Genomic DNA, 129,807 nt, shown 5'->3' with positions numbered 1-129,807 from the left:
GGGGAGGGGAGAACTCCAATAGCATGACACAGAGCGTGCGAGCCCGCGCGCGGGGTGTGTGAAGAACAATGCCCCCAAGTAACCCCTAGCGGCGACTATTTTTAGCGCCCACAGTATACTCCGCCAAATGTCAGGTCCCCGGTGTCCCAGCCTGTCCTGGGCGGGGAAGGGCAGAGAGATGGAGCCTTAAAGGGTCCGCGACAAGCTTCCCACGCCGGGATGGCCCTGGGAGCCAGGAATTTCCGTTCTTGTTGGGTCCGGTGGCAAAGCCACCAAGTGAAAGAGCACAATGGGTTCCGCGGTCCTTTCTTTTCATGCATCCCTATTCCATACACTTCCTGTTGGCACCGTCCTCTACACTCCTTCCACGTTGGTTCCTCGAGGTGTCCTAAGGGACAGGTGCTCACGCCGATCACGCCGCCAACCCTGAGGTCCCTGAGCCTCCATACATGTGCTGGTCGCGTGGACGACACTCTCTCCAGAGCCTGCTCCGGGTTTGGATCCCCAGCCAAACCCCAGCGAAGAGGGCGCGACCCACGGTCAGCGGGTCTAGGAAGAAAAGGCGGACACCTAGAGTTTAGAGAGCGCGCTGTTCAGAAAACCCGCCTCAGAAGCGCGGGGCTGTAGTGCCACCTGGAGGGAGAGCGAGGAGCCGTAGCGTATTGGACCAGGGTAGCCTAACACCGAAGGTCCCTGGGCATTCTACCTGCCTAAGGCTTCAGTTATGTTCAAGCCAAGCTTCTGTGGAGCTCTAGACCCACGTGTGCAGCTATCGTCGTGAAGGGGTAGTTCACACCATCTGCATGTTCAAACCTGCTGCTCCGCGGCCTAATTTCCTTATCACCCCTATGTTGGAGATCAAGTTTGATCTCCTGCTGTCCAGCATCCCTCCACCCGCTAACATTGGTGTTCTGACCGTTTCCCATTTGTCTGATTTTATCTCTGTATTCTGCCACTTTGGAACACCATATCCCTGATTGGTCTTGCTGCCTTTCCTCTTCCTTTAAAAGGAAGGCAGCGCGCAATTTTCAAATTGGAAGACCGATGTTGTTGCGCCCGCCTGTAATCCCAGCGACTCTGGAGATTGAGGCAGGTGGCTCTCAATTTCCAATCCAGTCTCAAAATTCAAAAATTAAAAGGGCTAGGGATGGGGCTGGGGATGTGGCTCAAGTGGAAGCGCGCTCGCCTGGCATGCGTGCTGCCCGGGTTCGATCCTTAGCACCACATACAAACAAAGATGTTGTGTCCGCCGAAAACTAAGAAATAAATATTTAAAAAAAAAATTCTCTCTCTCTCTCTCTCTCTCTCTCTCTCTCTCTCTCTTAAAAAAAAGGGGGGAGGGGCTGGGGATGTAGTAGAGTGACAGAGCGCTCCCTATGTTCAATCTCTAGTACTGCAAAAATGTCTAACCTCACCCCAGTACCCCCAAAGTCACTACATTTCTGTTGTTGCCTGTCAAGTTCAAACCCTCCTGCCTTTCTGCTTTCATTTCTGCCTTATCTATTACTCCTGCCTTTAATCCTTTCCTCTGAAGGTCAACGCCTAACTGCTTCATGTACTGGAATCCATTGTGCTCTTTCACTTGGTGCCTTTGCTACATGAATCATTACAACCAGGGAAGCCTGAGGTCCTGCATTCATCATTAAAAAAACAAACAAACAAACAAACAACAACAAAAAAAAAAACACCTCCCCATCCTCTGTGAAGCTTTCTTGTACATTCCTCCAGAAAGGTGTGTGTTCTTACACATAGTCTGTTATCATTCATTTCTCCTCCTTTCTGTAATTCAACCGCAAAGGGTAGAAAGTCATCTTGTTTCTCTGTAACTCTAGTATTCAGCTTTTTTTTTTTTTTTTTTTTTGTTGAATGAATTAAGAAAAAAACCCACAAAGTTTTGTTGAATAAATGCACTAAGGGTCTGTTTCATATGGATGGCAACAATCACTTAAGAGCAGAAAGGAAGAAAACAGATTGCTGGTAGGAGAGGGACTGACTGATCAGGAAGGTAAAAGGAGAATCAGGGATGCTGGAATGCTACCAAAGGAGAAGGTCAGGGAGAAAGAAAATCAGCAGAGCAAGGTGCCAAGATTTAAAAAGAAGAGTAGGAAGGGGGCACAGACTGCAGTGCAGTGAGTGGGTGCAGAGCTGGGGTCCAGTGCTCTGGGTTCTGACCTGCCACTTGGGACAAGTTTCATTCCTGATGTTTCTCAGGGATGGACCTTTCTAGGTGTTTAAACCCAGAGAATGTGGAATCAGGAAAAGCAAGTCAGAACTGAAATATAAGGAGACAGGATAGTTTAAAGAGTATGGAAAAGGTAATGGAGAAATAGAAGAGGAGCTAAAAGAAGAAAAAGGAGTTGAAGGAAGAGAGGAAAAAAAAATGTTAGGGAAGGTGGAAGAGGCTAAATTGATAGAAAAGAGAAACTACATGACAGCAGGAAGCTTTGCTTTGTAGCTTATGTGCATGTTGATCTTGTATAGTAATCCTTGGCTGGTTTATCTCAGATCCCATTGTAGACTTTTCTAAGCTTCACTATCTTGGAGAGCTAATTCCTGCAGACTTTTGTTTCCTAAGCCCTTAGGCAAGGAACTAGGAGGCTGGATGTCAGGAGAAATTCAGGATTGTCCCTAACCCACACCTTCATCTCCCATTTGGCTTCCAGTTTCAGGGAGGAATCTCTAACCATTTAGCTTCAGCAACACTACCTTCTCCCTCTTGTCCCTTCCCTGTATTTTGTTTGCATATTTTAGTCTTAGGTGCAGAAGACTGATCTAATAACAGTTCTTGGCAAATTGTCTTCACTGATCTATGTCTTCTTTTTGTTTCATTTTATTTTGGTTCTTAGATTGAACCCGGGGCACTTTATCACTGAGTTACATTTCCAGTGCTTTTATTTTATTTTATTTTTTAATTTTGAGACAAGGTCTCACTAAATTGCTAAGGCTTACCTGCCTCATGTATTGCTGGGATTACAGGTGTGCGTTGGGGCACTGAGCTTTATTTTATTTTTTTGAATTTATTTTTGGTAACTGCAATTGAATCCAGGGGCACTTAACCATTGACATTGAGCCACATCCCCAGCAATATTTTGCATTTTATTTAGAGACAGGGTCTCACTGAATTGCTTAGCACCTCACCACTGCTGAGGATGGCTTTGAACTCAGGATCCTCCTGCCTCAGCCTCCTGGGCCACTGGGATTACAGACATGCGCCACCAAGCCCCATTTGTATGCAGGCATTTTTAATTTCTGTAAATAGTATCTTGTCATATATTTTATTCTGATCTTCCTTTTTGTGTGCGTATGCTAGCAATCAGATCCAGGACCTTGCACATGCTAAATATGTGAGTTATACCCGTGGCCATGGCCTTATTATCTTTAATAAATATTGAGTTTGTAAAATCCACTTGTGGTCTGTGATTATCAAAGCTATTGCATGATACTCCATGGATCAGTCACTACACATTTTACCTACTAACAATCCCATTAATGGGCACCCATGTCACCCAACCACAACAAATAATGTGGCACCAGTCAGGTGTCACATGCTTATAATCCCAGCAATTTGGGATACACACACACACACACACACACACACACACACACACATATATATATATATATATATATATATATATATATATGAATGAATGAATATTTTCATACAAGGTCATTATGAACTCTGTTAGAATTTTTTTTTTGGGGGGGGGGTACCAGGATTGAATCCGGGAGCACTTAACCATTGAGTTACATCCCCAGCCCCACTCCCCTTTTGAGACAGGGTCTTACTAAGCTGTTGAGGGCCTCACAAAGTTGAGACTGGCTTTGAATTCATGATCCTCCTGCCTCAGCCTCCCCGGTCACTGGAATTACAGGCATGCACCACTATGCCAGGCTTCCTGATAGAATTTTTTTGGAAGATGTGTCTATGTCTATGACTATGACTCTGTCTGTATTTATAAATATCTGCAGAAGCAGAAACGCTGAGTCATAGGGTGTTCTTACACCTAATGTGACTATGTGCTGCCAACTTGTTCTTCAGAATGGTTGTTTCAGTATCTATGCTATCAGCGATGTAGAAAGCTCCAGGACACTGTAAACTCTCAGACAGCATCACCTAGAAGTAGCCCAGTTGAGTATGAATGTGGGCCTAAATTGCCTGAACTGAGCCCCAGATCTGTTTTGTGCCTTTTGTAAAATTACTAAGTTCTTTGTGCTTTATTTACCTCATCTGTAAAATGAGAAGGAGATAATAATAGTATCTGCATCTTAGGGTTTTAATGAAAGAGAATAATATAATATTCATGTAATGCTTAGAATAAATTGCATTTGTTTTTTCAAAATAGTTTTTAGTTGTAAATGGACACAATACCTTTATTTATTTATCTTTATGTGGTACTGAGGATGGAATCCAGGGCCTCACCCATACCAAGCGTGCGCTCTACCACTGAACCATAACCCCAGCCCTTATTTGATTTTTTAAAAATATTTATTTTTTAGTTGTAGATGGACATGATACCTTTATTTTATTTATTTATTTTGATGTGGTGCTGAGGATTGAACCCAGGGCCTTGCACATGTTAGGCTAGCACTCCACCGCTGAGCAACAACTCCAGCCCTTTTTTTGTTTTTTTTCAACAACTTTATGCGGTATAATTGATGTACAAAAAACAACATATATTTAAACTGTACAATTGTACAAGTTTTAACATGTATGCACCCGTGCAACCATTCCCACAGTCAAGACACATATCCATCATACCCTGTCTCCTTGGGTCTCTCTTTAAAAAAAAAAAAAAAAAAAAAAAAAAAATATATATATATATATATATATATATATATATATATTTAGTTATAGTTGCACACAATATCTTTATTTTATTTCTATGTGGTTCTGAGGATTGAACCCAGGGCCTTGCATGTGCGAGACGAATGCTCTACCATTGAGCCACAACCCCAGCCCACTTCTGTCTCTTAATAATCCCTCCTCTGGCCTTTATACCAACTCTTGAGGCAAGCACAGATTTGCTTTCTTTTTTCTTTTTTTTTTTTTAAGAGAGAGTGATAGAGACAGAGAGAGAGAGAGAGAGAGAGAGAGAGAGAGAGAGAGAATTTTTTAATATTTATTTTTTAGTTTTCGGTGGACACAACATCTTTGTATGTGGTACTGAGGATCGAACCTGGGTCGCATGCATGCCAGGCGATCGCGCTACCGCTTGAGCATCCCCAGCCCCAGACTGGCTTTCTTTATCTCTTTTCTTAATTTTTTTTTTTTTAGTTGTTGATGGACTTTATTTTATTTATTTATATGTGGTGCTAAGAATCGAACCCAGTGCCTCACACATACTAAGCAAGCACTCTACCAACTGAGCTTCAACCCCACCTATCAGATCTGCTTTCTGTTATTATAGAGTAATCTGTTTTTTCTAAGGTTTTATGTGATGGGAATCAGACAGAATGTACTCTTTTTTTCTGACTTATTTCATTTAACATAATGATTTTGAGCTGGGTATGGTGGTGCATGCCTCCCCTTCAGGAGGCTGAAGCAGGAGGACTGTGAATTGGAAGACAGCCATGGCAATTTAACAAGACACTGTCTCAAAAAAAAAGCTGGGGATGTAGCTAAACATTATATTGCTTCTGGGTTAAATCTCTAGTATTGCCCACAAAAAATAATAAATTTGAGATTCATGTATTTTATTGCATGTACAAAATAGTTCATTCGTTTTTATTGCTAAATGATATTTCATTATATGAATATACCAGTTTGTTTATCCATTTATCTTTTGGTGGACATGTAGGTTTTTCCAGTTTGGGATTATTACAAATAAAGCTGCTTTGAACATCTTTGTATGTCTTTGTATGGACTTACATCTTCATTTTCTTGGAGAATATCTAGGAATAGAATAGCTTGGCTATGTTGGACACAGTGGCTCATGACTATAATCCAAGAGAAGGCAGGAGAATTGCAAGTTCAAGGCCAGTTTTAGCAATTTAGTGAGTACTTATCTCAAAATAAAAAGGGATGGGATGTAGTTCAGTGGTAGAGCACCCCTTGGTTAAATCCCCAATACCATAGAAAGAAAAAAGAAAACAAAAACGAAGTACCTGAATTATAAGATAGACGTATATGTAACTTTTCATGAAACTGCCAAACTGTTTTCCAAAGTGAACGTACTATTTTATATTTCCATCAGCAGTGTGAGAGTTCCAGTTTCTCCATACCCTCACCAACACTTAGGTGGTCAGTTTTTTATGTTAGCTATAGTGTCTTGAAGCATCCACACACATCTTTTTGTTGTTGTTCTTGTTCTCCTTCAAATTGAACCCAGAGCTTTGCCAGTCCTAGATAAATTTTCCACCCTTAAGCTATATCCCCAGCACTGAAATATTTCTTAATTTTATTTATTTATTTTGATATTGGGAATTGAACCCAAGGGTGCTTTACTACTGAGCTACATCCTCAGCCTTTTTTGTTTTGTTTCAGACTGGGTCTTTCTAGGTTGCTAAGGGTTATCAAAATGACCATTTTTGTCCTGTTTAGTTCTTGAGTTTGAAAATTTATATATGTTGGGGCTGGGCATGTGGCTCAAGCGGTAGAGTGCTCGCCTGGCATGCGTGTGGCCTGGGTTCGATCCTCAGCACCACATACAAACAAAGATGTGTCCGCCGAAAACTAAAAAATAAATAAAACATTTTAAAAAAAGAAAAAGATTATAGATCAGGGCTGAGAGTATAGCTTAGTCAGTAGAGTGATTATTAAAAAAAAAAAAAAAAGAAAAGAAAATTTGTATATGTTTTTTTCCCCATCTCTGCAGCCCCAAGACATTCTTTTACATTCATCCAGTGAAATGATGAAAAATCCAGAAGGTTATTTTGATAATGCAAGAGTTCATCATTATTTGAGGTATTAAGGATCCAATTTATTTTCCCTTTAGTGGGCCATATTTATAAAATATCAAATTTTAGTGATGCCCTAGGCAACTTTGTAAGATTCTGTCTCAAAATAAAAAGGGCTGAAGATGTGGCTCAGTAGTAAAGTGCCCCTGGGTTCAATCCCCAGTAACCCCCTCCCCACACACAAAAAAATCAAATCTGATATATGCAAGTGTCTATCTATTAACTTGTTTCTGTTCTATTAGCATATTTTTCAGTTCTTGTACAATACTACCATGCTGTTGATTTTCATGATGCTTGTAACAAGTGTAAATTTCCAGAAGGGCAAGACCCCTCTTTATTACTCTTCCTTTTCAGTGTCTGCTTAACATCTGTGGTCTTTTGTTGCTCTATACAAATTTGGGGGTAAAGTTATCCAGATTTGTAAAAAGACAGGTGCTAAGCAACTCAGTAAGATCCTGTCTCTAAATAAAAGATACAAAATAGAGCTGGGAATGTGGCTCAGTGGTCAAGTGCTCCTGAGTTCAATCCCCGGTACTCCTCCCCGCCCCAAAAAGATTTGTATAAAACAAAACAAGATACCAGTTGGATTTTTTTAAAAAAAATTTTTGTGGGGAGGTACTGGAGATTGAACCCAGGGGTGCTGTATACCATTGAGCTACTTTCCCAGCCTTTTTCATTTTTCACTTTGAGACAAGCTCTTACTTAGTTGCCCTAGGCTAGTTTGAAATTGGAATCCTCCTGTCTTAGCCTCCTGACTCACTAAAATTATAGGGGTGGGTCACTGTACTTGACAACCAGTTGAATTTTTTTTGGTAGCATATCAAATTATAAAATAATTATGAGAACAACTGATACCTTTATACTATTAAGTCCTCCATTCAAGAGGCTAAACTGTTTATTCAGATCATCTTTTGTGTTCTTTATGAGAATTAAAACTTTTTCCACTGATAAGATTAATCAAGTAATCTTATGACTACTAATTCCTAGATGCTTTATAATTTTTGACACTGATGCAAATTGAGTTATTTTTATTACATTTTCTAGCTTATAATTAATGGTATAGTAAAATGCTAGTGATTTGTTTTTGGTAGGTTGATCTTGTACAGCAACCTTCCTGAACAAGCTTGTTGGTTTTATATTTATTTATTTGGTTTTGTTTTTGCTTTGATACGAGAAATCGAACCCAAGGGCACTTAACCACTTAGCCACATCCCAGCCCTTTTTATTTTTTATGTCGAGACAGGTTCTTGCTAAGGTGGTTAGGGGCTCAGCTAAGGTGGTTAGGAGCTCTACCACTAAGCTACAACCCCAGCCCCTGCTAAGAGTTCTTAGGCAGACAGTGAACCTTATCAAATACTCTTTAAAATCATCATAGGGTAGCCTTACGATTATTTCTTTGTTTTATTCATGTGATAAATTACATTGATGGATTTTGTGATATTGAAACAGTTGCATTCCAGGGATAAACTATCCTTGTTTGTGGTGTAATAAAATACACTTTTACATTTGGTGAAGTAATATTAAGGACTTTTTCATCTATGCTTATTGAAGAAATGGGTTTACAATACTTGTCTCATAATTATCTTTAACTGATTTCAGAGGAAGATTATCTTAGTCTTATGAGATGGCTACTTTGTCAATCTTTTTCCAAATCCATATCTCAAATATTCACTCCAGAATGAATCACAGTAGAGGCATGTAGCTCAGTGGTAGAGTGCTTGCCTAGCATGAATGAGGCCCTGAGTTCAATTAAAAAAAAAAAAAAAAAAGAACCACAGGAGATTACCTGGTCCAGCCTCTTGCTTCCTAAGCAGGTGAAAACATTCTTGCTCCTGTTTTACAGGTGAGACAATGGAGGCCTGAGAATAAAGTTCTGAATGAGGTGGAATTAGAACCTGCTGGGTCCTGTGGTGCTCACCTGTAATTGCAGTAACTCTGGAGGCTGAGGCAGGAGGATAATAAGTTCAGAGACAGCTTGGACAACTCAGTGAGATCCTGTCTCAAAATGAAAAGTTAAAAAGGATTGGAGACAGCTCAGTGGTGGAGCACTCCTGAGTTCAATCCTCAGTACTGCAAAAAGAAAACAAACAAGAACCTGAATATTCTGTTTGCCTTAGATCTGTAACTTCTTGGTATGACCAGCATCATAATAGATGACCAATTAGTTTTTTTTTTTTTAAGGCATATGCTCTCTCACTGAGCTACACCCCAAGTCTATCCTCCATAGTTTAAAATAATATTGCATAATATTAAAATAGTACTGCAAGATTCCAAAGTTCATTCATTTATCAGTTTTTCCAGAAGATTTTTTTTCATAGAAACAAACAGGTTGGTTGGGTTCCCATACCAAGTTGTTTATCTCAAAGTATCATCTTGGCCATCTCTGTTCTGTGGTGTCTTTCCACAGATCTGAACTTTAGACACTACTCCCAGCCTCTGCTCTGAATATTTCTTTCTTAAATGGTACTGACACATCTGGCTGTCTGGAAGACATGTTTCCCTGGCTTTTCTCTCTCTCTCTCTCTCTCTCTCTCTCTCTCTCTCTTTTTCTCTTTTTGTTTGTTTTTTTTAGGTTTATTGAAGTACTGGGAATTGAACTCAGGGATACTCTACCATTGAGCTATACCCCTAACCCCATTTAAAAATATATTATTTTATTTCATGGTACCTGAGATTGAATCCAGGGGTGCTTAATCACTGAGACACATCCCCAGCCCCTCTGCTTTTTTAAATATACAGACAGTAGAATATATTTTGATATATTATACATACATGGAGTATAACTTATTCTAATTAGGATCCCATTATTGTGGTTATACATGATGTGAAGTTACACTAGTGTTGTATACAGGTGTGAATGTAGGAAAGTTATGTCTGACTTATTCTACTGTCTTCCCTATTCCCATCCCTTCTCCCTACCTTTCCTTCCCCTTTGTCTAATTCAATGAACTTCTATCCCCCTCCCCCATTGTGTGTCAGCATCTACATATCAGAAAGAGTATTTGGCCTTTGGTTTTGGCTTATGTTACTTAGTACAGATTCCAGTTCCATCCATTTACCTGGAAAATGCCATAATTTTATTCTTTTTTAAATAAATATATTTTTTTAGTTGCCAATGGACCTTTATTTATTTATACGTGCTGCTGAGAACCGAACCCAGTACCTCACACTGGCTAGGCAAGCACTCTACCAATGAGCTGTAACCCCAGCCCCAATTTCATTCTTTTTTATCCCCAGCCTCCTTATTTTATATAAACTTTTGACTGGACCTTGCTAAGTTGCTGAGACTGGCTTTTTAAAAAATTTTTTTAGTTTTCGGCAGACACAACATCTTTGTTTGTATGTGGTGATGAGGATCCAACCTGGGCGGCACACATGCCAGGCGAGTGTGCTAATGCTTGAGCCACATCCCCAGCCCCGTGAGGCTGGCTTTGAACTTGAGGTCCTTCTGCCTCAGCTTCCCGAATTGCTGGTATTATAGACATGCACCACTATGCCTGAATTTTATTTATTATTATTATTTAAAAAATATTTTTTAGTTGTTGATGTACCTTTATTTTTTATTTATTTATATGTGGTGCTGAGGATCAAACTTACTGCCTCACACATGCCAGGCAAGTGCTCTTCCACTGAGCCACAACCCCAGCCCCTTTATTTATTATTATTATTATTTTAAATGTTTACTTATGTATCTCTAGTTTTAGATAGACACATTATTTTGTTTTTTTATGTGGTGCTGAGGATCAAACCCAGTGCCTCAGGCATGCTAGGTGAGCACTCTACCAATGAGCACAACCCCAGCCCTTTACTTATTATTTTGATATAGGGTCTCACTAAGTTCCCTGGGATGGTCTTGGGCTTGTGATCCTCCTGCCTCAGCCTCCTGAGTAGCTAGGATTACCAGCATGCACCATTGTGCCTGGCTGCCTGGCTGCCTGGCAACCCTCTGTATAAAGGCTTGTTTGGGTCTTGTTTCACATACCTCAGAATCTGGAGTTGAGAGTATTGCTCTCTGAGACTGATGCAGCTAGACCATTATTCTCCCTTCATTCTTCAAAATCTCCTGCTCCTTCCAAGTTCTATCTTGAACTCTGTCACCTGTTATCTCTACGTTGATAGTGTCTTTAAGTTTGGGCATTCACCCACGTGCACTGCTAATTTTAGCACCTGGCTCATTATCTTCCTTTTTACACCTATTTTCCAATCATCATTGTTGTTGACTTCAAAATCCCCGAGAGTTGGTGGGCAAATGGCATCCACTTGCAGTCCCGGCTACTTGGGAGGCTGAGGCAAGGAGATTTGCTGGAGCCCAGAAGTTTGAGGCCAGCCTGCACAACTAGTGAGACCTGTTTCAAAAACCAAACCAAATCAAACCAAACCAAACCGCTCTGGGTAATCCATCTAACTGTAGCTTCTCAACCTCTCAGTCTTATCTCTAATGATCTTTCTCTTCAGCCCTTCCTTAGGCCCCTAAATGATTTTGTTATTTTCCCCAACAACCTCTCATGACTACCTCCTAGTTTTCTGGTTTATTTACTAATGTTTTCCTTACTCCTTTCACCTCATGGAGACTTTTAAAATATTGACCCTACAGTTTTTACTATCCACCAACCCATTTTTTGTGTTTATTCCTCTTCTTACCCTATTCATATCATGATCTAATATATAATCACTCTCTTCTCTCTCTCTTTCTCTCTCTCTCTCTCTCTCTTTTTTTTTTTTTTTAGAAAAACCCAACCATGGTATATTCTGCCAATCCAATTCATGTGGGTCCTTGAATCCAGCTATTTATTTCAAGGCTACTAGAGAAAGAGGAAAAAAAAGAAAACAGAAACAAAACTGATGCTCAGTGGTGTCATAAATTGATGGTTCTTAACTGGGACAAATCAAATTTTGCTCCTCTTTTCCCTAGGACATTTGGCAATGTCTGGAGACATTTTCAATTGTGGCACTAGGGTGTGAGGGAATATTCTACTACATCTAATTGAAAGATGTCAGGAATGCTGCTAACTATCCTAGAATGTGCAGGACAACAAAGAATTATCTGACTCCAAATGTCAATAATGCCAAGGTTAAGAAATCCTGCTTTAAATTAGTAACGACAAGTCTCAAAGGGACAATTGACAGAGAGCCTCTGCACTTGCTCTTTTTACTGCTTATAACATGATTCCCTCCTGTTTGGCTCATTATTTAAGAGTAATTTCTTCAGAAAGTTTTTCTGACCTCCCTTGAGACTGGACCCAGCCTCATGACATTACCCTGTTTCATTGCCTTCAAAACATTTACCATTTTATGTCTTTATTACTTGCTTCCTTCTAGAGAATGAGTTACATGAATATAGTGTCCTTATCTCTTTTATTCATTGCTGTATCCCTATGGTCAAGTATAGTGCTTGACACACATGACAGACATTCAGAAAGTAGTTATTGAACAGTGGGTGAAATAGTGTTTATTTGAAATTTATTCATTCATTCATCAAATATTCATTGGTGATAAAATCCAGACACATCTGTAACCTCATGGAATTTACCATACAATAGGGAGACCCATATTGAATCAATAAGCACACAAAATAGTTTCAGACTATGATAAGGGCTTTGAAAAAAAAGTGCAGGTAGCCATGAGAACATTGAGCAGTCTGGGGTGGGGCAATCAGGCCAGTCTTCCTAGAAGTGATATTTGAGCTGATAGCTGAAGAATGAATCAGTTAGCTGGGTAGAGGAAAGAGGGTGGGGGTAGATGGAGAAGAGTATTCAGGCATAGAGAACAGAGTGTTCAAAGGTGCTTTACTAAGCCAGAATTTATATAGTACATTTCACCAACAGAGAGAAGTTCAGTGTTGGCTGAGGCACAGAGCCAGGTAAGCCATGGTATGGCATTTATTTCTATGAGCACAGGAGTGCCACTAAAATATTTTAAAAAGAAAACAACACATCTAATTTCGTAAAAAAGATCACTCCGGGGAACAGATTTTAGAAGGACAAAAGTGAAGATGGGGAGATTGGGTGTGAGGTAGTTACAGTGTCCAGGTTACCCTGTAGTGGTGGCAGTGAGCTTGGAGAGGTGTTAGATACACTCAAGCAAAGGGGAACATGGACTTTTAGAGCTGGAAGGAACCTGTTAAAAAGAATCTCACCACTAATCAAAAAATACAATAAATATGAATGACAAAGAGTTCATGAAGGTCTGCATTTTATACAAAGGCAGGTTAGTGAGCTTAACAAGAGTGTTCTTTAATATGTTCATTGAATAAATCAAGAAAAGATTTACAGACAAATGTTTGAGAAGAATATAGATGGAAGATATGAGGAAGCAGACGAAAAAATGAAGAGAGGAAAATGTAATGAGAGAGCCAGATTAAGAAAGGGGTATGAAAGGTGCAAGGAGAAGAGAGGTAGACTGGGAGACAACAGCAAGAAAAAGGGGTGGAGAGGCAGTAATGTGCACAAAGGAGATGAAAAGGGCTGGGCTCCAAAGGATTGGAGATTGGGTACAATGGTAAACTAACAGGGAGGGAGTGAAACAGGAAACTACAAAATGGAAAAGGCAAGAAGGGGGAGATGATCAAAGAGAGGAATGAGCAGATGATTGGAAGAGATGTTGGGAGGAAGGATGGGGCAGAAGCTTGGAGAGAGTGAGAAAGAATGTGAGGGTGAGGTGGAAGAATGAGGGTGGAATCAAAGACCACTTTGGAGAGCCAGATGTTGGGGAGGACAGAATGGTGAGGGGATGGGAGAGTGCCACAAACAGTTCCGCCCAGGATAAGAACAAGGGAGAGAAATGTGCTAGCCGTGGGAGGGGGTGAGGAAAGTGGAGGTAAATTTGAAAAGACTCCAAGGGAGGGGAATGATGGGTGTAGCCTAGATTCTGACCTAGGCTTACCCTTCTCCCCACCCTCTGCAGGCTCACCTCAGTGGTTTCTGCCCTCTGCCAGGAGCCTTGATGTTAAAGGGGATACTGACAGGCTCAGGCATTAAGTATGTCAAGGATTGGAACAGAAGACCAGGAAGTGGGGTTACTGGAGAGCCGTGCCCAGAAGCTCGCTGACTGTAGGAGGGCCTAGCTAGAGGGTGCTGGCAGTAAAGGGGAGGGGTCCTGGGGAGATGTCACTGGGAGTGGAAACTTCAAGAAGTCTGCAGCAATTGGTGATTTTCCGGGATTGGGTCAGGGCCCATTGAAGGTGGAGACAAAAGAAAGAGGAGAAGATCGAAGGGTGGAGTCGAAAGGCGGGCTGGACGAAGAACACTTGGGGCATAAACCTGCAGGGAAAAGGTGGCGCCGAGCCTTTCCAGGGGCGTCTCCCCAGCTCTGGCTCCGCAGCTTCCCAAGCGCACCTGTTGAGAAGAAGGGAAGGAAGGGGCACCCTGGTGCGAGTGGGAAATCCAGTCTGGAGGGGCTGACTGGGAGTTTCAGACTCCTGAGAAGACGTTACCTCGTCTGCACCTGTGGTTAAAGCCCGGCAAGTGGAGGGGCGTGACCCTGGTGCTCAGGTTTCTTCCTCTTCACCTGGGCAAGGAGGGGTGGGGGCCAGGACTTCCGGTTCAGGTGAGTGTCCCTTCAGTGACGTCAGGTCACCCTCGGCTGCCCCTCCGGTCCCGCCCCCCCCCCCCCCCCGCGCTCCCGGTCTGCGGGGGCGCGTCCCCGACGCTCTACATATACTCAAGTGCGCCGCGCACCTGTCCGCCCGCACCTGCCCGCCAACCTTTCCTGCGCAGCGAATCCCTGGACCGATAGGCCTAATACTTTCTGGGAACCGCACCCAAAGGCCCCTCTACCTTTTGTTTGGTAGGGTTCGTTGAGAGCGCCGGAGAAAACCGCCTGACCTTCGGGGACTGCTTTTGTCTGAAACCAGATCTTCGGGCATAGCCTCTTCCCTCTGCTGAGACGTCACTCCACCCGAGGGGTCGATTTGTGTTTACTTCGGGTGACAAGAAGATTTGAAGTCACCCGGTCAAAAACATTTTTGCTTCTTTGGGTGACTTAAAACACCACCCCAAGTTGTCTTGTTGGGTTGACCCCCGGATTCAGTTTGTCTCGTAGGGTCGCCAGTCCGGCGTCCCGTATTTTTTGAGGGCGGAAATGGCCAATTCAGGCCTGCAGTTGTTGGGCTTTTCCATGGCAATGCTGGGTTGGGTGGGCCTGGTGGCAAGCACCGCCATCCCGCAATGGCAGATGAGTTCGTACGCAGGCGACAACATTATCACGGCCCAGGCCATGTACAAGGGGCTGTGGATGGACTGCGTTACGCAAAGCACCGGCATGATGAGCTGCAAAATGTACGACTCGGTGCTTGCTCTGCCGGGTAAGACCGCGGGACCGACGGGGCGGACGCGCGCAGGGCCGAGATGGTGGGGCGGGATGTGGGCAGGGCCGAGGTCCCCCGGCCAGGCGCCTTGATTGCCAGGGACAGGAGGAAGTCGAAGTGGTCTTGCTGGGACAATGGGGCTGGGCTGGGGCGAGGCAGGGTTCTGGTGGACGCACGTGGGCTGATACCCCTGCAGCCTGCGCTCTTCCTCGAATGCCCCCAGCCAAGCCTCCACCTGGGCTTGGGCAAGTGAGTCCTAAGCCTGGGTCGTCATCTCCCCACCGCCCTGGGCCAGCCAAGGCCTCCGTGTTATCCGGCCCTTTTAGTTTGGACAAAAGGGGGTCGGGGCTGAGGCTGTACCGAGGGCTGCGCAGCTGGGCAGTTTGTCAGACGTGGGCGGCCACCTGCGGCCTCTAATCTTATCCGACGATTAGCCGAAGCCGCAGGCCCGTGGCCCGGAAGGCGGGACCAGGTCTGGGACGCGCGTCAGGATGTTCAGCTTATGCCCAGGTTCTGGCTGCCCCCTTTTACCCTTCCCCCTACTGGGAGCAGTTTCATCGAAACCCTGGCGCCCCGGGCGGGTTTCTCAGCAAAAAGGGCGGGGCGCGATCTGGAAGGCTACGTTGTCCCGAGGGTGTGGGAGCCTGCCCGCTGGAGGTAGGGCCTTCGACTTCTGAGGGCTAGACGCGGGTTCAGGGAATAGTGGGCGCGGCCCGCCCCGCCAAGACTGCCAGCCATTTCCAGCAATTCCAGCGTCTTTTCTCCTCTGCAGCGGCCATACAGGCCACTCGAGCCCTAATGGTGTTATCTTTGGTGCTGGGCTTCCTCGCTATGTTTGTGGCCACGATGGGTATGAAGTGCACACGTTGTGGGGGAGACGATAAAGTAAAAAAGGCCCGTATAGCTATGACTGGAGGCATCATTTTCATCGTAGCAGGTGAGTCATAGGTCCAAAGGCAGCTCTCCTCTGGCCCTTGTGGGAGGTGATTGGAGAAGGTGCTGGTTTGAACCCTCACAATATTGGAATTCTTATTCTCTCCAGGTCTTGCAGCCTTGGTAGCATGCTCCTGGTATGGTCATCAGATTGTCACAGACTTTTATAACCCCACCGTCCCTGTGAATTTTAAGTAAGTCTGGGATCCCTGTCTAAGAAGCAAATCTGGGTTCTTGGGATAGGAAGGCAGAGGCAGGCCAGGTTTCTGATCTCAATCCTTTCTCTCCACAGGTATGAGTTTGGTTCTGCCATCTTTATTGGCTGGGCAGGGTCTGCTCTGGTCCTCCTAGGAGGTGCACTGCTCTCTTGCTCCTGTCCTGGACAGGAGAGCAAAGCTGTGTACCGTGCACCACGTTCCTATCCTAAGTCCAACTCTGCCAAGGAGTATGTGTGAGGTGGGACTCCCATGCCCCAGCCTGACAAACTGTGGGCGTGCCCAAATGACTCAAAGGACCCAGGGCAGAGGATTCAGCCTGTGGGCAGAGTGCAGGACAAAGGCCTCCCGGTCACTCCATCCCTGTACACCATGTACAGTCCTCTGGAGGGGTTGGGTAGGAGACAAAAAGTGGGGAGAGTGTGCTTTTTGTATAGTAATAAAAAATACGTTTTGGAAAGTAGGCTTTTCTTTCTGTGCCTGATTCTTCCCACTCAGATCCTTGGAGGGAGCTTGGTACCTAAAGTACATTTACTTCAATTCAAACCCTTGTAGAGTACCAGTTGTGTGCCAGGCCGCTCTTGCTCATTTAATTTTCATCGTGACTCACCCAATGCTTAAGACTGGACTCCAAAGACTCAAGAGCTTGGCTTTCCTCATTCATTCTCACTGCCCACCACTCATTTCCTTTTTATCAACAACAACAAAAAAATTAACAAAAGATTTTATTAGGTATGGGGGGTTGTTCCTATTTCCTCACCTTATGCTATCTCTTCATCCCACTTTCTGTTCTGATTGGATACTGCTTCCTACCTCATAGGGTAGGACCTTCATAGACAAAGGAACAAAGGCAGTACAGAAACTGGTACCATAGTCCTCCCACTCCCACCCATTTCCATTAGTGCAGTCAAGTCTGGCCAGTCAAATATCAAGGTCATCATCTGGGTCTTCTTGGTCTAGGTCATCATAAGCATCTGGCTCATAGAAGATGTGGCTGGGAGGCTGGCCTGGCGCAGTACGCAGTAGAACCTGCTGTCTGAGGGAGAATTGGTGCTAGTGAGGTGGTTATTAGGTCAAGTCTGGATATCCCCTTAGAGGTGCCTGTGACTCACTTAGGCAACCCAAACTAGGCTTGTGTCATTTTCTTGGTCCCAGTTCCTCCTCTGACCTCCAAGATTATTTAGGGCTAAGAAAGAACCAGTTGACCCTGGCATAAGTACTACTCTTATTTAATAAAACTCCGTTCTTAGCAGCTTGAGGGGAAGGATTCTGCAGCAGTCTTGCTTCATCCACCCACACACTGGGCTCAGACAAGAGGCACCTACCAAGCCCTTGTTAACCAGCCTTTGCCACACCCATGCATCTTCCTGTCCTATGTCCTAGCACTGCTGGCAGGAGAATAAAGTTACCTAAAGTTAGGGTTTGCTCTGGCTCAGCCCAGAGCAAGATTACTCTGGGGACAATTATGAAGGTAGAACCCATCCATAGCTGTAATGGAGATAAAAGACAGGAAGACCCTCCGCCATTATGGGAGATATGGGTGGGTACAGAACCACTCTCCAGGCTTGTATCTGGAAGTGGACTTTAGCTCCTATAAAGTCTGAGCGGTTAATCAATAACCTGTCTTCACCCCACCTCAGATGCTGGGGATCCAAGCACTTAGGCTCCAGCCTTACTTTTCAGAACTGAACTGGAAGGGCAGAATCAGGCTATCCTTGGCTTCTCTTTCTTCCTTGGACAGGTGAAGGTTAAAGGTCAAATGAGTCCTGGGGTCCACCTGCAGGTAAAAAGATGCTGCCACTTGGCCTCATTCCTGAATCCTTGACTCTACTCCCAACCTCTGCAGTTTTATTCTACTTTTGCCAGATCCCAAGCTTTTAGGTACCAGAGATGTATGAGGATCTGGGTGGTGCTGGGACCCTAGGGGTGGCCCCTCCTGGAGGTCGAGGCTAAAGTCAGGAAGGATGGAAAACCACAAAGTCTAAGGAGAATAAAGAAGAGAGTTAAAAAGGTTTTTTTTTTTTTTTTTTATCCCACTTAACAAACTAGAGTAAATTCAGGACCTCTCACCTTAGCCCCCAATCATCCGAACATATTGTTTTCAGCCCTAGCCTTCCTTTAAGTCTCTCCCTACAGACTTGTTCTTCCTTCCCACTAATAACTATTCTAGTTTTTAAAAAATCTTTTTCTAGGGCTAGGGATGTAACTTGGTAGTACAGTGCTTGCCTACCAAAGTGCAAGGCACTGGGTTCGACCTGTCTGTCTCTCTAACACATCAACCAACAAAACAGGAAAGTACTAAAAAAAATTTTTTTTAAATTATTCTTCCCATCATGCCAACCCTTTTTCTGACTCTAATTTCTAGTTGTTCTTGTTGCTTCTCCTAACCTGATAAGTTGGGCGCTGTTGGGGCTTCCGAAAGAGGACATGGGCTGAGGCTTGGCCCATTAAACCACCCAGAATCACCTCAGTCTGGGTAAGACTGCTCAGTGCTCCCACAAGGCCTGGGCCATGAAGTTCTTCATGTAGCAGGCCCAATACATGCACCTGCTTTACTGGGGAACTATCACCTGGAGAGAAAAGGAAATGCAGGGCATGAAGGAGAGTAGTGAACATTTAGGGTTGAGGTGAGGTAGCAAATACTGAAGAAAAGGAAGAAGAGGCCCACATTCCATCAGAGTTCTGCCACAGTCCTGACTTACCCAAGCCAATCTCACTGCTTAGCTACGAGCCCCTACACTCTACCGCTCAGTTATACCCCTGGCCCTTTTTTATTTTGAGACAAGGTCTAAGTTGCTCAGGCTGGCCTTAAACTTGAGATCCTCCCGTCTCAGTTTCTCATGCACTGGGATGGCAGGGGAGCCATAGGGATTATAAGCATGCACCAGTGTACCCAGCTTCTTAATACATTTTCTTACTCCAGTGCAAATCTGATCAAGGGATCACTGACTTTGGCCGCTCCTCATGGTCTTCAGGATGGAATAAACATTTTTGGCCCCTGATAGCCACAAACTTTTCAGTTTCATCTCTTATACAATGTACTGCTTGCAGTTTTTTGTAATTTCCCAAGATCTTAGGGCCTCCTTTCTTTCCCTTTTTGGGAGGATTAAGAGTGTTGGGCTCTGCACTAAACATTAATACAAATTTTAGTTTTTACAGAGGTCAGCAATTTTAGGTCAAGCCATATGGCAATTTCAAGTGGTTTTTTTCCTAACACCATCGTATCCCCCACCTTTTTTTTTTTTTTAAACAGAGAAAACTGAAGCGCTGAGAGATCAAGCACTTTAATACAAATTTAGGTGTGTCTAACGTGAAATCCCATTCTAATATCCACAGTGTAATTTAGGGCTAGTCCCAATGTTCCTGATTCTTGGGCCAAATCTGTCTGCCTAAGCCTTGCTCTTCAGGATGGTTCCTTCTTTAAGGTACCCTGTACATATATTCCTAAATCATTATAGTCTTTATCAGACTACCTTGTATACTTATCTGCATAAGAATTTGAGCTCCCAGGGAGCAAGGACCCAACTACAAAGTTAGACTTTATTTTTCCATTATTGAACCTTATATGTTGTATGTATTTAATGTTTGTTAAGTGAATGAATAAAAATAAATGCTAAAAAAAAAATGACTGGGGTTGTAGCTCAGAGGTAGAGCACTTGCCTAGTTCGATTCTCAGCAGTGCATATAAACAAACAAACAAACAAACAAATAAATAAAATGTCTATCAATAACTTAAAAGATTATAGGGCTGGGGCTGTGTAGCTCAGTGGTAGAGTGCTTACCTAACACGTGAGGCACTGGGTTCAATCCTTAGCACCACATAAAAATAAACAAATAAAATAAGGCAATTTTGGGGAAAAAAAAGGTTATAGAGGGGCTGGGTTGTGGCTCAGAGACAGTGCACTTGCCTAGCACATGTAAGGCACTGAGTTCGATCCTGCACACCACATTAAAAAAAAAAAAATAAAGCCATACATATAAAAGAGATCATAGTAAAAAATTCTGGGTGTGATGGGGTACACCCGCAATTCCAGCAACTCTGGAGGCTGAGGAAAGAGGATCGCAAGCTCAAGACTAGCCTTAGCATCTTCTCTGTCCCACAATAAAAATAAAAAAAGGGCTATGAGTGGTTAAGCATCCCTGGGTTCAATCGCTGGTACAAAAAACTAAAAACAATAACAACAAACTCCCCCCAAAAGGTTGAAGATGTAAGAAAGTCTTTGGAGACAACTGATGCTGATGCTGGATTTTTTTTTCCTGGTAGAACTGCGGCTTGAACCCAGGGGGGCATTATACCACCAACCTATATCCCCAACCCTTTTTTGAGACAGGATCTTACTCAAACTTGTGATCCTTCTGCCTCTGCCTCCCAAGTTCCTGAGTCTTGATGCTGATTCTTAGGTTGGAAAAGGGAAATATTGCCTGCTAGGTGGAGATATGTAAGGGTAAGGAGGGTTCTCACCAGGGTAGGAGTTTTGATGGCTCAGAGCATGGAGGGTCTGGCAGATTGCAGTACAGGGAAGATGAAGCAAAAGCCAGCTGAGTGAATCAAGAGCTATGGTGGCAGGACCAGGATCTGTCCTCCTACATATGGCTCTCAAGACTCCCAGGGGTCCCTCAGGAAAAGCCTCCCCAGTTTTTGACCAACTGAGAGGGTCTCTGAAGAAGTCATAGTAAATCAGCCTGAAAAGGGAAAACAGGAGGCATAATATTACCCCTTTCCCCTGCCACCTCAAATTTATCCTATCTTTGTGGCTCTATTTTAAAATTTTCGCTAATACCTTAAATATTGGAGCTTTCGCTCTTGGACATGCAACCTAAGATTGAGAGCACAGACTTTGGTGTCCAATAGCCTAAGCTCCAAGCTTGGCTTTGCTACTTGTACAAAATCACCTAACTGGGAATTGTACCTACTGAGCTACTTTTACATTTGTTCTAAACTCTCCAATTATACTGCCTCTGTCTTGAGTCAGACCTTGGTCACCTCACAGCATTATTCTCTTTAAAATTCATTAGAACAAGGGCTTGGGTTGTGGCTCAGTGGTAGAGCACTTGCTTAACATGTGCAAGGGCCTGGGTTCGATTCTCAGCACCACATAAAAATAAGTAAAATAAAGGTATTGTGTCCAACTACAATTAAAAAATAAATATTAAAAAATTCTAAACAATGTTGTTCACTGTTCTATCTCCACTATATAGCAGCATACGTGGTTTATAACTGGTACACAGTATGTATACACTGAACCTGGATTACTGCAATATCCTTCCTACCTGGTCTCTCTGTCTCTAGGCTGCCTCCTTCCAATCCATTCTCCACACAGTGACTGGGGTTGTAGCTCAGAGGTAGAGCACTTGCCTAGCATGGGTAAGGCACTGGGTTCGATTCTCAATAACTTAAAAAAAAAGATTATAGGGCTGGGGCTGTGTAGCTCAGTGGTAGAGTGTTTGCCTAGCGTGTGAGGCAAACACACGGACTAAAATTTCTAACAGGCATGGTGTTATCAACTCTCCTGACAAATTTTCAAACCACTCCCCACTGACTTTGAGGAGTGGTTTGAAAATTTATACCTTTTACAATCAAGTTACCTCTTTATCTGCATGACCTCAGCTATTTTGGGAAGCTCTTCCATCTTTCATGATATGTCTTATCATACCTTCCTAGTTTTGCACATGCAATGAACCCTCTGCCCCTAGGACAAAAGCCTCAGAAGTTTGCAGTCAGTGTTGAGCGAAGTCTGGAATGCATAGTTGAATTGAGCACGACCAGATTCTGAATGACTCAAAAGGCAGAGAGTGTTTATTCTTATCCTCCTGTTTGGTCTCTACTACTCAACAATATGGCCTACCTTTGTGTTGTGTGTGTGTGTGTGTTGGGGAGTACTGGGGATTGAATCCATTGGCGCTCTACCACTGAACTACATTCACAAACCCTTTTTGAGAAAGGGTATCGGTAAGTTCCCTGAGGCTGGCCTCAAATTCGGGGTCCTCCCGAGTTACTGAGATTACAGGCATGCGACCCAGACCGGGTTTTTATGTTTGTTGCTGTTAAGAAAGTCTCTTAACGACAGGGGCCCCACATTTAATGAATTCTCCCAATTTGTACTTACCGGCTGTTGACACAGGAGTCAAAACCTTCTCGAAACTCTTCCTCACTCACTTCACAGCCCAAGACGTGGACTTGCTCCCCACTAAGGCAGAGATGAGGGGGAAATGTCGAAGAGTGGGGCATTGGCTCCCTTCTTAAGCAAGGACTGGGAGACGCTGCCTGTTACTCACCTCAGTGCAGATTTCTTGATGAGCGCTTTCAGAAGACCCCGTCCCTCCCACTCCACGGAATCTAAGGAAAGTCAGAGCAGAAAAAACACTGAGAACCTTGAGGTTTCCACCTTCATAAAACAACAGCGACTTCCACTCCTAGCCTATGACCTATGGCCCTTCCTTCCCATTTCCACCCCATAAATCTGACCCGGAATCTCCGGTGCCTTAGTTTCCTACCGCGAAGCAGCACCAGGCCGCCCAGGGCCAACAGAGAATCCAGCATCTCTGACTGGCTTCCCACTCCTACTACGACGCTCTCTGATGGCGTCACGATCCACAGCCCCGCCCGCTCAGGGTGAGAGGGCGGGGCACTCATTCCTCCCACAATTAAGAGCTGGCAAAGGCCGGAATGAGAGGTGATTTTATGTTCAGTATTCCCAGGAGAGCTTAGCGAAATGGCCCCTCCCGAGCCTTAGCGCACAGACGTAGGGACGATACCCACAGCCTACATTTTCACAATGACTGGGGCGGGAACAGCCGTTGGAACAGTTGTCTGAGGGAAGGGGAGGGGGTCGCATGTCCCTCCCTCGACGGTCAGAGCCACAGGGCAAGTGACGTCACTCCACCCCGCCCACGCTGTTCAAGACTTTGCTCCAGTCCCCGACCCGCGGTCGCCTTCGGCGCTTGCGCAATATCGAAGTGTTGTTGGGGGTGCGCTCGGCTTTCCTTATCCCTACCCCCGTAAGACCGAATAGGGGGAACTTTAGTCCCGGTGAAGCGAATACACGTCACCACCGGAAGTAGTGTCAGAGGGGAAGAGGAGGGGGGAAAGAGAGGCGGAGGGAGACCTCTGGGCGGTAAAATGGCGCCTGTCAGAGTGGGAAATCCAGCTGCAGAAGCTGCAGCCCCGCTCCCCAGCGGCTAAGAGACCGCCGACTTCGGGGAGGGGGAGGCCACTTCGGTCCAGCGCTCCGCGCCTTTCGTCTCCCCCTCCCCTTGCTACCCTGCTCTTTCGCTCAGCCTGCCCATTCTCTCGCCGCGGCCCTTCGCGCGCCTCTGCCCCCGCCCGCCCCTTTCCCGCGGGCAGCCCCCTAGTGCGCCTGCGCAGCGGGCCACCCTCCGCTTCCCCTCCCCTCCCCCTCCCGTCTCCCTCCCTCCCTTTTCCCTAACCCCCTCCCCCACTACCCCCTCCCCCAATTCTCCATCCCCTTCCCTCCTAGTCTCAGAGGACCCCGTCCTTGCCCGACCTGTTTCGGCCTGCAAACTTCGCGAAGCCGTCGGTGCCCCTCCCCGCCCATGTGGGCCCCCGCGGGCTGCCCACGCCTGTCCCCCAGATCCCCGTTCCGCTGGGCTTTCCCCTCGCCGGGGGTGGCTTTCTGAGCCTCCCGTTCCGTGCCCTTCTCTGCAGCCTTTTCTGCCACTCGGGGCCCCCGTTCCCCCTCCCGGCGGCGGGGGGCTGCCCCCGGGGGGCTGGCTGAGCTGGGCCGCGGGGGCCCCGGGGCCGGCGGTGCCGGGGTCATCGGGATGATGCGGACGCAGTGTCTGCTGGGGCTGCGCACGTTCGTGGCCTTCGCCGCCAAGCTCTGGAGCTTCTTCATTTACCTTTTGCGGAGGCAGATCCGCACGGTGAGCCTGGGTGGGCACTGGCGGTGGTGGGGAACTCTGTTCTTGATGCTCATGGGTTTTCGGAAGAAAGTGTCAGGCCTCTGGGCCCAAGAAGGGAGTCCTGACGGGGCTTTTCTACGATAGGATTAGGGCATCCTAAGCGGGACGTAGGGTGGTGAGGGAGACCCTTATAAGAGAACTGAGATCTGGGGGCTTTAATGGGACTAGATAGCACAGGATTTGGCAACTCTTGGGGGCTAGAGTGGTGGGTGGGGCGCTCTTTAAGAAAGCTGGAGTTGTTGCTAAAGAAACCGAGAGGCGGGGAACACCTGTTTGCTGGCAGCCAGATCTATGGATGTGGGCTTGTGAAAGACCCTTCTGTTGGAACCTCTGGGTTTGTTTGGTCTTGGAGAGAGAGGCTTATGTGTGTCAAGGGTGGGGGGTGGGTGGGTAGGAGGGCATATGTAACAAACGAGGATGGGAACTTGGGGAAAGCCCTTGGTATGAAGGAGAAACCTCTGTAGTTTCTGTTAAGGAAACTCCTCCAAAAAGGCGCTGGAAACTTATTTCAGAGTGGGATTGTAGGATTATGGATTTATTGGGACTCTGGACAGAAAAAGATGCTTTTATGATGACATTCTTTAGTTGTAGGAGGGAGCAATTAAAGTTTGGGCATCTGGGTTAGGAGACAGGCTGGTTAGTAGAGCTTGCATCTGAAGATGTGCTTGTTGCTCCAGAAGACCTTAGAATTAGGAGGGGGTGGGGTGGGGTCAGACTGTTCGGATGTACAAGCATCTCTAGGTTCCCTCCCCCAAAGCTTTTCTCCAAGGTTGAAGAAGCTCCTTTGGCTAACATCACTTAGTGAATGTGCCCCTGTGTTGTCATCACCAGTTGGGCAAATACTCTGAAGGAGTGTGGGGAAAACTGAGTGAGCTAGGGTGTAGAAATCTGTATTCTCTGGCATATTTCAATACAATTTGAAGGAATAAAATATAGTAGGGGTGGCCTGGGTCAAGAGAATTCCCAGAAAGCCCTGGGTGGGAGTGGTGATTGACTTATTGATTTTGGGGAATGGCCTGGCCTTGGGTTCATCCTCTTCAACAGTTTATTTCTTCCAGTTCCTGATTTAGGGCTCCCACTGTTTGGGGAGGTGATGGTTGTAGGCAGGACTATTCCCCTAAGAAAGTTAGAAGCCAAGAAAAAATTGAGGTCAGAAAGGCTGAGACAAATGTGAAGCTAGCTCCTGGGGTTTTCTTTATGTGTTGACTGTCATCCATTCTCTGTCTGATCTTGTCCTGAGAATTCCCTCTTCTCCCCCATAATACACCAGTTTTAGGGGAGTAGTACTCCAGTCCATTTATTGGAAAGTTAGTTACTTCCAGAATTGCTTTTTGGGTAACACTGACCCAACAGCCTTTTGTCTTCCTTTCCAATCTAGTTTCCTCCCCCACCCCGCTTTCTGGCAAACACTTGGAGCATTCCCTACATGCCCAGCATATGCAACCCGAGATAGGAGGGCAGGATACCCGAGCTGTTTCAGCCCTCATCACAGCCCAGGGAGAAAAGAAGGGCAGATGCCTTGGGATTAAGGGGAGAGAGGATTTTTTTGGTTTGCAAACAGGGGGAGCTTGGGGCCTAGGCATAGATCAAAGAGTGTGCCTTAGAAGAAAAGAGCAGAGGGAATTGCCAGGCTTTGCATGGTAGATCTGATTTGGGGAAATATCCTCTAGAGAAGGCTTGGAGAAGGAAAACTGGAAGGCTGAGGTGGTGACATTCCTGTCCCTTCTTCACTTCTCTCTCAAAGGCCTTACTTCATTCTGGCAGGTGGAGCTTTCCAATATTCTCTGCCTAACATGGGTACTGGGCTAAGGAGGTTGTTCAGGGGGTTGAGGTTCTCTGAAACTTGTGACTTGGCTTGTAGAGACACAAATGGACAGGTGGCTGGTTAAAATAGGTCTGGTGGCCACCAGCCAGAGGAACTTAGCTGACCTGACAACCTTTGGATTCCCTCATTCTCTATTCCCCTTAGCAAACCAAGGATCTCCTTTGTCCACCAAGAGTCTGAGGCTTTTAGTTCCCAATGGAAGATGATGTTTCCACAATGAATCCTTGGAGTGAAAGTCGGGATTTCTTTGTTCAGCATACCAAACATCATGGTTAAGATGGCAGGCTCTTGGGTCAGTCTTCAGAGAACAATCCTGACTCTACCCCTTCATTGATTCTGTTAATATTAACTGCCCACCCTTGCTGCAGTGTCCTAGGCAATGGGAAAGAAGCCATGATTGGGACAAAATTCATGCACTCATGCAGTTTTCATTCTAAATTGGGGAGGTAAGATGTTGAAACCTTGGAATCCTCAGTTTCTTCATCCTTAAAATAGGGATAATAACACTGGGCATGGTGGTGCAAACATGTAAACCAGCAACTTGGGAGACTGAGGCAGAAGGATTACAAGTTTGAAGCCAGCCTCAGCAACTTAGTGATATCCTGTCTCAAATAAAAACTAAAAAGGAATGGGATATAGCTCAGTGGTAAAGTACTCCTGGTAAAATCCCCAGTACCACCCCCCTAAAAAAAAAAAAAAAAAAGGTTTTGGGGAAGAGGGATAATAATATTATTAGAATAGTTTCAAGGATTAAGTGAAATAATCCTAAATCACATAGTACCCAGCATGTGATAAATAGTCAGTTTTTGATACCTGTTATTGTTACTGGGGAAGATGTCCTTGTTAATTATTCTAATCCTTTCTCTCGTTATCTTTAGGTAATTCAATACCAAACTGTTCGATATGATATCCTCCCTTTATCTCCTGTGTCTCGGAATCGGCTAGGTGAGTATGGTGGCTGGAAAGACCCCTTGAGATGAAGTAGGACTCCACCTGTGGGCTGGAGGTCAGTTGCTGTTTTTCTTTCCCATTGTGGTTCAGCCCAGGTAAAGAGGAAGATCCTGGTGCTGGATCTGGATGAGACACTTATTCACTCCCACCATGATGGGGTCTTGAGGCCCACAGTGCGGCCTGGAACGCCTCCTGACTTTATTCTCAAGGTGTGTGGGGATGGATAGTGATGAAAGGGTTGTGTCTGTTACTCTGCCCAGTCCTGGGCTCCCTTGCCCAGATTATCTGGTCCCTAATCCCTGGCACCTGTGTCAGCCTGGAAAGCAGGAGGTAGTGGGGGTTACAGAAATGTTGTCTAGGCCTGTGTTATGGTGTTCAGAATTTGCTCAGTCCTTCCTTTCTACAGGTGGTCATAGACAAACATCCTGTCCGTTTTTTTGTACATAAGCGGCCCCATGTGGACTTCTTCTTAGAAGTGGTGAGTATACACAAGCTAAAGGGAATTCTGTAATGAAGGAATAGTTGTAGGGCTTGGGGATTTTAGGGGATTTGGGGAAAGGGGAGAGAAGTGGGTGAGGGCAATTTTGGAGAGGGAAGGATGTACGAAGGTAAAGGAATGACTTTCAGTAGTTGGGGTTCATTTGTTATACTGATATAATTCTATTCTTCCATGGGCATCCTACTCATTTGTGTTTGTATTTTTGAATCTTAAGTTATGGAAAGCCTCACACACTGATTTTGAAGGTTTGGGGAATTTCAGAATTTCCTGTCCCCAAAGACATTTGATGTTGCTAGGAGGCCTGAAGCATTAGACTGAAAAAAAACTGTACACCAGTTTAAAAAACCCAGGGTGGAGTAGGGGGACGTGTGTGTGTGTGTGTGTGTGTGTGTGTGAGAGAGAGAGAGAGAGAGAGAGAGAGAGCGAGCGCGCGCGCATGCAGGTGCATGAGACATAAAGAGAGGGAGGGCGCGCACAACACACACACACACACACACACACACACACACACTCACCCTGTACATCTTAATGAATCATCACCCCCTGTGACACCTCTTTTTCTTCCAATCTATTTCAGGTGAGCCAGTGGTACGAGCTGGTGGTGTTTACAGCAAGCATGGAGATTTATGGCTCTGCTGTGGCAGATAAACTGGACAATAGCAGAAGCATTCTCAAGAGGAGATACTACAGACAGGTAAGGAGCTAGAGTCCAGGTTTAAAAGTGATGCAGGCCACTAGGGAGGGATCTGGCTTTGAGGCAGTTGCCTTGATGGGGAAGTTGGGGAAGTGTACTCCATAAACCCCTGCCTTTCAGCACTGCACTTTGGAGTTGGGCAGCTACATCAAGGACCTCTCTGTGGTCCACAGTGACCTCTCCAGCATTGTGATCCTGGATAATTCACCAGGGGCTTACAGGAGCCACCCAGGTATGGGGGAAGGTGATGAGTCTGTCAGGGCCAGGACATGACTCTGGGGTTGTTTTTTTTCTTTTTTTCCTCCCCACCCCACTTTGGCAGTGTTGGGGAGGAACCCAGGGTCTTGTACATGCTGGTCAACCAGCAGCAACATACTCAGCCCACTCATGAGGCATTTTGAATGGAGGGAACTAGAAGACTAGATACCTTGGCTTTGAGGTCTGGGATTTCCTGGTCCACGTGCAAGTTCTCTATTTCAAGTGAGATACCCGCCCCTGTGTGTGAATTTCACAAGTCAGATTTCCTGTATCATTTGTTTCAGGTGGGCCACAATGACAATTTAACTAGAAACTTCATACTAGTATGAATCTGGGTGATTAATGTATAATCAGAAAGATTTTTTACTTAGGCTGTTGACTTGGGTGGTGGAGGTATAGTTTTTTTTTTTTTTTTTTAAGTAATGATTTTCAGGAAAAACTTCCAGTATCTCTTGAATCCTTTCTTCTCATCTACATTTTCACCCACTCCAGACAACGCCATCCCCATCAAATCCTGGTTCAGTGACCCCAGTGACACGGCCCTTCTCAATCTGCTCCCAATGCTGGATGCCCTCAGGTAAGGGAAGTGAGTTCTAGATAATCTGGATTTCTGAGGAAAGATAGATAGAGGTGGGGGATCCCAAGGGAATAAAAACATTTGCCGAGTTTTATTTACTTACCTTTCTTCCCTTAAGAGCGTAAATGTTTGGACAAGGTCTTCTCAATTCCAAAGCTCGTCATTCTTAGCCATAGGGTTTTGTTCAAATGACCTGTCTCATCATGTGAAAGTGGTGTTTAATTCTGCCCCATATCCAGTGAGGTGCCTTACACTAGTGTTGTGAGGATGTCAACTATAAGGTACTCCACCAATGCAAGTTATTGTCATCCCAGGTTCACCGCTGATGTTCGATCCGTGTTGAGCCGAAATCTTCACCAACATAGGCTCTGGTGACAGCTGCTGCCCCTCCACCTGAATTGGGGTGGGGGGGAAGGGAGGGCAAGCCCTTGGGATGCCGTCAGATGCCCTGTCCAATGTGAGGACTGCCTGGGCAGGGTCTGCCCCTCCCACCCCTCTGCCCTGGGAGCCCTACACTCCATTTGGAGTCTGGATGGACACATGGGCCAGACTGTGAAGCAGCCTCACTCTAACTTCGTGTTCACACTCCATGGAAACCCCAGACTGGGACAGGTGGAGGCCTTGGAGAGCCGAAACTGTCTGGTGGAGAGGCAGGACTGGCTGGAGTGAGAGACAGACATACCGTGATCCAGGAGGCTCAAAGAGAAGCCAAGTCAGCTTTGTTGTGATTTGATTTTTTTTTTTAAAACTCTTGTAAAAAAACTGATCTAATTCTTCACTCCTGCTCCAAGGGCTGGGCTGTGGGAGGGAGACTGGGATTTTGGGCCACTGGATCCTCCCTAAACTTGTCCTTCCCTTTCTTTCCCTCTATTTTTCTCCCTAGATTCCCTCTAACCTGTAACTAGCTTTCTCTCTTTTTTTCCCCCTTTCCTCTCTTTTAAACCATGCATTATAACTTTGAAACCAAAGCTGCCCTAGGTCCTTCTCTGGGGTTTTGGGAAATGAAGGGAGGGGACTATGTTCACATCCACCCTGTCCCAGAGCAAGATGGAAAGAGCGATGGGGAGTAACAGGAAAGTTGGTGATGAATATGGAGGTGGAGTAGTGAATAGTAGGTTTCAGCTACTTTGGCTGGAAGGGTCCAAGTGACAGAATGAGAGTGGGGCAGCTTCAGAGCAGTAGTGTATGGAATGACGAAAGGAGCTGAATCCTGGAGACTCCAAAGGGCATATAGCTGGAGAAAAACCTGGCTTCAGGGGACTGACGTGGCCTGGCTGAGCCCGCGCTTCCCCCAGGTGGACGGCACCCAGGTTCCGGACGGGCCCTTGCCCGCTCTTGCCGTGGCCCCTCCTCCCTGGCACCACCTCCCGGTAGCCGGCTCTACTTCTTTGCACCCGCCACGTGACGCTCCGCCCTTCTCTGAGATCACATGACTTTCGTAGAAAACAAATTCTCGAGTGTTCTTCCGCCCTGGCGTGGTTCCTGCCTTTTGGAGTTCATTTCGAATCCTTATCGGTCTGCTCATTCCTGGTCATTAATCCTTATATACATCTGTCCGAACATCCATTTCTTGCCTTTCCTCTTGTTTCTGGAGTTTGTTCCCGCCACTTGGGTACTACTTTGTTTTGGTGTCAACGGCCGCCTTCAACGCAGCAACACGTTTCGTGAATAGCTAGCCTTGTAATTGTCTTTGGTCTTCTCCTACGTTATTTCCGAAAATAACTTCTGGAGAACCAAGTCTCATATTATGATTATCATCTCTTATCCCTTTTCATTCCAAACTTAGTGGCTGGGGGAGGTGGAGAAAGGGTTTTCAATATTTTTCACCGTAGTAAAAGCTAACAACCTTTGCTACGTTGCCTGCGTAGCCCACAAATTGATTCCAAAGAGATTACGCAGATGACGTTAGGTGGACGGACTGTGGGTGGTGCTACGCTAGCGGCGTTAGTGTGCTGTGCCACTGGCGTATCTTAGCAGGCGGGGCAACCCCGGAAGGTCGGGGGCGGGGTTGGTGAATAGGGAAGTGGCGCAAGTTCGTGGATCGCTCCGCTGAGTCCGCCCGCGCGTCTCCGCCGTCGCCGCCACCCCCCCATCCCGGCCCCCCTCCCCCCGGGTTCCCTCAGCCCAGCTCGGTCCAGCCCGGTTCCCGGGAGGATGAAGTTCGTGTACAAAGAGGAGCATCCGTTCGAGAAGCGCCGCTCTGAGGGCGAGAAGATCCGAAAAAAATACCCGGACCGGGTCCCGGTGAGGACAGAAGCCAGGCCGAGGGCTCAGGGTGCCGACGCCAAGCCTGGGCTTGGGTTTGAGACCAGCAGCGCCAGAATTGGGCTGCCCGTCTGTGGTGGGACAAGAATTGAGCCCAAAACTGCTGTTCCTGAGACGAGGGTTGAAAGGAGTGGAATAGCTGAAGAGCTGGGGGTTGAGGGGATGTCGACCGGAGAGAGAGATTTTGGCATTTGTGTGAGTGAGGCTGTGGGGATTTGACAGTCTGGGCTTTTTATGGTCATCCTCCCAGCTAGCCGAGTTTTCGAGATTGAAGCTCGAGTCAGCCCAGACAAGTCACCCTCTCCTTTGATTAAGGTACTTGTTTTTATGACGCGCTTTTTGGGGATCGATCCTGGGTATTTAGGTGAGCCAGAGAGGTCAGGATCTCTGGACTCAGTGCTGCATCGCATGTACCGAGACAAAGAAAAATGAGTCTGGGGCAGGTTTGAGTACTGGGAATATATTGTAGCTTGAGTTCTTGATCAGTAGAGCTGTGGTCTGTAGTCTTTATGTCTCTTAATTTTCATCTTTCCTTTATCAGGTGATAGTAGAAAAGGCTCCTAAAGCTCGGATAGGAGATCTGGACAAAAAGAAATACTTGGTGCCTTCTGATCTCACAGGTGGGAACCTGACCCAAGACCTAGGTTTGCTTCCTGTTGGAGGGAGTGCCATCTCTGTGGGAGGAGGCTCCATCTAGCAGCTGCTCTTTGAAAGGCATTTATGACCTCTGTGACTTTCTTGCACCTTATATCTTTGGCAGTTGGTCAGTTCTACTTCTTGATCCGGAAGCGAATACATCTCCGAGCTGAGGATGCCTTGTTTTTCTTTGTCAACAATGTCATTCCACCCACTAGTGCCACTATGGGTCAGCTATACCAGGTATGGTTCCTGGGAAGTAATAGAGGCTTTGGAAGGGAGTTCTGGGAGAGCTTGAGGGGAAGAAAGTGCTAATTTTTTGAATTAACATTAGTAGCATTAAAACCTCCTGTCTGTTTTGGGTTGGAGTTGGACAGAACAGTGGGAGTAGAGAGAAGGGAATCAACCAGTGAACTAGAGGAACTGTTCTTATGGTGACTACCTAGTTCCCTTCCTCATTCCAGAGTATCAGAAAACATAAATATTTTGCCTCAGGACTACTGCAGAGCCTACTGTCAATGAAGGAGAGTAAGGCACTGGTTTTGGGGGTCCTTAAGAAGAATGGTTCTTGGGCTGGGGCTGTAGCTCAGTGGTAGAGTGCCTGCCTTGCATGTGTGAGGTACTGGGTTCAATCCTCAGCACCACATAAAAATAAATAAAGATATTATGGCCATCTACAATTAAAAAAAAGAAGAAGAAGAATGGTTCTTGAAGAATGTATCTGGTTAGTGAATGGTTCAAGTAACTGAAACCAGTTCCCTGAACACCAGTTTCTCTTTTCATTCCCAGGAACACCACGAAGAAGACTTCTTTCTATACATTGCCTACAGTGATGAAAGTGTCTACGGTCTGTGAAGCTGCTGCCCCTGAGGTGGGGTGTCCCATTCCACAAAGAGAGAGGTGGCACCCTTTTCTTGACCTCCACCTCCTTCAGGCTCATACACCACCTCCCTTCTTTGGGACCTGCACTTCTTAATGTTTGAGGCTCTTTCTCCAGCCCCTCTTAGCAGGAGGGGTAATGGTGGACATGACCTCTTGTACCTCTCCTTTCTCCCCTTTCCTCACCTTTCTTTGTCCTCCATCCTGACTCCACTTTAGACTTCTTGATTGTCAATCTCTGTCACCTCCAGTGATTGTTTTGGTTTCTGTTCCTTTCTAACTGCCCAGGGGGCTCAGAACCCCAACAATCCCTTCCTTTCATTACCTTCTTTTTGGGGGGTAGATGGAAGGGCCTGAAATTGTCGGGGGAAGGTAGGAGGCACATCAATAAAGAGGAAACCACCAAGCTGAACTGAATTTTGCTTTGTGTTGCTCTCTCCAGCTTTTCTTTTCAGTGTTTCCAAGACCTTGTGGGCTTCAGTGGTGGGGTAAGAGAAGGGAATGGGTATTATTTGGAGGAACAAATATATTTTTTGGTTTATTTTGTTGATATTGGGCATTTCCCTGTCAGCATAAAAAGGATGCGTTTGTTGTCAATGGTGAAACACTAGTTTCATGTACGGGTTTCTTGGATTCTAAATACTCTTTTTTTCATTGTTGGTTCCTGTGAAGAAAGTTTGAAAGTATCTGCTTTAGATAAACATATCCAGTTTTGTTATTCCAGATTATTCATGTGTGGGAGGTGGTGCAAGTACTGTTGTCTTCAGTTGCCTGTCACAAATTTTGTGTCAGCCTGTATGATTCCGTGGAGTAGAATCTGAGGGAGGGAGAAAACGGAGGTGGGGTGGGGAACACAAAACATTATTACCAAGAGAACTTCATTTCCCAACAATCATTTCTCCGCCCTGCCGGAAGTGGGGCGGTCTTTCGGGGGAGAAAGAAGGTGCAGAATGAGGCAGTATGGTGGCCGAGAGTTCTAATCCCTTCTTCCTCTTATTTCTTGGTCCCGCCTAGCCTACATTTCCCAGCGGCCTCTGCGTGTTCTTCCGGTCTATGCACTAACACCCGAGCTCCCCGCCACTCCCCGGGGACGGGGAGAGGCTTATTGCGCTTGCGCCATCCCGTGGCTTGCTGGGACCTGAAGTTCCAGAGGCTTATATGGTCCCCTTTCCGCTGTCCCCGGATGGACTACAAGCTCCTTGGTGCATTGCGCGTCGGCGCCGAGGGAGGGGGGTCGGGGGGAAAGGAGGGAGGGAGGAGGGAGAAGAGAGGAGGAGGAGGGAGCAGGCGGCCGGCGGCGCTGGGGGAGGGGGCCCGGTCCGGGAGTGCGGGAGGCAGTGGTAAAGGGAGGTGGCGGCAGCAGCTAGCGGACTGGAGTCTCGACGGAACCGAAGCGGACACTTCTGTGGAGCGAGGCAGTAGGAGTACCGAGCACCAGAGGCGGCACCGGGATCCCCGGCTGAGGGGAGGGGGGCGCCGGACCGGGAGGAGGGGAGGGGGCGATGCTGGAAGCCATGGCGGAGCCCAGTCCCGAAGGTGAGCTCTCGACCGGCACGGAGCTGGCGGCGGGCGGGCGAGGAATCTATTGGCAAACTTGGAGGTCGAGCCCCAGAGCTCAGCGGGGGAATGCGGGGAAGGGGTCGGGGGCCTGGCCCTGGAGCTGGGAAAGCGACGAGTTATAGACCCTGGAGAAAGGAGTGGGAGACTGGGTTGGGGTACTTGGAGATGATACCCCGTGTGTGGTTTCTTTTTCGCGGTGGGGGAGCGGCAGGGGATAGGAGCTGGAAACCCTGAGCTTCGGGGGTTAGGGGCCGAAAGGGCCTTGTACTGGTTGGGGCCGTGGAGCAGGGAGGTTGGGGAAATCAGGGGCCCGGAGAGTTGCTGAGGAGGGAGGATGTATAAGAGGACTGAGTGAGGGGCTCGGTAATTGGTCGAGGTGGGGGAGTTTGTGGCGGTGGTGCCGGAGCTCCTCGTAGTTGCCGCCAGAGATAGCCCTGTGATTGTTAAAGGAGTGGGCAGGTAGTTGTGGGGAGAAGTGGGGTCTGGGTATTGTCTGTGGTAGAGAGACTTGTGCCGGGGGCTAGTTGTGGGGCGAGAGAGCCGGAGAGCGAGGCGAACTGGGTAGTTGTAGGAGGCGGAGGGGCAGGGTTGGGGGTTAAGACCGGCGACTGGCGGGGGGAGGTTGGTCGGCGAGGGTTAGAGCCTGGGAGTTGCGAAGGGTGAGGGGAGCTTCCGTGGAAAGAGTAGCTGGTTTGGGGGGCTGGAGTTTAGGGATCTGTAGCCTAGTGACTTGGTGAGTACGGGGGCGGAGGGGGGGCGGCGGCCGGCGAAGCTCGGAACAGGGCCCGGGGGCCCGGCGGGGAGCCCGAGGAGCTCGAGACGGGGAGGGGCCAAAGCCCCGGATGGGGGCGGAGGGACGGCGAAAATTGTGGGGAGCCTTGTGCGTGTGGGGGGGCAGGTGGGGCCGCGTCCGGGTTCGAGCTCTCCGGTCTGTCCCAGACACGAAGTAGCGTTGGATGTGTGTGCCCGCGTATGTTTGGGGTGAGGGTGAGGGGCGCGCCCGGCCTCGTGCTCGAGGAGAAGGGGCCGGAGGGCGGAGAGCGGTTCAGCATGGTCATCGTGGACCCTGGGTGCCGGCGGGCAATGTGTGCGGTCTTGGAGGGCCCGGGGCGGTGGAGCGCGGCGATGTAGGAACTCCGGGCTTTGAGCGCGTGTGAAGGACGGGGGCGGGCGGTGGCCGGGGCTTGGTCCCGGGAGCGGTGTGGCGGGGTGGGGCGCTGAGATCCGAGTAGACTGAAGAAGCCGTGAGTGGGGGGGGGGCGGGGCGCCGGGCCTCCGGTTGGGGGGAGGGGAGCGCTATAGCGAGGCCGAGAGGGCGCCGCGCCCAGACTCCGCCCCTCTTGGGGCGGAAGGGGGAGCAGGGGCGGGTCCAACACAGCTGGGGGCCTGCTGGTCTGGCTAGGGACCTAGAGGAGAGGAGGGGGTTCACTTGGGACCTCCATGCGTTAGAGGTGGAGACTGTTTTACACAGACTGTTTCCTAGTACCTTGACTCAGCTTTTATTACTTCCACAGATCCACCTCCGACACTTAAACCAGAGACACAGGTGAGATGTCCCTTATCTTTACAGGCTGGTATCACTGCCTACCAACAGTACCCTTCCTCTTTTTCTAGATTTCTCACTTTAGGGATTGTGCCTTTGGGAATGCTCCTCCAGTCTGGCTTCCATGTGATCCTTGTTTCCTTCCTTTCAGCCACCAGAGAAACGTCGAAGAACAATTGAGGATTTCAACAAATTCTGCAGTTTTGTTTTGGCCTATGCTGGTTACATTCCCCCCAGCAAAGAGGTAGGGACAGGAGAACAGCTACCTTGAGGTGGGATTGTGTTATTTTATAGGAGGAACCTACCTGAAATGATATATAAACCTGGGTAAATTTGAAGTTCAGGGCTGTGATAGGAAAGCTGGTGTGTGGGAGGGGGGATAATAGAGAAAACTGGCTTGAGCAGCAGTGATAGAGGGGATCTGGAGGCATTGGTCAAGATTTTGGAGTGGTATTGGGTTACTGGAATGGAAGTGTTTCTGGATACATTTTAGGGAGCTGAAAATGGTAACAAATGAGGCTGTACAGAAATGTTGCTTTGGTCTGTGGGGGTGCAGTGTTCCATAGACCCTGGGCAGGTGTGGGGAGATGCTGAGAACTTGAGGGTAGAGGTAGCATGAAAGTGATCAGTAGGAGATGCTGATAGGAATTGGGATAAGAATAAATTTTCAGTACAGTGAGACTTGGTGGTTGGTGTCTCTGGTTGTCAGGCTAGGTTTGTGAAGCAGCTGATGAGATACTAGGTCCTGCTGATCCTGCCCTCCCTTGTTTTTAAGGAAAGTGATTGGCCAGCCTCTGGCTCCAGCTCTCCATTGCGCGGTGAGAGTGCAGCAGACAGTGATGGCTGGGACTCAGCCCCCTCTGATCTTCGAACCATCCAGACCTTTGTTAAGAAAGCAAAGTCATCTAAGAGAAGGGCTGCTCAAGCAGGTCCCACTCAGCCTGGACCCCCAAGGTCCACCTTCTCACGTCTGCAGGCTCCTGACAGTGCCACCCTGCTTGAGAAAATGAAGCTCAAGGACTCTCTCTTTGATTTGGATGGGCCCAAATTGGCATCTCCACTGTCCCCCACATCCCTGACACATACCTCCCGGTCCCCTGCTGCTCTCACCCCAGTGCCCCTTTCCCAGGGAGATCTCTCGCAGCCTCGAAAGAAGGACAGAAAGAACCGAAAATTGGGGCCAGGAGGTGGGGCTGGCTTTGGGGTGCTGCGGCGGCCTCGGCCAAGTCCTGCGGATGGGGAAAAGAGGTCTCGAATTAAGAAGAGCAAGAAGCGGAAGTTGAAAAAGGCTGAGCGGGGGGATAGACTCCCACCTCCTGGCCCTCCCAGGGCACCCCCCAGTGATACAGACTCTGAAGAGGAGGAGGAGGAGGAGGAGGAGGAGGAGGAAGAGGAAGAGATGGCAGCAGTGGTAGGGGGTGAAACCCCAGCCCCTGTACTCCCAACACCCCCTGAGGCCCCTAGGCCTCCTGCCTCAGTGCACCCTGAAGGAGCCCCTCCCACTGACAGTGAAGGCAAGGAGGTGGGCAGCACTGAAACAAGCCAAGATGGAGATGCCAGCTCCAGTGAAGGCGAAATGCGGGTCATGGATGAGGACATCATGGTAGAATCAGGTGAGGGGTTTGGGGCTGCTCTCTGAACAATGGTGATGGTGGGATTAGGGTGGAGGGCGTTGGTGATAGATCCAAGAGCTCAGGCAAAACATCAAATGAACCTTCTTTTCCCCAGGTGATGACTCATGGGATCTGATCACGTGTTACTGCCGAAAGCCCTTTGCAGGGCGGCCCATGATTGAGTGCAGCCTGTGTGGGACATGGATTCACCTCTCCTGTGCTAAGATTAAGAAGACCAATGTCCCTGACTTCTTTTATTGTCAGAAATGCAAGGAACTGCGGCCAGAGGCCCGGCGATTAGGGGGGCTTCCCAAATCTGGAGAGCCCTGACGTTTCTAGGCTGGAACTTGAAAATGACAACATAACTTGGGAACTGAGCCTCAGAGTCCTGAGTCTGTTCTCCTGGAGCTTGGATACTGTCCTTAATTTAGGGCAGGAATCCCCAAAGGAGACTTGTTTGGAATGGAAATGAGTGGCTTCCGATCCTACCCTATCCTTCCTCCCCATTCTATGGACTTGAAATTGGACATATTGTAGTTGGGGGAAGGAAGCTATCCCGGCCTATAGACACAAAATGTCTCTCCCTTGGACCTCTCACCCCTCACTTTTTGGGTCAGGGTTCAAATTGGGATGAAATGGGACAGTTGTCTATAAAACTAGTGTAAATATAGCATTCCCCTCCATCATCTTTTCTTCTACTTCACTCCCCATTTATTTTCTTCCACACCGGTTATATTTTTAATTTTGGACTTCCCCCTTAGAGCATGGCAGCTCAAAGGTGGAGTACCAGAGCCTGGCTGAGTGAGGAAGGAAAGCAGAAAGGTGATGTTTCTCACCTCTTTTGTTTTTAATAATATTGGCCAGCTGTTTGTACAGACAGCCTGCTTGTTGTAAATAAAGCAGAGTGGGCTCTTGTGTTTATAGCCCTCACTCAGTATCCTGTTTGGGAGGGAGGCTTCCGAAAAGCTTGCAGAAGACTGGCTGGACCTGGGGCTGAAATCCCCATCTCCAATCTCCCAGGCCGCCTCTGGGCTTTACCTACTCCAGATACTCCTGGAGGAGCCAACCCTGAAACCCCAATTGGCTTGCCCCTCCCCACTTCAGGTTATATCCAGCCCCAAACAATCCCCACTCTCAGTGGTGTGCTCAGGAGTGCTTAGCGCTCCCTCAGTGGGCTGAGGACTGCGACGTGGGAGCCGGTTGCCTGCTCTCCAGCGGAGACCAGTTTCGGACAAGGTGCTCTCCGACCTCCTGTGGGGGCACATTTGGGGGCGGGGCCGTTTTGGACCCAGAGGCGGTTGCCTAAGGCAGCGGGTCACGTGGCGGCGGCCCTAGGAGGAGTGAGTCACGTGATCAACGAGGCCTCACGTGACAGGGCGGTGCGAGGTAGGCGGGCTTGTGTCACGTGGCATGAGGAGAGGTGGGCGGGGATCTGAAGAACGCTAGCGTCGGCGGTGGCGGTGGCGCGCGGCCGCGGCATCCGCGGCTCTAGGTCGCACCCTTCGGCCTACCGCCACTACCCCACTGCCTCACGCCTTTCCTTTACTCATCTCCCGCACTGAGCGGGTCCTGGCCGCGCTCTCGCTCGTTTGCGGTGTGCGCAGGCGCGGCGGGGGCGATTAGCTCCATTGGGTGGGCGGTGGATCCCGGGAGCGCGCGGACGAGACCATGGCGGGTTGCAGCACAGGGGGCGTTGGTGCCGGGGAGACGAAGGTGATTTACCACCTGGATGAAGAAGAGACTCCCTACCTGGTGAAGATCCCTGTCCCTGCTGAGCGCATCACGCTTGGAGATTTCAAGAGTGTTCTGCAGCGACCCGCGGGCGCTAAGTACTTTTTCAAGTCTATGGATCAGGATTTCGGGTGAGCGCGAGGCCTAGACGGGGGAGCACCGGGGTTTTTTTTTTTTTTTTTTCCACAGTGGATTGGGCGATATTGAGATGCACAAATCTACACTAGGCTACTTTTGAGATCTTCTGCTTCATGGTAGAGCAGATTGTACTATGCTTGGATAGATTGGTTGTATCTCAGGGCGGACAAAATTATACTTGGAACAGAGAGCACACGGAGCTACAGGAGGACAGCCTGGGCTATGCTAAACCAGATAAGAGAAGATTAAACTGCACTGGGAAAGATACGGACATTTTTTGGGGGGAGTGGGCATAGTCTGGACTGCACTGAGGTACATTTATCTGTCTTCTGGTAGTTTGGTAAGCTGTAAGCAGTCCTGTAGCTCACAGACTATGTAGGGATACTCTGGAATCTGATGTAGTTTGAATTATACTGGGGCAATTTGGGATATTCTGGCATTTACTAGGACGACAGGATTGTTTTAGGACGTTTTAATCTATTGTAATGCAAAGAAGGTTCCATAGGGATGTTCTAGGCTGCCCTGAAGTAGATCATCCTGGAGAAACTTTGACCATTCTGGATTTTACTGGGTTGGTTTTAGTTTCTCTTGGTACCAGGCATGGTTTTATTGGGTCACTCAAGACAGGCTGTTGGGGGACAGTCAGTACAGACAGCTGTATTGGATATCGTAGTCTATGTTCATGCAGACAGCTGCTTGTGGGAACAATGTAGGCTATATTAGAATAGATGGGCTATCTTGGTGTGATTTGGGAACTTCTGCGCTAGGCTGGAACTGCAAATAATACAAGTGAACCCATTTGTGGTAGCCTTTGGGACTGAGTCCTCAAATCCACCTCAGAGTTTTTGAAGGTACACTGCATTAGGTTGGGATAATCTGGGTTGGCAGAAGCTGGTGGGGGCAGGGTGTAATGGTGTCAGGTAGACAGAGGTGATTTGCACCTGGATGAGGAAGAGACTTCCTGTCTGGTGAAGATTGCTATTCTAGCCTAGTGCATCACCCTTAGTTAGGAGAACTGAACAAACTGGACCCTACCTAGAAAGATTGTTCAATGTTGAGAGGCAAATATTATCTTGGGAGTTATCTTGAATTTAAATCAAGGTGATTCTGTTGGTCAGCAATGTCATCTTGGGTAATTTTGTTTAACTTTTGTTTTTTTTTTGAGAATTTTAATATTTTATTTTTTTAGTTATCGGCGGATACAACATCTTTGTTTTTTTTGTATGTGGTGCTGAGGATCGAACCCAGGCCGCACACATGCCAGGCGAGCGTGCTACCGCTTGAGCCACATCCCCAGCCCTTTGTTTAACTTTTGTGCCTTGATTTTTTCTTATATGAAATGGAGCTAGTCATAGAGTGAAATACTTATTACTTCAGGTGCATGACACAGAGTAAATTCTTGGTGAGTGGCAATTTTCATTGTTAGTATCCAGGCTGAGTAGTCTATAGACTAGGTTATAGTGTTATAGAAATACAGATCTTGGAGTAGACTGATCTTCACTAAGATTGAGTTATGCTGGGAAGAATATTATGAACAAATTGATAGAGACTGGGCTGTGTTGTCACATCGGTAGCAAATGGATTAATGGAATATATCCAGGCTCCCACATCATGTTAGGCTAAATAGTTAATCAGACAAGATGTCCTAATTGGAGGGTGAGGGTGTGTTTAAGAAAGATTCATATTTGACATATTTATTGATTTAGTTTATAGATATTTGTTCATGCCTGCTAAAGTTAGGGATGGTGCTTCAATACATGGTGTTGAACAGAACAGGTGTTGATGATTCAGAGTGGTGGTTGAGAAGAATGTACAAATCCAGTTCATTTCAGGGAACTTGTGGTAGAAATGTTCCCTAAGGATAGGCTTTGAAATCTGTTAGGCTGAGCAGATTGCTTAGTGTAGAGTTTAGTGCCATGTGAGGCACAGGGGAATGGGAAGCTCTGCTTCCCCTCTCTTTAGATGTTCTGTGCATAATGAGAAGGTATTATTGTCTTATCTAATGGGTGTTTTTATTCAGGCAAAGACTACATATTTGGACAGCTCTCTGGATGTGAGTTAGAGAAAACTAAAGGGAAGTGAAAGAGTAGAGACTTGAGGACCAAAGCCTTTTTTGGGCAGGTCTATAAAGAGATGGGATTGGGAAGATGCTGCCAGCATGGCTCCTGAGTTAACTGTTTTGGGTAGCTGGGTAACCACAAGGGAGAGCCTTTGAAGTTGGATGGAGAAGTTGAATCAGACCCAAGAAAGTTTTTTTTTTTTTTTTTCTTTTTTGGTACTGGGGATTGAACCCAGGGGTACTTAACTGAGTCACATCTTCAGCCCTTTTTATTTTGAGACAGGGTCTCACTAAGTTGCTTGGGGCCTCTGCAAGTTGCTGAGGCCGGCTTTGAATTTGTGATCCTTTTGCGTTAGCCTCCCTAGTTGCTGGGATTATAGGCATGCATCACTATGCCTAGCCCAGGAAAGTTTTTGGAGCAGTTCTGTGCTCCTGAAGATGAGCTGGGGAGAGAAGGTGAAGTTGGGAGAGGGAATTGAGTCTGGAGATTCTTAATTGTGAGTGAGTTGTGTCAGCATAAGAGCAGATGACTTGGACAGAGCAGGAGAGAGTAAGCATCTTTGGGATGGATGGAGATTGGGGGAAACTTTGGGGATGAGGGTGGGGATAAACTAGTTCAGTCTTGCTGACCTCTCAGGTCTCTTGGTAGGGTGGTGAAGGAAGAAATTTCAGATGACAATGCCCGCCTCCCCTGCTTCAATGGAAGAGTGGTATCCTGGGTAAGGATACTCATTATCAAGCTGCTCTAAGCCTCTTATCTGTTTCTATAGCTCCCTGTTCCCAGTTGTTGGCAGTGCTGGCTTCCTGCTTCTTTACCTACTTGGAGAGCCAGCAGGAATCCCTCAGCCTTCTCGAGCCTCTTTGATTGGCTGCTCCTCTTTTGGGTTCTTTCCCAGGGTCTCTGAGATCCTATCCCCTTTCTGATCCTTTCTCTTAATTCCTTCTCTTATACCCCATCTCCCAAAGTAGTCATGTTTTCTTATTTGCACTCTTTTAGCTAGTGTCATCAGATAACCCCCAACCCGAGGTGGCTCCCCCAGCCCATGAGCCTCGGACAGAACTGGTGCCTCCACCCCCACCATTACCCCCTTTGCCACCAGAGAGGACCAGTGGCATTGGGGACTCAAGGCCTCCATCCTTCCAGTGAGTCGTCTGCATTCTAGAGTCCAGGGGAAAGAATCTAAGCCCTTTGGGAGGGGAGGCCAAAGATTTGGAGTTCTGTTCTGATGTGGGTTGGAAACTGTCTCTGCCCATCTAGCCCTAATGTGTCTGGCAGCCATGAAAATCTGGATCCTGAGACAGAAACTGAGTCGGTTGTGTCACTGAGGCGGGAGCGGCCTCGAAGGAGAGACAGCAGTGAGCATGGCGGTGAGGGGGGCCAGGTCCTGGAGGCTGGGTAGACTGGGAGCTGGGAAGAGAGATGGGTGTTAGCTTTGATGAGGGTGAGGGGCAGGAGCCCTGAACCTGAGGTTCTTGTTCTTACACAGCTGGTGGCCACAGGCCCAGTGGCCCCTCCAGGCTAGAGCGCCACCTGGCTGGGTATGAGAGCTCTTCTACCCTCATGACCAGTGAGTTGGAGAGTACCAGTCTTGGAGACTCAGATGAAGATGACACTATGAGCAGGTATGGCTCCACACCTCTTCCCAGGGCTTCTGGCCTCTCTCTTTCCTCCATCCCACCAGTCCTCATTATTTCTCTTGGTTCCATGACCACTTCTGCCTGTGAGAGTTCTACCTCTCAACTGTTGTCAGGTTCAGCAGTTCCACAGAGCAAAGCAATGCCTCCCGCCTCCTCAAACGCCATCGACGGCGGAGGAAACAGCGGCCACCTCGCATGGAAAGGGTGAGGGGATTCTCATGAGACAAGTGGGCTTCAATTTAGGCAGTCCTATGGTACAGAAGCAGCCTGGGTTGCTGAAGGGCAGTCCAACTCCCTCCTGTCTCTCCACAGACCTCATCCTTCAGCAGTGTCACAGATTCCACCATGTCTCTCAACATCATTACAGTCACACTCAACATGGGTATGGTGGGACCTGGCTGGGGAAGGGGAATACCTGGTGCCCAGGGTTTTTAGGGCTTTTCTTCCTCACATGGACTCCCTTCACAGAGAAGTACAATTTCCTGGGTATCTCCATTGTGGGCCAAAGCAATGAGCGGGGTGACGGAGGCATCTACATCGGCTCCATCATGAAGGGAGGTGCTGTGGCAGCTGACGGGCGCATCGAACCAGGGGACATGCTTTTGCAGGTGTGCTGGCGTGGGTTACTGAGCTCATTCAGGCAGGGACCCTTACCTCTCCTACCCTGGCACCCTGCACTGACCCATTTCCCTTCACTCCCAGGTGAATGACATGAACTTCGAGAACATGAGCAATGATGATGCCGTGCGGGTGCTGAGGGACATTGTGCACAAGCCAGGGTAAGCCTCTGAGCTAGTCTCAGTTTCTTGGGCCTCCTGTTTATGCCCTGTTATTTTGTGTTTTGGTAATTCAAGAGGTGGGACGATGTAGCCTTCAAAGGTACTAAGCAAAAATTAAACATAGCAAATAGTTGTAGAGTGACTTCTATGTCACCACCACCTAGGTCTTGGAACAGAAGGTTGCTGATAGCTCAGAGATGCCCCCAGTCCCTTGTTGTCCCTTCCCATCTCCAACCTCCTCACTCCCATAGGGGTAAACATTACCTTCACTACTTACCTAGTCAAGAAAACTTACATTTTCCTTGATATTTTTTTCACCTGTGCATGAATCTTGTTACCACATGGTTCACTGTGCAACCAAAGCCAAGAGGGGTGAGGGCAGGATCCTCTCTGCCTGTTTTGTGCTTGGTGCAATGGAATTATACAGTGTGTAGCCCCTTGTTTCACTCTGCAGTGTTATTAAGTTACTCATGTTGGTGAGTCGTCCATGTTATAGAGCCCCCTATCCTCATTTTCTCCATCACAGCCATGTGTGTGCTCCTCCCTTTCTGTCTCAGAATTCATTTTTGTTCCACGCCTCAGCCCTTCTGAGCCTCTTCCCTATCCCTCCTTGACTGGCCTTTTCTTCCCCACAGCCCCATTGTGCTGACAGTGGCCAAGTGCTGGGATCCCTCCCCTCAGGCCTACTTCACACTCCCCCGAAGTGAGTAAGACTTAGACTGAGGCCCTAATCCAAGAGAATAGGGGAGCTGGGAGATGGGGCTGGGTCTCTAGGCTATGGGGAATAGGATGAGGAGGGTCAGGGGAGAAGAGGAATCAGAATCCAAGTTTGGGATAGAGAGGACTGGCTTTCTGAGATTGAGACATGATCTGTGGGTTGCTTTGTCCAGATGAGCCCATCCAGCCAATTGACCCTGCTGCCTGGGTGTCACACTCAGCTGCACTGACTGGCACTTTCCCAGCCTATCCAGGCTCCTCATCCATGAGCACCATTACGTCTGGATCCTCTCTGCCTGATGGTGACTCCACAGTCCATCCCCATGGAAGGTTGGTTGGCTGGCCATGGGTGGGAGTGGGCCCTGTCCCCTACTTCCCATTGTCTTCTTTGTCAGGCTGTGAGGGCCGGGGTCTCTCTATTCATATGGACATGGCATCTGTGACTAAGGCCATGGCAGCTCCAGAATCAGGACTGGAAGTTCGGGACCGCATGTGGCTCAAGATCACCATCCCGAATGCCTTTCTGGGTACCACTGAGCCTGGGCAGGTGGCATGGGAATGGGACGAAGCAACCAAAGCCAAGAGGGGTGAGGGCAGGATTTGGAAGGAGAACCTGAGGTTTTTTTCCACTGATATTAGGCTCGGATGTGGTTGATTGGCTCTACCATCATGTGGAGGGCTTTCCTGAACGACGGGAGGCCCGCAAGTATGCCAGCGGGCTTCTGAAGGCTGGTCTCATCCGACATACTGTGAATAAGATCACCTTCTCTGAGCAGTGCTACTATGTCTTCGGGGACCTCAGTGGCGGCTGTGAGAGTTGTAAGTCCCCATCACAGCTCTGGGAGACAGGCGTGGCCTGCCTTTCCAACCCCAGAATAGACTAGAAATTGCAGTCAAGGTCACTGTGAACAGTGACCAGCAAGATGTGTCCTGCATTGGCTGTGAGTGAGAGCTGACATTCACCCATGTTTTGCTGAACAAGGTATGCACCAGGTGCAGGGCTGTGGCTCCTGGGGACACTTCTTCCCTAGTTTCACAGCAGCATATGGACTAGTGGTGACCTTGGCTGGGACCCTGCCCTAGAATCAGTTGTTTTTTACCAGAAGCCCTTGTGACATTTGACCCCCATCATGGGTGGCTCTGGAGAAATGGTTCCCAGTTCCTCTCCATTCAGTGCCTTAGGTTCTTGACCTCTTAAAACAGTGATTTCTTACTCTCTTCCTTTGTGTTGCAGACCTAGTCAACTTGTCTCTGAATGATAATGATGGCTCTAGCGGGGCTTCAGACCAGGACACCCTGGCTCCTCTGCCTGGAGCGACCCCCTGGCCCCTACTGCCCACCTTTTCCTATCAATACTCAGCCCCACACCCCTATAGCCCCCAGCCTCCACCCTACCATGAGCTTTCATCCTACACCTATGGTGGGGGCAGTGCCAGCAGCCAGCACAGTGAGGGTAAGTCATCCCCAGATACCAATACAGCCAAGGTCTGAGTGTATAATGGAGGGGAACCAGGGAGGAGAGGCTGGAACAGGGGCTGGAGAAGCCAGAGGAAGTGGACTGAGTCTCACTTCCCCCGTCCTCTCTTTCCCCATAGGGAGCCGGAGCAGTGGCTCAACAAGAAGTGATGGGGGGGCTGGACGCACAGGGAGACCTGAGGAACGGGCCCCTGAGTCGAAGTCTGGCAGCGGCAGTGAGTCTGAGCCCTCCAGTCGGGGGGGCAGCCTTCGGCGGGGTGGGGAATCTAGTGGGACTGGTGATATGGGCCCTCCTCCATCTAGAGGCTCAACAGGGGCTACTCCCAATCTTCGAACCCACCCAGGGCTCCATACCTATGGACCTCCTCCAGGCATGGCTCTCCCCTATAACCCAATGATGGTGGTCATGATGCCCCCACCCCCACCACCTGTTCCTCCAGCAGTGCAACCCCCAGGTGCTCCTCCAGTCAGAGATCTGGGTTCTGTGCCCCCAGAACTAACAGCCAGCCGCCAAAGCTTCCATATGGCCATGGGCAACCCCAGTGAGTTCTTTGTGGATGTGATGTAGAGGGCACCCTGGGGTCATGTTGGGTCTGTACCCTTGGCCTGTCCAGCGTCAGCTTGGGTGTCCCCTCTTCTGTGACTGGGTGTCTTGTCAATCATCACCTTATTGTTCCTTGCAGTGCCTGGGCTCAGCCTACCGTTTCATTACCACTGTGACTTTCGCCAACAGTGCCTGGTCCTCCCCCTTTCTTCAGGGGTAGACAAGGGACCTTTGGTTATTTTTAGCTTTATTGTTTTTTATAAGCCTTTTGGGGGGTTGAAATAGACTTTTTTTACATTTTTGGGAATTTTTTAAATAGACATTTTCTTTTTTGTATGAAGAATCCCTGTCTTCTGGGCCCCTTCTTCTAACCCCAGAATGTGACCTCTTCTTCCAGTTGTCCAGTCAGCTCTGCCCTTTGCAGGGCCAGGGGGTGATCAGTGGTACAATGAGAGGAGGAAGGGGGTTGGGCATTCTAGACAGCAGTCCAAGGAAGCTGGGGTATTTGGTATTTGGGGGTTGTGTAGCTGCCTTTGTTATTCTATTTATTTTAGTCACTTGTATAAAACACCAAATAAAGCAATAGAGGCAAACTCCCCACGCCTCTGGCTCCTTTCTTTGGGAGGGAGGCAGGCAGAAGAGGGAAAGAACTGAGATACAGTAGCAAAGCCTGAATTGTTAGAAACTTTATTATTTGTGAGGCAGTTAAGTGCTTTTGAGATCAGGCACAGTCCTGGAAAAACAAGGTCTTCATGGCAGACCAAAGCCCCCAGGAGGGGGGCTTGCTCTTTGGCTTGAGAGAAGGCACATAACCAGGCCAGGTCCTGGTTGGGAGTATTCAGAATCCAAGGGGATTGCTGGTGACTACACCACCCCGCTCCACCAAGGCCTTGGAGATGCTTTTGAAGTTACGGAAGAGCTCTTGCTGCCGAGGGTCAGACAGCAGAGCAGTCATGTTCTCTTGGATCCGGGCTGCAGCCTGTGGAGAGGGAAGGAGGGGGTCAGGCCTGTGCCTTGAATGCTCTGCCTACATTGGGTAGTCCAAGGCTTACCTCAATACACCAGCTGTCACAGAGCATTTTCTCATGCTGGGCTGTAGGGTAACCCTCACTCAGGGATCTTGAGGCCCTGGTGAGGAAGCAAGAGAATATAACCCTGGGCTATGATCCTGGCCCAGCCCCACTGTGGCTCATGCCTCCCATCCCACCTCTGCCTCCTCACCTGGAGAGAACCACCACCATGGCATAGAGGTCAATGGCCCCATCTGCCAGACGCTGCAGCACAAACTGCTCATCTGTCAGGTAGATTGGGGTATGTGGTTAGAGTCTGAGGGAGGGAACAGCAAGGGGAGGGGTGCACAAGACAGAGCTTACTCACTAACAATCCCCTTCTTGTGCTTTATTAGCTTGGCTTCCACCACAGTGGCAAACTGCTCCAGAGCCTGCACTGCCTGAAGAGATGGAGAATGGTTACAGGGCTTGGAAGGGCCATCCCCGTCAGTTCTTGCTTTGGGCTCTGCTCTACTCCTGACCACTCACCAGCTCACCACTCCGACTCAGCTCTGGGTGGACCACTCCACTTAGACTCAGGCCACTTCCCAGCCCTGCCCGCCTGGGAGGAAGGGGGAGAAAGACTGGTTAGTTACCACGAACCACCTTGCTCTCCCCTGGCCATGGCCCCTGAACTTACCGCCTCAGCTGTTTTCCAGCCTCTCCTAGCAGAAGGCCAGCATTCCCAAAAGGATTCTTTAGGGCACTACTAAGCCCAGAAAGTTCCTTTCCTTTATCCTGTTGGAGAGGAAGGTCCAGTAGTCTGAACTAACTGTCCTCCCCACCTTCTCTTCCCAATTCTCCTCTCTTACCATACAGCCCTGCAGAGCCACAAAGAGCCGAAGAATATCATTTGTCCCCTCAAAGATCCGGAAGATGCGAATATCTCGGAGCACTCGCTCTACCCCGGGCTCCTAGCACAAAGGAAAACACAGAATAAGTCCCTATTGAGATGTGCCTATCTACACTGCCTGACTACCCCTTGCAGAGGACCATCCTGTACCTTCATGAAGCCCATGCCTCCCATGATTTGGATGCATTCGTCTGTCACTTTCCAGGCTGCCTCCTAGGGATAAAGAACTAGATGAGATTATCCTGGAGCTGAGGTCTCAAAACTAACCCCCCCCCCCCCCCCCAAGTCATGCCTGGGTCCTCACCGAGCCAAAGATTTTGCTGATGGCAGCCTCTATCTGGAAGTCTGTGGATCCCTGGTCCATGTTGGCACTCAGCATGTAAGCCATGGACTGAAGTGGAATGGTTGGGATAAGGCAAGGAAAATTGAAAAGTGTTGCGTCAGATTCAACCTCAACATCCAAATCTTGAAAACTAGGTCTGACTAGCTTCTCATGGCCCTTGCATTCACCTTCCAGGTCAAACACATGTAAATATTTTGTCCTCCAAGTTGATGCATTAGGGGATCCAGGCACTGGACTTCTTGAAAGGGGTGGAAGGTAAAGGGTGGGTTGGGGTTAGAATTGTGCTACCTCAGGGAAGCACCTCAGCAGAGCAGCAGCACTCTCCCCCTTCAGAAGCTGAGCTGGCTATGCCTCCCCGCATCCCCTAGGGCATTGGTGTAAAGCTGGAGACCCACTGCCCCAGGTGCTGCTGGGGGTTGTAGTCTGACCCGACTGGAAAGAAAACCACAGGGAGAGGGGCACAGGAGGCCCTCACCTCAGTCACATACTGCAGCATAGCCATTCGGGCCAGCTTCTCCTGGATCAGCCCAAAGTTGTGAATTTTGTCCCCAAACTGGGTACGGTTAGCAGCATGATCCACCTGGAAGAGGGCACACCTGTCCCACTGTTGTCTGCTGTACCCAGGAGAGGGGTCAGGCTTAAACTGGAGGGACAGATTTTTGCCACAACCAAGAGGTCAATCCACATTGGATGGAGACCTAAGCTAGCAGGTCTGGAGTTGCTGGCAGGGGAGGGATCCTGGTGTAGGGAGTGCCTTCAAGGGAACAGGAATATGTGGAAAGTGGGACATTGTGATTGATTCAAGCTAGCTAGGAATTCAGGCAGGGTACTCACCGCCTTTGCAATGATGGCTTTCATGGTGCCTGCAAGGGTTGCAGCCATGCCAAACCTTCCATTGTTGAGGATATGCACAGCAACCTTGAAGCCTCCCCCTACCTCCCCCAGCACATTTTCCGATGGCACCTGTACTCCATCAAAGTACACCTCTGCTGTGTTTGAGGCTTTGATGCCCATCTTCTTTTCAGGGGGCCCACTGTAACAAGGCAGGAAAGCTGAGGTATAAACAGGTTTCTATAGGGGAAAAGGCCTCTCCATTCCTTAGAACCAGAAAGAAACTGCAACTCATAGATTAAAGGTATAGGTAATATTGCTTGCATGTCATATGGGTTACAGAGGCCTAGCTATGTCCTGCTATCCTGTTGGGACTTGGTTGCTGGAGCCAAAGTTTTAGGTCAGTTCCACACACATATACATCTCAAAGAGAATGGTGATGCCCACCCTGCTATGGCTTTTGTACACCCCCCAGATGACTTACAATATCTGTTTGCTCTGGAGCCCAGTGCTGCTCCCAGCCCTTGGTCCTACCACTTCCTCCCCAAATCCACTTACTGGGTTACACCTCCAAAGCTCCTCTCCACCACAAAAGCTGTGATCTTCTCCTTTACAGCCCCTGTGGCTGCATCTGTAACTGGTGTCTTGGCAAAAACTGTGAAAATATCTGCCAGGCCCCCATTACTGTGGGAGAATGAGGGGGTGGTGGTCAGAGTGGGGAGAGCTCAGAGCAATGGGGAGTAGAATTGGGCTGAGAAGAAGTAGGTAGGAATAGGAGATTGCCTGATCCAAATCTTGCTTCCATTTAGGGTATAATATTTTCCACAGGGGCTGGGGACAGCAGAGCTTCGGATGGAAGCTGCATCTGATCCACTTGAGGGCTCCGTTAGACAGAAAGCAGCCAAAGTCTCCCCTGTTGGGTAGAGTGCCCTTTTACCAGAGGTCCTCATGGGCATCAAATTCCCCTTGGTCCTCTTTCCCATCCCCTCAGGCAGCTCAATACCCTGGCTATATTCAGTTTCTCTGCATTTTCCCATCAACATACTATGATGCCTCCCCAGGATCTCCTGAGTGATGTACCTAGCTTTGTAGTAATCTAAATACCAACTGGCCTAATTTGTGCCAAGCCCAGGACACTCTTAATCCAAATCTTAAGATTGTCTTACCAGATGCCACTTTAGGGAGGTATTTTTCTTTCTGAGCCTTTGTGCCAAAGAGTAGGATGCCTTTGAAACCGATGCTCTGATGAGCCCCCAGGGTAACACCCACGCCAAGGTCATGCATGCCCACGATCTCTGCCAAACGAGCATACTGGAGAGGAAGCAGGCATCTGGGGTTGTAACTGGCTGCATGGGGACCTGCCCTTAAGAGTATGGGTAACAGGGCAGGGCCTAGGCCATTTTCCAGAGTGAAGAAAGGAACTTGGATCATGAAAAGGGTACAATAGGATGCCTTTTGACCTAGGTTTTGATGGGAGGGAGGCTTCCTACAATCCTATCAGAAGATGCTACCTTGTCAGGCAGTCCCCAAGGATGAAGGGTGAATTCCATGGTCCTGGGGGACTGCATGTAGATTGTATTGTTTGGAGGACTGGGTTGCATACATGGCTGTAAGAGTCACATTCCCACAGGTCCCCAGGGCAGTTGCTTGGAAGGGACTTTGGCTTTAGGGTGAGGAGGCCAGGTTGGAGTAGGGTGGGATATTGAAAAATAATGAGAAGGCTTCCCTCACCTGGGTGTTGCAGAGGCCCACACCACCCAGCTCACTGGGCACTTGCAGACCAAAGGCCCCCAACTCCTTGAGACCCTGCAAAGTAGTTTCCTCCACCCTCTCTAGAGTATCATTCTTCGCAGGATCATTCACCTCCTGGGAAAGGCACAGGATTCTAAGTCCAGGCTTGCTTCCTTTAAGCTTTTTAGCATTTCTGCCCACCCCATCAGAGCCGGTACCCCAGTCATTCTTCACCTCGAAGAAACGGGCCACAGGCCCTACCAGCTCTTTGAGAAACTGTGTCTGCTCTTCATTGAGTACTGCAGAGATGGGGAGGGGAAAGACAGGTCAGTTAGGCGAGTTGGGTCAGGCGAGTTTGGTGTGAGACTGCCCTGTCCCACCCAGTGTTGACTACTCCTTCCCTTACCGGATGGGTATGGGAACACCTGATCAGTGGTGAGCTGGCCTTTGAACATCCCCACAGCAAAGGACTTAGATTCCTGGGCAGGGAGAAGAGGATTTCAGGGAACTGATTGGAATAAGCCTATCCCTGGCTTAGGTCGCCCCCAGCCCTCAGGCCACATACCGCCTTGGTCTGTTTTTCCCTAGTGGAAGCATCAGAGGATAGGGAATCTGACTTGTCCAGAACAGCCTGGGGAAAGGAGTGGTTAGCTAGGTCGGGGAAGGGGTTTCTATTGTGTCAAAGAGGGGACTGGGGAAGAGCTGGTTGTGGGGGTTGGGTGGACCTGGTGCCTTTCCCCTAGTTTCACCCCACAACACCCTGGCTTGCCCTTTCCCCTACTTTCGGAGTTAGAGCTGTCAGCAGGTGACTGGGACGAAGAGGGTGACCCCTGCTGGTGGCAGGGTGATGAGAGCCTAGTCGCAACCCTACTCCCACACCCCTTCCCAAGGGCTGCTGTCACTTACCTGGGCGGCTCCACTGGCATAGGGTCGCTGAGCAGTGCTAGGCCGGGGCGGTCCCTGGAGTACACTGGGCCGCAAGCTATAGGGAGAGGGGGTTCAGTCCTGGTCTGGTCCCATGGCAACCGTCCCCAGTCCCCGTCCCTCCTGTCATACACAGACCTTCGATTCCCCAACCTCAGCAGCTGCCGCCCTATGCTCGGAGTCATCCGAGACGTCTGCATGTCCAATCCGCTCCGGCCGCCACTGTTTGGAGCGCTGACCTCGGTCTCTCGTCCCGCCTGCCCAAGTCTGGGTGCCCGGTCCCTGACTCATCCTCCACAATGCACCGCGCGGTGGTAGGCGGGGCTTCCGGGCGCCATGTCATCTTGGGAGTTGTAGTTTCAGGGCGATCCCAGGCGCCTGAATTCTGGCTGACCTGGAGTGATCTCCAAGTGTCCCTTGATTTCCCCTAGTCCCTTCATCTCGCCTATCCGAACTAGAATATAGTCTTCTGAAGAGGTGATGGAATAGAACGCTTAGGCAACTGTAGCCAGAGGAATGGAGGTAGACTGGAGGGAGCACTTCCCAGGTGGAGTTAGAAAGCAGGGACTGGGGTTGTGGCTCAGTGGTACAGCACTTGCTTAGCATGTGTGAGGCTCTGGGTTCGATTCTCAGCACCGCATATAAATAAATAAAATAAAGCTTCATTGACAACAACAATAAAAAAAAAAAAAAGAAAAAGAGGAGAAAAGTGAAAGGTGTGAGGTAGATAGAGACATAGAAAGATGACTCTTTGGGGTCCTTGTGAAATCTGAATGGAGGATAGTGGTGGAGAGAGGGGAACTCAAGCTGGGAATGTGTTCCATGCAAATTTTCCTGAGACCTAGGAGGTGTCACTGATTCTCAAAACTCCTGATTTCATTGCCTCTCCCCTTCCTGCCTCTGAGAGAGAGTTTCCTTGACATTTCTCTGCCATGTGCCCACGCTAGACCTCTGGACAAATGGATTCTTCCCAGACCTAAGAGGGACTGTAGAAATTCTCTTACTCTCATGTCCCCTCCACAAACCTCTCTGGCTCAAGAAGTCCCAAGAAATATATACCTCTCTTACTTCGATTCCCACTGGAAGGGGAAGGCCTAGGAAGGAGAAAGCTGGGTTCAGCTTCCTTTCTTTTTGACCCCTTAGGAAAGTGTAACTTATTGTGCCTGATTTTGGGGAGCGGGGGAGGGAGGGGAGCAAGGTGATTCCTGGAGACTTAAGGAGGAATGGGATAGTCCATTTAGAGACTGCCTACTTTGCTTAAACAGCTAGAATTGGGTGGGGACAAGGCAGCTCAACCCAATCCAGGCGGATTAGGGAGATTAAAGTGAGAGAAGAGAGAGATGTCTCAGAGACCAAGAGGTGAAAAATAGGGATCCCTGTGGAGGGGAGGCCTGGGAGCATAGTGGCAGGGCTGGGACTCAGGAATCTTTATCCCTGAATCTTTTCATAGAAAAGTCTGGGGAAACTAAGGTGACAGTGTTAGTCTCTTTCTGATCTCAATCCTCCATCACTTGCTTTTTACCAGCTCCCAGGTCAGCCCTCTGGCTCCTGGCCCCTCCACTACTGCGTTGGGCACCCCCCCTCCTCACAGTGTTGCATAGTGACCTATTCCAGGCCTTGTTGGGTGAGTAGCCTCAATTTTTTGAGGGAACACAGTGGAAAGGGCTAGCCTGGGCCTGTGAGGCCAAGTACTGAACTTTGGGGCTGGTTGGAGCCTAGACAGCATTTAGTCCAAGCTGGAGCCCCACGCAGGGTCATCCCCAAGTAGTTCTCCATCAGGATCAACCGGCCTTGGCTGAAGGACCTCCTCCCTTGCAAGACAGACAGCAGTGATGGTGGCAGGGGTACCTGGGGAAGCCTGGGGTGGGGGAGGATAACTCAGTTCTGCTCCTGTGACAGACATCCTGGACTATTATGAAGCTTCCATCTCAGGGAGTCAGGTAAGGAGGTGGGGGTGGGTGCCTGCCTTCCTGAGGGAGCACGCAGGGCTGGAGTGGGGAGCAAAGTCTTGCCAATATTAAACTGAGACTTGGGGGCCCTGTTGACAGCATCCTGAGTCAGTGGCCCAGAGGCTGGGGGCACTGAGAATGCACTTTATGCAGTTGGTCCTGTAGCTCTTCTTTTCTCTTCTCCCTTTACTTTGCCTGCCCCAATTTCAGGCATTAGAGTCCAGGACTTTTCAGGCTTCCTCCTGTGAATCTGAGGAAGCACTAGGCCCCCAGGAATTCCCTCCTGCCAGCCCCTCCCTCACACCCTACCCCCTGCCACGGCTTCCCTCCAGTATTTAAACAACCACCATGCTCCCAGCCTAACCATGGGAGCTTCCTCCTCTAACAAATGAAATCTATTCTCATGGTCTTTGCTTTCATCATTGGAAATTGGCCAGGTCTCCATGTTTGCCTTAGGGCCTCTTTGCTTCTGCTTCTATCTCCTTTCCCATTATCCGGGTTCCTGCCAGCACCGAAGGAGTTAACTCTGCCAAGGCACCCCCCCCATTCTGGCTCCAAGCTCCCTCCCTCCCTCCCCCTGCTTCCTCTCTCCTCCTCTCTCCCCTTCCCTCCTCGGCTCCACGGCTCCCTCGGCCGCTGCCGTCTCCAACCCCCCCACCCCACTCCCCCGCCACGGCCCCTAGCCCCTTGCCGTTTGGCAAAACCCCCCCCTGCCGCGGGGCTCCCCGAAATCCAGTTCCCCTCCCCCATCCCAGCTCATGCCCCAGCCCCCGAACCTCGGGGCTACCAGCCCCCGGTGCCCCCGCCCCTCCTGAGAATCGGGGTGTGCTCCCCAAGCCCCCTCCCCTCCACTGGGGAGCCCCTTTTAGGGCCCCCTTCCTCTCCCTCCCACGCTCCCCTACCCTTCCCTTCTCCAACCCCCTCCTTCCCCTCTCACCCCTCCCCCCATCCTGGCCCCCCCTGCAAAAGTGGGGTGCGGAGGGGGGAGGGGTGAGAACCCACCAAGGGGAGGAACGAAACTCCAATGAAGTCAGAGCCCCTTACCCGCCGCCGCGGCCAGGCCCCCCAACATGGACTGTCTCTGTATAGTGACAACCAAGGTAAGCATGATGGGGGGGCTACAAACTGGAGGGAGCATGTGAATATGTGGGGAGGGGTCAGGCAGGCCTTATCTGGCACTGAGACCCTGGAGTGAGAGCATCAGAAGTAAGATGTATTGGGGGTCATAATTTAGTTTGGGGGTTCACATACGAGAAAACCCTGGATTTGGCCACAGGTGCCCCCTGGAGTGATCCATTTGTACCTGTAGAAAAATGAAAATTTGGGGGTATTCCATGGTTTCAGGGTCCCAAGGGTTTGGGGGTTCACTAGCGATGTTTGAGGGCAACTTATTTAAGGAGAAGCCTGGCTCACATGGGAGTCCTCTTGTATGTTGCAAGGTGGGCTATGTGTGTGGGGGGCTTCTTTACCCTCCTGGGGGAAAAGCTGGCTTCCAGGTGGCTTGTCCAGTTTGAGGGGCTCTTGGCAGGAGGCTAAAGGTTATTGGTTGTGAGTGCCTGACTGGACTGGGGGTGTCAGCTGGCAGGGAAGGGGTGGGCCTTCAGGCTATAGAACAAGCGTCTCATGGTATATACGTTTGGGGGTGCTCTCTTGATTTGAGGGAACTGTTAAGTTGGGGTTCAGTCATATGGAACGGAGATAACTGGGAGTTGTCCGAAGGCTGAGGCCTGACACAGAATCACCTGAGGGAATGGGCCAGGTGAGGTTAGGACTTGGGGTTCTCCCTTGGGAACTAGAAGGTTGCAGCAGCTGAGACTGCCAGCTTCTGTGAAGGAGGAGGAGAGGCTTGGGGAGGGGATTTGGAAAGGGGGACCTGATGGGTGGTGCAAAATTTGAGGGTTTCCCAAGTAGGTGCCCAATATCCCCATCTCCTCCCACACTGCTTTTAGCCCTGCTCAAGAAAGAGGGAGAAGAGCAGATGGAGGGGACTGTTACCCCTGATGCTTGGGATCAAGGTGGGGGAAAACACCTGGATGTAAGGGTCCCTGAGGACTTATGACTGAGGTTAGTGGTGTGAAGAGGCTAGTAGGATGAAGGCGTAGGAAGAGGGCAAGGCTGGCAGCAGTGGGGTTCCCTATAAGGGTGTCCCCATGGCTAGAGCCTGGAAAGGGTGATTTTGGATGGCTATTGCAAGCAAGCTCCTGGTGGGATGCAGAAGACCTAGGTCTTTTCTTCCAGACTCTGGGACTGGAAAGCTGGATGCCTGGTGTATGGAGGGATGCTTGGGCGGGTGGCAGGCAGCTGGGGGTTGGGGGGTGGGACAGGAAGTGGGGGCCGGGGGAGGCGGGGTCTGGGTGAGTCACAGGCTGGGGAGGGGGTTATATTTAGTGAGAACTGCAGCTTCTCATGGGAGGGAGCTGAGGACACACATGTTCCTTGCCACAAACTCACACATGTGTGTACACATGCATTGTGCACGTGTGAGCATGACTGGAAGAGACTGAGGGCTAAGGACCTTTAGGCCCAGATCTCTACTCTTCACCAGGACTGCTTGTCTCCCAGTCTGTGGGCTTTGGGCTTTCTTCCTGGTTGATTTTTGTGCCTCAGTTTCCCTGTTCTGGTTTCTTTCAATGTCTGTGACTGGATGCTCCTCCTGTCTCCTGCCCTTCAGCCTGCTCCCTGGCCTTGGCTCCCTAGCTATGGTCCCTTGTGTACAGGTATATACAGCAGGCTGGTTGGAATGTGTGGGTTCTGCTTCCAACACACAAACACATTAATGTGAGCAAGGATGAGGGGCTTGCCTGCTCTGGAGCCTGTTCTGGGTGGGTGGATGGGGGTTATTCATTCTCCCCTCCAGACTTCTACCTCTTTGATGGAGTGCAGGATTGAGCATCCTTGAAGGAAGGAGGTTTGCAGAAAGCATTTGGGGGTTTTACTGAGGCATAGAGACATAGGCTTGCCACATTCCTTGGCTGCAAAACTTGAGTCTCGGGATGGCGAAGACTTCAACTCCCATAAGACCCTGAGGCACAAGATCACTCAGTGTTAGAGTGTTGCTGCCCTTAGGACTGTTGGGAGTTGTGGTTTCTCTCCATCCAGGGCAACGGAGGGTAACCCAGGAGCAACCAGCAGGGGGCACATGGCTCCGGCCCCCCGAAAATGCTAGATAGGGAATGATCAGACTTTGTGGTCGTTGAGCTCCCCACTTCGGTCTTGACGGCCTTTCCATCTTTCATCGCCTATATTTATAGACTCCTTCTGCATTAATTTAAGGAGCATTATTGAACGCCACTTTGTGCTAGGCCCTGTGCTTTGTGCAAACTGTTTTACAGCTATCATTAGTCTTACTCGTTACCTTTATCTCTGCCAGTATCTCTGTCTCTGAGCATCTCTTTCTCCCACTCCGCCCCCGTCCCTCCCCCTTCTCCCCGCGCTGCTGCCGCCGTTGCCATGGTAACCGTCGACGACTGAAGTTGCGTGGCAGATTTGAGGGCCGGGCGAGGGTGGTGGAGGGCGGAGCAGAATAAGTGGGGGGTGGGAATAAAGTGGGGAAAAGACGAGGGGTTTTTGGTCAGGACCTCGGAGGCGAAGCGGTTAAACCCTCTGGGTGGTCCTTATTGGGCAAAGTTAAGATGTCGGGGGCGGGGCAGTGTGGCCAACCGCCTCATTCATTGGCCGACCTGGGCGTGGCGGAAGGACAGTGTGGGCGAGGCCGGGGGAGCGAATGGGCGGGAAGTGGACGGAGGCGTGGTCTCTAGGAGGCAGGTGGGTGGGGTCTGGCTTACTCTCAGAGGAGGCGGGCAACAACCCTTGGAAAGGGGAGGGGCTGGATTACCTGACCGAAATGAGGGCGGGGCTGACCCAGGAGAGGCGTGGCGTGGTCCCCTGCGCCGAAAGGAGACCAGATTTAAGGGGCAGTTGTCCGCGAACTGCAGGACTCTGGGGTCTTTGGAAAAGAGAATCCGAGGGTTGGGAGGTCTGACGTCTCAATTTTCCCAAGATGGAGACCTATTCAGATTTCATCAGAGCACCCCTCCTACCTCAGCTCTCTGTTCCAGGGAGACGGTTGCTAGGCGACACCAAAGTCCTTGATTGCTGTGTTGCCAGGCAACGGGGAAACGGAAAATGGAGGGAAAAAGGAAATGGGGGATGGGAGAGGGTCTTAATGGGGTGTAGCGCCCACTAGTGGAGAAGAAGGGCCTGTACATTTTCTGGTCTAGAAAAAAATTTTAGAGTCAAGCATTTTGTTCTATCCAGATATGAAACTAGGACATTGGGGGTCATTTTAGGGGCGCATCTATCAGATGCCAATGGGTGAGGTTCTAGGGAAATCGTCATTTCTGCCATGGGTGGGCATTTTATAGAAGGCATAAGCCATTTGAGGAGACCCCTTACTGGGATTTCAGAACTGGAAAGGTGGGTGTTCAATGGGAGAATATTTTGAAGATAGCCTTTCAATTTCAGTTGTTTGGGAGAAAATAGAAGCCTCTGAAGAAACCTGAGTCAGTTCGTTTGAGATGTTCTGGAAGATTTGTGGGTCACAGCAAATTGCAGTCCAGATCTTACTTTGGTGAATATTATTTGAGTCTTGAGTGTAGGGAAGATATATTTGTGAGTGATTTTCCAACAAAACTGGAATTCAGAATCATGGAGGGAATGTTGAGATTTAGGGAGTCAGTCAGAGTAAATTATGAATTTGAGGGGTAAAGAAAAGGATAGAGAAATACCTCCTAACATAGGGTTTGGAAATAAATTGAGAAGATTGTAGTTGAATTGGGAGGGCCTGCCTTAAGGTGGATTAAATATCTCATGAAATTGGGTTCTTGTGGGGGATTGATATATTAGAAAGTCCTGAGTATCATTAGACTCCGCAATTTGGACAGGGTATCCCCCCAAATTGGTAGGCTCCTCATTTGGATATTTATATTAGAACAAGGGTAAGAATTGCACTAATTTCAAGTTCTCTATTAATGAATCGAGGGACAGGTATGATTTAGAAAGGGATGATATAGGGGTATATTAAGTTGAAGGCACAGCGAGGATCCGTGTGGTCTTTTAAACTCTTGAAGAAGCATTGTCTGGTTATCAGGTAGGGCTGGACTTCAGGGGAGACCTATGCCTATTAGAGTAGGAGATGTCTTGGAAGGGGATGCTGTTCATAGTAACAGTCTTAAGGTGGGGGCTGTTGGGAGAGGCATTTTTGATCCCTTAGGAATTCTTTTAAGTGAAGGAGAACTGTTCAGTGAATGGTTAGGGGCCTGGTGATTTGGGCATGGGGCATTAGATGAGATAGGAGGTCCCTGAGAACCAGACAGATAAATTGGGGAGTCTATTTGTAGAAGTCAGGATAGGAATATACTATGTAAGGTGAGGTCCACAGACAAATAGCTGGGACCAGGGAAGTTGGTGGCTAAGAGGGTCTCCCCTCACCCTTCTCTCCCATCGTGACGCTTTCCCGTACTGCGCAGGCGCCGTTACCCCCCCCCCCCCCCCCCCCGCCGCAGCCTCCTGTCGCGGCGGCCGCCGCAGCCCCCGCCCCTTTGCCCCTCCCCTTTCCCAACCCGGGACCCTTGATATCCCACCCGCCCCCTTCCCTCTGTTCCCCTCCCCTCCTCCATGTCGGCTCGGAACAGATTCGCCTCCATGTGTCTCTGCGTGGTACGTGCCGCGGTACGGGATCCGGCCCCGCTCCCCTCTTCCCGGACCCCCCAAATCTCAGGGTGTGAGCTTCAAGTGCTATCGCTTTTGCCTCTGCTTGGCTCGGGGTCTCTGCGTTGCAACTTCCTGGGGACAAGCACAGTGGGTCGCCCCTCTTATCATCCACTAACTCACATCCTTGTTTTGGGGTACAAGCCTTGGTTCCAGGTCATTCGTGAAACTGGGGCTTTGGCGGGGGGTGGGCAAGAGGGAAGGAACAACAGCGAGCCTGTCTATGTCCCTCCAGGCTTTTCACTTGTGTCAAACCCTAATATGTTGGGAGTGCAGACTTATTCCATCCAATATTATCTGAGCTGTCACTGCTCAAGGCCCCAAGTCCCAGTGGGCTAAAGGGGCTGGGGGGGGTGTCCTCCTTCCTGTCCTGCTTTAGTTGCCCCAATCCAGGACTGAGAAGTGCTGACAACCCCATCCTTCAATTTTCAGTTTCAGAATTTCTGGTCCCCACCCCCATCCCTCCAGACCTTTCCCCCTTTATTTTCCCCCTCACTACCTATACATTGAAAATTTCCAGGGGCTGTACATAGGGCCTAACCTCCTCCAACCACATTTTGGGACCTTCAGTTCTTCATTCTATGTTCCTCATTTTCCTCCTGTTACCTATGAGTCCCCAGAAGCCTTTTCCTCAGTGTTAGACACTCCCCTCGCCCATGGGGATGGGGCAGGGAGAGATGTCTGGGGTCTCACTGTGATAAAAGTTTACCTTCATTTCCTCTCTAGAATAAACCATGAAATGTCTGTCTTCATGCTTCCATTTTCTTTGGTACACTGACATTTCTTCATCAGATTCAGGAATTTTCTTTGTGAAGGGGGTGAAGATGGAGGGACATTGGACTTAAACCCTCCCAGACTCCAAAACTTGGAACTACAAGTTTTAGTCTAATTTATTTTGCAGGAAATTGGGGGCCTTACAAAGTGAGAAGAGAGACTTGTTTCCCTCCCTTTCTCCCAGACCCTACAATTCCAGGGCATTGTCCCTCGGCTTGCGCATTGTCCAGGCTGAAGACCACCTTCTCAGGATATGGAATGAACAACCTCTTTCAGTTCATAGTGCTGTTACCCAAGACAGCTCAGCCCTTGAGGAGGGCTATTTTGCATACTACTCCTACTTTCCTTCTCTACTTTTTGTGCCCATGGTATTAACACCTGAAGTTTTGGATTCTCTCTTCACATCCATGGCCCAGACTTGGTGATCCCCTATTTCCCTTCTTTAAAACTCTTTAAACATATCCAGGTGCTTCTTAATTCTAGTTGCCTCTGTGTCCTGAGTTGAGAATCTTTATGTTGACAGGACCATTTCCCTCCTCTAGTTCTCTTACTTCATTCACCCTTAGTCTACAACAGTGTTGAATTACATCCTCAGCCTTGGTTCATCATCCTAATTTCCAGAATCATACTCATCATATACCAGGCATAGTACTTGATAAGCTTCTTCCTATTTGATCTTGCAATTATTTCCCTTCAAATGTTGGGGTACTCTCAGCTTTTCAGAAAAAATTGAGAGAGAAATTCTACCCCCTTTTCTCATGAGTACTAGTAGCTGTATGCTTTTTTTTTAGTCCCTGAGAGAGCCCTGCATCTGGTACTCTCTGCCTGCTTCCCTGAACCTGGAGTCTGGACCCTTCTACTGTGGGGGTCAACTCCTGAGGAGAGTAGCACAGGTGGACAGAGGCAGCTGTAAAAGGAGCCAGGCAGAGTTGTCCTTCACTGCTGCCTTCATCTGCCCTTTTGCTCTCTCTCTGCCCCCAGTTAATCTCATTTACTGGTGTTCCTATGAAGCTAGTACTGGAGGCCCTTGAGGTAGCAGCTGGTTAATAGGGAGTCAGGAGACATGTTGGATCTTTTACCCCAAAAGGCCAGAGGAAGACCTGAATTCACTGTAAGGTTCAGCATGCTACCCTCTTCCCCAGTTAGGGACCTGGCACTCATTTCTGTCCCCTTCTGAGCCCTACTGCCTTTGTTCCTCCCCTTCCTCCCCCATCACATCCCTTTCTAGTACATCCGGATTAGCTGGCTGGGGATGGACTACTTACTATAAGGTTGCAGCTAGCTCTGGGGTCCCTTTAATGACTACTTGGGAACTAGTGAGGCCCTTGAAGGAAGAGTGAGACAGACTTGGCTTTGTCCTTCCTGGGGGCTGATGCCAAATACCTTCTAGTTGAAGAGGCTGACTTTGGTCCTTGCTTCATGCATGCAAGGTGCTGGAAAACCCATTGCTCATGGGGTAGAGGTTGCAATGGGGAGACGGAGATGATGAAGGTGAGGTGCAAAGCAGGAGCATCAAGTGGAGCATGGGAGGGGGAGTCTAAAACATGGGAGTGGGATTTAGATGATTAGGGAAGCAAAGAAGTTGGGGGATGGGATGTGGAGAATATTAGTGTCAGGGTTCAGGGCAAGAGTTCTTGAAGGATGGAGGGAAGAAGGCCTGGAAAATGGGTGAAGACACTGATGCCCAAGGAAGGGGATGCTGGGTAGAAGGCCAAGGCCCCGGGATGTGAGGAGCAGGAGTTGGGGGATGGAGCTGGAATTTGGGGAGAGAGGAGAGGTGCTGAGGCCCTGGCGGGAGAGGGGGCTGTCGGGAGGGTGGAGAGAGGGGAGCCAATGGGCTGGAGGAGAGGGAGGGGGAGGAGCTGGTCAGGCCCCAGGGCCTTCCGCACTGCACTGGCTGGGGAAAGAGGAGGCGGCTGGGGCCGGCGGCCTGGAGCCTGAGGCACTGGGCCGGCCCAGTGACGCCTCGGTCCCCATCCCCAGAAATACCGCTACCAAGATGAAGACACGCCCCCTCTGGAGCACAGCCCGGCCCACCTCCCCAACCAGGTAAACGCCCCCGAGCTGGTGCACGTGGCGGAGAGGAACTTGTCCCACCTCGAGGCCGTCCACGGGGTCGTGGGCCACGCCCACCTCTCCCCCCTCAAGGTAGGAGACCCTGGCGGCCCCCTCCCCCGTGCGGCCCTCGGAGCCTCGGAGCTGCAGCAACCCCCACGGGCCGGTAGGGCAAGAGCTGTGGGGAAAGGTTGGGTCTGGGGTGGGGCATTTGGGGCTTGGGCTCCTGGGGCCTGGGGGAGGGGGCGTTTGGGGGGGGCTGGAAACACGTTGGTCCCACGAGGAGAAACAGGTCAGGCAAGTGGGAGTGGGTCCGGAGCCTGAGGCGCTTGTGTGTGTGTCTCTCTGAGTGTGCCTGAGTGTGTCTGAGCGCTACGTGTTGTGTGCGCATGTTGAGACATCTGCATCCCCCTGGAGGCCCCCTGCACCAGGGCCCTCTTCATTCCTTCACACCCCCAACCTCCGGTTGCTTCCTGTGTTTTCTGTGTCCAGAGCTCTGTTCCAAGCGCCTGCTGCCCTCATTTGCTCCTGTCCCTTCCCGCCTCCTCCCCCACCTCCGCCTCTGGGCCTGCTCTCCCTGTCCCTGAGTCTCCAGCCCTTTCCATCTGTCTGGCCTGAGACTTCACCACATCATCGTGGGGCCTTTTTGCCTCTTCCTCTACCCCAGTCTTTGCTCTCCTCTGTTCTTCCTCCCCCTCCACCGCTTTTTCCTCCCTGCTGGCTGGCTGGCTGGTTCTTGATGCTGTCTCTCTCTTCCTCCCACGCATCTCCTTCCCCCCCTTGCTGATCCCCAGCTCAGGCCTCTGCGGCCTGATCAGTCTTCTCCTTGGTCAGCCAGCTCCCTATTTCTCAGTTTCACCTTTCCTGTTCCTCTCTTCTTGGGCTCACCCCCACCCATATCTTCTTTCTTTCCCCCACTTTCCCCCTTATTATTCATCACCACCTGTTTCCCCTTTCCCTCCTTCTCTGCTCAGTGTGCTTTCCCTTCTCCAGTCCTGGGAGACCTTGTTTCTGAAACCTTCTATTTTCCAGTCCACTTTCCATCTTCTGCCCCCTCAGTCTCCTTTTCTGGGACACAGGATGGGGAGGAATGGAGAGCACAGGCAAGCTGTGAGATTGAGGACATCGAGGGTCAGTGGTGTGGAAGCCCCAGGAAGGGGGAGATTGCTGATGTTTCATCACGAAATGGGGAGGAAGTTTCTGAGCTAAGGGGATGAGGAAAGGAGAGTCCCCTAAGCTTGGGGAGTGCAGGAGAGGTGTTGAATGTGGGTGGGAAGAGGACATAGGAATGAAACTGTGGAATCGGGGCAGTGGATTGAGTGGGTCCAGAGAAAAGAAAGTGAGGCCCTGGAAATGGGGATGATGCTCAGCATTTGTGTGCAATTCTGATTGCAAGGCCTGTGCAATGCTTTTTACAAGATGGGGCCATTAAGTAGTTATTGAGGAGGAAGACAGAGAAGGGAAGTTTGAGGAGTAGTAGGTAATAAGGTGCCAGGGAGTGTTGGGACCAGAGCTCAGGAAGCAAATGGGAGTGGAGGGAGGGTGCTGGAGGCTACAGTGATGCTGGAGGACATCTCAGGACAAGGCCTCAGTTGTAGGACAGGAGATGTCCCAATCTTCAGATGGGTAGTGGGTTGAGAAGTGAAGGGGTGATTTGGAGTTAGAATATTGAGGGTTTGAATATGGGGTAACATTTGATTCCCTCTCTGAGAATCAAATTGGGATGGAGGGTAAGGACAGGAGATCGATAAAGTATAGGGCAGGGGTCTGAAAATGGAAGTGGATAGAGAATGGAGGCTGGGGTTGTAGGATAGAAACTGAAGGGTGGGTACAGGGATCTAGATGGAGGGTGTTGGAGGAATGTAATCTTGGATGAAGGATGGGGCATCAGGGAGGGTCTAGGATAGGAATGGGGATGAACATGTGGATAAGATTTCAGCAGTATGTGGCTGTTGGCTGGACAACAGTGTTTGCTGTGGTTGGGAGGATGGCGGTAGTAGATTTATGGATGTGAAATCTATGGTAGAGCCTGAAAATGGCCGGCAGTTTCTAGAATTGAGAAATAGAAGTAAAAGAGAGGAGGGCCTCTTTGGAGGGGGAAAGTGGGAAGGAGACTAGGAGAATCCTTTAGCCTGTTTAAGCTAATCTGTTTAAGGAGGAAATAGGTTGGGGACCCCGGAAGGAGGCTCTTGGACGCCTTCCCTATTGCCATAGAGACGTAGCTTTGGTTGCCCTGGAAATTGGGGAAGCCCCTAGGACCGGCCTGAAGTTGGCCCCGCCTGGGAGTCCAGAGACCTGGCCGCCTGACGTCAAAGACCTGGGAACGCCTAACTTTAACCCTTTCCTTAATGAAGGCGAGGGGGAGGGAGTAGATGTGCAGGCTAGGACCCGGATGTCTTTCACCACTCCCTGTTTCTGACGTTTCTTTGCGCTGCGTAGGGTGAGGGGCGCAGGGGAGACTGGAAGGCAGGTTCCTCAGAATGTGCTGTGCCCACGAACCTCTTCGACCTGGCCTCCTCTCGGCCCGGCTAGTGGGGGGCGGGGCCCAGGCCAGGAAAGGTGGGGCCAGCGGCGTCCTGCCGCGCTCAGGCCTCTGGACGACCCTAGGCCACGCCCATCTCCCCCGCCTGCCGTCCTGACGACAGGGCCTCCTGGAGGTGGGTCTCCCCAGGTCTTGACTGGGCTTAGATACCGTTGCTAGGCAACAAGGTCCCTGGAGGAAGGCGTGGATTGGATGGCGGGTGGGTGAGAGAGAGGGAGGGGCCTGCAGCTGGGGAAATCCCGGATTCCCTGGGCGCTGGGTTTAGGGCAAATGTATGCGAAGGTGAGGGACAAATCTGGGGGTGCATTATAAAAATGTGGGGGGGATAATGACAGGGAGCGGGCAGGAAGGGGGTGAACAGGACCTGGTGGACAGGAGCCCTGGGGTGTATGTGTGTAGCACATAAGGCATGTAACACCCCGTGGTGTTACATCCGGTGAGAAGCTCCCTTCCCCCAACCCCCCCCCCCCCCACTCTTTACCATCTGCTGCTCCCCTCTCCGTCTGGCTGTCTCTCCCTTCTCATTTCTCATACACTTCCTTCCTCTTGCAGGGGACCTGAGCTGAGCAGAGTTGAATCCATGCACATGTGTATCTGTGTGTGTGTGTGTGTGTGTGTGTGTGTCTGTGTGTGTGTATGAAATGTGGGCTGAGCCTGGGTCCTTGAAGAGCCCCTAAGGGTGGCAGAGTGGGGCTTGGCGAAGTAGCTGAAAGGGGAGCTAGGCTGATGGGACCCATCCTTGGTTATGGGCTCCCTCTTGAGCCAAGGCTGAGTCAGCTTTTCGTTTCCTGTCTTCCCTCACAGGCCAATTCTCCCCCAGTGATTGTCAACACAGATACCCTAGAAGCCCCAGGATATGTGAGTTGTTTAGATTTTGGGGTAGGGACCATTGTAGAAGGAGGGAGGGAGGGAGGGATGGAGGACCTAAGTCCCTGCATGAGGAGGGAGGGCCAGGTTTTCAGGCTGGAATGTCCATCTCACTGTTTTTGTGTTTCTGTCCCATGTTGGAGTTGCAGGTGAACGGAACCGAGGGGGAGATGGAATACGAGGAGATCACATTGGAAAGGGTGAGCCAGCTCCTCTTTCAAGTTCCTCTTGTTTCCCTGCCTGTGTCTCTGTGCCCGTGTTTTCTAGGTGGCCTTCCCTTTAACCATGTCCCTTAGTGCTCTGTCTACAGCTCTCTGTCTATTCCCTGTCCCACTTGCCTTGCCAGAATTGGTTGTTCAGTGAGGGAGGCTAACCTATTGCCCTCCTTTTTCTCAGGGTAACTCAGGTCTGGGCTTCAGCATCGCAGGTGGCACTGACAACCCACACATCGGTGACGATCCATCCATTTTCATCACCAAGATTATTCCTGGAGGGGCTGCAGCCCAGGATGGTCGCCTCAGGTGGGGAGGGGAGACAGGGGTTAGGAAGCTAGTACGCTTGAAAATGAGGGCCAGGGCAGCAGGAAGCTCCTGGCTCAGGCCCACCTTGCTGCTCCCAGGGTCAACGATAGCATCCTGTTTGTAAATGAAGTGGATGTGCGGGAGGTGACCCACTCAGCAGCAGTGGAGGCTCTCAAAGAGGCAGGCTCAATCGTGCGCCTCTACGTCATGCGCCGGAAGCCCCCAGCTGAGAAGGTCATGGAGATCAAGCTCATCAAGGGGCCTAAAGGTAGTAACCGATTTTGTCCCCACTACTGTCCTAAATGTCCTCCCTTCCCCCCAAAAAAAGTCCTGCTTCCCAGGTACCTGAGCACCTACTTATGCCATTCCTTGCATCCAGGTCTTGGTTTCAGCATCGCAGGGGGCGTAGGGAACCAGCACATCCCTGGGGATAATAGCATCTATGTAACCAAGATCATCGAAGGCGGTGCTGCCCACAAGGATGGGAGGTTGCAGATTGGAGACAAGATCTTGGCGGTGAGGACCTCCACTTTTCTAGCTCAGACCTGAGTCTCACCTGTAGACCCTAGACAGGCTCAGGATTCTTATTACCCCACCCCACTACATCTGCCTTGTTGCCATTTCTGGCTCTGTCTGAGCTTTGCTTCCCTTGACCCCAGGTCAACAGTGTGGGGCTGGAAGACGTCATGCATGAGGATGCCGTGGCAGCCCTGAAGAACACGTATGATGTTGTCTACCTAAAGGTGGCCAAGCCCAGCAATGCCTACCTGAGTGACAGCTATGCTCCCCCAGACATCACAACCTGTGAGAGCCCTCCAAATTCAAAAGCTCCTCATGACCCATTCTAGTTATCCCCATGACATATAATTCTAGGATATTCCCTGTGACCATTCCTCTGCAGATTATCCCCATAAAATGGTCACAACCTCTGATCCTTGCTCTGGTTAGAGAAGTGATAGAAAATGAGTCACCATAGAAGCACTAGAAAAGATGAACAATCTTGCCCTCCAGAGCTTAAGGCCCACTTGGTTTTATGCCTAATTTGGTCAAATTCTCAAGAAATAGATTCTAGCTGGGTATAGGGGTGCATGATTGTAATCCCAGCGGTTGGGAGGATGAAACAGGAGGATTGCAAGTTTGAGGCCAGCCTCAGGAATTTAGCAAGGCCCTCAAGCAAGTGAGACCTTGTCTCAAAACACAAAAAACAAAAAGGGCTGGGATTGTAGCTCAGTGCTGAGCGCCCCTGGGTTAAATCTCCATTAATAATAATTAAAAAAAAAAAAAAAAAGAAAGAAAGAAATAGATGACTTTTTTAAAAAATATATTTATTTTTTAGTTGTAGTTATCAATACCTTTATTTTATTTATTTATTTTTATGTGGTACTGAAGATTGAACTCAGGGCCTCACACATGCTAGTCAAGCGCTCTACCGCTGAGCCACAACCCCAGCCCCAATAGATGATTCTTATGCTCTTTCAGAGTAGGAAAAGATAAAAGGCTTCACATCTCATTTTATAAAAGGCCAGTTTAAATAGTCACAAAGATAACCTAAAATAAGGAAAGTAAAGAATAATTTTACTTTTGAACAGAGATGCAGAAATTTTTAGTGTCATAGTAGGAACCCCAATATGGCTAGCATATTAAGAGAATAATATTTTTAAAAAAGATTGTTTCAGAAAACTAAAAGTGGTATATTATTAGAAAACGTCTTACTATGATTCATTATCAAAAATTAAGTGAGAAGCTGGGTTTGGTGGTGCATGCTTGTAATTCCAGCAATTTGGGAGGCTGAGGCAGGAGGATCAGAAGTTTGAGGCTAGTCTCGACAATTTAGCAAGACCCTCAGCAACTTAGTGAGACCCTATGTCAAAATAAAAATTAATAAATGAATAAACAGAACTGGGCAGATAGCTCAGTAGTAAAGTGTCCCTGGGTTTAATCCCCTGTCCAAAAAAAAAAGTGAAAAAAAATTATAGAATCATTTTAAATAGATATGGAAAGCCAGTTGATGAAATTTAACATCTATTTTTGGGTGAGAACTTTTAGTAAACTAGGAGCAGAGACGTTTTCCTTAATGTGATGAAGAGTAGTTACTAGCAACCAGCAATGAACATTTTGCAGTGTGTCCTTTTTCTCATTTAGGAATGAGATAGTGATGCCTCTTACTACTGATACTGTTACTGTTTTAGACAAAGTTTCTCCCTCTCTCTCTCTCTCTCTCTTTTTTTTTTTTTTTGCAGTACTAGAAACTGAACCCAGGGGTGCTCTACCACTGAGCTACATCCCTAGTACTTTTTATTTTTTTGAGAAAGTTTCTTGCTAAAGTGCCCAGGCTGACCCTGAACTAGTGATCTTCCTGCTTTAGTCCCCTGAGTTGCTGGGATTGCACTGTACCCAGCTTAGACTGGGATTTCTTTCTTTCTTTTTCTTTTTTAAACAGAGGGGAATTAAATGTTAGATGTCTTTATTTTATTTCTATCAGGCGCTGAGGATTGAGCCTAGTGCCTCGCAGGTGCTAGGCAAACGCTTTGCCACTGCAAATGCTTTGCCACTGAGCTACAGTCCCAGCCCTAGACCAAGTTTCTTTCTTTCTTTCTCTCTCTCTATTTTTTTTTTTTTTTTTGGCTGTGCTGGGAATTGAACCCAGGGCCTGTGAATGCAAGGCAAACACTCTATCAACTGAGCTATATCACCAGCCCTAGACCAGGTTTCTTAATGTTGGTGCTGTTGACATCTTTGGGTCCAATGACTCTTTGTTGTTCTTGTAATTTCCAGGATTTTTTATTTTTTATTTTTGGTGGTGCTAGGGGTTGAACCCATGTCCTTGCACATGCTAGGCAAATGCTTCATTAAGTTTGTCCCCTAGCCTCTGTAGAATTTTTTTTTTTTTATTGGTTGTTCAAAACATTACAATGCTCTTGACATATCATATTTCATACATTTGATTCAAGTGGGTTATGAACTCCCATTTTTACCACGTATACAGATTGCAGATTCACATTGGTTACACATCCACGTTTATACATACTGCCATACTAGTGTCTGTTGTATTTTGCTGCCTTTCCTATCCCCTTCCTATCCCCCCTCCCCTCCCCTCCCTAGAATTTTTTTTTTATTGGGCTTTTTTTACCTATTACATCTTCTCATTGCTATGATTTCTTATTACTTATTTTCCAGGGCCACATTTTTATTTAGATATTTATTTTTTTAGTTGTAGTTGGACACAATATCTTTATTCTATTTAATTTTATGTGGTGCTAAGGATCGAACCCAGGGACTCGTACATGCTAGGCGAGTGCTCTACTGCTGAGCAACAACCCTAGCCCCATATTCTTAACCTTCCATTTTATTTCTAAGTTTTTCAGTTAATTTGTTTTGTGTTTTAGTCTAAATGGTCTACAATATAATTAACAAATAAGATTAATTTTGTTTCTTTCTTTTCAAATCTAACATCTGTTTATTATTATTTTGGTCAAAAGCAATAATTTTTAACCAGGGTAATTTTGCTGGGGTAATTTTGTCATAACATTTTTTATTGTTATTACCAAAGGGAAGAAGGTGGGAGGAAGAATACTGTTGTCATCTGATAGAATATAAACTTGACAAGAAGTGTAAGAGTTACATGAAAAAAAAATTTACTGAAGGGTACAAAACAATGATTCTGGATGGAAAACCATAATAAGTAGAAGATCTCAACCCTCTCCAAATTAATCTGTACATTTCATGCAATCCTAATCAGAATTTTAATATTGGTTTTCCCCTGGGAATGTAGCAGATTGATCCTAAAGTTCAGCTGGAAAAGTATGTGTGGGAGAAGAGCTAAGACATTTTAGAAAAGAATAATGAGGTGTGGCTGCCCCTACCTAATATGAAATCATACTTAAACCCACATTAAAATCACGTGGTACTATTTCTGGATACCATAATCTATGTAAAGGAACCTGGGCTCCTTGGAAAATGACTGATTCCAAATCTTTGGCAAGAAATATATGAGACAAACTTCATCATCTTTCATATTAGAAAGGAAGGAAGATATCTACGACTACTAGGGTCACATTAAAGACACAGAGCCGGGCTGGGGATGTGGCTCAAGCGGTAGCATGCGCGCGGCCGGGGTTGGATCCTCAGCACCACATACAAACAAAGATGTTGTGTCTGCCGAGAACTAAAAAATAAATATTAAAAAAATTCTCTCTCTCTTTCTCCCTCCCCCACTCTCTCTCTCTCCCACTTTCTCTTAAAAAAAAAAAAAAAAAACAAAGACACAGAGCCATGTTGAAGAGGCTCCTGGCCATTCATTGAAAACTCATTCAATAGGTGAAAGTCCACGAGGTCATAGTTATATTTAAAAATATTGAGGCTGGACATTGTGGTATAATCCTGTAATTCCAGCCACTTGGAAGACTGAGGCAGGAGGACCATGAGTTCAAAGCCAGCCTCAGCAATTTAGCGAGGTCCTGAGGAATTCTGTGAGACCCTGCCTCAAAATAAAATATAAAAAGTTTTGAGGATGTGGTTCAGTGGTTAAGTGCCTCTGGATTCAATCCCCAGTACCAAAAAAAAAAAAAAAAAAAAAAAAAAATTAATAATTGGGAAGCCAGACTTGGTGATAAGTGCCCATAGTCCAGCTACCTGGGCGATGAAGCAGGAGGATTGCTTGAGCCCAGCCTAAACAACCTTCCAAGACCCTGTCTCAAAAACAAAAACAAGGGCTGGGGTTATAGCTCAGTGGTATAGTGCTTGCCTAGCACATGTGAGACACTGGGTGTGATCTTTATCACCACATTAAAAAAAATAATAATAAAGGTATTATGTTCATCTATAATGAAAAGATTAAACAAAAATAAACAAATTATGATTAAATTAATTTTAGGCTGGAGGATATGGTTCAGTGGTAGAGCACTTGCCTAGCATGCACAAGGTCTGGGGTTTAATCCCTAGGACTGAAAAGAAAATGGGTCTCTTTGGAAGAGGCTAGGAAACCCATTTACTAAAAACTGGTAAAGAGCTGAGTATCCATCATTCCTGTACAAACTATACCTTAGATTAACTAAAAGGTTGATATGGGACAGTTCTTTATAGAAAAAGAAACACACACCAAAAAAAAAAAACCAAAAACCCAGAATTGTTATCATTTAATGGTTCCAGATGAATATCCAAACTAGGCAGTAATCATCATCAGTGGCTGTGAAAGCTTGGATGAGAGGCTGACGGGTGGACAAGGCTGAATACATCTGAAAGACAACAAGACATCATTGCAGCCTTTTGTGACACAGTAGGAGTGCACAGCGCCACCTGTGAAGTCTGCTTACTCACATATTGAATTTGAATCTGATGAAGCCTCTAGAATAAAGTCCCCAGGTTACAGGAGATACAGGAGCAGAGGCATAGGTTAAATAAGACCACAGGTATTATGCAGGAATTTTCCCTGTTAGAATTTTCCTCATAAAACCTGGGATAATTTTTTAGATAAATGACCTAGTTTTTCAACAGATGAATGGCCAAAGAGGAGGGGACCAAAAAAAAAAAAAAAAAAAAAAGGAATTTTTATGGATTAAGAGATTTCTGAAAAATATCAACCAAAAAGAAAGAAAACCCAAAAAGCATGGTATTAATATTGTCGTTTGACATCACCATCCCTGGCATATCAAGGACAACACATAACTTTAAAGTCCTTTATCCCCTAAGAGAACCAATCTCTGATGCTATAAATTCCTGACCTCTGACATTGCTGGATCTGATGTCCTCTTTACCACATCACCAAATATCTTTGGCAGAATAACTTCCTTTTTGTCTGAGTCTGGCTCTCTTGGTTCCCGCTGGAGAGGGTGGGATGGTGGGTGCCGATGGGTATCCTCCTTATGTTTCATCTCATTCTTTCTATGTCTTCCCTCAGCTTATTCCCAGCACCTGGACAATGAGATCAGTCATAGCAGCTACCTGGGCACTGACTACCCCACAGCCATGACCCCCACTTCCCCTCGGCGCTACTCTCCAGTGGCCAAGGACCTGCTTGGGGAGGAAGACATTCCCCGAGAACCGAGGCGAATCGTGATCCACCGGGGCTCCACGGGCCTGGGCTTCAACATTGTGGGTGGTGAGGACGGCGAAGGCATCTTCATCTCCTTCATCTTGGCCGGGGGCCCTGCGGACCTCAGCGGGGAGCTGCGGAAGGGGGACCAGATCCTGTCGGTGAGGGAAGGCCTGCCCTTGCCAGCCTGCCCACCCTGTCCCCCAGCAGAGCCCAGAGCTCTTGGGAAGGGGCTGGGTGGGCTGAAGCCTGGTCCCCTGCTGGACTATTCCCTGCGCCACTTAGACATGAGAAGTGCCAAGCTACTCAGCCTCTGTTCCTCTCTCTAGGTTAATGGTGTTGACCTCCGAAATGCCAGCCATGAGCAGGCTGCCATTGCCCTCAAGAATGCGGGTCAGACGGTCACAATCATTGCTCAATATAAACCAGAAGGTACCAGGCTTAAGGAACCCATCTTGTGGGCTCAGAACTTGTTTCCTCAACTGATGGATTCAGCAAGGATGAGGATGGGGTGGGACAGAGAGGTTTTGGTGAGAGAATGGAGCACAGTTCAAGAACTTTCTTGTGCTTCTTCAGAGTACAGCCGATTCGAGGCCAAGATCCACGACCTTCGGGAACAGCTCATGAACAGCAGCCTCGGCTCAGGGACTGCCTCCCTTCGGAGCAACCCCAAAAGGGGTTTCTATATCAGGTCAGAGGCTTGCTGGGCTGAGCTTTCTGGGTTTCTGTGGATTCCTCTTTCTTTTGTGCCCATTCCCTATTCCTTAGCCAGCTCTTGCCCTAAACCCTGCCTGATCCACACCCCGCCTGCCTGCCCCACACCCAGGCTTATTGCTCAGCCACTGTTCACAGGCTCAGTGACACAGATTAATCTTCTGAAATACACCATCTGAATTGGAAAATAACTTCTACCCCAAGTGTTCCACTTGCCTTCTAGCTCCAGGGCACCATGACCCCTCCCCAAGGAGTCCCATACTGCCTCACAATTGGGCATTTAAGAGGTAAACATAGGGCTTTTAGGATTTCTTTATATTTATTTATTTAGATATTGGGGATTGAGTCCAATGGAGCTTTACTACTGATCTACATCCCCAGGCCTTTTTATTTTGTATTTTGAGATACGGCCTTGTCATTGCTGAGTCTGTCCTCAAACTTGTGATCCTTCTGCCTCAGCCTCCCAAGTTGCTGGGATTACAGGCATCCACCAGCTTTTTACTTTTAACATGGGGGTCTTGCTATATTGCCCAGGTTGGTCTTGAACTCCTGAGCTTGAATGATCCTCCTGCCTCAGCCTCCTGAATAGCTGGGACTTTATGCATATGTCACTGTCCTCAACTTTAGGATATATAGAATTATATATTTTTTGTGGTGCTGGAGATTGAACCCAGGGCCTTGTTCATGCAAGGCAAGCTTTCTACCAACTATATCCGCAGCTATATCTCCAGCCCTAGGATATTTTTAATATTGTTTCAGTCTTGGCATCCCTGTGGGAATTCTCAGAGAGATGGACCACAGCTCTCTTGCACCTGTCTCCTGTCTCTTCAGAAGCATTTATTCCCTTCTTAGGACTCCTCTCCCTATTGACTCTCTTTTGTGCTCTTCCCCAGTGTGGGCCCTGTGGCTTAAGTTTCTGTTGCACTTCCCCTTTCTGTCTCTCTCTCTCTCTGGTCCTGTTCACTTGCCCAGCCTCATCTGCCACTCCAGTCTGCACATGTGTCTTAGAGCCGTTGGCCCTGACCTGACCTCTCAGAGGTGCAGACCTGCTTTTCTGGCCATCTGCTTGCTTTTCCTTCTTCCCTCTCCCTCTCCCTCCCTTCTTTCCTTCCTGGGCATGCCACAGGGTTGAAGCCTGGGCACTTTACTACTGAGCTACATCACCAGTTCTTTTTTTTTGGTACCAGGGATTGAACTCAGGGGCATTTGGCCATTGAGCTGCATCCCCAGCCCTATTTTGTATTTTATTTAGAGACAGGGTCTCACTGAGCTGCTTAGTGTCTCACTGTTGCTGAGGCTGGCTTTGAACTTGCAATCCTCTTGTCTCAGCCTCCCAAGCTGCTGGGGTTACAGGCTTGTGCCACCATGCCCGGCTCACCAGTTCTTTTTATTTTTTTGTTGAGACAGGTAAGTTGATTAGGGCTTCACTAAATTGCCGAGGCTGTCCTTGAAATTGGCATTCCTCCTGCCTCAGCTTCCTGGTTATTGGGATTGGCCATCTGCTTTCTAGCCATCTCTGCTAAGATGTCTTACCAGCATGTCACACTCAACACATCCCGCACTCAGCTCACGTTCTCTATTCTGGGTGCTTTTGTATTCTCTTTCACCATCCACCTAGACACCTGGCTCATACCTGAGGTTCCACTTGGCTCTCCTTCCTTCTGGACCCCAGGGTAATTCAACTCCCAGATGATGTCAGCAATTCCAGACTCTCTCCCTATATTCCCAGTCCCATTGCTTTATTCAGCATCTTTGCTTTCTTGGAGAATCAATAGTTTTCTTGTCCTAACCCTAGTACTTTTGACTCCCTGACAAGAGTTTGATGCTGATAAGGGATAAGAGTAACTAATGTTTGCCAGTGAGGGACTTTTTTTTTTTTTTTCCCCTATGAATTTGAGCAGATTCAAGGGAACTCTGTGGCATGCAGGCATATTGAAAACTTCTGTCTGGAGTTCTTGCTCTCATCCTGGAAATTGGACACAACATACATGTAATGGCAATTATATGTTACAGCAGAGCTTTTGGTTCCTTCCTAGTTTTGGGGTTCCTGTGGGGATGCCACTAACAACCCAAGCTTTGCCACAAATTCCTAGCCCAGAACCTCTAGGCTGGTTCTTGGAGTGGCTGGAGTACTAGCCATGCCCTGACCCATAGCCATTTGTCCTCTAGGGCCTTGTTTGATTACGACAAGACCAAGGACTGCGGCTTTCTGAGCCAGGCCCTGAGCTTCCGCTTTGGGGATGTGCTGCATGTAATTGATGCTAGCGATGAGGAGTGGTGGCAGGCACGGCGGGTCCACTCTGACAGTGAGACGGATGACATTGGCTTCATCCCCAGCAAACGACGGTGAGGCTCCTGAACCTGCAGACTTCCTGCTCCAGGCACTGAAATTCCCAAGGTTCTCCAGGGTGGGCAGCCAAAAGGGGGTTCCCTGGAGTCTGTCTGGTGGGCCCTCCTCATGACTATTGCTTCTATGAGCCTTTGGGGCAGACAGCTCCTCACTGAGGATCACAGGGTCCAGAGTGTGGGAGCTTTTAGGCCTCACTAGACACTTTCCCACCCTCCATATCTCCATGTATCCCACAGGGTTGAGCGACGGGAGTGGTCAAGGTTAAAGGCCAAGGTAGGTGGAGGAGGGGTGAGTTTGGTGCAAGAGTGGGGTCTTCACAGAGCCGAACCCTTAACCAACCCATGGCTTGCTTTTTTCTTCCTAGGACTGGGGCTCCAGCTCTGGATCACAGGGTAGGTAGGGCCAGTTGGGAAGCCCTGGGGTGAGAGGAACACCAAAGAAGGCAAGGGGGCCCTAGGTCCCTTGTCTTGGAGCCCCTTGAAGACGCTCTGTCTCCCACCAGGTCGAGAAGACTCGGTTCTGAGCTACGAGACAGTGACGCAGATGGAAGGTGAGCCCTGGCCCCTGCCTCAGCCCCAGCCCTCCTGCTCCCCTGGTCTGTTCGCTGCCTGAGCCCGGCTCCTCTCCTCAGTTCACTACGCTCGCCCCATCATCATCCTTGGGCCCACCAAGGACCGCGCCAATGACGATCTTCTCTCTGAGTTCCCCGACAAGTTTGGATCCTGTGTTCCCCGTGAGTGCTGGGGCCTTGGATGGAGGTGGAGGTGAAGGTGGGGGTGGAGGAGTGGGATGCCTGAGGAGCCCCACTTGTGAGGGCTGTAGGCAAAACTGCCTGCAGGCATTGGAGTGTAGGGGTCACAGGATTCCTCAAAGAAGGGGTCTTCTCAGCTCCCCTTATGTTATACAGGAGTCAACCCCAGGCCAGAAAATGGGAGACCTTGGTGGGTGTGGGGGGAGTAGTTCTGTCTCTCTTGAGTTTTAGTCTCCACAGTGGCCTCCTATCAAGGATGAGTTGGGCACTTTGGGGGTTTGGTTGGTGAGGCAGATTTTAAGCTAGAGGGATGGTGGTTAGATCTTTGGGGGGGTGGGGTGACTTCCTGGCAGATACTACACGGCCCAAGCGGGAGTATGAGATAGATGGCCGGGATTACCACTTTGTATCGTCCCGGGAGAAAATGGAGAAGGACATTCAGGCGCACAAGTTCATTGAGGCTGGCCAGTACAACAGCCATCTCTACGGGACCAGCGTCCAGTCCGTGCGAGAGGTGGCAGAGCAGGTAGGACCCAGTGAGCACCTGGTCCTCTTCCTTCTGCCCTCTCCCTACCCCATTGCCTCTTCCAACTCTCTCTAACTCTCTTTCTCTCTGTCTCTTTCCCTGCTGGGTCTCCACTCCGTCCTCCACCTCCTTCTCCTCTTGGGCAACTCTGTCTGGCTGCCTGCTCTTTTGTGCCCTGCTGCCCTCACTTCCTGACCCCACACTCCCCACTGCCATCTGTCCCTTTCCTCTGCTCCCCTCCTCCTCGCCCCACTTCTCCTCTCTTTCTGTGGCTGTATCTTGGCCTCCTCCAACTTGGTCCCTCCCTTCTTCCTGATTCCTCCTGGCCCTCTCCCCTCTCCTTCCTTTTCCTGGGGTCCCCACGCCCCTCTCCATTCCTCTGCTAACTCCTTTTACTGATGCTTGCCACCCTGCCTGTCCTCCCTCCATGGCTCCTTGCTCCATCTGCCTTCCCTTCCTCCATCTGTCTCTCCTTGTCCCTTCCATCTGTCTGTCCTCTGTCTGTCCTCCTCTCCCTCCTCCCTCTATCCTACTTCCTTTCTCCTTTTCCCTTGCTTTATTTCCCTACCTGCCCTGTCCTACCTTCCGTGCCCCATCCCCTTCTCCATTGCCCCTCTTGGCCCTGCTCTGCCTCCGTCTTCTGGATCCCCTTCCTGCCTGGTTTTCATCACATCCTCCATCCTATTCTTTCGCTGTCCTCCTGTGCTTGGCTCTCTGTCTTCTCTTTTTTTTTCTCTGTCTTTCACTCTGTCTGTCCATATCCCTTTCCCATTCTGACTCTATCCATGTGTCTTTTGACATTCATGTCACTTCCCCTTTGGCCATCCTCTTGTCCCCTCTTTTCCATGTTCTGTGTCCCTTCTTGGCACCTCTGTCTGTCTTTTCCCACCACCTGCTGGTCCCCCTCCGCCTACCCTGCCTGCCCCCAGGGGAAGCACTGCATCCTCGATGTCTCAGCCAATGCTGTGCGGCGGCTGCAGGCGGCCCACCTGCACCCTATCGCCATCTTCATCCGCCCCCGCTCCCTGGAGAATGTGCTGTGAGTATGGTCCTGGGGGCCTCCCCTCTGCTCCCCGCACTTGTGGTCCTGGGCCTCTCAAGGCCTCTGTGTTGAACTCTCCCCTCAGAACTCTGGACAGCAACTCCAGCAGCCCTCAGTGGGGATCTGCATGGAGAACTGAAACCCAGAGATTGCAAGGAATCCCAGGCTTTTCCTCTTTTTTCCTACCTTGAGTTAAGCAGGCTACAATTCCCAGCAGTTCCTGGGACACATGCCTGCTGGGGCAAGCCAGGGCCTCAGGAGCAGTTGGGAGTTAGAGTCTAACTCCTTCTCTGGGGCTGAAGACTGGAAGGATAAACTCTAGAGAGGTCCTGGAAATACCCACACCTGGCTGGGGTGGGTTGTGGGTGGGGGCTCATCTGTGACCCCAGAGGATATCAGGAATTATATTTTTTGCTACTTGCTTTCAATAAGAAAGTACCCGTTGCAGCCTAACATCCCTGGATGGAGGAGGTAAAGTTTTGGGTCTTTCTTTCTTCACAGAGAAATTAACAAGCGGATCACAGAGGAGCAAGCCCGCAAAGCCTTTGACAGAGCCACCAAGCTGGAGCAGGAGTTCACAGAGTGCTTCTCAGGTGAGGCTGCAGTGGTGAAACACACAGGGCACTTTTGCTCAGATTTGACAAAGTTCACCCCACTGCAGGGATGGCTCTGGAAGAGATGCCCCGTGGGTGGGTGCAGCCTCATGGCTCATGGTTGGGGGAATTAGGAAAAGGTGCCCATTTCTCTGGACTGTATCCTGCCTTGGTCAGGCATCCTCTGTCCCTTGGCCTCACTCCCTGTTCTACCCACTCCCAGCCATCGTGGAGGGTGACAGCTTTGAGGAGATCTACCACAAGGTGAAGCGTGTCATCGAGGACCTCTCAGGCCCCTACATCTGGGTCCCAGCCCGAGAGAGACTCTGATTCCTGCCCTGGCTTGGCCTGGACTCGCCCTGCCTCCATCATCCGGGCCCTTAGTCTGGACTGAATTGCCCACGTCCTTCGCACCCCAGCCTCCCTCTGACCCCTTCTTATTTATTTCCTTTCTAACTGGATCCAGCTCATTGGAGGGGGGACACTCCTCTGCATGTATCCCTACACCCCAGAACTGGGCTCCAGAATCCTAGGAACCTGGGGTCTGGGCGGGGAGCCGGGCTCCTGGTTCCAAGCCCTTGCTCCTCAGGATCCCTACCCTTACCTGCCCCCAATGCACACACAGACCCACTGGGGGCTGCCCGCCCTCCCCCATACATTCCAGAAGTCAGGGCCCCTCTCAAGGAGCACCCGCTGTAGGGATGCAGGGCCACAGGCCTCCGCGCTCTCTGGAGGCAGGGTCTGGGGTCACCCTTGCTCCATCATAACTCCCCATGTCCCTTGATTTCTCAATTTTTTTTTCATTTTTTTCTCCTAAAAGGTGGTTTTTGGGGGAGAAGTAGTGGGACTCTTCTGCAGGTCCCCTGCCTTCCACATGCCCCCACCTTTTTTCTTTGCTGGTTTGCATGAGTGGAAGGTCTAACTGTGGCTTTTTTTTTTTTTTTTTTTCCTGGGATTTTTCTTCTTCTTCTTTGTTTCTTTTTTTCTTTTTCTTTTTTTCCTTTTTTCTTTTTTTTTTTTGGGGAAAGGGGAGGGATGGGTCTAGGGAGTGGGAAATATGGGAGGGAGGGTGGGGGGCAGGGGTTAGGGGTTGGGTGTCTGGGAGCCAGGGGAAGACTGGAAATGCTGCCGCCTTCTGCAATTTATTTATTTTTTCTTTTGAGAGAGTGAAAGGAAGAGACAGATACTTGAAACTCGTGTGTGGCCTGGTTATTTGGGTCCTGGGTGTGGAGGGAGACAGGGTGGGGGCCCAGGGATGGGTGGGTCTGGTAAATCCAGATCCTTCTTCATCCCAACCCAGAGAGAATAGGGTGGCCTGAGATAGGGGCTTTGGAGGGAAGCAGCAAATCAAGTTGTTGAGGAATGGGCTTGGGGAGGGCTGGAGCTCTGTCCAAAGTCACTGATAGTCAGGAAGACTTGCCTGCAAAGTACAGAAGCTTCTTGGTTTATGATGGGTTCATATTCCAATAGATCCATCATAAGTTGGAAATACCCTAAGTAAAAAATGCATTTAGGATGGGTATGGTGGTGCACGCCTGTAATGCCAATGGCTTGGGAGGCTGCGGCAGGAGGATTGCAAGTTCAAAGCCAGTCACAGCAACTTAGTGAGTCCCCAAGCAACTCAGTGAGACCCTGTCTCTAAATAAAATATAAAATAGGGCTGGGAACATGATTCAGTGGTTAAGCACCCCTGGGTTCAATCCCTGGTTTAAAAAACAAAATGCATTTAGTGCACCTGACTTACTGAACTTCATAGCTTAGACTTGCCTACTTAAATGTTCTCAGAACACTTACGTTAACCCATAGTTGGGCAGAATCATCTAACACAAAACCTACTGTATAATACAGAATAAAAATCTTGTGCCTGATGGGCAGCTGCAGCATACTGTACAGCATATTGCTAATCCATGAAAAGGTCAAAATTTGAAGTACAGTTTCTACTGAATGTGTATTGCCTTTGTATCATCGTCAAGTTGAAAAACCATGGGCTGAACCATCATATGTAAGTTGAGGTCTATATAAAGGAAACTTTTATGTTCATGAAGTTGTAGACAGCTGGACTCTAGAGATAACATTTATAGAGGTTTGCTGATAAGGAATGCTGTATGAATATTTATTCATTTGGTTTCTTTATGCCTCATTTCTATAGAAAAAAAATTTGAAGCAGCTTTGCAAATAGTGAGGGTAGGAAAATAGAAACTGGATCCTAAAGATATAAATAGGAGAAATGGATGAGCTATGAGGGTAAATATTATCTCAGCTTCCTGTAGCCAGGACAAAATGGGAAATGGCTCATTGCCTAGTTCCTTATAATAAAAGGTAAGTCATTTTAGTTTTTATTTTAGGAAGTCAGATTTTCCTGGCCCTAAGTCCTAAACAAAGCTGCTTGGATTGCTGCTTTATAGAAAAGCAGTTCTCAACCTTTCTTTGCCCCTGCTCATGTGCTTGGCAAGCTCTCACCTGAGGTGTGACATAGGTAAGGTGTTGCTGGCACCAGTTATGATTCTGTCCCCTCTGATTCTCAGGGGCCTCAGTTGGGAAGGCTGAGGTGGAAGGCCCTAAGTGTTGTGGTGTCTAAGTCCTGAACAGTTGCAGAAGAGGTTTTTGTAGGCACCCCTGAGCAAAGCTGAGAGGGATGCAAAATTCTGACCCTGGGGAGGCCCAAGCCTAAACCAGTCCAAGGATCAAGGTGTTGCTTACACCAGTGATCCTCTGTGGATCACCCTGAAAAAATACCTGTGCAGCACCCTATTCTATAGGACCCAACCTTTTGAATTGTGGTGGGGGGGATCCAGGTGTGTGCATTTCAGGAAACCACCCAGGTGATTCTGATGTTTTGCTGTGGGGACAAGCACTGCTACTAGAGGACATTTTACGAATAATCCTCTTAGCTTGATTCTGCATAAGAGCAGATGGCATGAGTCTGTGCTGTTCTCTACCATGGGATAAAGGGAGAAATCTGGGAGCTGAGGAAAGTGTGTGCAGGCAGTGGGGCCAGCTTTAAGGAGTTTACCTAGAAGGGGTAAAAATCACATAATCCTGTATTATGATAATGATGATAAGGACTGACTCTCCGATGCTAGATTAAGTACTCTCCCACTGAACTACATACATCTCCAGCTATTTTTAATTTTTGAGACAGGGTCTCACTAAGTTGCTCAGGTTGGCCTCAAAAGTTTTGATCCTCCTGTCTCAACCTCCACAGTTTGTGGAATTTTCATGCATTAGTTTGAAGTATAAAAGCAATACATGTACCTGACAAATATTCAAATATAGAAATACATATGATTGGAAAAAGTCCTCTCATTTTAATCCACCATGGTAACAGTTTTGGATGTAGTATTCCAAATCTATAGAGAACTCTTCCCTGGTCCCTTGAAGGAGGCAGGGTACTTTAGTGAATAAGAGTACTGGGCTCCCAAGCTGATTAGGGTTCAAATCCTGGCTCCTCTTTTCCCCATGCACTTTAAGTCTTTCAACAAACACTTGGATCTTCCTTGGTACCCGCCAGTATTCAAAATGCTGAGAAGGCAACATCGGTTTTCAGGGAATTTGGGGTCTACCCAGTGGGAATAACAGATAATTTGAAATTCAATCAATGTTATTAAGCAAATAAAGTAACCACTGAACATGTGTCCTTGCTAGTTTATGCAGGGTGGCCAGGAAATCCTCTTCTTGGAGAAAAACATTTGAGTTGACTTGAATGTTGACATAGACTGGGGTGAGGAGACTGTGCCAAATAGAGCAACGACAAGGTAGGGGTAAGTTTAGAAGGTGGGAGGACAGGAGGGCATTGGGGTGGAGAGAATTAGATGGGTTAGGCCTGACACACAGGCCTTTGCATGAATTTTATTTCAAGTGCCATAAAGCTGCCAGAGGGCTATGAGAAGGGGGCTTCAGGGTTTTTATTTCTGCAAGATGGCCCTGGGAGCTGGTGGAGAATATATAGCAGGGGACAATAGAGAGCCAGGGAGGTTGCTGCTGAGGTTAAGATAGGGGACGATGGTGGCACCACTGTCACTTGGGACAAGGAGCGCCTCCTCTCAGCCTGTTTCCCTAGCTGTAAAATGAAATTGGCCTGCCTTGCTGAGTTCTTGTGAGAAAGGTGACAATACTTGTAAGCGCTAGTCTAGTGCCTGGCAACGATAGGGAATGGTAACAACGGTTGTTTTTGGCCTCTCGGTCTGTTTTCAGTGATTGGATGAACCTGGAAGTTAAATAAAACCTGGGATAATTTGGAGTTCTAAAATTTACTTGCCGGGTGCGGTGGTGCATGCCTGTAATCCCAGTGGCTCAGGAGGCTGAGATAGGAGGATCAAGGGTTCAAAGCCAGTCTCAGCAATAGTGAGGCACTAAGCAACTCAGTGAGACCCTGTCTCTAAATAAAATCAAAATAGGGCTGGGGCTGTGGCTCAGTGATTGAGGTCCCTGAGCTCAATCCCCAGTACCCCCTTCCCTAATTTCTTAAATTATCACCCTTTAAAAGTAGGAAAGAAGTCTGGGAGCAGTGACACATGCCTGTGAATCTCAGCCGAGGCAGGAGGATTGCCAGTTTGAAGCCAGCCTGAGCAATTTAGAAGACCCTGTCTCAAAAAATAAAAATGAGGGGCTGGGGATGTGGCTCAAGTGGTAGCACGCTCGCCTGGCATGCATGTGGCCCGGGTTCGATCCTCAGCTAAACATACAAACAAAGATGTTGTGACCGCCAATAACTAAAAAATAAATATTAAAAAATAAATAAAAATGAGGATGTATCCCAGTAGTATATCACTCTTGAGTTCAATCCGCGGTATCAAAATAAATGAAAATAGAAAAGGGACATAGAGAGGGTCCTGGTCTCACAGAATTCCAGCTGTCCCAAGACTGGAAAGTTGGCGTGTACCTGGGACAGAGAGAGTAGAGTTGGGAAAATGAGAGCCAGGATGGAGAAAGACCCTGCCAGAATCAAGAGTTCACACCTGGCCTCACAGGCAAGGTCCCTGTCCACTACAGAGCTGGGATGTTCAAGCTCATTGAAAGGGGTAGTCATGTCAGTTCAGATTTTACACATCTGTGCAGAGGACCACCTCCTCCATCCAACCCCAACAGTCACCACTCCCTTGCCTCTACCTATGTGCTGAGCCCGACTGCCCAGGTGCCTCTCTCTTAACCTCTCCTGCTTTTTCTCAGCCTGAGCCCTTCCCAAGCTTTCCTAGCTACGGGGACCTATAGGCCAACCTTTTTGGCAAGTCAGCATTGAGCCACCTCTTCTTGAGATCTCGTAGTGCTACATTGTCTGTTGGCCAGTGGTGCCAAGGAGCTTGAGGTATCACCTCACCTTCATGGTCTGGGGCAAGATCAAGGTTGGTCCGTCCCCTGCACAATGTTGCAAGTGTTCTGAGAGGGGTAGGCAAGGGCCGAGGTAGCTCAGACAGAATCCAGGTCTCTTCTGTGGAAGGATAGGGGGGCTGTCTGAACTCAGACATCCTTCTGGGGTTCCAGGATTGTCCCAGTGAAATAGCTAATCATTCTCTGGGGTATGAAGAGAGATTTCCTCTGCCATCCTGATCCCCAAGCCCCTTTCCTGTACACACAAAGAGGCCCCAGAGGTTCAACTCAACTCTTGGCCATGCTGTTAGAAGAATAAATAAATAAATAAAACAACCACCATGTGCTGAGCACTTAGTACGTGCAGGTGCTGTGCCAAGTGCTCTTTATCATTTTACTTAACCTTGACATTTATTCTCCCAGATGGGCATTACACCTACACTTTCCAGGTGAGAGCAAGGTGAGCCCAGAACTGTCTGATAATGAGCTTTGCCCACTTAACCTCATTCTGGGGGACCTCCTGCTGGCTCATTCTAAATCTCTATATCCACTTATTCTCTTTCTGTCAGTACCTTCTCCTTGGTCCACCAGCTGCTCAGGCCTTCAGAGTCTAAAAAGTACTTCCTTCTTCCCAACTCTTCTGACAGGAAGCTCATTTCTCTCTCTGGCCCTAGTGGATTTTAACCTGGCCTTGGGGTTCCAGGAGGCCCTGAAGGTCACCCCTATTTCCCAATGGCAATTCTGGGGCTCACTCTTCTGATTCTGATTCTGGCAGGGGCTTGGTCTTGGGTTACTTTCTTCCTACTCTGCCCTCTTACTGGGTGGGCTTTTCTTGGCACTTTGCCACACTGGGCCATGCCCAAGACTCTGCCTTCAAGATCTGCAGCCCAGAAATCCCTGTGACTCCAGACTCATCCCCAGAAGCCTTCTGGACCCTGGTCAGGTACATTGCTGTTGTCTCCCCCAGCTATGTTCCCTTGCTCTTTGCACATTCAGTAATACTAGGTCCACTCCATTCCTCTGCTAAAGTTTTGTCCATGTGGGTCTTCCTGTCTGGCCTCAATTCTTATAGCTTCCCACTGGGACCAATAGCAACTTCTGGACTGATCTCCCTGCCTCTGAGCCACCTACCTCTGACCTATCTTCTACACCGAGGCCAAGCATCTTTTAGTCAGAGATCTGACCCAGCACTATCCTGCCTGCAACTGTTCATGGGCCCCATAATCTGTAGTCACAGTCTTTAAATGTGTTGCTCACATGTCCCTGCCAGCAAAATGTTTTTGAGCACATGTTCCCTTAATGTGTGTTCACTCATTCTTCAAGATGGCTCCCAGTGATCCTTTTTTCTCAAACTCACATCCTTGTGTGATTCCCTCCTACAATGAGTAGGGCTGAGGCCAGTAGGATAGTTTCGAAATGATGGACTGTTATTTCTGAGGCTAGGCCATAAAAGGAATGGTGCTCTTGGATCACTCACTCTGGCAGGAGCTGGCAGCCATGTTGTGAGGACATTCAAGTAGTTCTGTGGTGAAGAACCAAGTGCTGCCAACACCCAGCACTAACTTGCCCACCATGTGAGTGAGTCCTCTTGGTAGTTATCTTCCAGTCTCTTTCAAGTCTTCAAATGAACATAGCCCTGCCTGAAATCTTGGTTGCACCCTTGTGAGAAACCCCGAGTCAGAACCTGTGAGCAAAGCTGCACCCTGATCCTCAGAAGCTGGGTCCTGGAGTGGACCTAGTATTACTGAATGTGCAAACAATCCCATATTTTTTAAGTTGTGAAGTTTTTGGGTAATTATTATTATTTTTTCTATACTGGGGAATTTTTTTAACCCAGGAGTGTTCTATCACTGAGCCATATCCCTAGCCTTTAATTTTTTTTTTTTTTTTTTTTTTTTTTTTTTGCTATTGTTACTTTTTGTGATGCTAGGGATTGAGCCCAGAGCCTCTCATATGCCAGCAAGTGCTCTACTGCTGAGCCCCACCCTCAGACCAACCTTTTAAAAATTTTTATTTTGAGACAGGTTCTTGTTGAATTATGGAGAACGGCCTTAAATGGAGATCCTCCTGCTTCAGCCTCTCAAATTGCTGGGCTTATAAGCATGTGCCACTGTTCCTGGCTGGGGTAATTATTTTGTAGCAAGATAACTAATGCACATTTACAACTGCACAAACCTATTAAATACATTATAAACCATATAATTCTAAATAGAAACATAAAGATTAATATGTGTGGTTCATGCCTGTAATCCCAGTGGCTCCTCAGGCAGAGGCAGGACGATTTCAAGTTCAAAGCCAGCTTCAGTAACTTAGTGAGGCACTTAGCAACTCAGCTAGACCCTGTCTCTAAATAAAATATTTAAAAAGGCTGGGGATGTGGCTTAGTGGTTAAGCACCCATGGGTTCAATCCTAGGTACAAAAATAAAAGATTAATATGGATGCATATGTGTGTACACACACACACACACACAAACACACACACAATACAGACAACACAATACACATACATATACACATGTTTAGCTTTAGTCCAAGCACAGTGGTATAATCAATAAATGGAGAACTTGGTATAAGGTAGAAAACAGATTTCAAAACATTTTATTTCAATACAAAATGCAAACAAGAAATGCATAGTTGGTAAGTGTACGGCTTTCTGCAGTTTTATAAGCTGAGCATCACTGCATGACCAGCAACCAGACCAATAAGGTGGACCTTCCCTCACTCCCCGACCTTCCTGTGTTCTCTGCCAGTCTCTACCTACTGGGTAATCAGTATTCTGACTGAATTAGCATAGGCTTGTTGGCCTGAATAAACCAGATTGTAAGTGATAAAATCAGAGAGTGTTAAATTAACAACCCAATTGTCACCAAAATCACTGGCCATGGGCCCAGTGCATGTAAACAAACACAAGGGTTTTCAGGACACAGAAATGAGGGCACACACACAGAGCTGTCACTCTTTATGCAAGTGATGTGTTCCTGAATATCTCACATAAACTAGACAATTCAAGTCTATTTTTCTTGAAATATCTGCAAAGCAGGATTTGTACAATTTCACATTTGGAGCCTTAAGAGAGACTTGTTAGCATCTTTAATGTTGCCCAGTTTCTATAATTTAAATTATGTTAATTTCCACTTAGCATAATTTGAATTCAGACAACCCTCTCTGAAGCCCATGATTTAGCATCTCTGGGGCCCCAGGACTGTAATGTGTGGATGGAACGGGAGCCCAGTTCTGGGGGCAGCACATAGAGTGGAGCCAGTTCTTCCTCTGCTGCTTTGACAAGCTATTGCCAACCAGGGCCTTAGCTTTCTCTTCTGCAAAATGGGTTGTGCTGGGGGATTATAAGAAAAGTGAATGAGTGAAAAGCCTTGGGATACATAGCAGGAGTCAGTGGAAGTTCCTCAGCATCAAATCAGCTGAGGTTCCCCCTGCCCCCTGTCCTCCATGCTGCTTGAAGGATTTCAGACTCTGCAGAAAAGACAGGGAGTCAGGTTAGGCAGGCTGGGGAGCTGGCCTCCCGGGTCACAGACCTGAATTGGGAAAGAGCAGGGAACTGGTCCGTCCCTCTGATCCTGGTCAGGGATATTTGGAGACACCAACAATTCTGGGAAATTCAGAGGTGGGGAGTGAAAAGGGCAGAAACAGAGGGGGAAACAATACAGTGCATCCCAGTGCCCCCAGGCCTGCTCCCCTTCCCAAAGGATTTAATGAGGTGTGTGAGAGGTGATTGGCTTGTGGGTATGTGTGGGAACAGGCCAGAAGACTCCCCTTCCCTGGGGAGGAGAGCAGAGGCAACTCATCCCCCACTCCAACCCCTAAGTTCCAAATCTATTTCCATCTTTGTTTACTGTCCAAAGTCCCAAACACTAGAGATGCCAGATTCCGCGTGCTCAGACACACAGACACCCATACACACAGACACACAGGTCCAGGGCCCTCATATGGACCCTGCCTCCTCCACTCCCACTGTTCAGGGCTGGCCACCAACTCCAATTCTCCAGGTTTCAGCCCCTTTCTTAGCCTGGGATCTGCATAGCATCCAGGGACCTGGGAGCCAGACCTACAGAACTTCAGCAAGTAAAATGGGGATGGGGAGAGAGAACAGTTGAAGGAGTGATTGAAGGGGCTCTCTCTCTCTCTCTGTGTGTGTGTGTGTGTGTGTGTGTGTGTGTTTGTGTTGGTGGGGTTGGGTGGAAAAATTGCAGAGGATGGATTTTGGATGTAGGCCTTGGAGGGGATGAAAGAAAGAAGAGTCTCCATTGGGTCACTGGTCAGAGGTAAAAAAGGAACAGATCCCACCCTCTAGGCCCTGTTCCCTTCAGCCCCAAACTCAGTTCCAACCTTGGCCTTGTCTTTTCCCAGGTCCAACACCAGGCCTATCATGACGAAGGAATATCAAGATCTTCAGCACCTGGACAATGAGGAGAATGACCATCATCAGCTCCGAAGAGGTGAGGAACACCTCTCCCATCTAAAACAGGAGTATTTGGGAACCTCTTGCCCCCTTAGTCTGCCTTTTTTCTGTGACACCTGGCTCTGTCCTTGGGTCTGACGCACTCACATGGAAAATGGTGGTCGAGTCCCACATGTTAGGGGAGGTGCAGGGTGTGGGATTAGAGTCCCTTTCTTGGTGACAGCTGCCCAAGCTTCCTTACTGTGTTACCCAATTCTCAGGATCTTGGGCAGGGAGTGAACCCAAGGTATGGGAACAACTGGAAGCTGGAGAGGTGGGCTTATCTATTCAGAAGGTAGTGCCCTCTTCATTTCCTCTTCCAACACAGCTGTGGAGAGGCTTGGACAGTGTGTGTGGGTGGGCGCGTTGTCAGGATCAGCTTGGCCAAAGGGGTTAGGTTAGGAAGACTGTAAAAAGGCAGAGGGTCTCTGCTCTGGGACGGATGAATCCCTTTCCTCGTGCATCCAAAATAAGTTCCCTCTCCCCACTTCTTGGTCTTCCAGAGCAAAAAGGAATCATTTGTGGGGATGGTGGGTACTGGGGAAGAGAGCGGGAAGGGGAGGCCCCTACACTCCAGTTCACAGGGACCAGACTCAGTGTCATTCTCTTCTTCATGGGTGAGCGAGACCCTGCCTTTTGACTGCATGCACATGAAGATGGGTGGTATTCACAGAGAGAGGAAGAAACCTCTTCACTTTCAGGGGGCACAGTGACAGACTCCCCTAGGTGGGCCTCTGATGAGGTTCATTAGCTGCAGTGTCACAGTAATGCCACTAGGTGTCAGCAAAGTCTCAAGGCTTTGGCAATGCCAGGGAAGGTCAAAGATTTGCGCCCCTGGGGATCCTTATTCCCTTCCCCACCTCCAGTTATGCTGGCCCTGCAAAGTGGCCCATTGCCTGGATTTCTTAATCTGTATGGTTCCTCCTAGTCTACTAGAGTGGCCTTAGCCTGCTCCTCACCAAGTGCCCTGCACCTACTCCAGGCTGGCCTGTGTCCCTGAGCTCCTGATCCTCTCTCTTGCAGGGTTACCTCCTTCTCAGCCTTTTTTGCAGCGGCTCTGCTCCGGACCCCGCCTCCTCCTGCTCTCCTTGAGTCTCAGCCTTCTGTTGCTGGTGGTTGTCTGTGTGATTGGATCCCAAAGTGGGTGCCCAGGGGTGACAGGGAAGGGAGCAATATTGTGGGGGGATGTTAGTGATGGGTTCAGTGCTGGTGAACACAGTCTCTTCCTGTTTTCATCCCCATGGCCTCTCCTGCACAGACTCCCAGCTGAAGGAGGAGTTGAAGGCCCTGAGTAAGACCTTCAGCAACTTCACAGTGAGCACTGAGGCTGAGGTCAAGGCCCTGAGCACCCAGGGTGAGGGGGATTAGGGTTGGGAGCTGGGGCAGGGGGATGGTTAGGACATCTGGACACTGAGCAAGTCTCTTCCCCCAGGAGGCAATGTGGGAAGAAAGATGAAGTTGCTGGAGTCCCAGCTGGAAAAACAACAGCAGGACCTGAGTGAAGGTCAGAGTGTGTGTGTGTGTGTGTGTGTGTGTGTGTGTGTAGGTGCAGGGTATGGAGTGCAACTCTCAGACCAAGCCAAGGCTTCTTGGCAGGGGCATCTGTGATTGGTCTTCCCAGAGAAATGACAGATCCCGCCCCTCATGTTCATACTGACCTTATTTCCCTCTCACATTCTCCTCCTCCTGCTCCCCTTCTGTCCTCTGTCTCCCCAGAACACTCCAGCTTGCTGCTCCACGTGAAGCAGTTTGTATCTGACTTGAGAAGCTTGAGCTGTCAGATGGCTGTCCTCCAGGGCAATGGTGAGGGGGCCACCCAACCCCACTTTTTGCCCCCCCTTCCAGGTAGCGCTCCAGGCTCTTCACCCTCCCTCTTCCCTCTCAGACTCTGTAAGGACCTGCTGCCCCATTAACTGGGTGGAACATGAAGGTAGTTGCTACTGGTTCTCCAGCTCTGGGAGGCCCTGGCCGGAGGCTGACAAGTACTGCCAGCTGGAGAACTCTCATCTGGTGGTGATCACCTCCTGGAAGGAGCAGGTGAGGCCCTGGTGGGCTCTTCTGGGAGATTGACTTTGTGTAAGGGAGAGGTCACCACTCCTCTCTTCTCTTTCCAGAAATTTGTCCAGCACCACATGGGCCCTTTGAACACCTGGATGGGTCTAACAGATCAAAATGGCCCTTGGAAATGGGTGGATGGGACTGACTATGAGACAGGCTTCAAGTGAGTGGGTGTGACTGCTCAAAGCTTTGTGTCTGGCACCTTCCCAACCTCTGGCTCCAGGGTGGGAGGGGCTCCTGGGGATGTTGGCTGAGTCTGGCCTCCTGGGGCACCTGGCTGTCTCCTGTCTACAGGAACTGGAGACCAGATCAGCCAGATGACTGGTACGGACATGGGCTGGGAGGAGGCGAGGACTGTGCCCACTTCACCCCTGATGGCCGTTGGAATGATGACTTCTGCCAGAGGCCCTACCGCTGGGTCTGTGAGACAGAGCTGGGCAAAATCAACTAGGAGCCTTTCTCCCCCTAATTTATTTTCTCAATGCCTTGAGCTGCTGAGGTCTGGGATTGGAAATCCTCCTATGTGGGGGTCTGCACTGTCTTGGGGATTTTCATCTAGGATCTAAGGGGAGGGGTGAGTGTACAGTGCTGTTTGGAAGGGTGGGGTGATGGCAACCCATGACACTTTCAGCAGTGTGAAGCTTATTATTGACAATTTTTTTTTTTTTTAGAGTAAAAGGAAGAGAAATATATTTAAACGTTCTATGAACTGTCTGGTTACTGGGCATTAGGAACTGGGAGGGGCCTGGTTGGCATTAGGAAGACCTGGACAGGTAGAGGTATCATGAGAGCTGAATGGGCTTTGGGCCAGATGGTCTGGGTAGTAGTCCAGATTTGTTATTTGCAAGTGTTGAGCTTGGGCAAGTAACTCTGTTCTATGAAACTCAGCCACAAGATAGGCTTGTTAGTGGGGACCATCTACCTGCTCCAGATCTAAACCACCCCAAGTTGTTGAGTGCTTCAAATACCTTAAGTGAGCCATTTGCATGGCGACCTCTATAATCCAAGCTATTCAGGAGACTGAGACAGGAGAATTACAAGTTTGAGGCCAGACAGTAATTTATTGAGACTCCATAAAATAAAAAAGGCTAGGGAAGTGACTCAGTGGTAGAGCACTTGCCTAGCACGTGTGAGGCTCAGGGTTCAACTCCTAGTACCACAAAACAACAACAAACAAACAAACATCTTGGATAAAACTCACTGGCATCTATTATATTCAGTGCATTAAATAGAAGTCACATTCATAAACAGGTGACAAATATCATGAATACATACAACCTGATTCACCAAACATATAAGGACAACCAGGACCTTGAAAGAGAAGCATTAATATTAACAGAATCAACAGTCAAGCCTGGGAGTGAGGACCAATTAGGACTTTACAGATACTTCTGGAAATAGTAACAAAAATAGACAAGAGTGTTTGCTCACATACAAGACATATGCTAATTTCAAAAACAAGCAGTGCTCTGACCATAATACGGCAGTTAGAAATGGAGAGCAAAGTACATCCTGTAAAAAATGTATCAACAGCCAGGCACAGTGGTCCATACCTGTAATCCCAGGGACTTGAGAGGCTGACTACAAGTTTGAGGGAACTTAGTGAGACCCTGACTCAAAATTAAAAGAGGAAAAAGCTGGGGATGAGTATGGTGGGGCACACCTGTAATCCCAGCAACTTGGGAGGTTGAGGCAGGAGGATCACGAGTTCAAGGCCAGCCTCAGCTACTTAGGGAGACCTTAAGCAATTTTGTGAGATACTGTCTCAAAAAAAAAAAAAAAAAAAAAAAAAAAAAAAAAAAAAACGGGCTGAGAGGATGTAGTTCAGTGGTTTCAATCTCTCGGGACCAGGAAAAGGAAGAAAGAAAGAAAATAAAAAACAAAATAAAGGATCAGTTATGTATCTAAATACATTGCTGATTATATTAAATGTAAAAAACTAAGTTGTCTTGTTAAAAGACAGACATTTCCAGACAAACTAGAATCTAATTACATGCTCAAAAGACACATCTGAATCAGAAAAGTTGAAAACAAAAATATGAAAAACATATTGGGGCAAATTCTAATTGAAATAAACTATCATAAGAAAGTATACTTTATAACAAAAAGTATTATTAGAGGAAAAAGAGGGCCACTTTCTAAAGATAAAATGTTCAAAAATTCAACAGGAATATACACCAGTAATAAGTATGTATGCACTGAATAACATAGCCACAAAACCTATGAAGTACAAAATTTTGAACTACAAGAAAAAAAAAATAGAGGGCGGGGTTGTAGCTCAGTGGTAGAGCATTTACCTTGCACACATGAGGCACTGTGTTCGATCCTCAGCACCATATAAATAGATAAAATAAAGGTATTGTGTCCATCTACAACTAAAAATATTTTTTTAAAAAAGAAAAAAATAGAAAAACCTATATTTTTTTTCTGTAAAAGGATGATCAAACATCTTCCTCAGTAATTGATAGATCAAGCAAATAAAAAAAAAACCTTTAGGATACAGATGTTTTGAAGGCAGAATAATCTATTATGACCTAATGGACATATTCACTGCACTTCACTCATCATCTGCAGAATATCCATTCTTTTCAAGTACTCCCAGACATTTAAAAAAAAATGGTGCAAATACTGGGACATAAAGCACCTTTTAATAAATTTCTAATGGGGAATTTTCACTACCATGAGGGGAAATATAAAACTCCTCTATCAAAATTAACTAATCAAATCAGCATATTATGAGATATCATATTCAAGTAGCATATATATCAAGAATTCAGATAATTTAACATCAGAAAAATTGGTTAGTATGATAGATTTAGGGAGTACAGAAGGATCGATTAAGGGATGATAAAAGATAAAATTACACAATACAGAAAAGCACTCAGCAAAAGTTCAGCTCCTCTGCACAATAAAACCTTACAGGACTTTGGCAGCTTCTATCTTGTTGCTTCACTGCTGTTTTGACTACATGTTCCAAGACACCTGCCCCAGTCACGACACACTCCAGACCAGGGAAAAGAGAAGGAAAACAGCACACTTTCTTTCTCTGTCAACAGGACAATTCTGGAAGTTGTCAGCTTACATCTCTTGGATCAGAGTGAGTCTCAGGGCCACAGTTAGCTGCAAATGGTTCTGAGAGGTGCACTCTTTATTCCACAAGGAAAAGTTCAGGGAATTCTATTTTTGTAGAGCAGGAGTCAACATATTTTGGCACTCACCTGTTTTTGTAAATAAAGTTTTATTGGAACACTGCACTGTTTGTCTATTGATGTATCCTTTATGACTGCTTTCAAGCCTCAACAGCAGAGTGGAACAGTTATGATAAAGACTGTGTGGCTAGGAAAGCCTGAAATATTTCCTATCTGATTCTTTACAGAAAATGTTTGCTGACTCCTGGTTTAGAAAAAAATGGGAGAATTGATATAAGAGATCTCTTGGAAGTCTCTGTAACAGAGTTGTTATTGCTGCTGTGAACAAACTGTATAAGACAGGAAAAGGCATTACAATTGTAGGGCTGGAAGGCTGGAGATGTGTGGCTTGGTGGTAGAGCATTTGCCTAGCGTGTTTGAGACCCTGGGTTCAATTCCCAGTACCGTAAAACAAAGCAATCAAAAAATATGACTGGGTGAAGTAGTGTAAGCCTGTCATCTCAGCTGCTCAGGCAGGTTGCAAGTTTGAGGCCAGCCTGGGCAACTTAGCAAGACCCTGTCTCAAAAAAATATAAAAGGCTAGAGATGTAGCTCAGTGGTAGAGAGCCCATGGGTTCAATCTCCACTACTGTAACACATAAACAAACAAACAAACAAAAATAAAGACCAAAACAAAACAGTATTGCAATTATATAAGAACAAATAGACTAATGGTATGGAATAAAGAACTCAGGGGCTGGGGTCGTGGCTCAGTGGTAGAGCACTTGCCTAGCATGTGTGAGGCACTGAGTTCGATCCTCAGCACTGCATATAAATAAATGAATAAAATAAAGGTCCATCAACATTTTATTTTTTATATTAAAAATTTTTTTTAGTTATAAATGGACAACAATATCTTTATTTTTATTTATTTTTTTAAAATGTGGGGCTGAGGATTGAACCCAGGGGCCTCATGCGTGCAAGGCAAGTGCTCTACCACTGAGCCACAACCCCAGGCCTCCATCAACATTAAAAAAAAAAAAAAGAACTCAGAGACAGACCTGTGGGTCAATGGGGACTTAATATACAAAAAAGCAGGCAACTAAAATTGGTGGAGGAAAGATATTGGGGAAATTGGCTTTCTATATTAAGAAAAATAAAATTGGATCCATCTCTGACACCACAGACATAGCTGGATCCTGAATAGATTGAAGACCTAAACATGAAAGTTAGAGAATAAACAGAAAGTAGGGAGAAGAAAATCTATATTCCTAGGACTTCTAGAAGGACTTAAAAGTACTTTTTTTTTTTTTTTGCTAAGCCCTCCAAAGCACATACCGAAAAGCCAGATCAATTTGCTGAAATCACATGAAATTTAGAAATTTCAGTTCATTGACAAGGTTTCAGTTAGGCTCCCAGCAAGCAACACATGGCATACTCAAAATGAGTAATTGAAGGATGTTTTAATAAAAGAACTATTCGTAAAGGTGTTAGCAGGATTAAGGAAGCCACAAGAAGTGAGACGGGAACCCAGGTGTCCCAGAGTGGGACCAGAGGTAGAGGGCCTCCCAACAGGAGCTGTGACTTTTAGTTGTGGGAGGCAGCCAGCCCACAGCAGCCCTGCAGGGAGCATGCTGAGAGGCAACATCCTCATTCCCCTTTTCCTCCTTCCAATTTCCTGCTAAACCTGGAAGCCAGATGGCAAGGGAGCAATTTGATGCAGTCATACAGTTCAGCCTTCTAGGCCACAGAACAACCAGAAAAGGGTAGAGAGAGAGAGAGTCTGGAGGGTCAAATGGAAGGCATCCAGCAAAGAAGGAACACAGAGAGGAAGAAGATAGGAGACCTATCAGAGAAGTGGAAAAGGGTAGAAACAGGCTGTTCATAGAACAGGGAGCTTGCAGTCTAATGTGCATATAAAGACATGCTTATGATCCCTAGCAACTAGAGAAATGCAATTCAGAACATCAGTGACCTGTCTTTTTATACCCAGTCATTGAAATAAGTCAGAGGGGAGGGCTGTGGTTTGTGGCTCACTGGTAGAAGGCGCTTGCTTCGCACGAGTGAGGCACGCTGGGTTTGATCCTCAGCACCACATAAAAATAAATAAATAAAATAAAGGTATTGTGTTTATCTACAACTAAAAAATTTTTTTGAACTAGAAAAAAATTAGAAAGGAACTCAAGCACTGGCAAGGAAGTGAGGGAAATGAGAACCTTATGTATGGCTTATGGGAGTATAATTGGAATGGCCATTGAGCAAGACTTTTAGTGGAATTAAGAATGCATATATAGAGCTGGGGTTGTGGCCAGTGGTAGAGTGCTTGCCTAGCACGTTCAAGGTCCTGGGTTCCATCCTCAGCACCACATAAAAATGAACAAAATAAAAGTATTGTAAAAAAAAAAAAAAGAATGCATATATAGCCGGGGATGGCGGCACACACCTGTAATCCCAGTGGCTTCAGAGGCTGAGGCAGAAGTATCATGAGTTCAAAGCCAATTTCAGCAAAAGCAAGGCATTACGCAACTCAGTGAGTCCCTGTCTCTAAATAAAACACAAAATAAGACTGGGGATGTGGCTTAGTGGTTGAATGTGCCTGAGTTCAGTACCAAAAAACAAAAACAAAAACAAAAACAAAAAAACCATATATATATGTGTGAGGGTGCACACCTGTAATTCCCGTGACTTGAAAGGCTGAGGCAGGAGCATTGCAAAAAGCGAGGTGCTAAGCAACTCAGTGAGACCCTGTTTCTAGATAAAATACAAAATAGAGCTGGGGATATGCCTCAGTGTTCAAGTGCCCTGAGTTCAATTCCAAGTACCAAAAAAAACAAAAAACAAAAAACAAAAACAAAAACAAAAAAACCAACCAAAAACAAACAAACAAAAAACCAAACCAACCAACCAAACAAACAAACCCCCCCCCCCCCAAACAAAAAACAAACAAACAAAAAAGTGCTGGGGATGTTGCTCAGTAGTTAAGTGTCCCTGGGTTCACTCCCCAGCACCCCCAGCCACAAAGCATATATGATACCTATAATGCACTAAAAGAGAGAAAAGAGAGAGAGAGAGAGAGAGAGAGAGAGAGAGAGAGAGAATGGATGAGGTCAGGCTACATTTAACACACACACACACACTGCATATATGAGCTGGGCATGGTGGCAAATAACTTTAGTCCCAGTTAATTGAGAGGCTGAGGTAAGAGGATGACTTTGAGTTCAAGAGTTCAAGACCAGTCTGGGCAACATAGTGAGACACTATCTTAGATACCAGAGAGAGAGAAAGAGAGAGAGAGAGAGAGAGAGAGAGAGAGAGAGAGAGAGAGAAGAATTCATATGCTATAATCCACATAATCTTACTTTTGGAGGCAACCTAGTGCCTCCTGGGTGCTAGGAGGGTGTGCCTGATAGATTATTATCCAATTTAGCAACTGTGCATTTCAACACCTGACATGACTCTTAACTGAGAGATATGAGAAGCATTTTCAGTAAACACAGAGTTCCGATAAGGAGTGAATTGTCACTTGGACTTGTTTTGTAAGTTGATCCAGAGAAGGAAATAAGGATACAGATATGAGAAAGGAGGAGGCCAGTTTTTCAAAAATTTGTGGACATTCTGTACCTTCTATTGTGATGCAATAGGGATGACACATCCCTGCCTGCGCAATGATTTTATCAAAGAACCTTGAACTTGAATCTGATTAGGCCTCCAGCACTACTAGTTTATGGGAAATGCAGTGGGAGAGAAATAGACATGCAGGCATGCATTTGATCATTCTAGAAGGTGGTAGATTTTACACAATTTCTGGTCTTTTTAACAAAAAATAGCAAGAAATAAAAGAGGGAGGAGGAACTTATAGATTAAAAGAGCTTTGAAAGATATAGCAACTACATTCAATGCTTGGACTTTGGATCTTGATTTGAACAAAGCAATTGCAAAAAGACATGGGAAAATCAGGTAAATTCAAATACTAACTGGATAAAGCCCTCTTGTCAATTATTTTTGGCATGATCATATTGTAGTGATGAAGTTAAGTTGAGGAAAAAGAGGTTCTGGGTTTTAGAGATACATGCTGAAATATTTATAGGTGAAATAATATGTCTGGGATTCTCTCTGAAATAATTTAGCATATTTGGGGGTGGGGAGATGGGAAGGGTATAGAAGAAACAGAACTAGTCATATGTGGATAATTGTTGCAGGTTCAAGGTGTTCATTTTACTATTCTCTCAACTTTGTATGTGTTTTAATCACTAGAGATGAACCAGAAACTCAGTCTATAAACACAACTTAACCAAAATACAGATGATATATATATATTTTTACAAATCCAATGTGGGAAAATAATATTTTGCTTCTACAGAAAAGATTGACAGATAAGAGAACTAAAGTTAGAAATAAGCAACAGATTTGGATGAAATATTTGCAATATTATAACAAGTAATTAATATCCAGAATATAAAGAACTCCTACAAACTAACAAGGAACAAAAAAAAAGAACCTCAACCCAACAAAGAAATGGGCAAAGATATTGTAGTAAACACTTGTCATCTCTATTTTAGGGAATCCCTCATTATGTTCACAAGCAGCCTAGAGACTATATCCTTCTTCTTCCCTCCCTGGTATAGCCAGAAGTGGGCATGTGCTGGAGATGTTGCTCACTGGGTCTCCTCTTCCAGAATGTTGAATCTTGAATGAATGAAGCAAATTTATCATGATAGCTGGGGAGAGTCATGTTTAAGATATTTAAGAAATCAAAAAGATGCAAGCTGCAAAATAATGTACACAGTTTGAACCTGCCTATGTAGCTACCCTCCCACCCCCAACAACAACAAAAATAAACCCACAATAGCAATATACAGATACTCAAATTTACCATGGAATTACTACATCCCAATAAATCTGTTGTAGGTCTAGGCTATTGCTAAAATGAAAATGCATTTATAATACACCTAATCTACTAAGCACCACAGTTTAGACATAATACACTGTGGAGTTTTGGCTTGTTTCTCCTCCTGGATTGTATGGCTGACTGGGAACTGCTGCTCTCTGTTACTGTCCAGTATCTGGAGAGAGGATCGATCATAAGGCATATTGCTAGCTTGCAAAAAGATCCAAACCCAAAATATGAAATATGGTTTCTACTGAATGCATGTTGCTTTTGCACTATCGTAAAGTAGAAAAATCATAAGTTGAACCAACATAAGTCAGGGGCCACCTGCATTTCCTTAACCTACACCAATGGCTGTTGCTTTTCTTTTGTATACTCACCTGCCCCCTCTGTGGACTATTCCCATTGCAAAGGTTTTCCCTTTGCTTGATGCCCTGGTCCCTCCCTAGACACTATCTTATTTCTGTCTTTATTGTCTGACTGTGCATTAGAATATAAAGGGAAGGCCATGACCTGGATTTGGGGTGAAGCAGACCAGGGAAGAAGGCAGTGCTGAGGAGGAGCTTCAAAATTCTCAGAGGTATTAAAAAAGATGGGTAGGGCTGGAGTTGTGGCTCAGTGGTAGAGTGCTGGCCTGTCATGTGTGAGGTACTGGGTTCAATAGCATTGCAAATAAATAAATAAAATAAAATAAAATAAAATAAAATAAAATAAAATAAAATAAAATAAAATAAAATAAAAGATGTGGAGGAAGGGTAATAGAATCCTCCGGCCGCCTAATTGCTCAGGGTGTCTGGTTCACACAAGGATATGTGTGAGTGTGTGTGTGCGCCTGTTTCTAGCATGCCAGAAAAGAGTCAGAGAATGGGAACCATATCCTTCAGGGCATCTCCCCCTCCCCTAGTACTTGGGATTGAACTCAGGGCTTCTCACCTGCTGGGTAAGTGCTATACCACTGGGCTACATTCTCAACCTTTTTATTTTACTTCAAGACAGGGTCTTGCTGCATTGCTGAGGCTGACTTTGAACTTGCAATCCTCCTGCTGAGGCTGACTTCGAGCTTGTGGTCCTCAATCCTCTTGCTTCAGCCACCTGAGTCACTGGGATTACAGGCATGTGCCACCACACCCAGGTATTTATCAGGGATTTTGACCTCTCTTCCCCTGGTTCTCTGGAAGACCAATTGAGCTATTTTTGCCTGTCATTCTTGTAACCCCTGTTTTGAAGACTCTCTTCTACCTAAAGCAGCTCTGGACCCTAGGCCAGACCATCAGCTCTGCTTGACAGCTGGGTGCAGGTAGGTGTGATGTTTCTTGGCAGCAGAACTCCAACTGGTTCAAGTGTTTCTCCTATAAAACTCAGTTGCTTCATTATGAGTCAGTCTCCCATAGGAAGCCTGTTTTAGTTTGAGAGTCTCCCAAAAACAGAGCCAGAGAGAAGGATTTGCAGAACGTGTTTTTCCTGGGAGCTGATCCCAGAAAGCAGAAATGAAGGAGAGGAGGGGGTGAGATGAGAAGATTGAAATGCTTCCAATAGGGTGGCATTATCAAGATTACTCCCACATTAGGTGACTGGAGCTCATCAGCATTTCCTAAGCATACAGAATGGTTGACTTAAAGAAGGGGTGGCTGGAGGATTTACCCACCCACCCCTGCTTCTCATGGGTTTTAACTCCCTGGAAATTCTGGGCTGTACTGGTGATGGCTGAGCAGCTCCTCCTGTTGGTACTAGAGAAAGCCCTGGAGCAGAACGAATAGCTCATGCTCATAGTGGGATGTTTTCAGTACAAGGAGCTGTTTGAACTCATGTGGAAATGTCCATCTCTGTTGTGGTTGAAATCAGTGGGTCAAGGAGGTCTGATATGGGGTCCCAACTATGGTCCCTATATCCAAACTCCAGCAGGGATGATTAGGATTCCCAATGGCAACCCAAACATAAAATACCTAAGAACGAATGGAAAAAATGTGCACTGTGTTTGTACACACAACTCTAAAACTCTAATGAAGGCCATAAACATGCTCAAATATAGCTAACTGATTCTTGACTAGGGAGTCTCAAAATCGTGGTGAAATAAATTTTCCCATGATTAATCTATAAATTCAAGGTTATTGAAATAAAAATTCTATTGCAATTTTTTTTTAAGAATTTGTCACAACGAGTCTATATTTATCTGGAAGAATAAGCATATGAAAGTAGCCAGCAGAAAAATTTAAAAAGAACAATAACTAGGGGACTTATCCTGCCAGATATAAAAACATATAATAAAGAGTGGGCCAGGAGACAACCTGACCATAAAAAAATTCTATTTGACTAAAATAAAATAAAATAAAATAAAATAAAATAAAATAAAATAAAATAAAATAAAATATATTATAAATCTGGCTAATTCTAACACACTTGGCATTGCCATAAGAATGGGCAGACAAGTCAAAGACACAGAATAAATTCCAGAGGTAGATCTGTTATAGGGCTGGGGCCTCCTGGGAAAATGACGCAGCACGGAGGGCCCCTCTTCAAACCCTGATTCATGCAATCATGCCACAAAGATTTCAGACATTTTGCTCAGAGTTACAGGCATGAATCTTTTAGAAGGGATAGGAAAAGAGAACACACTCAAGGGAGACAGTGTGTCCTCTCAGAGAAGAGAGGGACTGACTCCTCCTGTCCCCTAGTTTGATTGAGGGTCCCAGGGAGGATTCCAGAGAGTCCCACCTGATCCAGTTCTTGACTTTCGTCTGATAGCAGGATGACGTCAGACTTTCAAGTCCCCACTGCCAAAACACTTAGGCCCATGCCGACAGGTTCTAATTGGAATCTGTTCTTATAGATTTTATGGTGGGAGGGAATTATCCTTATCTCCCTGAATTCTAGGATTTGGTGTGTGTAAGGGTCACAAAAATCCACCCCCTCCTTCAGGGTAACTTTTGTGTGTGTGTGTGTTTAAATCAGCATTTTGGGCTTACATTTCTCCTGCAGATAACAGGAATTTGCTGAGGAATGTAACATATCTTATGGACTTAGGCCAGGCAGAGCTGCAGGTAATTTTTTTTTAATATTTTTAATTGTAGATGGACACAGTATTTTTATTTTTTTTTTTTATGTGGTTCTGGGAATTGAACCCAGTGCCTCACACGTGCAAGGCAAGCGCTCTACCACTGAGCCACAACCCCAGCCCCAGTAAACTGGTTTTTTAGAAAAGAAAAGCATGTGGGGGTCAGTACCGTGGGCCCAGTTTGTAGAATGATTCCTTAACCTCTTGTTCCCACTATGCATGTCCGTCAGTTCCCTATCAGCTTCAGGGAATTAGTTGGGGGTGTTTTGGTTGTAAATGACAGGAATCCAATGGGGACCATTTTATTAGAAGCATAGTGGAGCATCTTGTGGGGTCTTTCGGAGGGGCGCAGTTGTCAAAATAGGAACTGGTGTTCCATAGGGGACCTCGGAGGTTCTCACGGTGTATGCGCTCTACTTCTTTCAGAAAATCTGCTTCATTCTTTTATTGTGAATTGGCTTTTCTGCTCTCTTCATATTGCATCTTTATAACACTCCAGAGCTTTATGGATTACATTTCCTCTCTCTTCTCTGTCTCTGTCTCTCTGTCCTTTCCCCTAGAACTGGGGAAGACACTGATTGGGCCAGTTGACTAATGCTGTACTAATAAACTCAGGCCAAAGGTCATGTTATGGTTGTTGCTCGTAGAAAGCAGGGTGAGAGTTCACAGAAATGTTCAGGTAGTGATCAAGGGGCTGGAGGTGAAGGTGGGTCAACTGAAGAAAGGATATCCATGACATCCAAGTACATAAAGGAATTTGACAGGAAACCAAGGAAGATCTTCACCTCAGAGGAGAAAAGATAGAGTAAGTGGTGGTGGGCCGGTTGCTATCTGATCCAATCTATAGATCCCATTGCTTTTATTTTACGTTTCATAATGGCAATCATTTATTTCTGAACATGCCATCCTTCTCAGTTCTGAATGCCTTGAATGATACTTCTCAGAACTCTTGTTCAAAGGCTCCATTTCATACTGATTGGATAAAGGGTCTGAACTTCAAGAAATTATGGGTCTTTTTCTATGAAAGAAGAACCCGAGAACTCCTTCCTCCCCATCTAAGGTCACTGGTTTTACCATAAAGAACAAAACAAAATAAATAAAAAATTATTTATGGGAACATCCTGTGGAAAATATCTTAGCGCCTCTAACTGATTTGCTAAATCTGACCATTCAGTGATGCATTTCTTCCAGTTGGTTCCCTTAAGATCTTTCTGCCAAATACAATAGTTTCAGCATGACACGTGCCTTCAGCATACTTCATTCTGTATTCAGGGTTTTCAATTATAGTGCTTATGCTGCCATTTTTGACAGGATAATAATAACAGGTATAAATAGCTTTCTTTCTGTAATGGAACACCAACTAAAAAAGAAAGTTAGACACCAACATACCAAAATATTCCATACTTAAAGCCAAATGCATTTAGTTCTTTTCTGGGCAGCAGGTAATCAGAAGGTATATATGCACTTGCTATTTCTTTTCCAAATCTACAGTGGGGAACAAGCTTTGAGAGGCCACTCGTCCTCCATGGTGAGTCATCTTTCAACATGTTTGGACAAGCATCTTATGCAGGGGAGAAGAATTGCTCTTGCTGACTTCCAGATAAGCCAAGTGACGAGTATTTTGGGACAGGTGCAGAGTGCCTCTCTTCCACTCTCACCAAGCTCCTGTTAGGGCCACGTTAGTTAACTTGTACCAGCAGGTGCCTCCAGAAAGCTGTGCATATTTGCCACTTGAAGGAGGAAGTAGAGAAGAGGAGGAGAGTCTCAACACCTATAAAAAAGAGTAGAGGCTGCTGATCGGAAAAAAAAAAAAAAAAACAACAAATGAAATCTGATGAAAGAGAGAGAGAGAGAGAAACAGCACAATACAACACAAGAACTCAATCAAACAAACCAGGCAAAAGGAAGTGAACTGTCCTCCACAGTGTAAGCTATGTCAAGCAGAAAGCCTCCAAAAGTGGGGAAAAATCCTCCAAGCACTGATTCACTGATCACTGGAACATTTTTCCTTACAAATGATACCACCTTCTCAGTTTGTTTTTTGAGTCAGGTGCCACATGGCACATACCTATAGTCCCAGCAACTCTGGAGGCTGAGGCAGGAGGATCACAAGTTTGAGACCAGCAACTTAACAAGGACCTAAACAACTTATTGAGTTCCTGTCTGAAAATAAAAAATTAAAAAGGACTGAGGATGGGGCTCAGTGGTAAGCACAATCCCCAGTACCAAATGACAACAAAAAAAAGGACTTTCAGTTTGGCTTTTGACCTCAGCAGGTGTCTGTTGCCAGTCAGCTCTGATGTACCTGGTAAGGTTTGCAAACTAAAGGAGAAAAAAAACAAAAAACAAAAAACCTACCTCCCATAGCTGTCGCTGCCAAATTTTCGACCTCCTGGAATACAAAACCAGTTCTCCCTCCAGGGACACCTCCCATCGACAGTGGGGTGGCCATGCTAGACCTTTGGGCAGAAAGCCCAGATTCTTGCCTGAACATGGCTGCTTTGTAGCAAGACCTGCAAGGTCCAGGGACTCAAAAGTTTCTCAGAGTTTTCCTTCACTGGGTAGGTAACAGCCATTTTGATGATCTGGTCTCTGAATAGAACCAATATGGTTCCTGAAGGAAACATTCCATCCTTTGGGGTTATCAGCTCTAAAGCTGGTTGATGTCTAAACACAGGTGAGTTATTATGTCTAATAGGGAGAGGAACTCTTTGGTTTCTTGATTTTCGAATTCTGGTTATTACAGCAACTGCTCAAAGCATATAGAACATCCTGCAGAATACTAACCCTATCTCCCACCTGGCACAGCTGTGGAGGGTTGACTGTGGCATTCCAACCATGTGTCCAGGAAGCTGCTTTTGGGTGATGGGCTTATTCCCCTTACTTTGATTTTGCTGTACGTCTTTTGCTTTATAAGTTGCTTGCTCAGGAGTATGTTGTATGTATCTGACAGTGTTTCCTGGAAGTTCATGCAGTGTGGAACTGACTGAAGCATTGCAAGCCAGGAAGGCCAATCTATATGCTGAATAATGGATACATTTATATACTGCCCCCTCCATGCTGTCCAATGCCAAATTAACCTACTAACTCGATACCAAGTGAGTGATGGTTCTCCTGAGGTTCAGCCTTTGGATTCCTCCTCCTCCTCATCATCCTCATCTTCATCCTTCTTCTTCCACTTCTTTTTGAGATGGGGTCTTACGATATTGCCCAGGCTGGTCTTGAACTCCTTGGCTTAAGAGGTCTTCCTGCCTCAGCCTCATGAGTAGCTGGGACTACCCGTATGCCCCATTAGGCCCAGCTTCTGGATTCTTTCTTCTCCATTATACCAGGGAATTTTGGTATCATCTTAGTCTCAATTAGAAGAGACTACCATTGAGGCCAGATTTCAGACAACCAACCAAGCAAATCACTGGATTTGCTTTTAGTTACTTTGACTCTCACAATAAATGCAGAATATCTAGGAAATGTGCCATATTTAATAAAGTGATCCTGTCTAATCTGGTGGCTCCAAATGGACAATGGCCAAAGGCCCAAATGTATCATCAAGGGCAGCCTAGCTAGATCATGAGCATGGAAACTTGATCTCAATTAGACCAGGGATGGCTGCATAATCAGAGTTACCTTGGCTATGAGTTACACCAGAGTGGCCCGCGGAGGAGAGAAGCCCGAGGAGGATCTCCATAGTGGGAAAGACTTACCATGGATGCCAAGAGAGACTTGGGTAGGTAGGGAATACCAGTGTTCACCTCTTAGCAAGAGAGGGGAGGGCAATGTATATGGTGACACTTCATTATCTCACTGAACATTTATGACCAGAGACACTAAGATTAGCCTCTCTGGGCTGCCAGCCTCATTCAAGGACTCAAAAGGTCAAATGTTATTATAATAATCAGTGATAGAATAATCACTTTTTGGGGGGAGGAATTGTTATTAAGGGTAAAAATCACAGAAAAAATAATATATTCATAAAGGCCAGCCTATACCTTGTACAAATATAAAAGCAGTCTTCAAATGATAGGCCTTCCTTGTCCAGGAAGCAAGTTTTTTTTTTTGCTCATAAAAATCTAAGCTCGTAAACTTTGTATCCCTTCCTGTATGGATGCACATAACATACAAGGTCATCTTAAAAGATCTGTACTGTCACAATAAACCAAATCGCCAATAAAAATAGGTCCCCATACAAATTAGGATTATTCTGTAGTAAAATCCCCCAAGGGAGGAATGCATTCAGCAAGATTTGTGCTAATGAATCCCTAATTTGTAATCCCCAAAATGATAGATTAACTCCTCACTTGTAAGATTTCAGATTTGATAAAATAAACTAGTGTAAGATATGTCATTGCTTCCAACATCTATATACATCTGGAGTGCTGACAGTGATGTTTGCCTCCCTTCCCCTTTTAGGACCCCCACCTCTGAACCACTCCTCACTCATGGTTACTTTGAAGTAACTTGACCCCCATTTATTTTTTCTCTGCAGTTTCCAGGCTACTCAGTGGAGGAAATTCCTCCTTTCCTTTGAATTAATTTCTCCAGTTTAAGCTCCCATCGCCATAGCGATCTGCATTCCATTACCCAGAAAGCAAAGGAGAGTCTTGGCCATCAAACTAGCTGGCTTTTGTTGTGGTTTCTGTGGTTTGTTTTTCTGTAGAGGAATTCCTGGGGTGGAAGGAGCAAAAGTTAAACAGGCGTTACTCTGATTTTGTAGCCCTTCCTTTTTTTCTAGCTCCTTCCTTCTTCCCTGAGCTGAAGGCTTTGTTGCCAAGGGTGACCGTTCTTCCCCCAACATTTTCATGTACACACCTGAAATCCAAAATAAGTTCTTTAAAACTCTATTTACAACAGTATATTTTGGCCTAACAGCTGGAGATCTTTATTCTCGGATACTGTTCAGAAGAAACATAATAAAGATATTTCACAGTCCTTCATCAAGGGGTCATTTCTCAGTGGAACAATATGGTTTCTTGTTCAAGGGAGGTGCTAAATCTTTAAACAAACGCATCATTTAGGTACACAGATTAATTGTATTTTTACTGTAAAAATTTGATGACCTCAAATAACAGAGGGCAGGGTCATACTTATACTGGTGAAATAAAGACTTAGGTTTGTTTTAGGAACAAATTAACTCTTCATTATCAGCCCTTTTTGAGGTTGGCAGCACTTGCTTAGAATGCATGAGAACCTGGGTTTGATCCCCTGCATCACAAAACAAACCAAAAAACCCCCACAAATAAATCTAATATAAACACTTAAAAAATGTAAATTCTATACCAGAGGTACAATTTACACAGAGGGGGAACTTGGGAAATCTCTTCCAGATCTTACCACTGATACAGGGTCCTATGGACTGTTTGTGTCCCTCTAGGTTCATATGTTGAAGCCTTAACCCTCAGTGTGATCACACTTTAGGAGCTAGTTAGGTTTAGACAAAGTGCTGAGGGTGGGGCTCCTGTGATGGGATTAGTGCCCTTTTAAGAAGAGAGACTGACAAAAGTATACACACATTCTCTCTCTCCCCCTTTTTCTCTGTCCCCCTCTCTTCACCATGTGAGGACACAATAAGAAGGTGGCAGTTGCAAGCCAGGAAGAGCCCAGATACTGAATCTGTAGGCACCCTGATCTTGAACTTCCAGCCTTCAGAACTATGAGAAATAAATATTTGTGATTAAGCCACGCAGCCTGTGGTATTTTGTTATAGGATCCTGAGCTGAATAGACAAGGGTCACTAGTTCTCTTCCTTCCTTGACATGATGGGTTCCCTTTGGGCCCTTTTGTACCCTTTCCTGTCAGCAGAAAATGAGCCATCTCTGTTCATCAGGGAGGTTTTAATGACATTAAACCTAAAACAAAACAACATCAAAAATTTGGGGGCGTCTCAATTTCTTTGTTACAAAGAAGTTCTTCGGCTCTTATGAGAAATGACACCTCCTGCCATTAGCCATCTCTGTATGCCTCAGGGGAGGGCAGTCTTCCCAGATCCCTGGAGTCCTGCCTCTCTGTTGGGGCAGGCAGTGCTGGCTCCTACTTAAATAGCCAAGGGGAGCTGTTCCCTGCTTCTACCACAACAAGCATCTCTTGCCAAGAACAATGATCTCTTGCCAGGTTATTTGCTGACTTCACCTAAACAGGGAAGTTGTTAGCAACTTTTAACTGCCAGCTTGGATACATAAAACACGTCGAACTTCCTGTTAATTCGGCACCATATTTTATCATTAAAAGTTAACGAGAAGAAAAACTATGGCTACAGGCAGGCCAGGTTTCGCGACTCCCCAGGGAGGTGAGGCAGGGGAAGGGGGACTCCTGGGAGGATTACATTCAGACTGACTCAGGCTCATCTGAGGCCCGGGGATGGGATACTTAGGTAAGATGTGAAGTGCAGTCCAGAGAGGGTGGGGCTTACAGCAGGTGGCTGCAGGCCCCTCGGATAGACCCTGGAGGTGGTGGCTAGCTTCCACCCGACCTTCACCACACTGACAGGGGTGCTGTGAGAGCCAGCGCAGAAGGGCAAGCAAGACACCTGCCTCCTGATCTCGCAGAGGCAGAAACAGGGAAAGGGCAGAAGTGCGGCCATTCTGTCCGTCTTCCTCTGGGCTCTCCATTCTCAAGTCCTCATTAACCGGGGGGCTCCAGCGCTGCGCTCAGGAGCCAATTTGAGCACTGCAAAACCAGTTTTGAATCTCAGTGTCAAACTTGCAAATTGAGGCTCTAAAATCTGGGTGGGTGAGCATATGCTTGCCTCAGACTTTTAAGGAGGCAGTTCGTCAAGCGAGCAGGCTCCTGAGATACCCGCGGGGTGGCACTGGGAGAAATCAGCCCCAGTGACTGCGACCACGCGCGCGCAGTGATTGGTTGTTATGCCCGTAGAGAGCGATCCTGGTTCTTACCCTTGCTTGCCGGGTCCCCCTTCCTAATTTAATTGAGAGAAGGGACGCAGAGGTCGGTTAGAGGGAAGGTGTGATTACATCAAGCACTCTTTGGTAAAGTAAAAACCCAGAGGGCCCTTGTCATCCATCCAACTCTTACGAACTTGGAACTTAGAAACGTAATCAACCTGGTTGCTGAACTTCAGCTCCGTTGATCTGGGATGAAAGAGATACTGTCACTTCCTGATGCCAAGCTGCCTTGATGCCTTTAGGGTCGTTACAAACTTTACTCCAAGAGAACCATCAAAGGTATATGATTTGATCCAGAAAAAAGTTAATAAGGTAATAGAAGAAAATGATCAGAGGAAAAAGTTGCTAAATTTTTCTTTTAAAAATTTCTAAATTTTTAAAAGTTCATTTAGTGAACATTTCCCCGCCCCCCCACCCCCCATAAGAATGATTTCTTCACTGTTGCCTATTCCACTTCTGCTATTTGGAGAGATGCGAGATTCTATTTGAAAAAAGGTTGAAGGTGGTGGGCATGCGGGAGAGTCGGGCTCTGCAGCTGTGACCACACGGTGGTGCTGCCGTCCTGAATGTGTTGGCAAGTGAGAGGCCGAAGAAAAGGAAAAAACACTAATTTTAGTGGTGAAAGAATAAGCCCCCAAAATGCGAAGTGATGCTTAATACCTATTTCAACAATTAATTTGGTGGTAAAGTACACATACCATAAGGTTCACCATCTTAACTCTTTAAGTATGCAGTTCAGTGACATTAAGTTTATACTGTGTGCCAGGTCCACGAGTAATCCCAGTAATTGGGCAAGCTGAGGTAGGAAGATTGCAAGTTTCAGGCCAACCTGGGTGACTTAGTGAGACCCTTTCTCAAAGTAACAAAGAAAAAGGGTTAGGGATGTAACTCAATGGTAGAGAGTCCCTGGGTTCCATTCCTAGTACTGAAAAAAAAGTTTATGTTGTGCTACCATCCACATAATTCTTTTCATCTTGCAAAACTGAGACTCCAAACCATTAAAAATAATATTCCAGGGTTGGGGATATAGCTCAGTAGGTAGAGTGTCTCACATGCACAAGGCCCTGGGTTCAATCCCAGGCACCACAAAAAAAAAAAAAAAAAAAAAAAAAAAATCCATTCTGCCTCCTCCCAACCGAGGGTAACCACCATTCTACTTTCTGTCTTTATACGGTTAACTACTATAGGTAGGTACCTCATATAAATGGAATAATACAGTATGACTGGCTTATTTTACTTAGTATAATGTCTTCATTGCTCCTGTTGTAGCATGCATCAGAATTTCTTTCTATTTAATGCTGAATATTATTTCATTATACCTATGTATTATATTTTGTTTACTTATCTGCTGGTGGTTGCTTCTACCATTGGCTATAGGATATAAAATATGTGACTAGGGTGTACAAATACTTCTTTGAGTCCCTACTTTCTTTTGGGGATATACCTACAGGTGAAATTGCTGGATCATATGACAGTTTTTTTTTAATATTTTTTTTAGATGTTGATGGATCTTTATTTTATTCATTTATTTATATGTGGTGCTGAGAATCAAACCCAGTGACTCATGCATGTTAGGCAAGTGTTCTGCTGAGCCACAATCCAGCCCCATATATGATAAATTTTTTGTTGTTGTTGAGGGGAACAGGGGATTGAACTAAGGGGCATTCAATCACTGAGCCACATCCCCAGCCCTATTTTGTATTTTATTTATAGACAGGGTCTCACTGAGTTGTTTAGCACCTTGCTTTCACTGAGGGTGGCTTTGAACTTGTGATCCTCCTGCCTCAGCCTCCAGAGCTACTGGGATTACAGACATGCACCACCAAGGCTGGCCATGTATGACAGTTTTAAAATTTATTTATTTATTTATTTATTGCAGTGCTGGGGATTGAATCTAACACCTGACACATGCTAGGCAATTGCTCTACCACCAAATTACATCTCCAGCCCTCTTTCTAAATTTTTTTTGAGAAACAACCATACTACAGCAATTTTTAAAATAGTTATGGAGGAACAGTCACCTACTACATACTTTTTCAGTCAACAATAGATTATACAATATATGTGTATAAGATGTTGGGATGTTGATTTTCAATTATATCAACTAGTGACATTTTGACTGTTTTAATTTGTGTAAGGATGAATGATGTTTGCGCAATGATGAAATTGCTTAATGATGTAGTTACTGGAACGTAACATATTCCTGTTAAGTGACAAATGACTGTATCATATATATATATATATATATATATATATATATGTATGTATAAGATATACATACACATGTATAGATATACAGAAACATGCACAGGTCAAATGTTGCAAACTGAACACACATGCAATCAGAAACCCTAATCACAGACTAAGATTGTGGCTCAGTGGCGGAGTACTTGCTTAGTATGTGTGAGGTACTGGGTTCAAATCTCAGCATTGCTAAATAATGAGTGAATAAAATAAAGGTCCATCCACAACTTAATAAAAAAAAAAAAAAAAAGGAAATCATAATCAGACAACAACCCAGGGCCCCAATGTGCCTCCTTCTAGTTGTTACTCCTGAAGCAGGCCAGAGATCCCCCCCAAAAGACCCTTGCCATAATTAAGCTTCTCCTCTTAGATTAGCAGGATGTCTGCAGAGGTTATTGTGGTTGGTACTTTCCTCTTTCTTGCAAATGCTTGGTTTACACATCAAAGGTGTGACGCAGTCTGTAAGCTTGTTGCACAAAGATATTATCTCTGTTTTCTTGGTAAAGACTTATAAGACCCCTTGTTTGGCCTCAAAAAGCATTTTCTTAGAACTCAAAGAAAGGAAAAAAAATATTTTTATGTATGTCTCCAAATCCCTCCTCCTGCTTTGTATAAAGTTCAAAGAATTTCCAAAATTTTTGTTCAGAGGAAGAATTCTTAGGGCAGAGCCAACTGTGAACCCTGCAGTCAATGAACCTGCTTCCTGAAAATTCCCTGGGTGTCCAGTCCTCTTCTCTTCTACTTTACTCCCTCTCTGACTTCTAACAGCAGTTGTGCCCGTTTTCGTTCATAAGTAAATGCAGCTGTGTCATGTGTACTGCTGAGTCGAGTTTCTTTTGTTCATTACTATTTGTGAGACTCACCTGTATTGTTGCCTATGGTTGTAGATGGTTCACTGTCATTGCTGGGCAGTATCTCAATTGTGTGACTATACCCTAAAAGGATAAACTAATTCTATCTGTTCTGCTGCTGATGGGCATTTGGATAGTGACTCACCTATTCTGTGCTATTTTGAAAACATTTTTGTACATGTTTTTTGATGAAAATATGGATGCATTTCTGTTGGGCAAATCCCTAAGAATGGAATCCGGAAGTCTAGATTGAGTAGATACTGCTAAAAAGGTGTCCAAAGTAATCATTTTATATCAGAAATGGAAGTTCTGGTTCCTTTATATCTTTGCCCATATCTTTCCGATCATAATAATTTTAAGGTATTGTTTTATCAAACGAAAGTCGTTAAATCAATGAACATTTCTTGAGAGCCTAGGTGCTGTTCTAAATCGTGTGTTCTAAATGTGCTAAGTGCTCTTCTACATCAAGAGGCAAGGCACTGAGTAAGGCTGTCTGAAATCCCACTTCTCTGTGGCCTGTGATCTCCAGGATACAATAAACAGAATGTATTTGTCAGGTGCCGATGGGAAGGGAGGAGATTAGGCTCAGGAGAGCTCTTGGGGACCCCTGGTTGAGGTTTTGCCTCCCTTTCTCCACCAGTGACTTGTACTTAGTCCTAGCAGGATGAATAGTCACAAAATGCAAAAGATTGTAAAGCTGGTGGCAGAATCGCCTTGTTCCATGCTTTTTGATGAGTTGTTTCCTGAGACTTTTCCAATGTTTGTGTCCAAACATCAGCCTTCATTTATCTTGGCTTTAAAAGCCAAGGAGGAAGGGAATCTGGGTGAGTCATGTGCTGGGTCCCATGCAGGGTATTAGAGATGAAAAAGCCATGACTTGGGCTTGGAGGATGTCCCAGTGCACAATCTGAGAAGGAAGACAGTGCCTCAAACCAATGGTTACAGACCAGCATGGAGGTGATGCTGAGGATGGCCTAGAGATCTCTGCTTTGTGAGTCAGGGAAGGCTTTTGAAAGAGAGTGATTCAAATGAGTTTTCTGGAAAATGAACTGGAGGTCACCAGATGGATGACTGGACTGGGATTCCAGGAAGGGAGAAACTTGTTCTAAAGAATGAAGAAGTAACCCATGCGTGATGGTGCATGCCAGTAATCCCAGATACTTGGAAGTCTATGGCAGCTACTTGGGAATCTGAGCCAGCCTTTATGACATTTTAAATTCATGCCTGTCCCTACCTGGGAATGAAATCAACTAAATTATAATGTTATATTGTGTGCATGAATGAATATGTAAGAATTACATATTCACGAATATGAATCCCACTATTATGTAAAATTATAATGCACCAAGGAAAAAAAAATTAAATACATTTAAAGAAGGATACATATTCTTTCAACACAGAGTATCCATACCACAAAAAATCCCCAAGTTACATGGATTTTATAAACTAGTCAGGGAGAACTAGGCCTCAATGAACAAGGTCATAAACACTGCAGATATAGGAAAATGCAGAACTTATTAGATGAAGATAGGCATGGTATAAGATTTGTTCAACATATGAAAATCAATAAATGTAATTCATCACATCAATAGTCTTAAAGATCAGAATCACATGATCATCTCAATAGATGCAGAAAAAAGCATATGACAAAATACAACACTCCTTCATGTTCAAAAACACTTGAAAAACTAGGAATAATAGGAATATACCTCAATATTGTAACAGCCATCTATGTTAAGCTCAATGCCAACATCATTTTAAGTAGAGAAAAATTGAAAGCATTCCCCTTAAAAGTCAGGGATGCCCTCTTTCACCACTTCTATTCAACATAGTCCTGAAAACTCTAGCCAGAGCAATTAGACAAATGAAAGAAATTAAAGGGCTACAATTAGGAAAAAAAGAACTCAAACTATCATTATTTGCTGATAATATGATTCTATATCTAGAGGATCCAAAAATTCCACCAGAAAACTTCTGGAATTAATAAATGAATTCATCAAAGTAGCAGGATGTAAAATTAACACCCCCAAATCAAATGCATTTCTGTTCATCAATGATGAATCTTCTGAAAGAGAAATAGAAAATCTACCCCATTTACAATAGCCAAAAAACAAAACAAAAACAAAAACTTGTGAATCAACCTAATAAAAGAAGTGAAAAACATCTACAATGAAAACTATAGAACGCTAAAGAAATAAATTGAAGAGGACCTTAGAAGATGGAAAGATCTCCCTTGCTCTTGGATAGGCAGAATTTATATTGTCAAAATGATCACACTACCAAAACCATTATATAGATTTAACACAATTCCAATCAAAATCCCAATGACATTCCTCACAGAAATAGAAAAAGCAATCATGAAATTCATTTGGAAAAATAAGAGACCCAGAATAGCCAAAGCAATTCTGAGCAAGAAGAGTAAAACAGGAGGCATCACAATACCAGACCTTAAACTATACTACAGAGCTATAGTAATAAAAATGGCATGGTATTGGCATCAAAACAGACATGTAGACCCATGGTACAGAACAGAGGACACAGAGGCAAACCCAAATAAATACAATTATCTCATACTAGACAAAGGCGCCGAAAACATACATTGGAGAAAAGATAGCCTCTTCAACAATTGGTGCTGTAAAAACTGGAAATCCATATGCAGCAAAATGAAATTAAACCTCTGTATCTCAGCCCACAAAACTCAACTCAAAGTGATTGAGAACCTAGGAATTAGGTCAGAGACTCTGCACCTAATAGAAAAAAAAAAAAAAAAAAAAAAAAGACCCAAATCTACATCATGTCAACTTAGGACCTGACTTCCTTAACAAGAATCCTAAAGGACAAGAAGTAGAATCATGAATCAATAAATGGGATGGATTCAAACTAAAAATCTTCTCTCAGCAAAAAATAGACAATTAATGAAGTGAAGAGAGAGCCTATAGAACGGGAGCAAATTTTTACCACACGCACATCAGATAGAGCACTGATCTCCAGGATATATAAAGAACTCAAAAAACTTAACACCAACCCCCCCCCCCCCACACACAACCCAATCAATAAATGAGCTAAGGAAGTGAGCAAATACTTTACAGAAGAAGATATACAATCGATCAACAAATATATAAAAAAAGTTCAAGAGAAATGCAAATCAAAACTACTCTTTAAGATTTCATCTCACTTGAGTCAGAATGGCAAATTATTAAAAAAAATCAAGCAACAGTAAGTGATGGTGAGGATGTTGGGAAAAAGGTACACTGATTCATTGCTGGTGAGATTTCAAAATGGCACAACCACTTTGGAAAGCACTATAGAGTTACCTTAGAAAACTTGGAATGGAACCATCATCTGACCCAGCAATCCCACTCCTCTGTCTATATTCAAAGGACTTAAAGTCAGCAAGCTACAGAGATGCAGCACCTCAATGTTTATAGCAGCTCAATAGCTAAACTGTGGAAACAGCCTAGATGTCCCTCAATAGATGAATGGATAAAGAAACTAAAGAAACTGTTTATATATATATGCAATGGAATACCACTCAGCCTTAAAGAAAAATGAAATTATGGCATTTATGGGTAAATGGACAGAATTAGAGAATATCATGCTCAGCCTCCTGAGTAGCTGGGATTACAGGTGTGTGCCACCTCACCCTGCCTATATACTTGAAATCATCTCTAGATTACTTATGATATCTAATACAGCTATGTAAATTGCTGTAACACTGTATTATTCAGAGGATAATGACAACGTAAAAACTTTGTATCTGTTTACCATAGACACATTCCCTCTCCTATCTTTTTTATGGTGCTTGTGTTACAGTGGCCACTCCTTTGCAAGTCCTCCTTTGTAAGGTTACATCTCCTCCCTTTTCCTTTCTGCATGATTATTTCCCCTTCTTTTGCAAGGTTAAGTCTTTCACTTATGTCTGGCATTGTAAATCCTAAAGAAAAGCCACACCTAAATGATAAAGATATTAACTGCTAAATAATCTTTCTTAGATTTACACAACCCAGAATATCTGGTGAGCTTTAGATAACATCAGAATATGTAACACTTTTTTTTTTTTTTTTTTAGTTCTGTGCTTCAACTAACACTAAGTATATAAATTGTCAGGTGGTTTAATGTACAGAAAAGTATTATGTCAACATGTCAAGTCAATCTGTCTAAGAACTACAGGTGTAATAAGGATTTAGAGTCTTTACTTGGGCCTGCAAATGCTCAATGAGCCACTAAAAGCAGAATTAAAAAAAGCTTAGCACCTCCATCTCCATTCTGCATCTAATTCCTTTGCTCTGAGTTGACTTGGATCTAGGAACAACAGGTCTGGTCAATAAAGCATTTTGTGATGAGCTGAAACCACTTGCTAGGTAATAGGAACTTTCTTACAGCAGCTGATAAGACCCTGCCAGATGGATCTTAAGATGATGATCACCAGACCATAGTTTGGCAAAGACTGATTGACCATGTGTATTTCTGGTCCCCTTGCCTATATAATCTAGGAGCTCATTTCACCACTATTCCTGAAGACAGGGCTACGATGCTTGATGTCACCTTGCCTTCTAGATATGGCATGTTGATTAAAGTTTCTTTCCTGCTTTCCATTATTACATTTTTTATTTTTTTGGGGGGAATGACCAGATCTGATTTGTCGGGACCACTGTTGGGTCAAACATTAATCAGTGCATAGGAAAACTAGCAGTGAGAGAAGGTCTCTAAAAAATGCAATAAGGAAGGAAATGGAGACGGGGAGATGGCCACTCCCCCTTATCTTCAATCTTCAGGTGAGAATCTAAACAGAGTGACCCTGGTTATAAAGTAAAGGAATATATTCATAAAACATCTGAGGAAATCCATCTGTGCAGGGGGCAGGCAACCTATCCTGTATATTCACCCTGCTTTGTATCCTGGCCTGCCACTGCTAAGGAGTAAGTAATAAAATGTCTAAAAAACCTCTCCATTGAGTCCTCCAACTTCATTCTTTGGGATTGGTAAACCATATGCTCCAGGTGCTTGTAGCCCTGGGGTTGAACAATTGCCAAAGTCAGCAGGATCCCAAATGACATGGGAGAAGAGATGTCTCTGGAGAAGGGTCCAAGGAATTCTCTCAGGACCAGCGAAGTTCTTGACATATGTGAAGGAAAAGAATTTCAGCATCAGCCAGACAAAGGCAAAGGCATAGACAGAGGTTTATTTAGGAAAGTAGATTCACATTCAAGGGAGAATTTGGGCTGTCTCAAGAGTAAAAAGTAGTCCTGCCTTGGGCTGGGGGTCCAATATTTATAGAAGGGCAAGAGCAGGTGCCGGCTGCATGTGGGTCCAGGGTGAGGTTGCACAATTTTGCACCAGTTTTCCTGTGCTTGAGTATTTCCCTTGTTTTACAAGGGCATGGGCCAAGGGTGAGTTGCTCAAGATTTACAACTATGCTTTCTACATCTCAATGGCTTGTGGGTGTTTCCTTTAAAAATTAACTATTTCTCTTTTTATCCTAAATTCCTATGTCACACAACACAAAAATGTGTTGAGTTGACTCTTGAGTCAGGAGAGGGCATGAAGTCTGCAGGGGAAATCCCAGGCTGGCCCCAATCCCTGATGTGATCGGAGGTGGTTTCCCTATTGGAGGAATGGGGACCATGATGTGAGTGTGGAGATGCCCTGAAAATGTAAAGAAGGGTGAGTCAAGTGTTGTGAGAGCATCAAAAGTGGTCTCAGTAAAGTGAAAGGAATCCAGGTAGCGAAGGTGCTCTTTCAGCAATGGCCTGGCTCCTGTTGCATTAAAGTTAGTCACAGGGGACACAATGGTGCATACCTGCAATCTTAGTGGCTCGGGAGGCTGAGGCAGGAGGATTGCAAGATCAAAGCCAGCCTCAGCAACTTAGCAAGGCCCTAAGCAACTTAGCGGTAACCTGTCTTGTGGCGGGCGGACTCGCTGAATGACTGGCATTCTCCTTCCTGTGATCAGAACAGGCTCTGTGGGTCACTTCCGAAGTGACCTCGATATTGCTGCAATCCTCGAATTAGCAAAAATGTGTCTTCAGTCATAGGCGTGGCTTCCTACAGCCCCAGGGGTCGAATTACTCTCACCTGTCCTTGTAACCCTGACCCTCCGGACATTTTTTTAGGATGGAACATTCTAAAGAATGAGGGTTCCCCCCAATAAAATCTCACTTCCGAACATGCTATCTCTCTTGCCAGCCTCTTGTGACTTTCCTCACTCTCCCATTTGGGGAGCTTGAGGTCAAGAATGGAGGAGCCATCCTGAAGCTTGATTTAAAGGTAAAGTGTGTGTCTGTGTTTTATTTGGTGTCCCAGGAAATTCATATGAGCGACCTTAAGTTCAGCTGCCCATGCTGGTTGGGGGCGGCACTGTCTCAAAATACAAAGTGAAAAAAAAGGGCTGAGGTTGTGTCTCAGTAGTTAAGCTTCCCTGGATTCCAGGGCCAACTGGGAATTAAACACTTGGGATCAGTTCTGTAGAGCACAGGAAGAGTTAGAGTTAAAACAGGAGAGAGAGAGGCTTGTTTAGCACAGGCTGAGAGTAAGGATGTGCTTTTATAGCATTTAGAACTTACAGATGATGGCCTATAAATCATGTTACGCCATAGGCAGAACTGAGGGGATGTTATGGGCCTAGAATCCATATTAGGGCATTGGTGATTAGTGGAAATAGTGATCATCAGGCGTGGGATCCACTCAGAGAGTCCACCAGTTCCAGTGACTCAGAATCTGATGTGGAGGATGAAGATAAAATAGAAGCTAGACTGGTAATGGTCCAAAAGTTAAAGACCCAGCAGGAGCAGCCTGAGTAGGTGGATCCAGATCTGCTGTTGCTCCAGAGAGACATTTACATACCACCATGAGTCTGTATACCCCCATGGAGCTGGTGGGACTGACGTCCAAATTCAGACTGAAAACAAAAGAAAGTATACTGGCATGGCTACTCCAGTTGTGGGGCACTGGAGCAGATGGGATAATGTTGAATGATATATAATTGTCCAAAGAGCCAACACTTTTATGCCACTGCTGCTGCTGAAAGTGTGGGGTCATTAACTAACTTGACTGCTTCTTGCCATTAGCAACATGTGGCCAAATTCTAGAGATATTGCCATGCCCAGAGGTACCTGGCTCTATGGAGGAACTACAGAACTGTTTGCAAGGACTGGGAATGAAACATGCTATGCAGGTGCTGCCTTTCCTAGGACCGACTGCATGACTTTACTCCCAGGGATGAGGGATGCAGGGTTTCGCACATCCCCTCCATCCACTTATGGTGCCCTGCTATCAATATTATTCCCATTAGTAGGGCAGCCTCTCTAGCAAGCAACATGATTGACAGCAGACCTAGGAGAGACAGGCAAACTGAGGCAGAAAACAGGAATCCATAAAATCCAGCCCAAATTAGAAGGACCTCTCCGAGTCTCCTGTAGATGGATGTGAGTAGATTTAATAGCAGAGGGAACAGACAGTTTTAGTCTCGAGTTTCCTGAGACTAAAACACTCAGGGTCACTCCAGGGAAACTGGGATGCACAAAATAACCACAGAAGAGTCAGAGATACCTTTTTTTTTGGGGTTCTGTGACGGCTTCTCTGACCTTAAGGGTCGAGAGAGAGAGAGAGAGAGAGAGAGAGAGAGAGAGAGAGAGAGTGATTGTGTGCACATGTGTGCTGAACACTTTTATTGAGGAGAAGGCATTCAACTGAGGCAAGGGGTCAAGCTTCAGGGAGATGAGTCTAGCTTCCTGATGTCTGCTGTCAGCAGGTTAACTGGCATCTAGGAAGGCCACATCCAAAAGCAAAGCAAGAGAAAGGGTCACACAAAGTGTTTCCATGGAACGTTCTATCCCAAACAGGGACAAGGGAAATATCACAAAAGAACAGGTGAGTGCAGCTCAATCCATGGGGCGACATGCCTACATCCGAAGATGCATCCTCAAACTTCCAGGACCAGGGCAATGTCCAGGTCACTACGAGATGTAGTGACGGTCAAAGCCTTTCTGACTCAGGGAAGGAGAATGCAAATCATTCAGACTGTCTGTCCCCAAAACAGATAAACAACCTAAGTCCACCCTGGTGCAGTTATGAAAGCAGTAACCGGAGGACAAAGGTTTCAGTCATTACCTCTCAGTAAGGAAATAAAAGATAATCAGAAAGGCAGAATAGACTCCTACTCCAAAAAGAGACTGAGACAAGCCGCTCCTGTTAGGAGATGTAATGAAACCTGAGTCCACAGCTGCCCTTGAGGAATCTTTGAACCCTTAGGTATGGGACAACTAGGGAAAAGGTCAAGGTTTAGGAGTCCAAGCCATGTCTCTGGACGGGAGACCATATATAGCACTGGCAGTCCATTGGTCTTCAAAAAATGTTCAGAGAGTAGCAGCCTTGGTGGACACGGAAGCTGAGTGTACATTGATATACGGTCATCCTGACAAATTCTCAGGCAGGTTAACTGCTATAAATACATATGGGAGGAAAACAGTAAGAGTCCGAGCAGTATCGTGACTCTGAAGCTTAGACACCTGCCACCCACCCCTACCTGATGTTCATAACTCTCATTCCTAAATAAATAATAAGTGTTAATATCTTGTGGGTAAGGCATTTATCCCACAAGATATCAACATGTATTATATATAACAAGGGAGTTTTCTTTGTGTTTCTGGGAGATTAATCATGTGTCAACTGTAAAGCAATATTAAGAGGGCATGCTAAACACTCCCCCACCGGCTTAAATTATTGTCACCAAACAGTATCAGCTCCCTGGTGGCCATTAAGCAACAGAGACCTGGGGCTGGGGTTGTGGCTCAGTGGTAGAGCTCTTGCCTTGCATGTGTGAGACACTAGCAATACATAAAAAAATAAATAAATAAAAAATGAAGGTACTGTGCCATCTACAACTAAAAAAAAAAAAGAAAGAAAGAAACAGAGACCTTGCATGAATTGTCTAAAGTAAACCTAATTCACCCAACCCACAGTCCTTTTAACTCCCCTGTGTGGCAGGTAAGAAAGTAGGATGGAACTTGATGCAAGATAACGGATTATAGAAAATTAAATAAAATAAACTGATCCCCTTATCTTGTGCAACCATTCCTGACATAGCCACTATTCTAGAAGGGCTAACTAGGAACATCTCACTGTGTGCTGTACCTTGCTAATGCCTTCTTCATATAGAAAAGTCCTGGAGAGTCAAGACCCATTTGCCTTCAGGTAGGAAGGCTGATGGTAGACATTTACAATGTTTCCTCAAGGATATATCCATTGCCCCACCTGGTGTCATGGCATGGTAACAACCCTGCTGACCTCCACTAATAAAAAAGTGTTTACACAAAGATCACATCAGATTCGCTTTCAGTGCTCAATAAAACTACCCCCGTACTTTGACTCATTTGCAAGGGAGAGGATGGACCATAAACCTGACAAAGTACAGGGCCCTGGTTTATTGGTTAAATTTTTAGGTACTGTTTGGTCAGGAAAGACAAAGGTTATACTTTAGGGCTGTAATAGATAAAGTCCAGGCATTTCAACTTCCCAACACAGTAAAACAAATATAAGAACTTGTGGGGCTACTGGGTCATTGGAGGACTCTCATTCCTCATCTGGTTCAGTTATTATGACCCCTATATAATTTGTGTAGGAGGAGTACAGTAAGGGACTGGATGTCATACTGAGACATTTAATCAGGCCAAACAGACACTAAAATAGGCACAGGACCTGGGGACCTAGACACATCAAGACCTGCTGAGCTTGCGGTCCATGCCACTCTGGACTGCTGTGAATGGAGCTTATGGCACTGAATTAAAGGATATAAGACCCCTATTGGATTTTGGTCACAGTTATGGAAGTGGGTGGAGGAACATTATAGCTTGTTGGCAAAACAATTGTGTGCTAATTCTGCTGCCCTTCCTGCCACAGAGTCCATCACCACAGAAACCAGTCAAGGTTGTACAACTGGTTAAGCTAAGGTGGCTGGAGGAAGTCTCAGCAGAAGAAATGGTCACTTGGCTACAACATAGATATTGCACGTAGGTCAAAAGATGACAGCTGATACCCGCTGGGGGAGTTATGCCAGATTTGTGGGACCCCAATAGACCTCCAGGAGCCAAATCCGATGCAATCACACAAGAGTCTTTATTGCAAGCTCGAGCCTGGACTCACAACCGTTTCTGATGCAGCGGCCCAGGGAGTAAGTCCCGGTCCTTTGTTCAGTGAGATTTTATAGGTTTTGGGGGGATACTCTATGCATCACAACATCACACAGCAAATCATTCCATACCGAAGGAAAATCAAACAACAACTCTTTTTTTTTTAATATTTATTTTTTAGTTATTGGCAGACACAACAACTTTGTTTTGTATGTGGTGCTGAGGATCGAACCCGGGCCACACGCATACCAGGCGAGCGTGCTACCGCTTGAGCCACATCCCCAGCCCCAAACAACAACTCTTAACATTGATTAGCACATTCAATGGAGGGAACAAGTTGGGTAGGGGTGATTGGTTAATACAAGAGGGGGATTCCTTTGAACTGATTGGTTTAGGCCATGAGGGGGCCTAAACCACCTAAACTACATGGTTTCCCAACATGTTATCAACCACCATAAACTACTGGGGGTGGTCATCTGGAATTCCAGGTATTTTCCTTGTCTCATGCTGATTGGAGGTTGCTAGGGGGGTTGCTATGGGTTCTCACCTAGCCTAACTGAGTCAGGGACACCTGGCGCCGCAGACCTCTCCTGTTATTTACAGACCATCAACTCAGCAGGGTGAGTATGTGCTTAGGAGTGCTCTGTGGGTTTTTCCAAGGACAAGGGTTATGCCCCCTTCTTTAGGACAGGCTTTGCTCTGAGGTAGAGGCTGGTTTCTCAAAAATGGAGTCACATTAGTTTTTCAGAGGTTGCCTATAAAGAATGCTGAATGCCAGGACTGACTTGTCTGCTCTCAGTGCTACCCAAAATGACTGGATGCCACAAAGGGCATACCAAATGAGATGATGTTCCTCTTCAGCGATGGCAGATAGACTACATTGGCCCTCTCCCATTATCAGAAGGGGCTGAATATGCACTGACTTGTGTGGACACAGTTATAGACGTAATGCAAGCCTGTCCCAATCAGAAGGCAATTAACAGAGAGTGACCAACAAACTCGTTTCACACAACAGTGGGCTCAAAACTAGGGCATATTTCAGATTTTCCACTTGCCATACAATCCAACAGGAGTTGGATTAATTGAGAGAATGAATGGCCTGTTGAAACAAGCCTGAAGGACTGACAGTACCTCTATGCTGCTTATCTGCCTGAGGCACTGAGAACACTACATGAGAAACCCAGACCTCAGTGGCCTGCAGCCATTTCTATGTTCTCTTGACCAAGGCGAGCAGCATTAAGGTTACAGATACAGAACACTTCCACTAGACATTTTCTTAAATCAGTGTGGGGCATGAATAACAACTTACTGTTGCCAGCTTCTTGAGACATCATACCAGAGACGAGGAGCATTAGTTGGCTATGGACTGTACAAGTGAGCCCCCAGTGGTTTGCTTCAATGTCTAAATTTACACATAAAGCCTGCTACATTGGAAACCTGACCCTCATAAGTACAGGTGGTGTTACCCTTGGGTGTCATCACACGAGGTACACTTTGTATTAGTTTAAGACAAGTTACATATTACAGAGTTGTCTTGTTCTTTTTATACTCCTGAAGTACAGATAGACTGGTGTGGTACACCTGCCCGTGTAAGCCTATGAGCAGGCTACTTTAATAACACAAGATCATCCAGTAGCCTGTACACTGTCTCATAGAACTGATATGCCAATATTATTTTTTAAATATTTATTTTTTACTTGTAGGTGGATATAATATCTTTATTTCATGTTTATGTGGTGCTGAGGATTGAACCCAGTGCCTCACATGTGCTAGGCGAGCACTCTACCACTGAGCCACAATGCCAACCCCCTGATATGCGATTATTTGTATTTATTAAACATTTGTATTGTTCACCACAGGTTAACAACAAGTAACCTGTTCCTGGACTGGGCAACGGAAATTGCACATCACGCAAGCTTGTGCAATGGAAATTGCACATCACACCAGCTGAGAACTCCCTGTGACTGCAGCACAAGAACTTCCTTGGGTAGGCCACAAATGAGATGGAATGTAGCTGGATAGAACAGAACTGGATTAGGACATTTCTCTCATGCTTGAACTCAAGTGCCTAAACCAATTAATGCTACCTGGTGGTATGAGAATGGGAGGGACAAGAAGGAGTTTCTGAGACACTGAAGGGGTGGCGTGTTGGGTTAAACACTAATTGGTGCCTAGGAAGGCTTGCAGCGAGATAAGAACTCTTAAAAAATGTGGTAGGGGCGGAGTCTCTGCCACCACCTCCGCAGCGCAGCAGCTGCTGAGGGGGTCAGAGAGGCTACACAGGGTGGTGAGCCGGGTCAGCTGGAGCAGTCCCCCGCCCTAGTCGCACCCACCGCCACCCCAGCAGCAGCAGCTGCAGCAGCAGCAGCAGGAAGAAGGGATGGCGGCTGAGGCCTGAGGAGCAGTGGCGTCCCCTATGGACGAAGGGTTTCTGAGCCTGGACTTGCCCACCTATGTCCTGTACAGGGACAGAGCAGAATGGGCTGATATAGATCCAGTACTACAGAATGATGGTCCAAATCCAGAGGTCCAGATCATCTATAGTGAAAAATTTAGAGATGTTTATGATTATTTCCGAGCTGTTCTGCAGGGTGATGAAAGAAATGAACGAGCTTTTAAGCTTAAACCAGGATGCTATTGAGTTAAATGCTGCCAATTATACAGTGTGGCATTTTCGGAGAGTTCTCTTAAAGTCACTTCAAAAGGATCTACATGAGGAAATGAACTACATCACTGCAATAATTAGGGAACAGCCCCCAAACTATCAAGTTTGGCACTATAGGCGAGTATTAGTAGAATGGCTAAAAGATCCATCTCAGGAGCTTGAATTTATTGCTGATATTCTTAACCAGGATGCAAAGAATTATCATTCCTGGCAGAATCGACAATGGGTCATTCAGGAATGTAAACATTGGGATAATGAGCTGCAGTATGTAGACCAACTTCTAAAAGAGGATGTGAGAAATAACTCTGTCTGGAACCAAAGATACTTTGTCATTTCTAATACCACTGGCTACAGTGGTTGTGGTGTATTGGAAAGAGAAGTCCAATACACTATGGAAATGATCAAACTTGTTACACATAATGAAAGTGCATGGAACTATTTGAAAGAGATTTTGCAGGATCGTGGTCTTTCCAAATATCCTAACCTGTTAAATCAATTACTTGATTTACAACCAAGTCACAGTTCCCCCTACCTAATTGCCTTTCTTGTGGATATCTATGAAGATATGCTAGAAAACCAATGTGATAACAAAGAGGACATTCTTAATAAAGCATTAGAGTTATGTGAAACCCTAGCTAAAGAAAAGGACACTATAAGAAAGGAATATATGGGGTTGGGGATGTGGCTCAAGCGGTAGGCCACTTGCCTGGCATGCGCGTGGCGCTGGGTTCGATCCTCAGCACCACATAAAAATAAAATAAAGATGTTGTGTCCACCGAAAACTAAGAAAATAAATATTAAAAAACTTCTCTCTTAAAAAAAAAAAAAGAAAGGAATATTGGAGATATATTGGAAGATCCCTTCAAAGCAAACACAACAGAGAAAGTGACCTCCCAACAAATGTACAGCAATAACACCATCCAGAAGAACTTGATGGAATGCTTTTATTTTTTTAAGGGATTCTAATGAGGACTTTAAACTGGGGGGGGGGTGGGTGGGTGGGGGTGGGGGTGGGTGTGGGGTGTGACGAGGAACTTGTGTAGATTGATATAGCAGGAGTGGGAGCCGTTTATTGTAGGACAGGAGGGGTATATATACATTCCACACAGCTTATCTTAATTAACATAAACTAGATACAGCAGTCAACCAATAAGGAATCTCCACACTTAATGGCTCGCTGGCGTTACTTCACAAACCACTCCCTCTGGCAAAATGCCAGGCGCCATCTTGACTTGTTTATAGACCCTAACAATCTCAGACTTCCAGACTTTGGAAACATGAGAAAATTAATTTCTGTTGTTTAAGTACCAGTTTGTGATACTTTGTTATGGCAACCCTCACAAACTAAAAATCATGCTCATTATGGTCCAGATTTGTGGCCTAGGATAGCTCTGGGATCAGTGACTGTAGGACCCTGGATGTATCCTCTCTGGACAGCAGTTTCCTCTGTATGAATGGAGGCAGGTGGTCTGGGACAGCCATGCCCCCTACAGCTGGGATACTGCATAATTCTATGATTTCCATCTTTAATTTTCCATCAGAAGATTCTAACAGAACCTCCCCACAAACTGATGCTTAACGAATATCTGCTGTGATACATGAGTAAATGAGCAAGATAGAGACAGAAAGGGGGCTGATGGGCGAGAGAGAGAGGTGGAGGCATAGACTAAGGCAGGTAGATGGAGGAGGACAGACCAGAGAAAATGGAAACAAAAAAGAGAGACCAGGGAATTCTCTAGTGATCTGGGGATCTTTGATTCCTCCAGGGCCCCAGCTCTTCACTTTGTTGGAATTGACCTTGAGTTAGGGTCATGGGGTTAGGGCTGATGGAGGGGTTAAGCTTAGAGCTGGGATCAGGCTAGGACTGAGGTCAAGATCAGTCAGGAGGTTGGGTCTAGAGGAGTAGAGGGGGATGGGGTCATTTTGACTTTCCTCTTGAGGGCGAATCTCCCCACTTGCCCCTTCCTGTTGTCTTTCTTGGGTTCCTCATTTTTGGAACACAGGAGTGGATGCATGCAGCTTTCTAGAAAGGGCCATGATCCCTTTGCTTTCACTTCCTGCACTTAAAAGTTCTCCAAATTGGTGGGATCTCTAAATCTCAAACCAGGAACTCATTCTTCTGTTCCAATCCCCCAGATGGAGGCTTGGACCTTTCTATGGGGCTCTGCAGTAGGGTCCCATTCTGATTTCTGTCACTTCCCAGGGGAGGAAACTTAGGTCACACACCTGAAGCTGGTATTGGTGTGTATGAGGACCTTCTCTGCAGCAATTAGAGGGGATGAGAAGGAGCAAAGAAACTGATTTTTTACTGAGCATCTACTATGAGACAGACTTTATTTGAGGATTCAGCATTAGACACTTTCCCTTACATCAAGCCATTAAATTTCCACAAGAACAGAACAAAGTAGGTATTATATCCACTTTCAGCTAAAGAAACAGAAATTCAGAGATCTTGAGTAACTTGTCCAAACTGGTCCAAGGTCTGGACTATGGCTGGTCCAGAATTCCAACTTTGCTTGACTCCAAAGGCCTCACCTACCTTCCAACAGGGATTCATTTTTATATAGCTTGGGTATTCTTCTTCTTCTTTTTTTTTTCTGGGCATGGTGCTGGGCATGCAGATTGAATGGTGAGGAAGGTCATCCCTGAGTCAAAGATTATGCAGCCCATAAGAGGAGAGAGATGTATAAACAGATGATGAGAAACAAAGGCTGAACATTTCTTCATGCAGTGCCTGTTTCTTGGGAGCAGACCACACTCAGGTCCTTTGGAGGTACTGGTGATTTGGGATTGAACAAGACATAACCCCTGCTTCCATGGTCTCTGCCATCAACTATGTTCAGAAAGATGATAACCTAAATATGTAAAATACATAATATTAATATCTTAAATGGTGATTCAGGGCTGGGGTGCTCAGTGATAGAGCACTTGCCTAGCATGAGTGGGGCCCTGGGTTCAATCCTTTGCACTGGAAAAAAAAATGATGAGGGGTGGTATGGAGAAGAGAGAAGGAGGACCAGGGAGAGGAGAGCCAGGTAGAAGGATGGAACATGGGTGGCTGGGCACAGAATGCCACCTCTTAGTTCATTGGTCTCTCAGGCTGGCAGAAGTAGAGCTGCAGGTGTTCTTTCTTGTACATCTGCGTGGCAAGAGCAGAGTCCAGAGGGCTGCAGTTGTTCTTGGCACAGGTGGTACATTCTCTTAGGTGGCTTTTCCTGGACCTCAGCCCCTTGGCACGTGGACTCCAATGTCAAGGTGTTTTTGATGTCTGTGGTGATGTTTGTGCACAGAAAAGACTATTCCTTGTTACTCGTTTTTTATAAAATTTATAGTAAATTTTTAAAAGTATATTTTAAAATTAGTTTTCTTAAGCTTCTTCTAATTTTGCTTACAAATGTGATTTGTCTCTTCATAGTTAAATAAGAGCCACTAATTTGACTTTCTCATTACTACATAATAATGCAAGTTAAAGTCACAGAACTCTTTTTAAATAATCAGTCCCATTCATCACACATTTAAATGCCCCCAAACATTCTAAACTGAATTTACACATACTCTGTATTTTAAGTAATTTTGAATGCCTGGCTTAACAAGAAAAACTAAGCAAATAAATTAAGAGTCACAATGAATCTCCAGGTCTCAAATGTTCTAATACTGTTTATGAACATAATCAAATTATTTCATATTTTAAAATTGAAACCAAGTCTAAAATCAAGTACTTGATTTTATAGTTTAATTTGATATTACCAGACTAATTTCAGACTTTTAGTACAATAAATATTCTTACACATTATGATGCCAAATATAGATTGCTCTTAGCACACATGTATTAATGCCATGTGCTTGCTTGATTTACTTTGTCATCTATTTTTAAAATTTATTTATTTATTAGGTACCGGGGATTAAGCCTAGGGGCACTTAACCACTGAGCCATATCCCCAGCACTTTTTTTTTTCTTTCATTTTTTTTTCAGTTGTTGATGAACCTTTATTTTATTTACTTATTTATATGTGGTGCTGAGAATTGAACCCAGTGCCTCACACGTGCAAGGCAAGAGCTCTACCACTGAGCTACAACTCCAGCCACTCCCCAGCACTTTTTAATATTTTATTTAGAGACAGGGTCTCGCTGAATTGCTTAGTGCCTCCCTAAATTGCTGAGACTGGCTTTGAACTTGCAATCCTGCCTCAGCCTCCCGAGCCGCTGGGATTATAGGCATGTGTCACTGGCCTGGCTGTCATCTATTTTACTACTATTACTAGTACTACTACTATTATTAATTAATTAATAATTTTTGAAATGAAATCTCACTATGTTTGCCTAGGCTGGCCTTAAACTATCCTCCTGCCTCAGCCTCCTGAGCATCTGGGAGTATAGGCAAATACCCCCAGACCTTATGTTGTCATTTATATATTTAGTTTCAAAGCTTACATTTGGAATACACTTCCTGGAAGGAAAATCATTACTATCCCATGTTACCTGGGGTTTCTGGGAGCTGCCGGGGGTTCACTGAAGCAACTTGCAGGACAGAGTTCTGAGACTGGATGTGGGGTCCTGGCATTTGCTTATGACCAGGCTGATTCTCTAGTTGAATTTGAATAGATGGAATTATGCACACTAAGGTTGTAACCACCATTTTCCCTTTAGCTTCTGAGGGGAATATGGGATTTTGTGCCGTTTATTTAGTCTGGGCAAGATCCAATTCCACCAGGCATTTACATAATGTCTGATTGACCCATGCTCATGGCCAATTATGCTGATGATGCTCTGGGGGACAATGTCTCTTTTCAGCACTTATGGTGGTCTACATTGGGTCTGCAGGCTGGATCCCTTTTGCTCAACAGATAATATCTCATGCAGCTCACTGACTTTCCCCAGGATCATCCACACTCTGTCATCACGTGTGGGGTTATGGGAATTCATGAAGGTCTCTTTCAATATGCCATGAGCTGTGGGGTGTTGAGATGGGAGTCCCCACATCCCCACTAGGGATGGTTTTTTTCAGGCTTTATTTGAGTAAGATAATTCTGAGATCCCTGTTCCTCAGGAATCTCCAGTTGACAAGCAGGATGTTTTGGAAACCAGTCCTAAATCCCGAGGAGTCCTCCTGGAAGTCTTCTACTGTGGGCAGCCATGTAGGTGGAAGAGGGTAGGACAAGGTGCCTCTCACCTGAAGAAGCTCTTTTCTCCAAGTACCCGCTTCCTTCCAGCCCACCTTTGGTTTGCTTTTGTTTTAGAATTTCATTTGCTGCTATAAAGAACTCCACTTCTTCGGGATCACAAAACCCGCTTGTCTATACACACAGGACATTAAAGCTGAT

At 46.6% G+C, this 129,807-nt stretch overlaps 9 protein-coding genes and 1 pseudogene across 24 annotated transcripts; 8 read left to right on the top strand and 2 right to left on the bottom strand.

The window, feature by feature from the left end:
- The first annotated feature begins 14,979 nt into the window (after positions 1 to 14,979).
- On the top strand, positions 14,980 to 16,593 carry Cldn7 (claudin 7). Its single transcript, XM_076870992.1, has 4 exons — positions 14,980 to 15,202; positions 15,978 to 16,142; positions 16,248 to 16,332; positions 16,431 to 16,593. The coding sequence occupies exons 1-4, from the start codon at positions 14,980 to 14,982 to the stop codon at positions 16,591 to 16,593; spliced, it is 636 nt and encodes a 211-aa protein (XP_076727107.1).
- A 469-nt stretch (positions 16,594 to 17,062) lies between these two features.
- Positions 17,063 to 22,942, bottom strand: Elp5 (elongator acetyltransferase complex subunit 5). Of its 3 annotated transcripts, none has more exons than XM_076869343.1 (8): positions 22,849 to 22,942; positions 22,630 to 22,690; positions 22,461 to 22,541; positions 20,816 to 21,036; positions 18,742 to 18,923; positions 18,239 to 18,334; positions 18,030 to 18,130; positions 17,063 to 17,389 (listed from the first exon to the last, which is right to left on the bottom strand). In XM_076869343.1, exons 1-8 carry the CDS (start codon positions 22,892 to 22,894, stop codon positions 17,275 to 17,277), a joined length of 903 nt encoding a protein of 300 aa, XP_076725458.1. In that variant the 5' UTR covers positions 22,895 to 22,942; the 3' UTR covers positions 17,063 to 17,274. The 3 variants fall into 3 exon arrangements, with proteins under 3 accessions (XP_076725458.1, XP_076725459.1, XP_076725460.1); XM_076869344.1 differs by having other exon boundaries at positions 18,820 to 18,923; XM_076869345.1 differs by lacking the exon at positions 18,239 to 18,334.
- Positions 22,943 to 23,436: 494 nt separating this feature from the next.
- On the top strand, positions 23,437 to 30,048 carry Ctdnep1 (CTD nuclear envelope phosphatase 1). 2 transcript variants are annotated; one of them, XM_076869347.1, is made up of 9 exons: positions 23,437 to 24,237; positions 26,980 to 27,046; positions 27,143 to 27,261; positions 27,459 to 27,530; positions 28,129 to 28,245; positions 28,366 to 28,477; positions 28,996 to 29,080; positions 29,395 to 29,451; positions 29,683 to 30,048. In XM_076869347.1, coding segments are annotated over exons 1-9 (732 nt in total). In that variant the 5' UTR covers positions 23,437 to 24,135; the 3' UTR covers positions 29,684 to 30,048. The 2 variants fall into 2 exon arrangements, with proteins under 2 accessions (XP_076725462.1, XP_076725461.1); XM_076869346.1 differs by having other exon boundaries at positions 29,395 to 30,048.
- Positions 30,049 to 31,086: 1,038 nt separating this feature from the next.
- Positions 31,087 to 33,277, top strand: Gabarap (GABA type A receptor-associated protein). Its single transcript, XM_076871684.1, has 4 exons — positions 31,087 to 31,324; positions 31,887 to 31,965; positions 32,106 to 32,224; positions 32,771 to 33,277. The coding sequence occupies exons 1-4, from the start codon at positions 31,235 to 31,237 to the stop codon at positions 32,834 to 32,836; spliced, it is 354 nt and encodes a 117-aa protein (XP_076727799.1). The 5' UTR covers positions 31,087 to 31,234; the 3' UTR covers positions 32,837 to 33,277.
- Positions 33,278 to 34,162: 885 nt separating this feature from the next.
- Phf23 (PHD finger protein 23) lies at positions 34,163 to 38,491 on the top strand. 2 transcript variants are annotated; one of them, XM_076869955.1, is made up of 5 exons: positions 34,163 to 34,396; positions 35,935 to 35,966; positions 36,115 to 36,207; positions 36,739 to 37,576; positions 37,692 to 38,491. In XM_076869955.1, exons 1-5 carry the CDS (start codon positions 34,363 to 34,365, stop codon positions 37,904 to 37,906), a joined length of 1,212 nt encoding a protein of 403 aa, XP_076726070.1. In that variant the 5' UTR covers positions 34,163 to 34,362; the 3' UTR covers positions 37,907 to 38,491. The 2 variants fall into 2 exon arrangements, with proteins under 2 accessions (XP_076726070.1, XP_076726071.1); XM_076869956.1 differs by lacking the exon at positions 34,163 to 34,396 and adding an exon at positions 35,362 to 35,401.
- A 522-nt stretch (positions 38,492 to 39,013) lies between these two features.
- Positions 39,014 to 47,254, top strand: Dvl2 (dishevelled segment polarity protein 2). 7 transcript variants are annotated; one of them, XM_076871673.1, is made up of 15 exons: positions 39,014 to 39,438; positions 42,154 to 42,223; positions 42,502 to 42,647; positions 42,763 to 42,860; positions 42,992 to 43,127; positions 43,256 to 43,346; positions 43,455 to 43,524; positions 43,611 to 43,750; positions 43,845 to 43,921; positions 44,557 to 44,624; positions 44,812 to 44,940; positions 45,034 to 45,165; positions 45,278 to 45,457; positions 45,873 to 46,091; positions 46,234 to 47,254. In XM_076871673.1, the coding sequence occupies exons 1-15, from the start codon at positions 39,245 to 39,247 to the stop codon at positions 46,680 to 46,682; spliced, it is 2,199 nt and encodes a 732-aa protein (XP_076727788.1). In that variant the 5' UTR covers positions 39,014 to 39,244; the 3' UTR covers positions 46,683 to 47,254. The 7 variants fall into 7 exon arrangements, with proteins under 7 accessions (XP_076727788.1, XP_076727787.1, XP_076727786.1 ...); XM_076871672.1 differs by having other exon boundaries at positions 42,763 to 42,872; XM_076871671.1 differs by having other exon boundaries at positions 42,142 to 42,223; positions 42,763 to 42,872.
- A 75-nt stretch (positions 47,255 to 47,329) lies between these two features.
- Acadvl (acyl-CoA dehydrogenase very long chain) lies at positions 47,330 to 52,693 on the bottom strand. Of its 2 annotated transcripts, XM_076871681.1 has the most exons (20): positions 52,528 to 52,693; positions 52,372 to 52,447; positions 52,031 to 52,096; positions 51,872 to 51,944; positions 51,700 to 51,764; positions 51,466 to 51,600; positions 50,901 to 51,045; positions 50,518 to 50,647; positions 50,293 to 50,418; positions 49,738 to 49,936; positions 49,379 to 49,483; positions 48,865 to 48,951; positions 48,711 to 48,773; positions 48,520 to 48,621; positions 48,348 to 48,445; positions 48,197 to 48,269; positions 48,036 to 48,108; positions 47,880 to 47,952; positions 47,711 to 47,786; positions 47,330 to 47,637 (listed from the first exon to the last, which is right to left on the bottom strand). In XM_076871681.1, exons 1-20 carry the CDS (start codon positions 52,587 to 52,589, stop codon positions 47,497 to 47,499), a joined length of 1,968 nt encoding a protein of 655 aa, XP_076727796.1. In that variant the 5' UTR covers positions 52,590 to 52,693; the 3' UTR covers positions 47,330 to 47,496. The 2 variants fall into 2 exon arrangements, with proteins under 2 accessions (XP_076727796.1, XP_076727798.1); XM_076871683.1 differs by lacking the exon at positions 52,031 to 52,096.
- Positions 52,694 to 55,349: 2,656 nt separating this feature from the next.
- Dlg4 (discs large MAGUK scaffold protein 4) lies at positions 55,350 to 79,791 on the top strand. 5 transcript variants are annotated; one of them, XM_076871677.1, is made up of 20 exons: positions 55,350 to 55,438; positions 62,805 to 62,870; positions 66,223 to 66,276; positions 66,435 to 66,485; positions 66,682 to 66,806; positions 66,905 to 67,074; positions 67,186 to 67,322; positions 67,466 to 67,610; positions 72,703 to 72,998; positions 73,167 to 73,269; positions 73,414 to 73,528; positions 75,721 to 75,897; positions 76,138 to 76,174; positions 76,266 to 76,293; positions 76,404 to 76,451; positions 76,533 to 76,634; positions 77,006 to 77,178; positions 78,108 to 78,217; positions 78,722 to 78,813; positions 79,037 to 79,791. In XM_076871677.1, the coding sequence occupies exons 1-20, from the start codon at positions 55,409 to 55,411 to the stop codon at positions 79,141 to 79,143; spliced, it is 2,166 nt and encodes a 721-aa protein (XP_076727792.1). In that variant the 5' UTR covers positions 55,350 to 55,408; the 3' UTR covers positions 79,144 to 79,791. The 5 variants fall into 5 exon arrangements, with proteins under 5 accessions (XP_076727792.1, XP_076727791.1, XP_076727790.1 ...); XM_076871676.1 differs by having other exon boundaries at positions 66,429 to 66,485; XM_076871675.1 differs by having other exon boundaries at positions 62,805 to 62,969.
- An 8,714-nt stretch (positions 79,792 to 88,505) lies between these two features.
- Positions 88,506 to 92,354, top strand: LOC143409451 (asialoglycoprotein receptor 1). The gene is made up of 8 exons (XM_076869724.1): positions 88,506 to 88,575; positions 89,601 to 89,717; positions 89,836 to 89,931; positions 90,010 to 90,081; positions 90,294 to 90,380; positions 90,463 to 90,614; positions 90,692 to 90,798; positions 90,930 to 92,354. The coding sequence occupies exons 1-8, from the start codon at positions 88,506 to 88,508 to the stop codon at positions 91,084 to 91,086; spliced, it is 858 nt and encodes a 285-aa protein (XP_076725839.1). The 3' UTR covers positions 91,087 to 92,354.
- Positions 92,355 to 117,073: 24,719 nt separating this feature from the next.
- On the top strand, positions 117,074 to 125,183 carry LOC143410530 (protein farnesyltransferase/geranylgeranyltransferase type-1 subunit alpha pseudogene; annotated as a pseudogene).
- The last annotated feature ends 4,624 nt before the right edge of the window (positions 125,184 to 129,807 follow it).

The sequence above is a fragment of the Callospermophilus lateralis genome, chromosome 11 (genome assembly GCF_048772815.1).
Source record: "Callospermophilus lateralis isolate mCalLat2 chromosome 11, mCalLat2.hap1, whole genome shotgun sequence".
NCBI classification, from domain to species: Eukaryota; Metazoa; Chordata; class Mammalia; order Rodentia; family Sciuridae; genus Callospermophilus; species Callospermophilus lateralis.
Note: the sequence above shows the minus strand (reverse complement) of the source record. Positions and strands in the feature narration are given on the sequence as shown.

What these genes read in the sequence shown, in the direction of transcription:
- Cldn7 (XM_076870992.1), top strand. Translation starts at nt 14,980, where the DNA reads ATGGCCAATTCAGGCCTGCAGTTGTTGGGCTTTTCCATGGCAATGCTG. An exon ending in CATCATTTTCATCGTAGCAG is followed by an intron (nt 16,143 to 16,247) that starts GTGAGTCATAGG and finishes TATTCTCTCCAG; the next exon opens with GTCTTGCAGCCTTGGTAGCA. An exon ending in ACCGTCCCTGTGAATTTTAA is followed by an intron (nt 16,333 to 16,430) that starts GTAAGTCTGGGA and finishes TTCTCTCCACAG; the next exon opens with GTATGAGTTTGGTTCTGCCA.
- Elp5 (XM_076869343.1), bottom strand. Translation starts at nt 22,894, where the DNA reads ATGCTGGATTCTCTGTTGGCCCTGGGCGGCCTGGTGCTGCTTCGCG. An exon ending in CGGCCTGGTGCTGCTTCGCG is followed by an intron (nt 22,691 to 22,848) that starts GTAGGAAACTAA and finishes GACTTTCCTTAG; the next exon opens with ATTCCGTGGAGTGGGAGGGA. An exon ending in CCATCAAAACTCCTACCCTG is followed by an intron (nt 18,924 to 20,815) that starts GTGAGAACCCTC and finishes TTTTCTCTCCAG; the next exon opens with GTGATAGTTCCCCAGTAAAG.
- Ctdnep1 (XM_076869346.1), top strand. Translation starts at nt 24,136, where the DNA reads ATGATGCGGACGCAGTGTCTGCTGGGGCTGCGCACGTTCGTGGCCTTC. An exon ending in CTCCTGACTTTATTCTCAAG is followed by an intron (nt 27,262 to 27,458) that starts GTGTGTGGGGAT and finishes TCCTTTCTACAG; the next exon opens with GTGGTCATAGACAAACATCC. An exon ending in GGCTTACAGGAGCCACCCAG is followed by an intron (nt 28,478 to 28,995) that starts GTATGGGGGAAG and finishes CACCCACTCCAG; the next exon opens with ACAACGCCATCCCCATCAAA.
- Gabarap (XM_076871684.1), top strand. Translation starts at nt 31,235, where the DNA reads ATGAAGTTCGTGTACAAAGAGGAGCATCCGTTCGAGAAGCGCCGCTCT. An exon ending in AATACCCGGACCGGGTCCCG is followed by an intron (nt 31,325 to 31,886) that starts GTGAGGACAGAA and finishes TTCCTTTATCAG; the next exon opens with GTGATAGTAGAAAAGGCTCC. An exon ending in GGTGCCTTCTGATCTCACAG is followed by an intron (nt 31,966 to 32,105) that starts GTGGGAACCTGA and finishes TATCTTTGGCAG; the next exon opens with TTGGTCAGTTCTACTTCTTG.
- Phf23 (XM_076869955.1), top strand. Translation starts at nt 34,363, where the DNA reads ATGCTGGAAGCCATGGCGGAGCCCAGTCCCGAAG. An exon ending in CACTTAAACCAGAGACACAG is followed by an intron (nt 35,967 to 36,114) that starts GTGAGATGTCCC and finishes CCTTCCTTTCAG; the next exon opens with CCACCAGAGAAACGTCGAAG. An exon ending in GGACATCATGGTAGAATCAG is followed by an intron (nt 37,577 to 37,691) that starts GTGAGGGGTTTG and finishes TCTTTTCCCCAG; the next exon opens with GTGATGACTCATGGGATCTG.
- Dvl2 (XM_076871668.1), top strand. Translation starts at nt 39,245, where the DNA reads ATGGCGGGTTGCAGCACAGGGGGCGTTGGTGCCGGGGAGACGAAGGTG. An exon ending in TCTATGGATCAGGATTTCGG is followed by an intron (nt 39,439 to 42,141) that starts GTGAGCGCGAGG and finishes CTGACCTCTCAG; the next exon opens with GTCTCTTGGTAGGGTGGTGA. An exon ending in CTACTTCACACTCCCCCGAA is followed by an intron (nt 44,625 to 44,811) that starts GTGAGTAAGACT and finishes TGCTTTGTCCAG; the next exon opens with ATGAGCCCATCCAGCCAATT.
- Acadvl (XM_076871681.1), bottom strand. Translation starts at nt 52,589, where the DNA reads ATGCAGACGTCTCGGATGACTCCGAGCATAGGGCGGCAGCTGCTGAGG. An exon ending in TGGGCCTCTGCAACACCCAG is followed by an intron (nt 51,046 to 51,465) that starts GTGAGGGAAGCC and finishes CTTCCTCTCCAG; the next exon opens with TATGCTCGTTTGGCAGAGAT. An exon ending in GCTGGAAAACAGCTGAGGCG is followed by an intron (nt 48,270 to 48,347) that starts GTAAGTTCAGGG and finishes CCTTCCTCCCAG; the next exon opens with GCGGGCAGGGCTGGGAAGTG.
- Dlg4 (XM_076871675.1), top strand. Translation starts at nt 55,409, where the DNA reads ATGGACTGTCTCTGTATAGTGACAACCAAG. An exon ending in GCCCAGGATGGTCGCCTCAG is followed by an intron (nt 66,807 to 66,904) that starts GTGGGGAGGGGA and finishes TGCTGCTCCCAG; the next exon opens with GGTCAACGATAGCATCCTGT. An exon ending in GGTCAAGGTTAAAGGCCAAG is followed by an intron (nt 76,175 to 76,265) that starts GTAGGTGGAGGA and finishes TTTTCTTCCTAG; the next exon opens with GACTGGGGCTCCAGCTCTGG.
- LOC143409451 (XM_076869724.1), top strand. Translation starts at nt 88,506, where the DNA reads ATGACGAAGGAATATCAAGATCTTCAGCACCTGGACAATGAGGAGAAT. An exon ending in TCACCTCCTGGAAGGAGCAG is followed by an intron (nt 90,615 to 90,691) that starts GTGAGGCCCTGG and finishes TTCTCTTTCCAG; the next exon opens with AAATTTGTCCAGCACCACAT. An exon ending in GACTATGAGACAGGCTTCAA is followed by an intron (nt 90,799 to 90,929) that starts GTGAGTGGGTGT and finishes TCCTGTCTACAG; the next exon opens with GAACTGGAGACCAGATCAGC.